At 37.1% G+C, this 143662-nt stretch overlaps 3 protein-coding genes and 1 pseudogene across 5 annotated transcripts in view; 1 reads left to right on the top strand and 3 right to left on the bottom strand.

Moving 5' to 3' along the window:
• Positions 1-12375: 12375 nt before the first annotated feature.
• On the bottom strand, positions 12376-14091 carry LOC140138797 (beta-1,3-galactosyltransferase 1-like; annotated as a pseudogene).
• A 12576-nt stretch (positions 14092-26667) lies between these two features.
• On the bottom strand, positions 26668-56589 carry LOC140138796 (uncharacterized). 3 transcript variants are annotated; one of them, XM_072160566.1, is made up of 11 exons: positions 56505-56589; positions 46581-46819; positions 44964-45136; positions 43965-44146; positions 42148-42348; positions 41234-41442; positions 40594-40726; positions 35730-35897; positions 34010-34290; positions 29959-30144; positions 26668-28475 (listed from the first exon to the last, which is right to left on the bottom strand). In XM_072160566.1, exons 2-11 carry the CDS (start codon positions 46722-46724, stop codon positions 28344-28346), a joined length of 1809 nt encoding a protein of 602 aa, XP_072016667.1. In that variant the 5' UTR covers positions 46725-46819; positions 56505-56589; the 3' UTR covers positions 26668-28343. The 3 variants fall into 3 exon arrangements, with proteins under 3 accessions (XP_072016667.1, XP_072016669.1, XP_072016670.1); XM_072160569.1 differs by lacking the exon at positions 26668-28475 and adding an exon at positions 30933-30950 and having other exon boundaries at positions 30024-30144; XM_072160568.1 differs by lacking the exons at positions 44964-45136; positions 46581-46819; positions 56505-56589 and adding an exon at positions 44882-44936.
• Positions 56590-58784: 2195 nt separating this feature from the next.
• On the top strand, positions 58785-87719 carry LOC140138795 (angiotensin-converting enzyme-like). The gene is made up of 13 exons (XM_072160565.1): positions 58785-59099; positions 63264-63422; positions 66092-66176; positions 67076-67219; positions 68425-68616; positions 69182-69279; positions 70889-71061; positions 73338-73561; positions 80706-80850; positions 81241-81339; positions 83865-83987; positions 85116-85300; positions 86430-87719. The coding sequence occupies exons 1-13, from the start codon at positions 58887-58889 to the stop codon at positions 86516-86518; spliced, it is 1929 nt and encodes a 642-aa protein (XP_072016666.1). The 5' UTR covers positions 58785-58886; the 3' UTR covers positions 86519-87719.
• Positions 87720-137451: 49732 nt separating this feature from the next.
• The window catches only part of LOC140138794 (phenylalanine--tRNA ligase, mitochondrial-like), a 12290-nt gene continuing 6079 nt past the window's right edge, over positions 137452-143662 (bottom strand). The window contains 1 exon segment of the mRNA XM_072160564.1: positions 137452-138578. Coding sequence (XP_072016665.1) covers positions 138294-138578 — 285 coding nt within the window. The 3' untranslated portion in view covers positions 137452-138293.

The following is a 143662-nucleotide window of genomic DNA, read 5'->3' as shown; positions in this document are numbered from 1 at the left end:
TGCTATCTACTGAAGATAACTCATAACAAGCCATGTGTATGTTGCTATCTACTGAAGATAACTCATAACAGGTAATGTGTATGTTGCTATCTACTGAAGATAACCCGTAACATGAACAGGTCATGTGTGTGTTGCTATCTACTGAAGATAACTCATAACAAGCCATGTGTATATGTTGCTATCTACTGACGATAACTCATAACAGGTAAAGTGTATGTTGCTATCTACTGAAGATAACTCGTAGCATGAACAGGACATGTGTATGTTGCTATCTACTGAAGAGAACTCATAACAAGCCATGTGTATGTTGTTACTGAAGATAACTCGTATCATGAACAGGTCATGTGTGTGTTGCTATAACTCATAACAAGCCATGTGTATGTTGCTATCTACTGAAGATAACTCATAACAGGTAATGTGTATGTTGCTATCTACTGAAGATAACTCGTAACATGAACAGGTCATGTGTATGTTACTATCTACTGAAGATAACTCATAACAAGCCATGTGTATGTTGCTATCTACTGAAGATAACTCATAACAGGTAATGTGTATGTTGCTATCTACTGAAGATAACCCGTAACATGAACAGGTCATGTGTGTGTTGCTATCTACTGAAGATAACTCATAACAAGCCATGTGTATGTTGCTATCTACTGACGATAACTCATAACAGGTAAAGTGTATGTTGCTATCTACTGAAGATAACTCGTAGCATGAACAGGTCATGTGTATGTTGTTATCTACTGAAGATAACTCGTAACAGGTAATGTGTATGTTGCTACTGAAGATAACTCGTATCATGAACAGGTCATGTGTGTGTTGCTATAACTCATAACAAGCCATGTGTATGTTGCTATCTACTGAAGATAACTCATAACAGGTAATGTGTATGTTGCTATCTACTGAAGATAACTCGTAACATGAACAGGTCATGTGTATGTTACTATCTACTGAAGATAACTCATAACAAGCCATGTGTATGTTGCTATCTACTGAAGATAACTCATAACAGGTAATGTGTATGTTGCTATCTACTGAAGATAACCCGTAACATGAACAGGTCATGTGTGTGTTGCTATCTACTGAAGATAACTCATAACAAGCCATGTGTATGTTGCTATCTACTGAAGATAACTCATAACAGGTAATGTGTATGTTGCTATCTACTGAAGATAACCTGTAACATGAACAGGTCATGTGTGTGTTGCTATCTACTGAAGATAACTCATAACAAGCCATGTGTATGTTGCTATCTACTGAAGATAACTCATAACAGGTAATGTGTATGTTGCTATCTACTGAAGATAACCCGTAACATGAACAGGTCATGTGTGTGTTGCTATCTACTGAAGATAACTCATAACAAGCCATGTGTATTTTGCTATCTACTGAAGATAACTCATAACAGGTAATGTGTATGTTGCTATCTACTGAAGATAACCCGTAACATGAACAGGTCATGTGTGTGTTGCTATCTACTGAAGATAACTCATAACAAGCCATGTGTATATGTTGCTATCTACTGACGATAACTCATAACAGGTAAAGTGTATGTTGCTATCTACTGAAGATAACTCGTAGCATGAACAGGTCATGTGTATGTTGTTATCTACTGAAGAGAACTCATAACAAGCCATGTGTATGTTGTTACTGAAGATAACTCGTATCATGTACAGGTCATGTGTGTGTTGCTATAACTCATAACAAGCCATGTGTATGTTGCTATCTACTGAAGATAACTCATAACAGGTAATGTGTATGTTGCTATCTACTGAAGATAACTCGTAACATGAACAGGTCATGTGTATGTTACTATCTACTGAAGATAACTCATAACAAGCCATGTGTATGTTGCTATCTACTGAAGATAACTCATAACAGGTAATGTGTATGTTGCTATCTACTGAAGATAACCCGTAACATGAACAGGTCATGTGTGTGTTGCTATCTACTGAAGATAACTCATAACAAGCCATGTGTATGTTGCTATCTACTGAAGATAACACATAACAGACCATGCTTATGATGCTATCTACTGAAGATAACATATAACAGACTATGTTTATGTTACTATCTACTGAAGATAACTCATAACAGGCCATGTGTATGTTGCTATCTACTGACGATAACTCATAACAGGTAATGTGTATGTTGCTATCTACTGAAGATAACTCGTAACATGAACAGGTCATGTGTGTGTTGCTATCTACTGAAGATAACTCATAACAAGCCATGTGTATGTTGCTATCTACTGACGATAACTCATAACAGGTAAAGTGTATGTTGCTATCTACTGAAGATAACTCGTAGCATGAACAGGTCATGTGTATGTTGCTATCTACTGAAGAGAACTCATAACAAGCCATGTGTATGTTGTTATCTACTGAAGATAACTCATAACAGGTAATGTGTATGTTGCTACTGAAGATAACTCGTATCATGAACAGGTCATGTGTGTGTTGCTATAACTCATAACAAGCCATGTGCATGTTGCTATCTACTGAAGATAACTCATAACAGGTAATGTGTATGTTGCTATCTACTGAAGATAACTCGTAACATGAACAGGTCATGTGTATGTTACTATCTACTGAAGATAACTCATAACAAGCCATGTGTATGTTGCTATCTACTGAAGATAACTCATAACAGGTAATGTGTATGTTGCTATCTACTGAAGATAACCCGTAACATGAACAGGTCATGTGTGTGTTGCTATCTACTGAAGATAACTCATAACAAGTCATGTGTATGTTGCTATCTACTGAAGATAACTCATAACAGGTAATGTGTATGTTGCTATCTACTGAAGATAACCCGTAACATGAACAAGTCATGTGTGTGTTGCTATCTACTGAAGATAACTCATAACAAGCCATGTATATGTTGCTATCTACTGAAGATAACTCATAACAGGTAATGTGTATGTTGCTATCTACTGAAGATAACCCGTGTGTTGCTATCTACTGAAGATAACTCATAACAAGCCATGTGTATGTTGCTATCTACTGACGATAACTCATAACAGGTAAAGTGTATGTTGCTATCTACTGAAGATAACTCGTAGCATGAACAGGTCATGTGTATGTTGTTATCTACTGAAGAGAACTCATAACAAGCCATGTGTATGTTGTTACTGAAGATAACTCGTATCATGAACAGGTCATGTGTGTGTTGCTATAACTCATAACAAGCCATGTGTATGTTGCTATCTACTGAAGATAACTCATAACAGGTAATGTGTATGTTGCTATCTACTGAAGATAACTCGTAACATGAACAGGTCATGTGTATGTTACTATCTACTGAAGATAACTCATAACAAGCCATGTGTATGTTGCTATCTACTGAAGATAACTCATAACAGGTAATGTGTATGTTGCTATCTACTGAAGATAACCCGTAACATGAACAGGTCATGTGTGTGTTGCTATCTACTGAAGATAACTCATAACAAGCCATGTGTATGTTGCTATCTACTGAAGATAACACATAACAGACCATGCTTATGATGCTATCTACTGAAGATAACATATAACAGACTATGTTTATGTTACTATCTACTGAAGATAACTCATAACAGGCCATGTGTATGTTGCTATCTACTGACGATAACTCATAACAGGTAATGTGTATGTTGCTATCTACTGAAGATAACTCGTAACATGAACAGGTCATGTGTGTGTTGCTATCTACTGAAGATAACTCATAACAAGCCATGTGTATGTTGCTATCTACTGACGATAACTCATAACAGGTAAAGTGTATGTTGCTATCTACTGAAGATAACTCGTAGCATGAACAGGTCATGTGTATGTTGCTATCTACTGAAGAGAACTCATAACAAGCCATGTGTATGTTGTTATCTACTGAAGATAACTCATAACAGGTAATGTGTATGTTGCTACTGAAGATAACTCGTATCATGAACAGGTCATGTGTGTGTTGCTATAACTCATAACAAGCCATGTGCATGTTGCTATCTACTGAAGATAACTCATAACAGGTAATGTGTATGTTGCTATCTACTGAAGATAACTCGTAACATGAACAGGTCATGTGTATGTTACTATCTACTGAAGATAACTCATAACAAGCCATGTGTATGTTGCTATCTACTGAAGATAACTCATAACAGGTAATGTGTATGTTGCTATCTACTGAAGATAACCCGTAACATGAACAGGTCATGTGTGTGTTGCTATCTACTGAAGATAACTCATAACAAGTCATGTGTATGTTGCTATCTACTGAAGATAACTCATAACAGGTAATGTGTATGTTGCTATCTACTGAAGATAACCCGTTACATGAACAAGTCATGTGTGTGTTGCTATCTACTGAAGATAACTCATAACAAGCCATGTATATGTTGCTATCTACTGAAGATAACTCATAACAGGTAATGTGTATGTTGCTATCTACTGAAGATAACCCGTAACATGAACAGGTCATGTGTGTGTTGCTATCTACTGAAGATAACTCATAACAAGCCATGTGTATGTTGCTATCTACTGACGATAACTCATAACAGGTAAAGTGTATGTTGCTATCTACTGAAGATAACTCGTAGCATGAACAGGTCATGTGTATGTTGCTATCTACTGAAGAGAACTCATAACAAGCCATGTGTATGTTGTTATCTACTGAAGATAACTCATAACAGGTAATGTGTATGTTGCTACTGAAGATAACTCGTATCATGAACAGGTCATGTGTGTGTTGCTATAACTCATAACAAGCCATGTGTATGTTGCTATCTACTGAAGATAACTCATAACAGGTAATGTGTATGTTGCTATCTACTGAAGATAACTCGTAACATGAACAGGTCATGTGTATGTTACTATCTACTGAAGATAACTCATAACAAGCCATGTGTATGTTGCTATCTACTGAAGATAACTCATAACAGGTAATGTGTATGTTGCTATCTACTGAAGATAACCCGTAACATGAACAAGTCATTTGTGTGTTGCTATCTACTGAAGATAACTCATAACAAGCCATGTGTATGTTGCTATCTACTGAATATAACTCATAACAGGTAATGTGTATGTTGCTATCTACTGAAGATAACCCGTAACATGAACAGGTCATGTGTGTGTTGCTATCTACTGAAGATAACTCATAACAGGTAATGTGTATGTTGCTATCTACTGAAGATAACCCGTAACATGAACAGTCATGTGTGTGTTGCTATCTACTGAAGATAACGTTTTTGAAAGAGGGTGCTCAATCTTAACAGTTGCCTATGATATTTGGTATTTTATGACCAGAACATAAATTTTCTTCGCATCAGGATATTATGGGTGCTACGTCTTGGGGGGTCTAAGTGTGAGTAGTGCATCGAGGCAGCGATCCGCGGCTGTCGTTGTGATAATGCACGTAGGTTCCCAGCAAATACAAAACGTGTTCGGCATCATTCGCAAAAGGTTATAAAAGGTTGTCAGAAAACGTTTAAATGTCGGGTTATATAAAGGGGACATTAATGGTATAAAACGTTTTCATAACATTTGTTGGTAATTTACTGCACAGCAAACACAAATGTTTTACAGAAAACATTTAAATGTCGGGTTAAATAAAGGGTATAAAAACGATTTAATAACATTCCAAAAACATTTTTGAAAACTTGGTACAAATCATTCTAAACAGAATGTTATTTTGGGGTTGAAAAAATATTTTGCAAAAAATGTTTGCCCAAAATATTTACAATAACGTTTTTAAAATGTTTTCATGACCTTTATATAACCAGACATTTAAATGTTATTAAAACGTTTTGTAAAAAACATTTTAAGAACATTTCTGTGTTTGCTGGGTGCAAATATTTTAACATGTTATTTAAATGTTGACAAAATATTTGGCCAAAAATGTTTGCAAAAATAGTTTAAAATGACATTTCGAAAACATTTTAAAAATATTGTTGTAGTGTGTTTTCATACAAAAACGATTTCATGACCTTAATATAACCCGACATTTTAATGTTATTAAACCGTTTTTACCCAAACCAAAACCCAAAATATAACTTATTTAAAACGTTTTAAAAACGTGTTTGTGTTTGCGACGAATGAAGTCAAACTGGGGGTGCACACAAGCAATTAATTTGGTAACTTCAAAGTTAAAAGATCTGTAGCTATTTTGAAAATCATATTTTTGTATAGATATTTACAATAATATCAACGTGTAGGTTTATATTGAAATTAAACCATGTAAAAGAAACATGGGAAATACAAACGTGAAGAAATGTTGAACTCTATATATATATAGGATATTTAAAGTATAGGAATGGCGTGCTGCTATGGCATGTGGGTTATGGTTAGTGAATTAGTGTGTTTATTTGTGGATCGTTTTTGGTAAAAAGGTATAAATTCTTATCATTGATAATGAGTCAATGAAAATAGCGAAAGTTTAGGGTGATCAGTTTTTAAAACTATAAATGTCCCTGTTATTTTTATTTTTGAAATTTGTGCACAGTATTTACCCCGGGAGTATTTAGGTGCTACATTTGTTCTCAAAAAATATATACACCTCAATGCACGTGATACATCGACGTTGCAAAGTTGCGGGGTGGGGGCACTGCTATATAAGGGCCGCTACAGACTTTTTAGTGGATGTAGACTATTCGATGCAACACCTATTCTATTTCCATTATTGTTTAACTTCTAACGAATGTTTGATGACGTAAAATCGATAATAGGCCTATATTTCACCAGACATTCGACATAACAAATATTGATTTTCCGTCAACACTCATTCGTTATAGAAGATGAAAATTAATTGAAATATACGGTATTGAATAACTAATACGTGTTGAACGAATATTCTAGGTCAAATATTTGGAGTCTATAATGGCCTTTACGGCAAACGATTCACGCACGAGTGCCCCTTATGTGTGTAAAGTAATGTCTTTTTTGGTGGCGGACCGTGGATTGCATATTTAAAAAGGAAATCGAGCTAGGCCTTGTCGGTTACAATCTTTTATTGAATATATTTTGGTCCCCGGGGGTTCACTTGGGATATTATTTGGTACGCATACTCGTCACAAAAAACGTCGAAAGGGTCGAATTTTGACCTGCTGGCGTAGACGCCATTTTTAGGAAAAGGGGTACATGTGGGGGGTACCTTTTAAGGATAATCTACGACGTTTAGGGTTGTCATTTCAAACCATATTCGACGTTAAGGGTCACTTATTTGCAGAGATGGTTCTGGAGATGGTTAGCCTACTCAGGTACTCAAGTATATACATCATTAAAACAAAGAAAATGAATATATACGATTCCAGGTTATTCTCTTTATAATTAGTAGGCCTACTCATATTAAGGGGATACTACACCCCTGTCCAATTTTGTGCCTATTTTTGCATTTTTCTCAAAAATCATAGCGTATTGGTGACAAGTAAGATATGTAGCCTATATTATAGGGGCAAGGACTACAACTACTGCAATGGACATTTTATTTCAGCACAGACAACAGTTGTGGAGTTACAGTCAAAAATGAGGGAAAACCAGTTTTTGATCAATACATCAATAACTACTTGCTTTGAGTTGCTGAATTTTCAGTGCAGTGGTTGTAGTCCTTGCCCCTATAATATACATATCTTACTTCTCATCAATGCGCTGAGAAAAATGCAAAAATAGGCACAAAATTCGCCAGGGGTGTAGTACCCCCTTAAGTCAGAAAATTGTCATATATACACATTACACCATTTAGGGGTCCGTTTTAGTGTCTTACGTCATTTAGGGGGTAATTTCTAATACCTTATGCCAATAAGGGGTGAAATTTGCAAGCCCTGAATACGCCATTTAGGGTCGAATTTTGAGATGCTGTGACAAGCATGGGTACCACTTAAAGCAATATTATAACATTTTCAAACAAAATAGATTAGCATTTCTTTGCCATAAAATGTTAGCTTTTACTGTCAGATATATCCGCTTTTATTTTTGAGCCGAACAACTACGGCAAAGCAAAGAAAATTGGAATTTACTACCAGCGCACATGTCGCCAATACGTACCACTCCTTCGGTCATGTTATGGTACGACCCTTTGTTGTGTATATCACCGTCCCGCACGCCGTGACGTACTGTGTGTTATAAACATCGTGTATGCGTTCGACTAATAATTGGCTTATTATATTCAGCGAAACGAAACGAAACGAAACGAAATGAAGTTCTCACGGCTATTGGACATTATGCAGATTGTCACAGCTCATCTTGTGATACCAGTTGTTCCTCACGGGTGCGCATTGTTGATTAAGAAACACATTTCTCACGGCTATTTCTGAATGAATTATGAATTGATTTTGATTGCAAATTATGCAGATAGTCACAGCGGATGTTTTGATACTCATTTCAAAGTTGTCATTCATTCCTAGCAGGTGCAGTGAGCCCGTTTCGTTGATTATCACTTTTTGCCAAAAGTGATAATCAACGAAACGAATTCTCACAACTACTTCTGAATGAATTATGAATTGATTTTGATTGCAAATTATGCAGATAGTCACAGCGGATGTTTTGATACCCATTTCAAAGTTGTCATTCATTCCTAGCAGGTGCAGTGAGCCCGTTTCGTTGATTATCACTTTTTGCCAAAAGTGATAATCAACGAAACAAGATCTCATAGCTTTTTAAGCCAATTATGGAATCTATTTAGAGTGGAAATTATGCAGATTGCCACAGCGCATCTTTTAATACCAATTTCAAGGTTGTCACTCACTCCCATCAGGTGCAATGAGCCCGGAATGTTGATTTAGAAACACAGTTCTCACGGCTATTTCTGAATGAATTATGAATTTATTTCGATTGCAAATTATGCAGATAGTCACAGCGGATGTTTTGATACTCATTTCAAAGTTGTCATTCATTCCTAGCAGGTGCAGTGAGCCCGTTTCGTTGATTATCACTTTTGCCAAAAGTGATAATCAACGAAACAAGATCACTGCTACTTCTGAATGAATTATGAATTGATTTTGATTGCAAATTATGCAGATAGTCACAGCGGATGTTTTGATACTCATTTTGCAATCAGTTGTCAATTCATTCCTATTCAGAAGTGCAGTGAGAACCCGTTTCGTTGATTATCACTTTTGGCCAAAGTGATAATCAACGAAACGGGCTCACTGCACCTTCTGAATGAATGAATTGATTTTGATTGCAACTTATGAATAGTGATGTTTTGATACAAAAGTTGTCATTCATTCCTAGCTGCAGTGAGCCCGTTTCGTTGATCTTTTGCAAAAGTGATAATCAATTTGCAATCAAAATGGATCAATCACTTTGGCAAAAAGTGATAATTCAATGACAACTTCAGAAGCAGCTGAAAATCAAAATCAATTCATAATTCATTCAAAGTATTGAAATTTCGTTGATTATCACTTTTGGCAAAAGTGATAATCAACGAAACGGGCTCACTGCACCTGCTAGGAATGAATGACAACTTTGAAATGAGTATCAAAACATCCGCTGTGACTATCTGCATAATTTGCAATCGAAATAAATTCATAATTTATTCAGAAATAGCCGTGAGAACTGTGTTTCTAAATCAACATTCCGGGCTCATTGCACCTGATGGGAGTGAGTGACAACCTTGAAATTGGTATCAAAAGATGCGCTGTGGCAATCTGCATAATTTCCACTCTAAATAGATTCCATAATTGGCTTAAAAAAGCCATGAGAACTTCGTTTCGTTGATTATCACTTTTGGCAAAAAGTGATAATCAACGAAACGGGCTCACTGCACCTGCTAGGAATGAATGACAACTTTGAAATGGGTATCAAAACATCCGCTGTGACTATCTGCATAATTTGCAATCAAAATCAATTCATAATTCATTCAGAAGTAGCCGTGAGAACTTCGTTTCGTTGATTATCACTTTTGGCAAAAAGTGATAATCAACGAAACGGGCTCACTGCACCTGCTAGGAATGAATGACAACTTTGAAATGAGTATCAAAACATCCGCTGTGACTATCTGCATAATTTGCAATCAAAATCAATTCATAATTCATTCAGAAGTAGCCGTGAGAACTTCGTTTCGTTGATTATCACTTTTGGCAAAAAGAGATATTTGACGTAATGGGCTCACTGAACCTGCTAGGAATGAATGACAACTTTGAAATGAGTATCAAAACATCCGCTGTGACTATCTGCATAATTTGCAATCAAAATCAATTCATAATTCATTCAGAAGTAGCCGTGAGAACTTCGTTTCGTTGATTATCACTTTTGGCAAAAAGAGATAATCAACGAAACGGGCCCACTGCACCTGCTAGGAATGAATGACAACTTTGAAATGAGTATCAAAACATCCGCTGTGACTATCTGCATAATTTGCAATCGAAATAAATTCATAATTCATTCAGAAATAGCCGTGAGAACTGTGTTTCTAAATCAACATTCCGGGCTCATTGCACCTGATGGGAGTGAGTGACAACCTTGAAATTGGTATCAAAAGATGCGCTGTGGCAATCTGCATAATTTCCACTCTAAATAGATTCCATAATTGGCTTAAAAAAAGCCATGAGAACTTCGTTTCGTTGATTATCACTTTTGGCAAAAAGTGATAATCAACGAAACGGGCTCACTGCACCTGCTAGGAATGAATGACAACTTTGAAATGGGTATCAAAACATCCGCTGTGACTATCTGCATAATTTGCAATCAAAATCAATTCATAATTCATTCAGAAGTAGCCGTGAGAACTTCGTTTCGTTGATTATCACTTTTGGCAAAAAGTGATAATCAACGAAACGGGCTCACTGCACCTGCTAGGAATGAATGACAACTTTGAAATGAGTATCAAAACATCCGCTGTGACTATCTGCATAATTTGCAATCAAAATCAATTCATAATTCATTCAGAAGTAGCCGTGAGAACTTCGTTTCGTTGATTATCACTTTTGGCAAAAGTGATAATCAACGAAACGGGCTCACTGCACCTGCTAGGAATGAATGACAACTTTGAAATGAGTATCAAAACATCCGCTGTGACTATCTGCATAATTTGCAATCAAAATCAATTCATAATTCATTCAGAAATAGCCGTGAGAAATGTGTTTCTTAATCAACAATGCGCACCCGTGAGGAACAACTGGTATCACAAGATGAGCTGTGACAATCTGCATAATGTCCAATAGCCGTGAGAACTTCATTTCGTTTCGTTTCGTTTCGTTTCGTTTCGTTTCGTTTCGTTTCGTTTCGTTTCGCTGAATATAATAAGCCTAATAATTCCATCGTAATAATAAGCGCTGAATCAGCATTTAATTCAAAATCACGGATTTTGACAAAACTACAGCACTTAGTGTCTAGATTTTTGCAGGGTATATTGGTTTAATAAAGTACAATTTAATCGTGTAAAAAAAGGAATTTTAAAAATTCAGTGAGGGCGTCTTCCTCAGCAAATGTTATAATATGGCTTTAAGTATGCGAGTGAACTTCCGGGGATTTCGGTACATACTAGTACAAAAATGGTACAAAAACAAACCCTTTTGTTACCTGTAAATTAGGAGACGCAAAAGTAGGAAATTCGGTATAGCTTTGTAGGCCTACCCTTACCGTATAAGTTGTCCATCGTAAAGTTACAAAATGCACTTGCTTATAAGTTATTGGATTTATTGGCTTCATGTTTGTAAACCGAAATGTACGAGAAAAAAACTCATTTTAATTTTACGTAAATTTTTTTCTGGATTTCTTAAATAAAAGAAACAAATCGGGTCTCAAAACGAAATGGGGTATTCCAGTTGAAATCCATACACCCTCTATGAAAGACATTACCTTAATTTTCCACATAGGGGGTGTAGATTTCAAACGGGGCTACCCCATTTGAAATTCACACTCCCTGTGTGAAAGCTTAAGGTCATGTCATCGGAAAACATACCTGTTTTGATCCTAACCAAACTCACACTTCTAAGTTATTACCATAACTCCATTTCTAAGGGCTGTGCAATAATTATGTGTACCCCGGGGTGGTGAATTCTCAAAGTGGTCTGCCAAAAATCGATTGCCCCCCCCTGGCCGTGCCAAAAACCTTTTGCCCCCCTTTGACGTGCCAAAAACCTTTGCCTCCCCCTTTTGACGTGCCAAAAATCTTTGCCCCCCTTACACACTAAGTTTTTGGGGAACCCGAATTTAAAACCTTAAACTGTCTTATCATAATTATAATGCGAGCTCAGCGTGCATGAAATTTTGCAGACTTGAACGTGCTCCTAATGTTTTCCTACACCTTTTAAGGGCGTAATATAGAAACGGTGCCCAAAATATCTGTGCCAAAATCGCTTGCCCCCCCTTTCGACCTGCCAAAATCGCTTGCCCCTCCTCCCCTTTCGACCTGCCAAAAATGCTTGCCCCCCCTTTTGGCCTGCATAACAATCTTCCTCCCCTATAATTCACCATCCCGGGGTACACATAATTATTGCACCACCCCTAATAGTATCGCTAACCCTAACCAGCCCTCCTCTCTCTCATCATATCTTTTCCTCTCTTTCTCGGAATTCTCTTTACGTTCAACTTCTCCAGTTTCTTTCCCTTTGTCATTCCCTCCATTCCCTCCCTCCTATGTGTTTAAACATGCCCAAGTTTCTTCCCGTTCCCCCTCCCCAATAAGCAAGCTGTGTGTCACTTGATATATTAAACTTACCACAAAATTCAAGGTAATCAAAATTATGCCATTTTCCCCAAACTGAGAGTAGAGACCATTCTGATACACTTTTGACCGTATGCGACCAGGATAAATAGCACATGTATTCATGAACTCCGGTCTCTCCTTTACCAATAACTCTTTGGGTATACCTATGGTTATTTTGTGGTACAATGCCTAAAACGTGTAAAACCATACCCATATAAACATCTTCAAGTTTCAAATGTTTTACATGCCGAGATATTGTCAAAATACGAGGAAGTAGATCACTCGACAAGAGATACGAAGGTCCTGCCACATATGGTGGGTATTCAGGATACGGATACTCTTCTGAAGTCATTATCCATCTTTGTGAAAGTCTGTCTCGTTTGTTTATTTCCCTCACTGGGTGTGCATCCGTAAATAAATGCCCTTCAAAAACGTCCTCGCTGGCAGCTCCATTTTGCAGATTTTTAACTAAAACGGGTATATTCGGCAACGTATCGCTATCAATTTTCAGGATAAATTTAGCTGATTGACAAAATGCGTAAGCCCAGCGAAGCCCATGAGTGTCTTCAAAGTCAAATTTTCGTAGCTGTCTATGAAGTCTTCTTTGCATATATCATGGTGTTCTCTGTTTTCTTCCGCGATTTGCTTCTCTACTGTTGCGTTCATACTTTTCCCTATAAGAAACACTGTAGCTACCCCTTTTCCTGCGACCCGGCCGTTCTTCCCCCACGTTCGTCTAATAACATCCCTCTTACTTCTTTCCTTAGTTGCGCTTAACACGATTAACAATAAAAACACATCCTTTCTTTTTTGGCATAAATGTATGTTCTGGAAAACAGAAGTCGAAGAAGGCGGGTTAACAACATCAGTATTGAAAAATGTATTGTTGTTGATACATTTTGGATTTATATCAATTGCAAGATTTGGTGACAGCAAAATTTTGATATTCCGATCAAGTTCCTTGAATGTACAAAGGTTACTGATAGACAGTTCGACGTCACTTTCTGTTCCGAAGCTTCTTGACTTTAAATTAACGTAGATATTGTTGATGTTCTCAAATGGAGCATACTCGGTCCAGTATTTGAAAATGAGTGTGGAGAGACCATACCATATGACTACCAGACAGAAGTTCCTGTATGCCCGTATATGTCTCATTGTCGTCTATAGCTCCAGCTGCTACCAGTGCATTGGACGGATAATGCATGCAAATTGCCAACGACAGACTATAAAACATGAGCTTAGGAATGAATCACTTTATATATCCGAGTGGTGTTTGAAACTGGTGACTTACAGCTTATACCATCTGGAGTAAATTCAGGCAGTTGAGAAAATTGTGTGTAGTGCTGCAACCAAAATTAAACAACGAAAAGCAACTTGAAGAATATAATTATGACTTCGGCTTGCCACTGCACTGTCTTTTGAGTATATTGCTATGTGAATCATGAAACGATATGTCGTGTAGAGCCAGAATAATACACAATATAATACACATGCATGCTCACTGAACTCATGAACTTGAGGCCGGTTTTGATTTTTAAGTAACCAACCGACCGTAAGAATCGGACACGGTGATTGATTTTGCTAAGTTAATACTAGCCTTTTAGCCATCAAAGTGCATATTTTTCTGCACAAAAGCTCAAAAGGCTGTGCATTGAATATCATATGTGTACCCCAGGGGTGGTGAAGTCTCAAAATGGTCTGCCAAAATCACCCCCCCTTTGGCGATGCCAAAATCTTTCCCCTTTTTTTTGACGTGCCAAAAAGTCTTTGCTCCCCTTTTTTATACACATGAAAAATTTTGGGGAACCAAAATTTAAAACCTTAAATTGTCTTATCGTATGCGAGCGCAGAGAGCAGGATATATTTTAACCGTGTTCCTAATGTTTTTCTACACCTTTTTATGGTGTATATCAAAACTGTGCCCAAACATCTGTGCCTCCCCCTTTCGACCTGCCAAAAATCGTTTTTCAGAATTTTATGTAGATTTCATTTTAAACGTTTTGGTGGGAATTTTTGAATTGGTATCCTGGGTGCTTTTTGGGCGGATTTTGGATTTAAAGGGTAACGCAGGAGTCAAATGTCAAATGTCAAAGTTGGTAAATCTTGGTTTAAAACAATACCAAAGTATTCTTCTCATCCAAAGGACTATGAGTTATCTTCAGTAGATAGCAACATACACATGACCTGTTATGAGTTATCTTCAGTAGATAGCAACATACACATGACCTGTTATGAGTTATCTTCAGTAAATAGCAACATACACATGACCTGTTATGAGTTATCTTCAGTAGATAGCAACATACACATAGCCTATTATGAGTTATCTTCAGTAGATAGCAACATACACATGGCTTATTATGAGTTATCTTCAGTAGATAGCAACATACACAAAGCCTATTATGGGTTATCTTCAGTAGATAGCAACATACACATAGCCTATTATGAGTTATCTTCAATTTACTCGTGCAATACTTCGCATGTCTTTGGCTAGCGAAGGTGAAACCAAGGTAAAATCTTTGTCTGGCGATATCCTATAGTTGAATGCCCATAAACAAATAAAAGAAATTATTTAATAACCCCGTTGCTCCGCCATTGACGATAGTTATGAATGACATTGCCCTTGAAAACCACGCATGCTTAAAATTAATAGCCTATTTGATTTCCACAGTACTACAAAATGACTTATATTCCCGGCTTATATTCGCCGTAAATAAACATTTAGATATGAGTCAGGTGGTATGCGCCGTGCATTCTCTAAATTCAGTAAATTTCCATCGTCAACCGTGTAATTGAATGAGATTATTTTGAAATTTTAAAACGCTTGAAATATCACAAACAAATAGGCCTATGTTAATAAATAATATAAATACAAGCTAAAACCGTTGGGGTTCGATAATGAACCCCACAAAACTAACCGAGTATATGGAAAATGCCATACGGCCGGGCGGTTTCACAAGTTGCCGGCTCTATCATGCCACTCGCCGCCTGATATGAGTAGAGAATCATTGAACACCTCAATATTTCGACGCGTTCTGGACCGCGGTTCTGGAGCTCAGGGTTCGGATTTTAAATTTGAACGCATCCAGAACACGTCCGATGTGTTAAAAAAAAAAAGAAAAAGATTTTGAACACATCGGACGTGTTCTGATTTTTATCGTCTTCTTTGGAAACAAAATACCAGCACTGGGTTGGTAAGAAAACATACAAAAAAACTTGCAGAGGGGCTGATGCAAAGGGGGGATGACATTTTTTTATCCCTCTGAAGGGGGGAGGGGCCTTTAGAAATATCACCTTAATTTTTTTATTCGTAGAACATGAGTTTACACTATTTCCAATGGGGTTGATGTTCATTTTCCATGCCAAAAAAAAAAAAAAAAAGGGGGGGCTGAAAATAACTAAAGGTCCGAAAGAGGGCCCTGAAAAAAAAATCAGTGAATTTTTGTTTTTGCATCAGGCCCCCCTGTTACAAGTGTTTGTGAACGGTCCCTAATGGTGTATATACTTTGTCAACATGCAGCTGGTCAATGATCATGATGATCTGTTGAACGATAGGTTCCTCTCACTTTTAAGATATAGGCCTATGCGTATAAATTTCACGTTTGCACACATTTGGTTGAATACGGTGGTGTGATTAGCAATCAAAAAGTCATTTTACAAATGACAAACCTAGTGATATTGTTTACCCCACTGTTTATTCCATTACTTCATGTTCTTTCCAAAGATAGAAAGAGTTCCAGCCGGAAGAATGCACAATGGTTTTGGTTTAAGAAAACAAATTATTCGTAAACATGGTAACTATGTACGAAAATTGGAAGATATAGGCTAAAGGTTGATGCTTCATGATTCGACCCTTAAAGATGGTCTGTTATTTTAATGCGCTATTTAAGGAATCGGATAGTTGCATATTTTTGTGGGACCTGAGAGCACATCAGACACGCTAAATTGCATTCTGAATATCATGAATACGAGGAATATCCTGATGATATAAAATAATTTTGATTTTTTTGAAATTCGCGATATAATACAACTTTCATGGTAAATTATTAAAAAGTGATATTTTTGATATGTAACAATCCTCGAAGTAAATTTTATAAATCTAATGATATGTACTTAAAGTGTATGCGGGGGGAAAAGCCTTCCATTATTGGAAAATGTAGACCTTTCGTATATTGAAGATATACATTTTTCCCTCCAAAAGACCTCAAATTTGTAGGTTTTTTTTTTATATCTTCAATACGAAAGGTCGAAATTTTCAAAAGGCTTTTCCTCCCAGCTAGTTACACTTAAGTACATATCATTAGATTTATAAAGTTTTCTTTGAAGACTGTATTTGTCCACAATATCTATTTTGCCATAAAATTTGTATTATATCGCAAATTTCAAAATAAAGAAAGAAAAAAAAATCAAAATTATTTGATATCAGAAGGGCGTTCCTCGTATTCAGAATGCAATTTGGTATGTCTGATGTGCACTTATGTCCCACAAAAACTACTGTGCAAACGTTATTACCCGATTCCTTAAACGTACAATGTTGTACTAAACTCAGATGGTTTCAAAATTTTTTTAGAAATAATTCACAGAATCCTGGGAACAAATGCATTTTTATTCAAAACTGGATAAAAGATTCCAGTCTATGTACTTTTTATTATCCCATTTCGCCAAAAAATTTTAAACCTAAATTTTGGATGTTGTTGTTTACATATTAAACAGTTTTTAACATTTATTTTCCTTTATTATGTACACTACTTGAATCTTTTTTAGATCCCGGTTGGTACTGATTTGGTTTGCTTTTTTGCGCTTATTATGTACTTTTTGGGTTATTTTACAAATGATGTGGTATTTCTTTGCACTTTGTAGAGTATAACATCTATACATGAAATAACAATATAAATTATGTTGCAGGGGATGTATGTCCATTCCTTCAGTCTGATCACAGGGTCTTTTTTCTCAGAGACCCTTTAACGGGCATAGGGTGCTAGGCAACTCCTCTGCCCCCTAAACCTGTATAAATACTTACCTGATAATTATATCATGTGTATGATAAAGATTTAATTTTGTATAGGACTATATACATTAACATGTTACCTCTGTTTATACCGTAAATAAATATTTTTTCATCTGAAAAAAAAAGGAAAAAGATTCTTTCAGATTTTCATATATTGTAAACAATGTAAAAATGAATATGCAATGACTTCGAATTAAAAGTTGAACCCGGATTTCACACAAAAGAGAAGAATTGAATGTAGAAGGAAACGTATTATATATTGTTAAACTTTCTTTACCAAACAAGTCGATGTTATATGTATTTCCTGTATCGGTCCCATATTGTACAATACGATCAGGCGACGAAAAAAACTTGTTCTGTGGGCTCGATCGACACAGATTGGTTTGGGATTTTTCATATACCGTATTGATATCTGGTATGAGCGTTTGGGCAGTATTTTTTGTGGAACATGAGAACACATCAGACATATATCGAATTGCATTCTGAATACGAAGAATGTCTTTCTGATATCAAATAATTTTGATTTTTTTGAAATTTGCGATATAATACACATTTTATGGTAATATTTTTAGTCCTCGATGTAAACTTTATAAATCTAATGATATGTACTTAAAGTGTATGAAGCTGGGATGAAAAGCCGGCGATCAATTGAAAATTTTGACCTTTCGTATTGAAGATATGGATTTTCCCCCAAAACACCAAAAATAAATAAACATCAAGGTCTTTTTTTTTGGGGGGGGTGTATATTTTCAATATGAAAGGTCAACATTTTCAATTGATCGTCGGCTTTTCAATGGCTGTTATATATCAAAAAATTTAAAAATATCAAATTTTAATAATTTGTCATAAAATTTGTATTATATCGCAAATTAAAAAAAAAATCAAAATTATTTGATATCAGAAGGACATTCTTCGTATTCAAAATGCAATTCGATATGTCTGATGTGCTCTCATGTCCCACAAAAAATACTGTCCAAACGCTCATACCAGAGCCCTTAAGGTATGATATAGGGACAACTCTTTTTGGATTGGTCCTTTATTAGGCCTACTCCTTGAGCAATGAAAATTTCACTCTTTTGGAGTGAAAATATCACACTTTTGGAGTGATTTTAACATGACTCTTTTTGGAGTGCATTGCATACATACTCCCTCCTTTTGGTTCGCTCTTTTACATTTGCATTCCATGGTGGTATTTCGCATTTTTAACAGTCAATAATTTACCTATTACATTCCATTTGAGTGAAAGTATAACACTCTTCTGTAGCTGTCATGCAGTTAGAGAGTTTGGATGCAACGGGCTATTCCAGTTGAAATCCATACACCCCTATGGAAGACATCGCCTTAATCTCCCACACAGGGAGTGTAGATTTCAAATGGGGTTATACCTGTGTACGGGTGCTTCTGTTTGAAATATACACTCCCTGTGTGGAAGATTAAGGTCATATCTTCCATAGGGGAATGTATCGATTCAACTGGGAATGTATGGATTTCAACGGGAACAGCCCAATAATCAGAGGAAGATAATCATAAACATTTCGGTTTCAAATACAAAGTTTAAACAATACAAACCCAGCAAACACTCAACGTTTTACAGAAAAGGTTTAAACGTTTTAAAACATTCATAAAACATTCTTGAAAACGTGATGCAAAACATTTTAACATAATATTATTTAGCTGTTGACAAAATATTTTGCAAAATGTTTGTCCAAAATATTTGACAATAACGTTTGTTCATGATCTTTACATAACCCGACATTTAATTGTTATTAAAACGTTTGAATAAACGTTTTAAGAACATTTATGTGTTTGCTGGGAACACGGTGGTTGTGCTCATTAAAAAAATGAAAATGCTTATCTAGGCTTAAACAATATGAAACTATAAACATCTTATAGAGAATGCTGACAGGTTTGCGCCCAGATAGCTACTAACATTCTTGCTGAAGCTGGCCCGAGGTCTGATAACAGGGATATGCTTGCGCATTCCACATGCGGGTAGGGTACAAATATCTTTGCATTATATACAGCGAAGAACACAGAATTAACGTTTCGAACGTCTTCCTTTGGATAGAAATGATTATACAGTGTAAAGGGTTTTGAGCAAATCATCGATACATATAGCTATACGAACAAGTAAACCTGCAAATGTCTCAACCCCATTAGCTCAGTTGGTAAAGCGCCGGACTTTGGTACAATTTCATATCATGTTTGTTTTCAAAAGCGCTCGATAGTAAGCACATAATTATGCTAACTACCGAGTTTTTACGGTGCTCTTATAATGTAAAGAGTAAAAAACTCACCCCCCAAAAGAGTGATTCACTTATAAAAACCACTCAAAAAAGAGTGAAATGTGTTTTTAAACTTCACTTAAAAAAAAAAAAAAAAAGAGTGAATTTCAACTCGTTCAAGGAGTTAAATGAAGGAAAACACATTTTAGAGTTGTCCTCCATTTAACTCCTTGTTAAAATTCACTGTTTTAGAGATTGGTTTTTACTCTTTTTAGAGTGGTTTTAACACATTTCAATCTTTTTTGAGTGGTCTTAAACAATGTTAAAGTGAATCACTCTTTTGGGAAGTGAGTTTTTCACTCTTTTACATTTAGAGAGTGTAATAAAAAAATCACTCTCTATTTTCATTATACCTGACTACATCAAAGCGGCGATCAACCTGACTTGGTTTCTTTATAAGTTCTTTCAATTTCCCCCAGAACAGTTCTTGACCTACAGAATCGTCTGTCCATTTAAGACAATCCTGTTTCAGCAGAAGTTTACGCGTGAGTAAAGTTAGTTTATTATCAGGTATCTCTTGTAGAAGTACTGGTATAATTACATCAAGACTTTCATCAAATAATCTCATATGAGCCATCTGCATCTCGAAATAACACCATTCATTCTCCATATAACTTGGAGACAAGAGTAAGATGGTCTATACGACTTCGCTGCATTTGTTCCAAGATGGCATCAAACTTAGCCTGGCCGAGGGGTTCATCTCTAGCAGCAAAGTACAGACGCATAGGCTCGTCGCCCTCTTCAATGTGTTTCAGCAGCTCATTTTGAATCCAGGCCAAGTCTTCATCTGAGCCAGAATACGATACAAACGCATCATATTCCTGCATTTCGATGTCATTCTCTTCATTCACAAATAGACGATAACGTCGCCGCAATCTAACGCGTAAGAGAAATATTTCGTACCGTATGCGCCAACGTAACTTTACAGCGAGATAAACACAGACGCAGATAAATACCACGACGCTAGCAGCGGCTGCAACGTAAAAAGGCCAGCGAGGCCTGCAATCGAGGGTGACTTCAGTGAATACAGTACCTTCCAATTTTGCGGGGTTTTGCATTGGTAATTCAAATCTCCTAATAAAACTTTTGTTTTCTCATCCGTCAGGTACCAATTCTTAAAGGAACGTATGCTTTCACACGTGCATTTCCAATGATGTCCACTGAGGTCAATTTCTTGCAAAGAGGAATGTCGACTATCCGGGAAAAAGTTGGCTGGTATTTCAAACAAACGGTTCCTTGCCAGGTACAAACCTACCAAGTTGTTCATCAGACCTTTCAAAGCATCAACTGACACTAGGGCATTGTCTTGAAGATACAGGTTCTTCAAATTTTGCAGAGGTTTGAACAACCCTTCTGCGACGTTGCTGATTTGATTGTGACTAAGATCTAGTGTCTCAATGGCGGTAGAAAATTCAAAGGTGTTGTCTTTCAGCCAAGTTAAATGGTTGTCAGTAATGCGAAGACTCGCTAAGACAGGGAAATGTCCGTTGTAAATCTTGTTAAAACCTTCACTTTTTAAACAGTTATTGGATATATCGATGGCCTTCAACGAGGAGTTGCGGTAACCTGTGCCCAACGATCCTGTGAAAAAAACACTTAAACAGTTTGGATTGCTGTTTGCCAAGTCCAAGCTTTCCAAAGTCGGAATTGAGTTAATCAGCCCTGTTATATCTGCATTCAATGGTGTGTCGTCTCTGACGTCTTTTACCGATATGGACAATGTCTTGAGAGTTGATGATATCCGAGATTGCGGCCATCCAAAGGGCGGGATACTCCAAAATTTATTTTGCGTTAACTTCAAAGTTGTGAGGTTTTGAAACTTTTCTAACCACCCCGATACATCAAGTAAGTCGTTAATAGACAAGTCTAAGAACTTTAAAGATGGTATATGAAAGGATTGTCGTGGAATTCGTCCTGTGCCATTAAATGGCTTCTGAACATCCGGGATAGTGTTAGGCCTAATGTGATTGTCATCAAAAGAAAGCCATATCAATGATTCTAACTGAGTCAAAGCTTGAGACGGAATAGTTCGTAGTTCATTGATTGACAGATCGAGGATTTGAAGATGTTTTAGACCACGGAAGGCATGTTCACTGATGGATGCTATGTCATTATTTGTCAAAGAAAGCTTAGTCAGAAAGGGTGTCCATATGAATGTATCCTTCTCAATAGAGATTATGGCATATTTTATGAACGATAATGACGATAGCATAATCGCATTATGAAGGTGTTGGAGGCTATGGTTGCCAAGCTCTGTACGACGTGTCACCAAATCTTCATTGCATTGGAACACAATGTTTTTGAAGTGATACACACTTATTAGTTTTATATCATCCAAAGATATGCAACCAATTAAGAGAGACGAAAGGCTTGTCAATGGTCGAAATATATCAGATCCTTGTAAGATAACCTGATGATAAGCGCGAAGATCTATCTCACGTACATTGCTCATATCTACCGGTACCAAGAAGGACGTATTGCTCAGCGTTAGTGTTGATCCATTTGCATCGACTCCTGAGAGAGAAAACTTGGACAGTTTAGACAAGGGTTGAAGATCAGACGGGAGATCAGACACAAATTCATCTCCATCGCTTGATGTTGAAGATATACCGTTACCATCAATCAAAAATATCTCAAGGGAAGGCAGATGTTGGAAAATGTAGTACGGGATGGAGGTAAACTTATTGAAGCTTAAGTCTAATGTCTCCAGATTCGGGGTATCTTGAAAGATATCTGTAGGCAGGGATGACAGGACATTAAGAAAAAGAGAAATGTTCCGCAATGACTGTAATCCAGCGAAAGCATGGCGTTCAATGCGAGATATAAAGTTAACCTTTAGAGAGATGTTTTCCAAATGTGTATTGTTGGTAAAACTCAAGGCAGGTATCGATGTTAGGTTATTGACCGAGAGATCAACAGTTGTGAAATTCCGTTCGGGAAAGCTGGGGATCGTTCGCAGCTGTCTGTTGTTGCAATACAGAGTTACCAAGCCAAAAGTACCTTTCTCACTGTCGCTCAATTTGCAAGGGAGACCAGGTGCAGCGTAATCAAGGTATTTGATACAATATTCAGAGTTTACCCGAAGGTCACATGTAACCAAGTATAATTGCACTAAAAATCCAGCAAATATAATCAACCAAAGACGTAATGTCAGAATGCGACTGTTGTTATTCAACTGCATCATGTCCATGATAACGCTCTGGCGGTATATTGAACTCTTAAACGAATTTCAATGGCGGCGGCAATTCACCATGTTCTCATGTCCGTTGAAGTTGGTCCTGGAAGTTGGAGAATAGTTGAAGAGTTGAAAGTCTGTGTTGAAACTAGATCGTACATAAACAGGATTGAAGAATTGAAAAACCGAAAACAGTAGAAGACCCTCTCACCAGTAACGGCGGGCACGTTGACTTATACATGACTATTGCGTCCGATCATAGATTGTTTCTTTTTACGGTCTTTGGTTCGGTAAACAAAAACTATGATTTGCTATCGCGACATGCTTTATTATGCGACATTATTTATGACTATACATCCTGGTTCAACTTGGTGCAAATAAGGCTAAAAAAAATTGTTAGTAAAATACCATAAACAAAATACACGATTTTCTTTTCTATTGAAATATCAAGCCCAACCGCATACACAGTTAGAACGGTTGGGTAGTTTTACCCAACCACTGGGTGCTAACATTACAACCCTTTTTCTGGATAAAAGTGTGACCCAACTTGGGTAAAGGTTACCGAGAATTATGGTAAAAAAACTTTATGGTATTGGGTAATTATTTTACTACATTATTGGGTACTTTTTTGTCCATTTGTTGGGTAATATATTGCCTGTACCCAATGATATTGGGCAATTTTCTGATGGTATTTGGTAATTATTTTACTACATTATGAGGTTCATTTTATCCTTTTCTTGGGTAATACATTGCCTTTACCCAATTCAGCACTAGGCGTCGCTTCGATATATATATACCAACATGGAATATACATTATGTGGTGTTAAACTGTTTACCCAACTAATAGATAAACCGAGAGACAAAATATTTACCCAACCAATGGGTAACGTCATTTTTACCCAACCCGCGGGTATTTACCCAATGTTGGGCACAGATTAAAGCGCAGTGAAAAAAATTACCCAATCAAATTTTACTCCATAAGAGTTTACCCTGTGTTCTAACAGTGTATTGCACAGTGCAGCAATACCTAGGAATTCCCCTAGGTTTGCGGTTTCTATGATGTCATCACATAGTCATCTAGACTATGATAGTCGATTTTTGATAAATACAAAGTATGTTATTATTCGTGGTGACCGTATTCAGTTGAACTCGAAATTATACAGATGTTTATCACTAGTTAAAAGGGCATTTCGTGATCCACAGCCTCATCCCCCACTTTTCTCAAAAAAAGTTGAGATTTTTATATCACTGGAAACCTCTGGCTACATAATATTTATGTACAAAATATTTCTTGCAGATTAATTCGTTTAGCAAAGATATCGTGAAATTTGAATTTCGTTCTGGTGCACCAGAACGAAATTACAACGCATTGTCTATGGAGCAGTGTAATACACATAATCATGCATAACTCGCGAACGCAAAATCGGAATCAACTGAAATTTTGGGAATATGTTTTTTTCGTGGATATCTACTAAAAAATGTCATAAAAAAGAGGATGCTAGGATCACGAAATACTCCTTTAAGTATCATAAATTTTATATAAGGCTAATGAAATGAAATGATTAGTTTCCTGTCACATTTTTTCAGTGAAATATGAGGTCATGATTTCATATTTTGGAAAATTTCATTATTGTCAAAACTTTCATTCATATGGCTATTACCTATATTGTTGATGAAAGGCAATCTCAAAACAGGTATTAATGCTTACCGTCGTTTTATCTTTTCTGTTTCTGTTTCAGTTTTTGGTTTCGGATCTCATTGTTATTTTGAAGTGTTAGCATAGTACATGTGAACAATCCTTTTATTCTAGTCTTTTGTTGCCTACAGAAAAGTTGAACGAAGATAATTTCTGTTTCGGGAGTTATGTTAATTTTTGACATGCAAATGTGAGATGAGAGAGTTGGTGCTTATCTAGACAAAAGAAGTGTCGTAAATTCGCGATAAATTGTACGGCTTCAATTGACTTGCGTTGGGTGTATAGGTACTTCCGCCCAGGCGGGAGTGGCTCGTGAAAATAGCCCAGCGTAGAAATATACATTAATCACTAGTAATCAGTGTTGCCAAGAATTACGTACTTGTTCGTGCAATCGCGTAAAAATCGGTCATATGATTATGTAGACGAAATTGCTTTCAAAACCTACAGAGCTAACTACAAGAAAGAACTCAGACACGCACAGGGAGATTACATTAACAACAATATGACTGATAATTTGCATCAAAACACAAAAAACTTCTGGAAAATAGTGAAGTCTAAGAGGATAGACAACGGAGGTATCCCACCACTTATATGGTTCAAATACAACTGATAATAGTCAGACAAAAGCGGAAATACTAAACGAGTATTTCAAATCAGTCTACACACATGAGGACACTACAAACATCCCAACTGAATCTGGGATACCTTTCCCCGAGATGCCACCCATTATAGTCACGTCAGAAGGGGTAAAAAAACTCCTTTCAGACCTTCAACCAAACAAGTCCCCAGGACCGGACAAGCTCCCAGCTAGAATTTTGAAGGAGTGTGCAGAGCTCACTATGTAGAGATGAAACGGGGAATTATTTTCGTCCCAAATACACCTTTAAATTTGGTAAAATGCAACACCAAAGAAGTGCGTTGAAGTGAAACTAATTGGATTTCTTTCATTAGAATTGGTAATCTGATAATTGCTTCAGGCAAAATTGCCAGACTCAAATCTATTTTAAATGTATATTATTTGTCATTCATTGACCAGTGAAAGGGGCGCTAGACCACTAAAAACACCGGTCTTCCACACACTGTGGGTGTTCCATAATATTGTCTTATCTAGCCTTTATTAACAACAGGCATCCACCTCTATTGAAATAAGCTGATTGGTACTTCAATTTTAACAATGAATTCAAGGAACAGATGAACTCACATAATCCCTTGCGTTTTCGTTTCTGAGCAATAGAGCTCCCGAAACAGAAAATATAAAACGACACTGAGTTAGATCAGCATTACAGACATTTTGCAACAGATTATTTAAGATTTGAATTTGTTTTTAATTAAAAATGAAAGGTTGCAATCTTTGTAATATAATCACTAGAAACATGATGAAGTAATCCTTAAATTTCCATTATTTACTACATCCTCTATAATACCCCTACAACTAAGAAAAACTGCTGATTATGATCAGCAGGGGATGTCAGACATTTTGAGAGTTTCAATTTTGATTATTTCCATCTCACTTTTCAGACTTTTTTATGAAAATAATGAAAGTTTTGGTCAAATTGAAAAGAAGATGTGGGTGGGTGACGGGCAACTAGGAATCAACATTCATTAGCCTAAATTAGTGACAGTAAAAGTAAAGTATACATATGTTATCAAATGAAACAATATCTTATATATTTATATAATTATCATGAGGGCTCACTGAACATTTCCGATTTGGAGATCTATCAGTTTATTGATCGCGAAACCCCGAGTGAGCTAACAGAGGGAGTACGGTGACTGAAAAGATCAGATGTGAAAATCTATCAATTGTACAGAAAGTGGGGCATATGCCCCCTGCCCCCATGACGATACACCATTGATGTCCTACACTCATTGCTTGAAACAAAAAAGGTGCATATGTATGTGGTCAAAATAATTTATCTATATTTCTGATGTTTTATTTACTCATTAAAATAATTTCAATATAAACAGTTATGGTAAATATCTACAATAACAAACATAACATATTTACATTTTGAATTTGAACTTGCAAAAATACATTGTTATACTTTACATTATTACCCAGGTAGCCTGATCAGCTAAAAATTCTGTAATTTTACAAAACGTCACGGTATCAATACTTTTTTTTTTATTACTAGTACTTAAAAATACTAGTTTTGATCATTTTTGATGCACATAAAGCAGAAAGTGAAAACATGCATCACTTAATTTGTGAAACCACTGTCTCCTCCTTGGACACCAGTGATCCTGCACTATACCAGTGGTGGCCTAGCCAGGGGGCAGGGCGGAAGTCTTCCCCTGGCTCGAAATACTGTGACAAAAAAGCTCTAAATACCAAGACAAAATTGCTAACAAGTTGTAATGATTACAATTGTTCTAATTTTGGCCCATTTTAACATTAAAATTATTTTAAGTGGTACATTTACTACATTCAGCTCTCTCCTCCTCTACTGTAACTTTGGAGTCTACCTCAATGACAGCCATAGCTGGGTTCTATAGACGAATCCAACAAGCCAAGTGATGGTCAGAATTCAGTCGGCCATTACTGGGTCCCGTCTGCACCAAACTGGTGTTGTTACTACCCAATTGGGTGGATTAAATCTGCTTGAAAATCGATGTTGAATTGTATTGTGTTGCAAACTTTCATCATTCTTTTGTCTATGTGTAACACGGGTGATGGAATGCAGTATAATATCCCTGCCAAGGCCACATCATTTCACATTTTAGGTGCTAACACTACAGGATGTGAACTCCGTCTTGGTTTTCTTTCAGTTCTCCATTTCTGCTGGCTACACAATTAATTTTCTGCCGCTCGTCTATAATATAACAGTAATACTACCACATTTGAGTTCAGTTTTGATCGTCAATCAGCTCTACATTTCTGCTGGTTTATAGTACATTCAGCATTTTCCTTCTCTCTACTGTATCTGTTGAGGCTAATAGTTATTATACCAATAATACCATTTTGTTCTGTTTTGAACTTCTTTTTGTTCTACTGGCACCTACATCACCAACTTTCTTTGTCTATAATGGGGGCATTTCAGTTGAAATCCATACAACCCCCCAATAGAAGGTATCTGCCACACAGGGAGTGTGAATTTCAAATGCTGTTACCTGAATGGGTGACTCCATTTGAAATTCACACTCCCTGTGTAGAAAATCAAGGTCATGTGTTCCATAGGAGGTGTGTGGATTTCAACTGGAATAGCCCAAAGTATAGCAGTAATAGCACAAGATTTTAGTTAAGTTTTGATATTTATGGGGGTTTGGGGCTATTCCATTTAAAATCCACACTACCCCTATGGAAGATTTAGCTAATCTTCCACAGAGGGAGTATGGGTTTTGAATAAAATCCACAACTGGGTAACTTCCATTTGAAATACTCACTCCAGTTGTGGAAGATATAGGTAAAGCCATAATACAAGGGGAGTATGGGTTTCAAAATGATTAACCCTGACCAATTACATTTGAAAAACATACTCCTCCTGTGGAAGATATTTCCAAAATCTTCCATAGGGGTAGTGTGGATTTCAACTGGAATTGCCCAATGTCTGCATACTTAGTCTATATTTTGACAGTAATGCTGCCAGATTTCAGTTCAGTTTTGATCTTCTTTTTGTTCTTGATTTCTGATGGTTGCACTCCCTCTGATTTCTGTATCTCTCTGTCTTCAATATCCTCTGCTGTAGCTGCAGCCTGTAATAAAAATATAAAAAATAGAAATAATGATTTCTTAATAATAATAGAGCGGACACAATGTCTTCTTGATTTATTGAATCTATCACATACATTGTAGTTTAAAAAATTATTTTGGATTAGAAAGAATGGTTTCTTGATTTGCAGAAAATATAAATATTATTAAAAAACATTTTGGAATAATGGATTTAAAAGTAATAATTTTGAAATAATGGTTTTAAAAGTAATAAAAACAAGTATGGTTGCAACATTTATAAAATGCAATTTTGAAGCGATTACTGAATAGGGTGCAATTCTACTAGTATTATTATAAGACTGCCCTATCCCAATCATAAACCCTAACCCTAAATTCCAAAAATGAAGACTGGACTCAAGTCTAGCAAGTTGTACCCAGTTCAGTAATTGTACCGCCTTGCCCAATAAGTTACAAAGCAACTTGAACAGCAAAAATCATAAACAAGAAAGAAAATTGTATGCAGTGACAAAAACAGGTCAGGTGAAAAATGCAACTAATCATGTGAAACATGAACCAAAAGACTGTTATTATAAAGGAGAGATTTGAGATGGGATTTAAAATAGTTTACATTTGGAGCATTCCTGATTGTGGTTAGAAGTTTGTTCTGTGATTAAGCAACAGCAACAGAGAAATTTCTGCAGCTATTGTGGGGCAAATGATTTTCTCTTACTTCTTGAAATATGGCAGGGCACAAAAGGAGAGGGCGTACTTTGAAGTGAGTATCAGCCGAGAAGCATACAAAAGATTACTTACTTCAAAGTACGCCGTCTCCTTTTGTGCCCACCATATTAATTCAAAAAGGCTTATTCTGGTCGTGTGTGGTCATGTGGAGAAATTATAAGAATCCACAACAATATTCATCCCCTTGGGTGATGAAAATTATAAAAAAAAACATGTTTTACAGGTGGGTGGACTTTTCAAGTCAGAAATTTGATTTTTCTACACATATTCAAAATATGTTTGTACCACAGAATTAGAGAAGGAGAACCGGGACTCCCTATACCGCCACATACAATCGCGCCGTCAGCTATGGGGAGAAAATAGGGGGTATTCGGGTCCTTGCCGACAGTGCGCGGAGACGAACGAAAACAATTCTGCGTCTCATCTGTAGCGTCTTGGTACTCGCGTGCAAGTCGCATCAAGTGCGTCTCTCAAATGCGCCCATTATCTATGTCGCACCTGCATGCCAACGAATGCCTCGAGCGCATTCCGAGGGAAACCGAATACCCCCAATTTTTGCTCCATGCCTGTATCAAGATGGCAGTCGAGTCCTGGTTCTCTGGTTTTAATTCTGTGGTTTGTACAAATTTGCCAACATAAATTGAATATGTTCTGAATTTTTGTCAAAAACTTTTAAGTCAATATCAATAAATTTTGGCCAAGAAACGGTTGATTTTGCCAAACTCTGGGTTGGTCGGGCCCATAAAACAGGGCTGTTTTTTCATCGCCTAATATCACACAACTTACCCAAGCAAAGAATACAGCAGCACCAGCACTGACATCCCTGATCTCTTCCAGATCAAATTCTTGCAGTAATACTTTGGTTCTTGATGCCGCTGCTACAGGAACCTTATTAGGATCACACTCCAGTACACGACGTTTGAGTCCCTCTTTGCCAGTCTTGCCGATTAGTGCTTGCATACCCTTCCAGTCCTATGTAAGTAAACAAATACAAAATGGGCAAGACATCAGAATGGGCTGATCCATTTAGAGTCTACACTCCCCCTGTGGAAGATTTTAGACATCTTACACAGGGGGTGTGAATTTCAAATAGAATTAGTACATTAACCAGCTCTATTTGAAACTCATCCTCCCTCTGTGGAAGATTCAGGTTCAATCTTTCTCAGAGGGCGTATGAAATTCAAATGGAGCTGCCTAATGTGTTCATTCCATTTGGAATTCAACCCCGGACTCCTTATACCGCCACATACAATAGCACATTCCGAGGGAAACAAAACACCCCCAATTTTTGCTGAATGCCTGTATCAAGATGGCGGTTGAGTCCTAGGTTCTCCTTCTCTAATTATGTGTTATATAATATTACATAGATTGGAATCTTCCATGCCTGTGCCCTCTATAAGGCAATAGAACCAAAGTAGTTCGATCATTTGATCGACCATCGATGCATGGTCGATCCTTATAATTTATAAAATCAATCAATTGACTATTGTTAATTGTGATTACATATGAATCTGTGCATGAAATGGTATTGACCAATACAAATTTACCATTAATTCTGAGTAATTAGTTGATAGTTCATTAATTCCAACTCGACGGTTGATCCAAAGATCAAACCACTTTGGTTCTGGTGCCTAAGTGTACTTGAATTCAGGTGACAGCGGCACAGCATTTGTACCTGGCGACATTGCACATGGAAAAATATCAATTATACTTAAATTTCCAAAAGAAAGGGTAACAAATAATAAGTATTTAATACTAACCAATCACGGCACTCTTGTCTTTGTGATGATGATGATGATGAGAGAAAAGATTGCAGGTTGAAGATGATTGAACAGATATGAAATTGATGACACAGAGAGAGTTAGTTACTTGATTAGAATGTTTTAACATTAAAAGTGAAAGAATTGTACAGTAAGCAATACATGGATGCTAGGTTTCACTACTCCAAATCAGTTTGACCAAAATTACCCTGTCATTGCGTATCCTGAAAGCGATATTTTTTTATGATAACCATTATTGCATAGGAACTGTATTTATTAGTAATAGACAGGTAATAGTATATTGTGTGTATGCGCTTTATTCCGTAAATAATAAGTATGATGAACAAACGCATTTCTGGCAGAATGACTCGTAGCATAGTATGGTATTGGCTCTAGACTGTTATACTTTGATCAGCTCGTAATCAGCGGGAATTGTTAGGCTTTTACCACTACGCCGAAAAGTAGACCCACGTTAAGAGTGATATATTTATTGGTGTGGTCTATATTTTGTGTGTTAAAGAAAGTACACAAAGTATAGGACTTAATTGATAAATTGTGATATTTCTGGCGAGATGTCACAAGACAATTCTCCAAATAAAATATATTGATATTAATCCGCGATGTTATAAGGCCCGCCGATTACGAGCTGATCAAAGTATAATCCAAAGGTTGTGGGTTCGAACCCTGCTAGAATTTTAATTGTAATAAATTTGTTTTTCTTTTGTTAAGTAAGAGGTAATAATTATGGAAATAAATATGTCGTATAAAACTGAAAACAGCGCAATCTAGCCTCAAAAACTAAAGTATATCATGTAAATGTATGATGTGATGCAAATGTTGACCAGTAAAAAAATATTGCATCATGTAACAACGTGTAGAGTACGTCACACAGGAACGCCTATGGTACGCCCTGCTGATTGCGTGTGTGGGGTGCTAAGGGATGCGCTGTAAGAACCCCCATATTTGTATTTTGGGAAGGAACTTTGGTAAAACTGACTTCCGGTAGAAAAACCCAGTATCCATTAAGACAACACTATCTCCACCTTGAAGTATTATATCACATTATATGGTATTAAAATTTGCTCCAGTATTAAGTGATACATGCTACAATTTATTCCTTGAGTATGACAATGGTGTTTCCATATTGGGTTATTTCAGCTGAAATCCATATACCCCCTATTGAAGAAACAACCTGAATCTCCAACACAATTTAAAATACATACTCCCTGTGTTAAAGATTAAGGTCATGTACTCCATAAAGAGTATATGGATTTCAACTGGAATAACCCATTAAATACACCAAGCCATGACTGTATACTTCCGGGTGGACATATAAAAGAATGAATGACATGAATCATGTAAAGACTTATCAGTAATGTACACTTCACGACAGCAATTATAACTATTATCCACTTACTTATAAGTTCTCCCCTAATACTTTTTAAAATAAGTCCAAAAATATTTTACGAAATGTAATAATGTAAAAAGGTATGTATAGCCCTATTTGTTTTACACATGTGGACCAATTTATAGCATCACACATCATTGCATTCAGTCACAATGGTTAATTGAATACCTGAGTGGAAGAAGGGCCCAACTCCAATTTTTTACAAAAATGAGTTAGACCCAGCATTTTATTGCCAGCAAACTGTTCTTCCTTGTGTGTGAAAGATGAGCCAAAATCCACTCTCTAAATAGTCTTCCACGTACACTTAATCATGGTTTTCATGGAAGTTGGGCCCTTCTTCCACAAATATAGGGTTAAAGAGGAATTTTGTTCATCCATGAAATCTACTTGTCACTACAATAAACTTTCTTGCTAACATATTACATGAGTTCTAGTTGTGCATAATGGTGATTATCTAATTTCTGTAGCTATTTACAACACGAAACTGGCACTTGCGGTATATTAGTGGAAGAAGGGCCCAACTCCAGCTCAGTATTAAGACCTGTACCGTTGCCATGGAAACTTCATACATAATTTCAATGTATGTAATATTGTATGTTCATGTATTAAAGGTCCCTGAAGACGAAAACATTCTGTCTATAAAACTTTTCCAAATATTAAGTTTTTTCTTAATATCTCAAAAACAGTTTTGATGGAGTTCGGCCCTTCTTCCACTCAGGTATTCAATTGTGTAAGAAAAGAGGCTGTTTTAAAAGTTGCACCTGAGTCCATAGCAGTCAGATTTTCTTTAACAAACACATGAATAGATCTGGCCTACTGTATTGTTTGAAAGCTGACTCCTATGGACTCAGCTGCAACTTTTAACACTGTTTAAAATGGTCTCTGATTTTACATAATGAACCATTGTGACTGAACGCTATGATGTGTGACGCTATACTTTGGTCCATATGTGTAAAACAAATAAGGCTACCCATACCTTTTTACGTATTTGCATTTAGTCAAATATTTTTGGATTTCTTTTAAAAAGTATCTAGGGGGGGGGGAACTTATAAGTTGTGGACCCTATATTAATCCACTTTTGATACACCCACCAATTCCACTTGAGTGAGAGGGGTGTTAGGTTTCAATTAACCCATAGACATTGTGTGTGTTGATGCCTCAACACCCCTGTTACTCAAAATGGAACTGGCGGTAGATGTGTCGAGTAAATAGATACTAATATCACATTATCACAACAATCGTTTAAAACAATGCACCAGAAAAGTGCATAATGGGGTCAGTCAAATTCAGCAGTAGCGTAGCGAGGACTTTTTCAGGAGGGGGAGGGAGGGAATGGGGGAAAGGCAACTTTCAAGGGAGCCAAAACTTGATAAAAATATTCACAATTGGCTAAAACATTCAGAAAAGGTCCAAAACTTATATATCAGGGTGACCAGCATCAATCCCATAGGGGGCAAGACTTCTCACTAGGGGGTGGACAGCCCGGGTGGACAGCCCCCCCCCCCTGGCTACAACACTGCAATTCAAACTATTATGGTCAAAGTTAACATTAAGGTTAATGTAGTACATGTACAAGGTGTAAAATGAAATTTGAAATAATCTCACATCAACAACCCACATACATTAACCCATGAACTATGACCTCACTACAAGCATCACACCATACTACCTGAAGTGTTTTCTCCTTATTTCCTAGCAACAGATAAGTGCCAATCATGACTCTATGAACAGCCTTCGGTGGTTTGGAATAACTACGAATCTCAGCCACGGTGCTCTGTTTCAAATTCAAGATTTCGTCTTTGAGACGCTTGAGTCTCTTGAGGCTTAGGAGCATTTTGTTGGCTTTGACCATCTCTTCAGGCATGGCAGCTTCAAAGCCGTTCTTCTTGACAAAGTCTATTGCTTTCTCCAGATCTTCCAGCTTGCGTTTCTCCATTGCTGCTACGAGATCTGAAATAGAAGAGTTAAGATACTTTTTTATTTGGCGACTGAAGGGAAAGAAGGAAGGAATAAAGAGAGAAAACAAACAAAGAAGTTGTTTGCTCTGGGTGGGATAAGAACCCGAGACCCCTCGCATGCCAAGCACTAGGTTGGTGACACTTAGCCACAGGTCTTTCGCTGGCCGGTCCATCGAAAGCTTGCCTATATTTCACTTTGGATGATTTTGTCATCACATGACATGAGATGCACGCAGGCGCAATGCATATATCATGTAGTATTTTGTGATACTCATGCGTGTTAGGGTTAATTAAGCCAATATTGAGTTTTGATAGTGTTTAACTAACCCTAACACCCAAAGGACTTTTAAGTGACTGGAAGGGAAAGAAGGATTAAAGAGAGAAAACAAACAAAGAAGTTGTTTGTTCTGGGTGGGATAAGAACCCGAGACTCCTCGCATGCAAAGCACTAGGTTGGTGACACTTAGCCATTCGCTGGCCGGGCAAACAAAAGCGTGGCTATACATCACTTAGGGTGATTGCATCATCACATGATGCGAGATGCATGCAGGCGCAGTGCATATATCTTGTAGTATTTTGTAGTACTCAGGCATGTTAGGGTTAATCATTTCTATTCAAATCACAGAATTAGAAACCAGAGAACCAGTACTCAACCGCCATCTTGATACACGCATAGGGCAAAATTGGGAGTATTTGTTTTGTATCCTCTTGCATCGATCATCAGGAGACCACTGATGTCCACATTTGGCTGTGTGCTCCCATTGGTTAATAGAATGTTACCTAACTTACTTTCTTAGCTCTAAATCTCTTGAAAAGATTTTCGGCTTTGGCCAAGTCACATTCAGTAGTATCAGCCAGCTTTCAGACATAGTTTTGGTCAACAGATCTCTGTCCTAACAAGACCCTGTCACACACAACACACCCCTGTGTGTGTTTGCTGCCAACCGAGGACAGTGTGTATTGGTATCTAACCGAGGATGTTTGTATCGTGACTAAAATGGCGGATTTTTTGTGTATAATACGAAACGGAATTTTATCCATCAACTGTTGACTCTAGTATTTACATGTGTGGTCCTCGGTTTAAGGCAAATAGCGCTATAATGCATTTAGCATGCAGCAGTTTGAGACTGCGGACTGTCCTTGGTTGGAAAAAAGCCCGCAGTTAGGGTGAAAAATCTTGTGTGTGTCCTCGTTTGCCGGCAAACATGTACACACATGCACACAGACTTTACACCTTTCAAAACTTACTTTCTTTAGCCTTAAACCGCTCAAGAAAATGTTCAGCTTTGGCTATGTCACCCTCGGTATAAGCCAGGTTAACTTTCTTGAATTCAGGTGGTCAAGTTTTCTGTCCTTAAACACCTGTTGCACACTCACCACATGCACACACTCATATATATTCTACACCTATATGTGTCAAACTTAACTTACTTTCTTTAGCTTTAAATCTCTTGAGTAGATGCTCAGCCTTGGCCAAGTCGCCTTCTGTATCAGCCAGTTTAGCTTTCTTGAATTCAGACACAGATTTAGCCAACAGGTCTCTATCCTTCTTCTTTATTGCTACCTTTAATTCCTTGCGTATTCTTTCATTGCGTTCACCTGGAAAGCAACATAAAAACTTGAATTAACAAAACAAAACAAGATTTCTTGTTTGAAAATAGCCAACTGCAAATGAAAAGGGCTATTTTTATATTCACTGACCACAATACTCTATATCCTCATGATCTATTTGCTGTCAAAAAGCGATCTTATTGACTGATAGCAAGAAGTAAGGGGCATTTCCATTCATTGTGCTGTAATTTACAGGTTTACCTGGTTGTAACCATGGGTGGGTTTAACTGAAATTTATGACGCATTAAAAGTCTCAAATTTGATCGCAAATTAGATGTATTGTAACTTCCATCTCACTAATGAGATCTATGATTAATAGTCATCATAAATAATAGTGATTTGTAGCATCAGAAGTAATGACGAGTAAAGAATTGTTGTAACTATATGAGGGGTTACCTATACTCTGTGTAAAAAGTTTTGTGAAACACACCCTAGGGTTGGTCACAATTATATAAGAGATGAAGAATACTAATGGTTTCCTATTTTGGGCATTGGTCAAGGTTCAATACCCTGTAACCGTTTGTGGGCACATAATTTCATAACACGTAACAGACAGAATGTATTATGTATGCATAAAGAGGTTTATGACTGCCTAGTAGTTGTTTTGAGGGTATTGTGAAAATCTAAACATTTTGCTTTGGAGACACAAAATATATCCAAAATGTTTATATTTTTCACAATATACCCAAAAAATAACTGATACAAAGCCATTCATAACCATTACTTTTGTTATTCATCTATATCATAATTTTCTTCTTTTAAACTTAAAAACAAAATAAAATTTAACTTTATTTCTTGGATTCCCTATAAACGAATCAAATAGCTGATGATGGACATACAGGGTGCTTGCAGCCACCTCTATTTCAAATTCAAGGACTTTTCAAGGACTTTCAAGTACCCAAAAATTAATTTTCAAGTACCTTTGAACGGAACGACCCAGAGATAGGTGTGTGTAAAAAAGGTAGAAAAATACCCAGTGGTCTAGTCGCAGCAGCCCAGCTAGTGCATACCTGCCAACTTTTGAAAACTAGAAATAGGAACACTTGCGAAGCAGAGGGAGCGTAGCGCCACGACTACGGCCGGGGGTCCAGGGGCGAAGCCCTGGTGGGGGTTGAGGGGACGAAGCCCCCCGAAGCCAAAGTCAGAGGGTAAAAAGAACATTTCAAAGCTCCTGGCTTGTTCTACACTTTTAATAAAAAGTGCTTCCTTCTTCCAGAAAACATGCTTTAAAGTTTCGAGTTTCCTATACTTTTATGCACAAAGAGACACTCTTAAAAAATGTTTTTTGGCTTTATTACATAACCAATATGGCTAACGTTGATATATGTGAAGCAGAAAAATAAAACAATAATTAACCATTTGTGCTTGCATCCACTGCCTCCCCCACCCCCACCAACTGGCACCCCATCCTGGGCCTTGATGGTCAGTGTGCTTTTGGTTAAAATTTCAGGATGACAAACATTTTAGCAGATTTAGCACCCCAAAAGAGACCATTTTGACATAAAAACCTGTTTTGGACTTTTTTTGAAAAAATGCTTCCTTCATCCTAAAAAAGTGGTTTTAAATATTCACTTTCCTATACTTTTGTACATGAGAGACATTCTTCAAAGTGTTTTCTTGGCCTAATAATATGGCCTACATGATTGAAATTGATATATATAATGCACAATATAAAAACAATGATTCATCAAATGTTTGACCCCCACCCCTCTTCGGGTATGTGGGAGGGGGCCCACATGGGGGGGTACTAATGAATGTGCCTGAAGAATACATTTTATGATTTAGAGTAATTTGTAAAATTCGGTATGTTAAACATACAGAGTGATGTCACTACAAATTGGGACTAAAATAGTAGGCCTATCCCAAAGGAAATACATAGGCCTACACACACTCACTCACCCCCACCCCCATGTTCACAACGACGGCTACACAAAGCCAAAGGATACAGCTAAAAGGTTTATATCAAACCTTTGACCGAAGTTTGTTTCCATTTAGACTTAAACATGACTTGATATTAGAGTATACATATAGGCCTATACATCATCAGCATCATCAGTCCAGCATCATCTCAAATGTCATCGTTCATTAATGCACATGACATACTTCTTACTTGGGTAATATTCATTGAGGAAAAAGAGATGAGTTTTTGAACGCAAAACCGACACGATCATATAACATGCTGGTACGATAATGGACTAAAATTCATCAATTTTGGGCATGAAAAGGTGTTCTCAATAAGATAAAAATTTGACCACATGCATGCTAAATGGGTACCTTTATCTAGTCGAGTCATCCAGTCAGGGTTCTAAGGAATTTTCATTTTAAAATTGGAAATATATGAGTCCAAAAAGAGTTAATGTGTATATATAGCCTACAAAATGAAAAAAAATATAGGCCTACAGACAGATTTATTTCCAAACTTCTTTTCTTATTTATTTGTAACATAATTTTTATTGTTTCAGCACATTTTTTCTTTAAGGACTTTCCATAAATTTCAAGGACTTTTCAACAAAATTCCAGGACTTTCAAGGCCTTGAAAAGGCATTTTGATTTTCAAGTACTTTCAAGCACTTTTTTGGCTTTTCAAGGTTCTGCACGCACCCTGGACATACCACCAGCGACCATTTACAATCAAACAATGTCCAAATATGGTGGTCAGTGGTGCATGGTGTGCACATATTGTTCCGAGCACATATGACGTGATCATTATAGGGTATTATACAAATACTACATGGTTACAGGGGAAATAGGTCAAACTATTTTTCTCAAGGTACTGGCTACAGGCCTATCATCCTTCACCCGAGGGGAAAATAGTTGCCCTATTTCCTGACCAACAGGCTATGGGGATGATGAGGTCATCATATAGATTGGGAAAATTATTGCACGGTGAAATAGGTTGTGTCGTTTGCCGTGATTGACCAATAAAGTGGCATGATTTACTCACAAATGTGACGTGTCATGTCAAAAGGAGATACTTTTGGGCAGGATCTTCAATGGAGAAATAGCCAAAAATCTGACCAGGGGTGATTTTTTCACAATTTGGGTTTGTTGCGAATTTGTGATGTTATTAATGTTTAAAATATTGTCTGATAGTTTCAGACCGGAATATAACTGACATCTTGTATTTTTTGAGATATTTTTCAAGGTAATTCCTACTCTCAACATTGTCAATAATATTTTTAAAAGGCCGATATCTCAATTTCCAATTTTATAATACCATAACTTACGAACTAAATATCTTCGCTTAGGAATGTCCGATTTCATTGGGGAAAACAGTGTTGTGGAGCGAAATATCTATATAATTAAGATATACCGTAGAATTCCGTCTAGAAGCATATATGCCTTTTAACGAAAGATATGAAAGGCCAATACCCTTCTCAAAAACATTGCAATAGATTGGTCTTACAAATATACATGTTTGTACAGCCGCCTTTATCAGTAATATAGTTGTTCAAACTCCAAATAACGTTTTTGTTGAGAGTGTCTGCCTCTTGTCTCTTGTGTCAAAAAAACCTCGTTTAGAGGCATATATATGCTTGTAGACGGAATTTTACGGTATGTAAAAACCTCAAAATTGATAACCTGCCCAAAAGTGTCTCCTTTTGACTTGACACGTCACAAATATTTATGATGAGGTGTAATACCGTATTCGTCCGAGTATAGTCCCACGTTCGAGTATAATCCCACCCCCCATTTTTCGAAAAATTTCAGAAATTGTAAAAAAAAGAAATTGTAAAAAAAAAAAAAATTTTTTTTTTTTTTTTTTTTAAGTTTATTTTTTTCGGTTTTGGAGTGTCCATGGACCTAGACCTAGATGCTAGGATCATTCATGGTTGACCTAAAAAAAAAAAAAAAAAAAAAAAATTAAAGATATTTTGTATTTTTAATATGAAAATTGATAATTTGTATTCATGTCATACTTATTAATGATTTCAAAATGCATTGAATTTGAATGCATTTTGAAATCATTAATAGAGCATGACATGAAAACAAAGTATCAATTTTCTTCTTTTTTTTTTTTAGGTCAACCATGAATGATCCTAGCATCTAGGTCTAGGTCCAGGTTTTTTTGTTGAAATTCGAGTATAATCCCACCCCCCAATTGTGAAAAATTTTCACATAAAAAACGGGTGGGACTATACTCGGACCAATACGGTAATAATTATGTACTACATCCCGAGATATGGTCATTACACGATTTCAATAAACTGTTTTTGCATCCATGTGTTTACAAATAATTAAATATGATAGAACCACATGCATTGCCTTTATTCATGAGGTTATAAATGAGTGTTGTGGTATCATTAAGGGGGTACTACACCCCTGCCCAATTTTGTGCCTATTTTTGCATTTTTCTTTAAAATTATAGCGCATTGGTGACAAGTAAGATATGTATATTATAGGGGCAAGGACTACAACTACTGCACTGAAAATTCAGCAACTCAAGCAAAACAGTTATTGATTTATTGATCAAATATTGGTTTTCCCTCATTTTTGACTGTAACTCCACAACTGTTGTCGGTGCTGAAATAAAATTTCCAGTGCATTAGTTGTAGTACTTGCCCCTATAATATACATATCTTACTTGTCACCAATGCGCTATAATTTTTGAGAAAATGCAAAAATAGGCACAAAATTGGGCAGGGGTGTAGTACCCTTAAACAACTGAGTTGAAATGACTCACGTTTAGCCTTCTCCATAGCAGCTTTTTCCGCCTCTTCTGCAGCCCTCTTAGCTGCTGCATCTGTTGCATTCTTGAGTGCTTCTTTGGCCTTCTTAGCTTCCTCCTCTGCTTCTTCTTCTCTGGCTTTGGCAGCCTGTATACAAAACAAACAAAAACAGTGAGCAGTTGTGAAACGGTTTTCAGTAAATAAGTAGAGAGATATTTTCAAAACAAGTTTTTACTGGTGCGGCGCCGAATTGAAAAGGTTGTTGCCCTAATTTCGTCAGCTGTGGCTCTAACTTCTTCCCGTCCTGAAGAAGTCAGAGTCATACATGTACCTAATGAAAGCTTGGCAACCTTTTCAACTTTAGAATAAAGGGTTAGAATAAAAGTTAAGAATTATATACGGTTATGGTTATAATCATCAGCGCTAAGAGAGGGTTAAGAAGAAAGTTTATTGTTGGGATGGTGTTCACTAATCTTAAGTTGTTCCCACACTGAAATTATAATCCAGCAGTTAACTGATCATGTGACATGATCTAATCCAATCAGACCAAAGTCAGCAATGAAAATGAGATAAAGGCAAAAATATGGAGTACAAAACAAATTACACATCAGAAGAAGATAAATAAACTTGAATAACCCAATGAGTCCATCATACCTCTGCTTCCTCCTCTACATTCTTTGCCTGTTCCAATTCCTTCTTCTCCTGTTCTTCCAGCTCCTTGGCAGCTCTCTCCAGCTCACGCTGCGCTTCCAATGCCTGCTGGACTTCAATGATCTCAAGTTCTCGTTGGCGTTCTCTTTCCTTCTCTTCTTCCAGTTTTCTGCGTTCACGTTCACGTTCTTCAGCTTCCAGCCTTCCTTGCTCTGTTGAAGGTGATCAATTACAGAATTATTTTATTTATATTTAGAAAAATGATGTGTTTGGGGCTTGAGCAAACTGACATATGAAATTAATATAAATTTAGAAACGGGCAGAACGGCGTCACTGCCAAACACAAGTGAAAACAACTTGTTTACCTGTGAAATCTAGCTGCATATTAATTTTGTAAACAATACGTACTAAGGTAATTTAGGGCATGTACTGCCAGCGTGCTGAAATTGTGCTCAGGGGCATAGCCAGGTTTCTAAATTGGTGGGGGGCAAAATAAACATTTCCTCCCAGTTTTAGTGGGGGTATGGGCTTTCTTTAAAGAGATTGTACAAGTAAAGTCTTTGAGCTTCCATAAAATTAAAAGGGCTTTATTGGGACAATGTGCGCATGTATCGAACAAATAAATACAACAATTTATCATACTTAGTGGTATGATAAATTAGTTGTTAGGTTCAGTGTCGGTAAGGTACGGGAAATTATTGTGCAATCAGTTTTCATTCTGGGTTCAGCCTTCAGCTTCACCCAGTATGACACTTTCTGTACCATACCTCCTAATATATTGCACTTGATGGAAAAATATTCTTGTATCACAATCAAAGCCATTCAATATTATATAAATATTGTAGTTATTCAGGTACTTCGAAGAAAATATTTGATTTATCTGCAGCAGATATCAAATCAAATTTCAATATCCTTACCTTCCTCTCTCCTACGCCTCTCTTCTTCCTCTCGCTCTCTCCTTAATTGTTCCTCTTCTTCCTCCTTTTTCTTGTTACTTTCATCCACCTTCTTCCTCTCCGCCTCATCCTTTGCTTGCCGAGTCTCTTCCACTTTGGCATCCTTCGCTTTCTTGGCTCTTAAGAACGATAGTTTCTTCTCCATCATTTTCAAGGCTTTCTCTGTTGGGAGGTAAAAGTTGGTGAGTATGAATTTATCAACATCATCAAATTAAGAACTACAGCAAGCAGTAATATAGAGATTGAGGCTTAGCATGTCCATGTAGGAATTTGCTCCTTCATCAATTAATTTGGGGTTTCACTGAGGATACCATAGTTGGCAGTGGTGATACAAACCCACCCTTTTTATTTCAAACCCACCTTTTTATTTTATACCCTTTATACCAAAACTCAGAAACCCACCCTTTCTAAGCATGGTTACTGATCATAGATAAGTGGTTATGGTGGTCCAGGAGGTGCAGATTTGCATCCAAAGAGATTTACCAAAGTTTTAGATGACCAAACAGAATGGGATTTCAATATTTGTTTGTGTTTCATTTAGTGTCATTCAATTGGAAATTACAGTAAGCTTTGAGATTGCGATTGTTGATTTCTAAACCCACCCTTTTTATCAGTGACCACACTTTATATTTGGACACACATTTTAACCAGAAATTTTTCAAACCCACCCTTTTAAGCATTTTGTGGATCCTTCAAACCCACCCTTTCTAAAGCGTGGGTTACCAACAGTGGATACCAGAGCAACTTTCTACACTCCCTGTATTACTATTCCTACAACTATATGATGCAAATTTTTTCCCCAAAAAGTTGCTAAATATCAACATTTAAAGAGTGTTGTATTTTTCTTGAATGGATGTAATTACAACATGGGCACAATGGGCACATTGTTATCATCACCTGGTATTTGTGGATAAAACCATAATAGTAAATGATGTGTAGGCCTATGTTGCAGCCGTCACATGGTACAGTTATGCCCGGCAGTTATGATGTATCGAGTCGCACATCTTTAACATTAATTCCTACTTCAATAAAGCTGCGATGGATATACTCTTCCCCTTATACTCATCACAATGAATGGACTATCATTCCACTCCCATACACACCATTTATGACCAGGCCCGTAGCAAAAGTATATAAAAATTAAAGAATTTGCGAGTGTAGCGAGCAAAAATTTTTGATTTTTTAAGCTGTTTTGGTCAAAAAAAGTCTAAATTTGTTTTGGTCTAAATTTGGGGACGAAAGTCCACTTTTCACAGAATTGCCCTCCCCTGAGAAAAATCCTGGCTACGGGCCTGTTTATGACACAACTATCTCAACTATTAATATGGGCATCATTTTGTGTAATTTCTGTTCAAATCCAGCTGAAAAATAGTTCTGATAATGTCGTAAATTTCAACCAATTTGGACCCAAATGTTGTCAAAATCTTCAGTACCTTTTCCACTGTTCTTTGGACGAAACTTATTAAATCTGAATTTCAGATTCTACAATGGCTAAGATTGTTGAATGAATTTAGTTGGAATTCCAAAATCTCCCTCGAGCAGGGGGGCTGGGATGGACAAATGGAATCAAGGGTGCCAATAAGAGCTATTCTACCAGGACTACAGTTGGTGATGGGCTACAGTTCAATACAAAAATTGTAGCCTGGTGTTGTGATTTTCAATCTCAATTGTCTACAGTAGGCAACTCATGGGCCTGAAACAAGTCCCATAGCCTGCTTATTTTCACCCTTGAATGGAACACCCCAAATTTGGAAATTATCATGATGCATAGTTCTCACCTTCTTTTTCTCTCTGTTCTTCCATGTGTTCCATTGCTAATTCCTCTCTACTTGGAATGTTGCACAAATCCACTTCAATCTCTGCAAAGCTAAGCCCACTACCTGGTACAGCCCGAGATCTGATGAATTTATCCCATCGCCTTTTGGAGAACAGGTCACCGTGGACAACTTCAAACAGAAATCTGTAAATTGTAGATTTAAGGTAATACACTATTTTAAAGTGTTGCGATTTGGTAGTTCACAACATCTTGCGAATGGTAATGAGCTTTGGCAAAATTGCATTGCTCATTTCCTTGCAGTGTGTAGAAGAATTCAAATATCACAGAAATAATTTTGTAGGTCCTGTGGTTCTTGAGTTATGTTGTAAAGAGGGCTGAAACAACAACACTTTTGTAAAATGTACATAACTCATTAACAACAATAAATTAAGCAAGTTTTCAAATTATATAATTTGTAGAATGAACCTTTGCAAAACATCAAGGTGTTATTTGTCAATAATTTATTGATCTAGAGAATGAAAATCGATTTTTTTTTTGTTGCTTCGACCAACAACTCCTCGTCTACCCTTAAATTAAAAACTGACTTAGCAGCTATTAAGTATTATAGAATATAAGTGACATGGTCAAGGGTGATGCGCCTAATGTTGAAAAAAAAAATTTAAATTTTTAGCGGCAAGCCAGGACAAGAAGTATAATTGTCCCTCAGATAATGTGTGTATATCATCTGATTCTGTACTATGGAATAGGGGACCTCCCCCCATAGCCCCTACATGTATGTCTAACTATAACGCCTTAAGTACCCTCTGGGGAGGTTATATAGCTCCATTAGCATAGTAAAAAAAACTGGGGATATCCCCGTTTGCAGGCGTATCCCCAGTTTATCGGGATGAAACATAAATGTATCCCTGTTTCACATACCTGGCTTGTTCTTCTGAGATAAAGTCAGTCTGTTGTCTGTCTAGCATGGCAAATTCCCATCACCCCCCCCCCCCCAACATACCTGGCTTGTTCTTCTGAGATAAAGTCAGTCTGTTGTCTGTCTAGCATAGCAAATTCCCATCTAAAATCTTTCACCAAGAAATATCTTCTATCCATTTCTTGCAGGACATCAAATAGTTCTGTAGGCTCACATGTATCATCACAAAGACAGCTATATTTCATTGCAGCATATACCTGGGATTTAAAAAAACCAATCATTATAATATTATTATACAGGGTATCCCAAAAGTTCCTTAACCAACTTAAACTGTTATAATTTGTATACAAATTTAATTGAGAGCACAATATGATCCTTGTAGGTTATTGGTCTTACTAGCGGTCACCCGTCTTTCGCGGTTCGTAAATAAATGCAATTTTACAAATGCATTACCACCATCCGAGTTTTTATTGCGAACAATTTTACCAACTCCCTAATTTATTACCGATTGATCAGTCGTTTCATGTCATTCATTTTAATCAACTTCTTTGATGCCCCCCTGTGTTGTACCCTATCCTTCCGTTCTTTCCACTGTTCTCCCCTTTAGCTCACATTCCTCTTCTCCGCCCTGCCTCTTATCTGTCCTTAGCAGCATGGTTTTAGTACTTCTGCCTAGTCAACTGCTAAAAAATTTGTGAATGTGATTTATATGAAAATACAATTTTTAAGTCGGTATTTAGTAGATCCTATGCTCAAAAAATTTATAATTTGTATTTTTGCCATGTTCGCAAAGTTTGATGGCCACCCATGCATCATGGATTGTTAAATAATATCGCAAAACTCATGGCACCCATGCACTCTCCTCACTCATTTTGATTGTCCCGTGTTTATTATTCCCAATTGCTTTAGAGGCGTGTTGATACGCGATGTCGCGAGATTACGTGAACTAAATGATACACGTTTTTTGTTTGACGTGGCGTGTTGATACGCGACGACGCAAGATTTTTTTTGTTTGACGCGATGTAGTTGTTAGGCGGACATAACAACTGATGCTCACTATTTTGAGGTCCCTGGATATTTTTAAAGGTAGATTTGCTCATTTTTAGACTTTAATCACAAAGATTGAAAAAATGAGGTGAATATGCAGCGTAACTCGGTGAATGATTAGGTTTGCAAAAGTGAAATTTGCAGTTGCACCACCACCGTTCGAGTTTTTATCACGAAAAGTTTTGCAACTCGGTAATTTGTTATAGATGGTTCCAGAGATATGATAAGCTTAGTGTTGCTTAAGAACAATAAAATACAAAGGAAGTTGAATACTATTACTGGCTATATCTAAAGAGCATAATTAGCGACATTAGAGTCAGAGAATTCTACTGATATTGTTAAGGAGTGTCATAGCCATGGACCTTATTTACCGGCCATGGCCATCAAGTTTTCATGGAACATCTCTTTGGCCCTACCTGCTGATCTAACATTCTCTCTGATTGGTCAATTACATGATATCTTCATTTTAATCACCAATCAGAATGGAGCTTTAAAATAATTGACCCCATCTTTTTGTGTGGTGAAATTTAAAACAATGTTGCTGATTGGTCCATTTGATAATGAAAACTTCTTTTTGACCAATCGGCAGGTAGTTCTCATGGGGTTAAAATTACCAAGCCTACTGCTCAGTGAAATATTTGATTACAAAGTCACCTGTGGTAAACTTATTCCTCCTTGTCTAAGACTTGCATGAAGAGTTTGTAGCTCCAGTGGAGTCAACTCGCCAGTACCATCTATGTCATACTGTTTGAACATAGTCTCTATCACAGTCTGTCTATTCATTATGCCAGTTGCCATTTTTATGTGAGTTGGTGGTTCTTATTAAGCTGAGATGTTGCCTGGTTGGAGCTGGTTGGCAGGTAAAGTGCTAATATTCTGGTACCAATCCAAACCTGAATTGTAGGTGAAGAAGAAATTTAGTTAGAGTTTATTTTTGTTGACTTTAAATTAATGCATACATTCAAAAATAAAAATACATTTATAACATGAGGAGCTTTTTGCACAAGCTATTTTAAAGCGCCTGATAATCATGCACAGTGCGAAATCATTCACTTGAAGGAAGGGAGGAGGAAATGATATCTGAAGATTATTTTGAAAACAAACAACAATACAAACATGAGGTATATTTACTTTGTGACCTATAGACCTTTTCAAATCGAAGTTTTCCAAGTTTGTTATGGATGACCCGTTTACAATTCCGGGTCATCGACGCTAACGCAAACGCAACTATTGTGTCTGAACACAAATCTGTGTGAAAGACACGGTCAAGCGTTAGGTATGGCTTGTGGAAGAGATTGATATTTATATTGCGAAGACCACATAAAGACCAAATCAAATGTGCCGCAACGACAAACATTTTTCCTCAAGCTACAGTTACCTCAAGTATACAACTATGCGGGCTGTCGTTGTTGTCTATATATTTTAGACATAACAAGTGTCCGGCATTACCCCATCTGTATAGAGAAGCATGTGTGTCCGGGATTACCCCTCACAGACCCGACTTAATTTTTAAGTGCTTGTTCTACTAACCCACTTTTAAGATACCAAAATTCATACATCCATCTTAGTATCAAACATAATTTTCATCCATACTTCATCTGTGTCCCTTATCGCATTGACTGTCACCCTGCTAATAAATCCCTTTTCAGAAAAAAAGTCAAAAATGACAATTTCTGTTTTTCGTAATTTTCACAAAGAAAGACGAGACCCAAAGTGCTGGTAGTAGTACATGTACTGTGAGGTACACCTTGAGGTAGCTAATACCCCAAGGTAGGCCTACCGTAGTATAATAGTGCCACCTTTCTCCGTTTAGCTGCAATTGATGTGTCTGGGATTACCCACTGTCCGGCATTACCCCACTTTCCCCTACTATAGCTAAAATAATAGTTTCTCGATCATAGAGAGTACCGGTACTATTGAAGGGGGCGCAACACTAATTCAGCGTCCCATAGGATAATGTGTGCATTCGGTCTACTTCAAGCGCCATTTCTGGCGTCCCTGCAATTAATACTTAGCAAAATAAATTTGGTATCTCTGTTTCTCTAGATTCCAAAACTTTCGTCGGCATATATCGATGACCATTGACTTTTTTCGCTACTCTGCGGTGCAAAAAAGAGAGCTAAAAACATACTAAACTCACCACTCACATTTCACATTTCACAGAGAATTGCTTTTGAGATCAATTGTCCAGTTTTTTTCTGCATGTTTAAGACACTTGTCGAATTCATATGAGCCGATATTGAGTGATTTAAAGTGAACATGTCGGTAGATATGGTCGCTATACAATCTCATATTCACTATGGACTATTTACTCGGTCGGACATCCGGGAACATGTCCCCTTCGTCCCGTTTGCACAAGCGCGTGCATAGCAACCAGCTCGAGAAAGGTGATCTGCACATGCGCACACTGGTTTTACAAGGCTATTTCCCCTTTGTGACATCAGCCCGACCAAGAGAATATTAGCCGAATTTCGTTGTTACATAAAATGCGGAGTGATTTAGTGTTGCGCCCTCTTATAAGGCGTTGAAAGTTTTCAAAATCCACATTTATTACGGTACTCATTAAGTAAACTAGAGAAAATTTGAAGCTCAACACCGAAGATTTCATGTCTCTGCGACATTCCGTTCAAGAGAAATGATGTTTTAAAGATCAGTAACGCGGAAAATCAAATATTTCGACTTTTCCTCCAATATGCGAAAGTTTGTAGTTTTGTACAAAACTCACTAGTGACAGACGGCAATTTGAGCATGTCTTTGAACCAAGTTTAATTTCTTTTCTAGATTATCAGTGTTGGCATTTTGTTTTGGAAATCATTTATTACTGAGTCTGAAGTAAACCACCCAACCCGTTCCAGTGCTACCAGTGCATGATAACAATTACGACCTTTTTGCGTAGGCCTACTAAATATTCAGCAAAACGGCTTCATGCAGATTAACAATGTCTATTATTATTGAGCCTTTTTGAGGATTTTTTGATGCCGTGCATTTCTAGACTTTCATGACTTTGCAGGCACTTACTCAGCCAATAAACTTTATTATTAAGTGTTTTTTTCCAATAATAATTACCGTGCCTATTGAGCTCTCATGATCAAGAAACTATAAGGCAAAATAAAAAAATAAACATGTTTCACGTCCCCTCCCGCTTCCTTTTTTGAGGTTTCCTCAAATATATATTTATTTTTTTGAAATTTAGTTATAACTTTTCAAAAAATATGTCTAGGAAGTTAAAATGCTTTCTATAGGCTTGTTAAGATACAAGAAACATTTTAGGAAGGTTTTGTGATTACTAATGATACTGGAGGGGGTGCAACTCTCAGAACAACAAATAAAAAAGGGCCTCCTCCTTTTTCCAGGCATTATTGTATGACGCTAAAACAGCTCTAAGTATGGGTATTTTTACACCAATTTTGCAATAAAAAATAGTAAATAAAAAGCCCCCTCCTCCTCCTTTTTTTTCGAAAACCCGGACGTGAAACATGTTTTATTTTTACTTGGCCTAATTATATTTTAGCGCCTATAATCATCATTCATGATCATCATCATGTCATGATCATGCACATCATCATCATCTAGTTCACCACACACACCGTCGACGTCCTATACGATAAATATAAATTTAATACTCCGTTGGTGAGCGACGGGCGAGTGGTAGTGAGCGACAGGCGAGTGGTATTTCACTGAACGCAAGAAAAGGAGTTCTATCTGATTGGCTAGCAATCGATCGCTTAGGTCGCTCAGTAGTCAACTACAAACTCATGCATTCAATTCGATTGAAATCGATTATTCTATTATTGACGAAGATAAAGAGCGTGATAGTGTGTCAATAATGTACATTGTATTGCAGCTGGATTTTACATACATTCCTTTATATTATTATTTCTCAAAGAGTTGAATATGATCACAATTTTTACCCAGGATTTCAAATTTTTTACCCGCAAATTGCAGTTAAACATATCCACAGCAAAATACCGGTCCTCACTAATTAGTACATTTAATTTCCAGTTAGTACATTTAAACGAAACCTGTGATTTACGTGACAACAAATAAAATTTTCTTACAATAGAAATATCATATGGGATACTGATATGGTAGGCCGCAACCGCCACAACGTGGAGCTGTTACGCGTAGCTGACTTTTTGTTCCGTGGAGCCAAATTGACCAATCATGTTAGAGTTTTTCATTACTCGGAGGTAAAACTGACCAATCAAGTACGACTTACTCATTACGTGAAGCGAATTTAGTCATTAAGAATTTGCCAGACAAGCTTCACGTAGTTGTAAAATATCCTCGGTCACGATAGTTATGATTCAAAAAGTAATTTATGAAAAGTACGAACCGACTTATTATTAAGATGGACATGCACTCACAAGAAACTCATACAGTATTGTACACAACTATATAGCTAGGCAGAGTGGTGGTAAACCATGCACACAATTCTGCGATCTGCAGTGTCGCCGGGAGCTGATTTGTACATCTTGTGCGGCGTGGCCTGCGGAATTCGACCTTCAGCAAACCAGTTCGGATTTACTTTATATACTAGTAGTAGGCCATACATACTGTAGTTACGGTACTGCCCGTTTTCCTATACACAATACTCAGTGCGCTCACCATTGACGCGTGACCTATAGTGTATGTTAGAAGTATTATGCCATTGCCTATATGACGTCACTGTGTAAAAAATAACCAGTCAATATTTAAAGTATTCTCTGAAATTCTAGAAAATATAGTTTTGTAACATTTCCTAAATTTTTAGCTAATTTAGGTGTTTGGAAATATTGGTACTTTTGTGTTTTAGGAAGGATATGTAAACGACAGATAACACCAAAAAATATGAACAAATTATTTCTAAACCGTGTTAAGTCTGCAAACCATTATGCTTCTCATTTTCAAGAACGCTGGTTAACAATAAGCAGACTATTGTCTCATTTCGTAAACAAAAGCCCAGACAGTATTGTTACCTTGCGTTCGCTTTATAGTCATTCACCCAACTGAAACTATAATACCAGCTCATTGTTCATTGCACAGGTAAAACAGACACAAGTGCAGTGTGTATTTAACCAGAGAAGATCTGATGTAACATAGTTGAGCTGTTTTCATTGAGTGTTATCTTGGTTTAATAGCTTTTAATGGGGTTTAAGTCCTTCAAAGGTCGTGGTGAATTCTACTGTAGACATGACTGCATCATGATTATTTTAAAGTCAACAACATTCAACAATATGATCACTGTGATAGTATGACAGTATCAGTACCGTGGGTGTCAGTGATCCTGGCCTGACACAGTAGACAAACAAACAAACACGCCACACACATGGCACATGCATGCAAGGTAACATTGACTATAGGCCTACACTAATCAAACAATGGTATTGATCCTGTACAACTGTTTGTGGTTTATTTACATTCGATTCATTTAAAATCCACATAGTAAACATTAATTTTGGCAAGAGTTTTCTCTCTCTGGAGCGATGATGCATCAACTGGCTCCGCGTAATGAAAAGATCTAACATGATTGGTCAATTTAGCTCCTGGCGAAAAAGTAAGCTACTGCGTAGCAGCTCCACGCTAATGGCGGTTACGACCAGCCATATACTGATCATGCGAAAATCGTAAAACATAGAATAGAAACAGTGTGGCGGCTCTCAAAATCTCAAATTGTATGCATAGCCTGAGTCGCACGGCCTATCTCGAACAAAATAGCTCAAAATCACCATGCGTAGTTGTTGAAAAACGTGAGGATTTATCGTACTACCACGGCAATTTTTAACACGAAGATATAGGGATGATGACGGTGTGCCACATAAACTTGTATGGCTCAAAATTCGGACCGCTCACATGGACAGATAGTACCAGTTTGTGAATGAGGACATCGTAGAAGTTCCTTGTAGTTGTACAATAATAATGATCCATTGGCTTGCGTGCATGATTGGATCTGCTGGGCTGGGATCATCTCATGCATGTTACAAATTGATTTCCATAAAATTCCAGAAGGCCACGCGTTTTGAACTCGCCACCCAAAGCGTTACATGGTCCGATTCTAAAAATGTCGCGTCTTTCAAGATTCAAGTGAGCTTATCTCAAGAGGTGTTAACCCTACCTCAACAAAAGTACACATTTTCTGAAAGGAAATTTCATGAGGAATCCAAAAATGGCATCAAAAATGAGGTAGGGTGAGAGGGTAACATCTTATGACTGAAAATATTTCACTTTCAAGGATCAAAAATATAACATTTTTCCAAGCTCCCTATCTCACCCCCCTTCTGTCCTACCTCTAATTTCTTATCATATTTGGATTCCTCATCAAATTTCCTTCCAGAAAATGTATAACTATAGGGGGTTACCCCTTTTCATAATAAAATTTTGTGAATGCAAACTCACGGTAATTTCGAACTCTTAAAATTGTGAAATTTTTCTAACATAGCATTAAGGGTACCCTGGTAATGTTAAACATTCACTTAGATCTTAATAATCATATTTGCATGTATTCATAACATTAACTTCAATACAGAGAGCAAACTGTAAGCACTTCTAAGTGATTGGAAATGGTAATGTTAAGTACCTGTTTGTTACATGATGTCTTCTCATGATGCAAAACGTGTATTGCGTATTAATGTTAAATGGCAATCGCACACATAATGTCTGTATAGTCTTCATTGGTCAGAATGAAACTAGAGCGAGATTTCACCAGTTCAATTCCAAAGTAGAGAACACAGTCTTTGGGAATAACTGCTTTAGTATCAGGTTTTGCCTTGTATTTGTGGCTTTTGTGTGACACCGTTTCTGATTCATAATAATACCCGCTGATAACTTTAGTTCCTGTTGGATATTTGTGACCAAATTCGTCATCAACAGCTAAGTCCTCTATATTAACAACACCTTCTGAGGTAATATGAAACAGAAAAAAATCATAAAAGGAATCTGCACTTGGTCTGATGGCTACCACAGAGTCCTTGCACAGAACAGTGCTAATCATATCATAAGTCTCCTCAGGCTCATCTGTGTTAATCGATTCTGTAATACTTAGCTCATCAGGTGACTCTTCTGAGGCGCAGTCAGAGAATTTAACAAGCTTAAATGTGTCAGCATACTCCTTGTTTTTACAATTTTGATATTGCCCCTGCAGACAACACATACAGTAACATGTGAGTTCTCGAGTTTTTATTCGCCCTGGCACACCTACGGAAGCTAAGCAATGCAGCTTCCGTGTACCAACGATTGTAGAGTAGACTGGGCGGTCCCTTTGTCGATCAACATCGCCATCTTTCACAAGGAAGAAGCGTCTTTTGTGGAGTTGACCTTGTGGATCTCTACTTAAGTGCTCTGTTGCAAATTGGTGCAGATCTTCAGCACTCCTTATAACAACATCTGTGCTGCGTATAATAGCCCTACGAGCTGCAGACTTTAAAAAACCAGCTGCAGCGTCAACTTCGCCTTTTCCATGTCCAGAAGAGCTGAAGTTAGCAATAACATTCGCGTTGATATGTTGTTTGCTGCAGCTGATATCACCAAATGCATTTTTAGATTTGTATTGTCCAGCACAACCATCAGTTCTTTGATGAATAGTTGTGAATTTGCAACCGAGTGAAGCTAACTCGGGCACTATAACTTTTGTAACTGTATGGTGAACAAATTCAAAATCATGAAGTGTATCATCTGAAACAAGAAGCCAGTGCTCTTTCACATGAGTGTCAGTACAATTATCACTTTCTATTGTGGGTCTCAATAAAACACATGAATGAATCGCTACCTGGGGAGGGTTCCAGTGCATAGACTGCGCTTCTTCTTATGAAATAACTGTTAAATTTTCTGAAAAATCCATTTCGAGTACAAGATGATCTGCTGGTAAATTTTCTAATAAATTTTTCCACTGTTTGCGTTGCCAATGAGTGAGAAATAAGTGGTAAGGATACCCAATGAGTGAATCTTTTAAGTGCTCCAGCAAGTCGATGGGAGGGGTTTCTTTTTCACAATATCTAGGTATTTTGACTCTTTACCATCTTTTGTTAGTCTTGTCTTATTCTCAAAACAATACCAGGTTACGGGATTTGTATTTGAACTTGCATGTTCTTTGTCACAGAAATTTAGCTTTTTAATTCCACATTGATCACATTTTTGTTTAAGGCAATTCAATTTATGGAATTGTTCTTCGTCTCTTTTGGGGCAAAGTGTTGCTTCAATCATTGAGTTCAAATCAGGATAACAATGTGCACAATTGTGATTTTGCTTAAAATTCTGCATGGCACGGAAAGCTTTTTTAACAGTGGTGCACTTTTGGCAGCAACACTGCTGTAAATCTCTGGCTGTGGCAGTTTTCACATAAAATGGTTTGCACTTGCGGAAAAAGGTTTCACTTATTTTGATTTCTGGATGTGCCGCTCTAAACTCAGCATAGGCTTCGCGGTAGGTTTTCGTCATTATGTGTCGACGATGGCAGAGAATCTCGTTGGTGCTTATTTTCTTTTTTACTTCTCCGCGAGTTGAATCAGTTGACGGATGACTTGCTTCAGATTCCCAAAACTGACAAATGACTTGCTTCCACTCTTCTGGGATTTTCTCGCCCCGTGTTTTCCGAACAATATCAACTAAGGCAGATTCTTCTCCGGACATGATTTTTTTTCTCGTAGTTTTTCTTTTGTTAATTTTGTCACTGTTTTTTTATCAAAGCTCAGGAGTTTTGCTGCTTTTACAACCTTTTTGCTTTTTCGGATATTAGGCCCTACTGACATGGCAACAGTATTTTGTCTCAATTTGGCTGCTCCTTTGCTCCGCTTGTTTTTAACTGATGCAGAAAAAGAACTCTGATCTTCTGCCATTGCATCAAGCAGTTCATATCGGTCTTGTTTTTGTTTTGACATAATTAGACCTGAAGACTCTAAATGCTTGCGTGTCCTTGGAGACTCGGCCATCACTTTAACAAGGCCTGCTTTGGTTTTAGGACTTGATTTGATCTTCTCATTAATTGTTTCTTCCAGTTTTTGTTTACAGCGGGATTTACGGACTCTTTCTCTAACAGTAGATGGCGTTTGTTTCTGGTTTTTGTCTTCATTTTGCTGCTCACAAGAATGTGCTTTCAACTTGTAGTTTCTGCTCCATGATTTGCCACAATGCACACATGTGTGTTTCTTTTCCTCGTGGGTTAAGTTATGACGTTTCAGTGAATATTTTGTATTAAACTGCTTTCCACACACAGCACATTCAAGCTGACTGCTACATCTTCCTCTAGTTTTAGGAGTAGAGCGAGTTTCGGGTTTTGGTGTACTGCAAACAGCTTTGTGTCTTTTCATGTTTTCCGCACGTGTGAATGCTTTCCCACAATCACATTTATGTAAAACTACTTGCTGACAATGAGTTTTTTTATGACGCTGTAATGCATCCTTTCTGGAGAAAAGTTTATTGCACGTTTTGCACTTAAAACTTGATGATGATTCTGCGATGTGCTGTAATGAAATATGTTGATCAAGCTTTTCCTTCCGTGCATATGGTTCAGCGCAAATGTGACACATGAATGTTGGCTTGTGCTTGTGTTGGTCATTTATGTGCCTCTGAAGATTTGCTGTTTGTGAGAATTCTGCCAAGCAAATATCACACTTATATTGTACTCCTTCATGTTTCTTGAAATGCCTGTGTAAGTTATCCTTCCTGGAAAATGTTTTACCACAAATAGTGCAAGGATATTTAACAGGATCCATCATTAAAATCAATGGTGTTTAATAACAGCTTACAGACTACTTCAATAAGAGTTCCAGAAATCAGCTTCACAATAAATGTTATATGTCAGTGCAACAACTCAAATAGAATCATGCAGTTTATGATGCACACTCACTTTATATAGAAAGTCATCATCTCTTGTTGGCCCCTATCTTCAACTTGACACTTGTAGATCAATGACTCATTACCCAAATATGTAGGTCAATGACCTGTCCTACATTGTACAATGCACCTCAGGCAATTTTGCCTTGGGCTATTCCATTTAGCTTTAAGGGCAGAAGCTCATAAAATGAGGCAAAAACTTGCATATAGGCCAACCTTCAGTATGGGTGAATTACAGTACATTTAATTGCAGGTACAGGGATAAACGATCCTTGTTTCGCTGTTGTTTACAAATACTTATAGGGGTTATTTAAAATAATTGAATGAATTTAAAATGCCAATCTTACTTGTAAATTATAGCTGTGCTGTTTACCTGTAAAATAAGACCAAAATCATGTTTGTAGCCCCTACAGGAACAAAGTTGTGCAAGTTTAACACTAGAAACATTTCGCTCCCATAGAGTTTGTGTGTACCTCCTCCCCCACCTCCTCCTCCCCCACCTCCACCACCCTGACCATTACGAATTCTATCAAGCATATTGTCACCATTTAAAATGCTAAAGAGTTTATATTCACAGGTCTGACAGAGCCTTTATTTAGCTCTTAAATGAGACCAATTTCATGTCAATACCTTTCTGTTTGGCCGAGATATCATGAATTGAACGGAACGGAATTTGGAAATACGTAACAACACCACCTTTTTTGGGTGGCGAGTTCAAAACGCGTGGCCAGAAAGACAACAATTACAAAGACTGACGACTGTACAACTTACACTTGAGGGTGAAGATAATTCATGATATTAAACCAAAAAGTCCATTTCTTCTTTAAATAACTCATCAAATTCCAATATCCACAGCCAGAGAAAATAAAGCCACAGCTGTGTTTGTTGCTACGGAAGCTTATTTTTTAGCGTGACCTTTGACCGGAGTGTCTGCATTGGCCGGAAGATAAGGGCGCACACCACTATGCAACACACTTCAACACCGAATTAATCCGTGTATGGTTTGCCAAGAGAGTCATAACGTGTCCATTTTCTCAGTATCGGCAGCGCACAGTGTCATCGACCCTATATCTTCATGGCAGGAATCGCCATGGTAGGTTGAACCCACAGCCACGATTAGCCATTTGGTTCAAACCTTTAAAGCTCTTTAAAACTAATAATTAGTCGAGGGACATAACTAAGGCTACTCACAATAGCCGGGTAATTGATCTTGGTTGTGCGTGAATAAGCTTGTATACCCCATTGAGGTCAATGGTCATCGACTTTTATACTGCCTATAGTGAGTGCAGCTGTACTACACGCTGCACGCTGTAGGACCAACGCAATATAAAATGGTCAAATTTTGAGTCATTTTCAAAGCGCATTCTAGCGACTATCATATCTGTTCAACACGTATTTTCAAGTGTATGAGACCACATCTGGTTTCTTGAGAAAATTCATTTGCGAGAGATATTCATCAATTTCTAACCCAGTATCGGAAGATTTTCGTCTGATATCAAAATCGTGCATAGCAATTCACGTGTATCGATCCCGTGTATTCATTTTAGTGTCTCTGCTCCACCAAATAATTATTAGCCAGGCGGTGTCGGTGTGCAGCGAAGAAAGAGTCAAAATTGTACGCCTTTCTTTGTTCATTTAAGAATATATATTTTAAATTGACAACATCCGTAAATATCTGCTTACTCCCGCTATAACAAGCTATTTGATTGGCCTAAATGGTCCAAATGTCAAAGGTTGTTTTAGAAAGTAGGCCTAAACACACAAAATGTTTAGGCCTACCAAGTAAGCACATGTGCATTTACTTTCCGAACAATATGAAAGTAAACAATGTTTAGAATCTAAATACTCTCATGTGTTTACTCTTTGTGTTTATGTGTTTACTTTCTGTTTACTTTGGTCACGTGTTCAGGTGTTTAGGTGTCCTTTACTGTATAGGCCCCTAAATGAAAATTAAAAGGCCTTGCGGTGTTTAAAAAATTGTTACAGAAACCCTAAACACTTGGATTTATAGTGTAGGCTACTCGGTGTCATCATAGAATTTTTATACCAAAAGTTTGGGGTCATATTTTTTTTCCATCTAAAATAGGGATTGTAAAATTATTCAGCGCTTGTGACTATGAAAATATTCTCGCGCGCATTCTTTACACTTATCAAAAATGCAGGCCTATAGCTAGGCCTATGTACCGTACATTCTTAAACTTCAATATCTCCATGTTATTTCGTCACACGCTCGCTTTACAACAAACGAAGTTGCACAATTCTTGACCTTTTTGGAACAATTTGTTCGGGTCTTGGGGGGGGGGGGGGGCATAAAATGTTCAACTCTTTCAATATTATTTTGTTCATCATTCTCTTCTTTCTTTCTTTCTGTCTGTCTGTCTGTCTGTCTGTCTGTCTGTCTGTCTGTCTGTCTTTCTTTCTTTCTTTCTTTCTTTCTTTCTTTCTTTCTGTCTGTCTGTCTGTCTGTCTGTCTGTCTGTCTGTCTGTCTGTCTTTCTTTCTTTCTTTCTTTCTTTCTTTCTTTCTTTCTTTCTTTCTTTCTTTCTTTCTTTCTTTCTTTCTTTCTTTCTTTTTTTTTTCTTTCTTTCTTTCTTTGGAATTCCAGCCGTTTTTTTTTCAGAAAGCTATTAACTTAGAAATCCAGACATTTCTTTTATCGAAAATTTACTCCTTTATACGGGGGTGTGAGCTTATTTTCTGGAACGGCCAATATGACTGTCGCACTACAGTGGGTGGGGAAAATGACCTGATCCTCCCCCGGGAGATCCCCAGGATCCCGTCCTACTAAAATGTGATGCGATCAAGCAAAATCAGTCGGAACTCGCAAATATTAAATTCTCAGTTTCTTATAGGATAGTAAAATGCATTCACAAAGCTGCATGTTGCAGAAAACCGCATTAAAATTGACCAAACAGTTCGAAAGATATGAGCATTTAGGAGTTTCCCAAACAAAAGGAAACCAAAGGAAAATATTCATTTGCTTGGCTATATCTCAAAATCAATGTTTTCGAGTTCCGACTGATTTTGCTTGATCGCGTCACAAATGTGATAATATGCTCGGTGCAGTACAATCGACATTGATGTGTGATATAGGCCTGTTCTGCAAGAAACTTTGTGCTACAGTTTTGCTATAGTTTTTGGCGAAGGGCTCAAAATGGCTCTAGCCAAAACTTCGCTTGCTTTTATATGCTTTTATTTGCTGGTGCAAAAGCAGGCAGTAAGAGGCCAAGCTTTGAACAACAATGAAGCAGACGCTAGAGCTTTTTTGAATTCTTTTAATGAAATGGCGATGGAAGTCTATTCGGCAGAAGCGGCAGCTTCGTGGGATTATAACACCAATCTCACCGACGAGAACCGAGAAAAATACGTGAGTAGGCCTATTCAAATCATTTATGTTGTATGTCACGCGTACACTCTAAGAAATAAAGGTTCTCAGGAGAATCCTCCCTCTTGAACCTCTAAAAAAGGTTCTTTAATTTGAAGATCCTTTAACGGTTCTTAAGAACCGAAAACGGTTCTGTATCACATTTTGGGGCCATTTTCAACGGTTTTTGAACAATTTTTGGTTATTTTTAGAACCTCTAAGGGTTCTCCTGGAGGACAACTTTAGAACCTTTTTAGAACCTTTATTTCTTTTAGAGTGTATACTCGCGCTTCAGAGATGTTGAGTGGTAGTTCTTTGCGCGAAAAATCATTAGAAATAGCTTTTATAGGTATATTTATATATATAAGCCTATGGTCTTCATTGAAAAAAAATATGCGCGAAAACAGTACGGTAATATAGGCCTATCTATTTTTCAAGCAGATATTTTCAAACTCAAAATGCTGTTTGTTTGCTGTTGCAAAGAAAATTATTTTTTAGAAACAAAAAGGTTAACACTCCTTTTCACTTTTCTTAACTTTGTTAACCTAGGCCTATTTAAATCTTTAAGGTTCTTTATAGTCCTTTTTGACGTTTTCGCACTATAAAGTAGGCTAAGCCCAAAATATTCCAAATCTCACTGAATGCTTCCACTTTTCAGGGACGTCTCAAAAGTTCTCATCATATAACCCGCATCGCTAATATGGTCGTACATCCCCAGTGACGGCGCTAGAGGGTAGTAGGGCATTTGGCCACCCCACAATTATTTATCTTTTCCAGGGAAAAAAACCACAGAAATTGTCCATTTTTAGGACAAGTTCATTTTGCCCAAGAAAAAAGTTCCTGGTGACGCCACTGTACATCCTCTTCACTTCAACATATGGCATGGGGGATGCCCTAGTTAGAACTCTTTCCCCCAGTCCCTCCCCAGTAAAAGCTAGTAAAAACCAACAATTACGAAGAAAATTTCCACTTTTTGCGGCATTTTGCACAAAATTTGATTTCCTCCAACCCCCCAAAAATGATCTGGTGCATCCACTGACCATTGTGGCATGCCCTACTTTATGTAGGCTACTTACACAGCAATCACGATAACTTTATTTTTCTAATCATTTGTCTTAAGCATTGTTAAGGGATCGGATAACAACGTTTGCACCGCAGTATTTTTCGTGCATGCACATCAGACATCGAATTGCATTCTAAATACGAGGAATGCCCTTTTGATATCAAATAATTGGGATTTTTTTTTTTAATTCGCCATATAAAACAAATTTTACGGCAAATTAATAAAACAAAATCATATTTTTGACATTTTACAGTTCTCGAAGTAAACTTTTTAGGTCTTGGGGGGGGGGGCCGGGGGATATGTATCTTCAATAGGAATTTTTCAAATGATGGACGGTTTTTTCTTCCAATTCCAGCTGCATGCATTTTAAGTACTCTCTGAAAAAAGGGTGCCAATTAGAACCTTTTTTGTCCCGTATATGGAACCCTAGCTCTTGAACCCTCAAAAAAGGTTCCAGGAAATCCACGAACCTTTGGGGGAACCCTTAAGGTTCTATATCATGCACAAATAACCTACAAAGGTTCCCCAGAGTGCCGTAAGAACCTTTAGTGGTTCCTTTGAGGACCATAAAGGATTCCATATACGGGACAAGCGAAGACCCATTTTAGCACCTTTTTTTCTAAGAGTGTAACCGGTACAGACACAGATTAGATTTATCAAGTTTACTTCGAGGACTGTTAAATATCAACAACAACAACAGCAACAACAACAACAACAACAACAACAACAACGAAACATATTTAATAATTTGCCATGAAATTTGTATTATGTCGCGAATTTAAAAATAATCAAAATCAAAATTATTTGATATCACTGAGAAGGACATTTCTCATATTCAAATTCGATATGTCTGTTATGCTCTCATGTCCCACAAAAATACTGTGCAATAATTGCTATCCGTTTCCTTCTTAATTGTATCAATCAGTGTTAATTTCGTGTTTTCATATAAAAAAAACCAAAGTAAACTAAAAACTCTGTATCATAGCAGCTAGTGGCTTTACTCATATGCCTTTTGCGGAAATTGCTAATATATAAACTGATAAATCGGACTGAAAATATTGTTGTGATTATATGATAATCGTAATATATTGAACCCAAAGAGTACAATCACATGGGGGGGACTCACTAAAAATGGGTGACGGGGATGTAGGTCACATTGACCCCATTTTTTAACTCCCTCTCACCCAATGACCCCTTTTTGTTTTCCTATCACTAACTGAATGACAAATTTTTTTTCAAATCAAAAATTTTCAAAATTTTGTATCAACTTTTATGTTTTGACCCAAAAATTTCCCAGTCTCACTGAATGACCCCCTTTTGGGGGACGTTCTCACTGAAGACACACCCCCCTTTTCGGTATCTAGGCTCTCACCGAAAGACCCCTAGTTTCGAACTGCTGTACACGCACATCCCTGTCACTTCCAAAGTCGAGTGCCCCCTCCAGGACAATCATATGGAGGAGGAGGCACTTACTCTCGATTTTAGAAACATACATTACTTATTTGTATTATTTTAAAAAGTATTATCCTGTACAGCCAAATGAAAATTAATTAAATCCTAATCCCTAAGTTAGTACTAACCACGCTTATTATTTTAATAATGAATATTGAAATATTTAATATTAAAAAGTTGATTAATTTTCTAGCTCTTCAGGTTTTTTTTGTATGTTGTACGACACACAATTGCATTATTATAGCAAAAAATAGCAAAATACAAAATATAGAAAAGGAATCAGTATAGGGCTGGTCTCGAAGCATGGCTGGTGTTCAGGCTTCCTAAGACATCGGGCTTATGATTTTGACCTATCACCGTGAAATTCACTTTGTTCCCCCGGAAAAAAAATTGTTGTCGCCACTTTTTTTCATACACACATTTTCAGTAAATTAAAACGTTATTGTAGCAAAATTAAAATGGACACACATAAAACGAAGTTTTTCCATTATTGTAATGAATGGTGTACTAAAATACCACGTAAAGCGATATATTAAATATTATTAATTCTTGAAAAATGACTTTAAAAGCAACAACAAATTGTGTCACGATGTTAAGAGGGAAATGACTCTTCCTTTCTGAACACAATGTGGGCATAGATCCAACATGCTCTTAGGATATAATCTTTCAATTTAATTCGTATTTATTATAACGCATTTTCAGACTGCCATAACTTATTAAGGACATATCAATTTGTAAGCGCTCTTTAGCAAAGTCATAGTTCATTGAATTTACAACCGTATGACAAAACAGGCGAAAACAGTAACTTTTTGCACAAGATTTGCAAAGTGTGTTTGGATAGGTAGGTTCAACAGATTTACCACATTCGCGATTTCGCGTTGATATAAACATTGAATTGCGTTATCTGTTGACCTAATGAAAAAGGTGTTTTAGGGGGAAGTGTTAGCTTTCGTTCGATATAAAAAAAATGTGATTATATATGAGGGGAACACTTTTTTATGTTTTTTTTTACAAAAACCAATCACAGATGCCTATTTTCCACAAGATCTCACACAGCTCTTATGATGCTATGCACTCAACCGTGTAGTATAACTACAGAAGTGCAGACTGCGTAGAGGATATAGACTCGCTATATAGGCCTATGCTTTGAAATATCTGTGTATTCGGGTGTATCTTTAAAACGAAGAAAAATTTGAGAAGACCGTTACTAGTTTTGTGTCTTTAGAGCACTATATGCAATTTTCGTCGATTTGGATATTTAGGGTAAGTTGTTATGGTGATGGTGGACGAAGTAAAATTGGCATGGAAAATCAAATTTGGGCATTTCTCAAAAACTGCTCATTTTTCTGCCGGTCTTGTTGGATTTCTTGCATCATTTTCCTTTTGGGAATCTTTACATTCGTACTTATAATCATTCCTTTTAAAAATATAGGCCTACAATACAAAACGATGTCTAAAATTTCCTAATTTGAGTAGGCCCCTAATCCTGTGTGCAATCTGAAGTTGAAAACAACAACAACAACAACAACAACAACAACAACAACAACAACAACAAAACAGCGCTGTATTTTATGACGTCGGGAATAAAATAATAAATATAAAGGAAATCACTAAATCTTTTGACAAATAACATGTTTCCTAATATTTCACAGGTCCAGGCCAGCTTAGTGACTGCAGGATTTGATCAAGAAGCCCGCCAAAATGCCTCGACCTTTGACAGAACTAGATTCAGTGCAGACACTGTGCGGCAACTTGAAAAGTTGCTTTATATCGGAGATTCAGCTCTTGAAGACGACCAAGATCTTATGGATGCAAGTATCTTTTGATTAATTATAGCCCCCAGGGGTAGGGTGGGGGTGGGGGGTTCTCAAGGATTTTCTAGCTGGTAGGGGAGACTGGGGACAATTGTAACAGATTTTGCATTTTTAAGTGCAACAGGCTCTTGATAGGTAATATAACAGGTTATTAATTTTTTTTTTTAATTAGAGGAGATTCGTGTCTTATCTTAATATCTAAGCAGGTTTTATATGGGATAAAACAGGTACTTTTGAATAAAAATACTTTTCAGCAGGCATGGCACGTGTTACAATTATCCTCAGGGTACAGGGCAATTGTAACACATCTCTGGGTCAAGAAAACATGGTGTATAATTTGAAATGTGGAAAATCGGGGTCAGTTGGTGTAACACAGATATTGGCTGTTGGCCCTAACAATCTAAAATTAGACATAGGATATATTGTTTGTTTTCAAATTATTGTACTGTGGTAAGGAAAAGGGGGAAAATTTGATGCATTTGGGATAGAAAATTAATACATCCTGTCTCCTTTTCTCCTCATTTCAGGTAAAAATAGTAAACAACAATCTGCGCATGCGTAGGTCGGATGACCGATACAACATGCTGGAAATGTGTTAAAATTGCACAAATTCATGTTAAATGTTAAAATGCTATGTAAATAGATATTTAATAAATCATTAAAAAAAAAAATGATTTTTTATGGATAACCTTAACCTCAAATGAACAGAAAAGTTTTAAATATTAATTTTTCGTTCAAACGATGATCTCTCTTTCTGTACCTTTTGCTACAAAATGTAGCAATAGTTGAATAATAGTTGTATTTTAATTACGGTTTCAAATATTTTCTAGGGAGACTTCCGGTTTGGGGATTAGTCAACAGAAATGGCAGTAAAATTAAATTTCCATGTTTGCTATTGTTGGCAATATCAAAATGTTTATAGAAAGAAAAACTTAGTTTTGGCCCAAAATAACACATATTTGACTACACATTATAAAGAAACTAAAACCTTCCAGCTCGACAAAGATGGTTATATGAGCTGGAAGTTTGTGGTCTACTACTATTCAAAAAACCAGCACTCTCCACACTGGAAAATTTTAGATTTTCCTGAGAAAATCTAAAATATACAACAATACCTCAGTTCGCCCTCTTATTTCCCTTAAGGGTAGACGAGGTATTGTTGGTCGAAGTAACCAAAAAATTGATTTTCATTATCTAGATCAATATATTATTGAAAATTAACACCTTGATGTTTTGCAAAAGTTCATTCTACAAATCGTATACTTTGCAAACTTGCTTAATTTATTGTTGTTAATGAGTTATGTACGTTTTACAAAAGTGTTGTTGTTTCAGCCCTCTTTACAACGTAACTCAAGAACCGTAGCACCTATAAAAGTATATCTGTGATATTTTAATTCTTCTACACGCTCGCTATGAATTGAGCAATGCAGTTTTTGCCAAAGCGCGCTACCATTCGTAAGATACAATGAACTACCAAATCACAACAGTTTAAAATAATTAATAACCTTAAAATAACGACTCATTTTCAGCCAGTGACTGTAGACCATTGATTTTATGTTAATTCTGTTACATAATCAAGTGTGTGATATAATTTTACATGTGTTGTTTGAAAGACAAAGATACAGTGTTTATGTGATCATAGAGAAATGCCATGAAAATAATCAATATATGGAGCCAACTCTCATTAATTACTGACCGCCCTCGTACATGATTATTTTATTTTTTCAAAATACCAAGTATCGACATTAATCTTAAAGTACTTTAATCACAAAAAAAATTGAAAATGAAAAAAATTAGTAAAGTATTCGAAAAATGCTATTTTTGATACAGACATTCAGCTTCACCACTGACGTTACAGGACCTGATATATAAGCATTTGGAATAGGCAAATATATATTAGGGAAAACAAGCTTTGTGAGTTAATTCTTCTAGGCGTGGGCGTCACTGTTACAACGTGCCCGTGTTACAATTGTCCCCAGTCTCCCCTACACATGTTAGCTAGATCATGCCTGGTTTGCTTGCACAGGTTTGCTTGAGTTGATCCCAATCTGGACTAGTTTTGTCTTATTCTCTTACACGAAGGATACACCTTTTATAAGATTTCTCCGGCAATCACTCCCGGGCAATCACTACATTATATGCCTTATATGTTAGAAAATCAATTCTCAAGCAGAATCACGTGGCTTTATTTTCAACAAACTCACATTGACCATAAAAACGAATTAAAACAGACGTCTCCCAACACGCGATATTCAAAATTCCCAGGCCACCGAAATTGTGTGGCGCAATCAACGCACTGCAGGGGTTTATTGTTCTATTGTGTCTGATAAGAGCGCTGACATATTCGAAAATGTTGGCAATCAATATTCATGAGAATGTATATTCAATGCCCCTGTCGGATCAGTAACAATGGTAAACAATTTGATGGCGGAACCCCTTTGTTCGAAACAATGGTATCATTTTTATGAATAGCCTGTCGGCAAATCAAATCGGCATCAAAGGAACAATGCGTTACGTAATCTATTACTTCTCCTTCCATATCCATGGGTCGATCCAATGACGTCCCAGTAATACAATGAAAAACAAACAAACAAATAAACACAAAACCAACGATTATTTTAGTTGAATACATTTTCTTTTTCCCCTTTTAATACAAATCAATTCAGCTGACGAATATAATAACTAAGATGGATAGTCGATATTCTAAAGGAAAAGTGTGCCTCAAAAAGAAATGCTACAACTTTGAACCAGGTGAGTATATTGTGATTAGGCCATCAATTTGCATGTTGACAGAGCCGGATTTACCTTTTTTTGGTGCCCTGGACCAGGCCAAACGTTTCGGCCTAAACTAACCGTGAGGAAGACATGTGCACTCAAGTGACCAAGTTTTGGTTTACCCATACTATAAGATCAACAGTAATATGGCGGAAGCATTAAAATTTAGAGGGTAACGAGCATATTTTGTTATCATGGTTATTACTAGGACATTTGCGCGCGAAACGAGAGCATGAAAAATTCAATTTAAGACTATTCTAGCCCAAAACTAAGGTGAATAATTTTGCTATATAAAAAGCCAGTGCGCGTCAAGCACGCACTATTTTGCAATATTACCCTATTTTGGCCCAAAACATGGTATTTGGGGGCTAAAAAGGAAAATACAGAGGGTAATATTTTAGGTCCCACATTTTTGGGTCCTGGGTCCAGATCCATCTGGCCCATAGGTAAACCCCGCCATGCATGTTGATTCCATTGCAAGAACAACATGAGATAAGCATGATGAGCGCCCCTCATTGGTCTGAACGGCACCCGGCACCTTTAGACACCGCTGCGACACTATTTCTAATCATTCCCAACCCATGATTGACAGCCGTTAATCCCTTACCATGCTCTTATGAATTCCATGCAACATCCATATTCTATTTCAATATCGCCCATGCAATGGCTTTCAAACGCAATGGGTCTTTTCAAGTTTATCCTTTTAGTTTTTATAACCAAGAGATTAGCGTAAACAATACCAGCTGGTCCTGGTGAGTGTCACCAAAAGACTAAAATAAAGAAAACCATTACCTATAAATGTTATTGTCTTCTTAAATCAACCAAAGTGATGTCCCAATTTCTTTTCTTTATATATACGATGTTGTGTTCTTTAGATCTGGTGCGTATTTTGGCTGAGTCTCGTAATTACGCGGAGCTTTACTGGGCCTGGGATGGCTGGCGTGATGAAGTCGGCAAACCAGCCAGAGAAGATTACAAGGAATATGTCAGGCTGAAAAATAAAGCTGCGATTGCTAATGGTATGTATGTTATTTGACATTATTTCTTGAAATGTTGGTGCCAACACAGGGGTTTATCTCCCGCTTGAAGCTATAGCCTACATATCCTATAGTTAGACACAAAAGATATATTCAGGAAAGGCATTCCATATACTGACCGAACAAGGGAGAAATGATCTCTTTTGGCTGACCAAGTTAAATCTGGAAACTACAGTTATCAATATGAGTTTTGAGCCTGAATTTCAACCCTCTTTACTCATTACGAGAAAAGGCAAAGAGTGAAACTCACTCCAATTTCACTCTCGCCAACTCACTCCTATTTCACTCTCGCCACTTCTTAATTTCATTGATAGGGAACGTATATAGCTCAAACACAGTCAGAGAATATCTACGTCTTTTGTATTATTCGTATTAAATAAACGACCCTTTTCAGAGCCACATGTAAACAAGGGAAGTCTGTGTTTTGTGCATTTCCTCTATAAAGTGTATGCCTCTCATTTCATGACACACATATGACTTTCTGCTTATTGCTATTGCTTCGGTACGTATCCGGGCCTTGTTCTTAGGCAGAATGATGAACGCGCTATCATAGTAGAAATCCATACACCCCCTGTGGAAGACAGGATCTTAATCTTCCACACAGTGACTGCATGCAGATTTCAAATGGAATCACCCATCAAAGTAACCCCATTTGGAATTCACACTCCCATGTGGAAGATTAAGGTCATGCCTTCCATAGGGTAGGGGGTGTAATGATTTCAACTGGAATAACCTAATTTGTTAAAGCCATATGGTAACATTTGTTTAGGAGGACGCCCTCAATATTTTTCAAATTCTTTCTTTTGCACGATTGTAATGCACTTTATTGAACTAACATACCCTGCAAAAATGAAAACTTTAGGTGAATCGGAGATTTTGAATAAAGCGCAGTAATTATTCGTCGTTTAATTATTAAGATACTTAGATAGCAATACCAGTGTACACGATGTTCATACAACACACATAATATGGCGTGCGGGACGGTCATACACACATCAAAGAATCGTGCCGTAGCACGACCGACGGAGTGATGCGCATTGGCGACATCGGCGCTGGTAGTAAATTCCAATTTTCATGGCTTTGCCTCAGTTGTTCGGCTCCAAAATTAAAAGGGGACATATCTGAATATAAAAAGAAATGTTACAATAATTATGGCTTTAACCAAAAATTATTTCACTTGAATATAGATCAGTCGGACGCTGGAGCATACTGGAGATCATGGTACGAAGTCGACGATTTGAAAGCAGATGTGTTGAAACTTTACAACGAACTGAAACCATTCTATGAGCAACTTCACGCCTACGTGAGGAGAAAATTGTACAATGTGTACGGTAGCAAGTACATTAACCTTGAGGGAGGAATACCAGCACATATATTTGGTAGGTTCGATGGAATTTGATATATCTATTTTACACTTATAGCGTAATTAGTATTCAACCTGAGACAAAAAGTCCCACTGAAACGTTAATTAACGTTTTAGCCTTAAGGGGGTACTACACCCCTTGATAAATTTGTGACTATTTTAGCATTTTTCTCATAAAATAATAACACACTGGTAACAAAAGTTATGTATATTATAGGGGCAAGGAATCCAATTACTTCACTGGAATTTTAGTGATTGCATGGCGCCCCTACCCCCCACCCGAGAATATCTTAGACGCGGGCAATTCTTGAAACAATTGCGCGCGGAGCGCGAGAAATTGTGGAAAATAAGTCCTACCACTAATTATTTTATTTACTAGAAGTTGAATATCGGTAGTTACGCCACTGCTTCATAAATGTGCGGGTCTCATCAGATAGTTGTAGAGACGTACATAAGAAACGTATTCTATGGGACACATTCACACTTAGCGCAGTGTTGCTCACTATGCAGCCTTTTCCGCCGAAGAAGAAGAAGAAGAATCTAGAAGAACTAGTTTGTTTGTTTCTGTATTTCCTTTATAGGTAATATGTGGGCCCAGGAATGGCAGAACTTACTCGACATATGTGAACCATTTCCAGGCAAACCAAGCGTTGATATTACACCGTCACTGAAAGCAAAGGTAATTAGATTGTTCGTTATGATTTATGTTCAATACCCAATAGGACCAAACGCCACAATTCGGCGTAATAGATCAGTGCGGGCTAATTGCCTCCAATAATGCAGCATTTCTATCATGACTGTGGTAATTTATTGTCACACTTGGGAAAATGATTGCCAGTGTCAGCAAGCAATTAGATCCCGAAACCTAGCCGAAGTCTGTGGTCCTCACGGACTTTAACGAGCGCATAGTGCGAGGCCAGCCCGAAGAGCTAGGGGTATACCGAGCGCGAGGCTGACGCACCCTCTCGCAACCTCTCAGGATTGTATATCTAAAACAACATAACCTGAAAGTAGTATACCTGAAACAATGTGAGTCAAAGTTGCCTGATCCCAACAGTTTAACGTCATTGACCTCAAATTATCCATGCTTCATGGACTCCTAGGACTCGAACAGTTTGCTGGTGGTTTATCTGCATTTTATTATAGATTTAAACAGTTTTCGTTGATGTAAACTTCCACGAATAGTGGTAACTGTAAACCTTTATGAATGTGGTTGTTTCGTATCCTAATGTGTAACAGGGTTATGTAACAGGATTAATTACCATAGCGACAGGTCTACACTAATTTTGAATGTATTACCCTCCCGGGATTGCCCTGCACTAGATGTTACGCCGTTCCTCTGCATTGCATTTAGATTATCAAAGAACGGTGAATAAAGACCTGGATCGTAGATCTCCCTGGGTAATTCTATAGAAATTTCATACTATGGGTCTTTTTATCTTTTCAGTTTTCGTAAGTCTATTGTTCAGATACGAAAACGCACGGGATTAAGTAAGTTTACTGTAATCTGACTTCATTGTTAACTTTGAAGTACCAATCAGCTTATTTCAATAGAGGTAGATGCCTGTCAATAAAGGCTGGAGAGACAAGATTATGGAACACCGGTGTTTTTAATGGTCTAGCGCCCTCTCGTCTTTGACATCGCCAATATGAAAGACTTTCGCTGGTAACTTGGCAACATGGTTAGTATATATATTTCAATGCTAGACTATTTTTACGAGCCACTCACGGCTAGGCGTAAGTGCATATAAACCAAACGCAAGTCAATTGAAGCCGTACAACTTACCGCGAATTTAGAACAGTAAAATGTAGACTTTTCGTTTGTCTAGATTAGCACCAACCCTTTCATCTCAAGGTTTCATATCAGATATTAACATAACTCACCAAAACGAAAACAGAAATCCACTTGCTTCAAATTATTAGTAAGTAACAAAAGGCTAGAATAAAAGATTGGTCACACCTAGCAGGCTAATACTTCAGAACTTCAGGTAAATGAGTGCAGACTGCTTACAACATGTATACATTGCGGGGCAATACATTCAAAAATTGTGTTGATCCATTAGCGCCAATCCGGCTTGAAATGTATGTGTTGGGGTGGGTGGGGGTCTTGGTGTGAGAGGTGGCGGGGGGGCAACCAACCAAAATTGTTAAAAAGTGGCTGAAAAGAACAACAAATGGGTCATTTTGCCAAAAGGAGCCACGTCCCCCTATCCCCCAGGGATTGACGGCCATGCCTTATTGTAATCACCCCTGTTACATCACTACTTCTACGGCCAATTGTGTTACAGGGTTACGACGCACTAAGGATGTTCGAAGAAGCAGATAGTTTCTTCACATCAATAGGTCTTTCTCCAATGCCACCAGAATTTTGGAATCATTCGATGATTGAAAAACCTAACGATGGAAGAGATGTTGTGTGTCACGCCAGTGCAATGGATTTCTTAAACCAGAAAGACTTCAGGTGGGTGAAATTGCATTTGTATTGGTTCAAATATTTCAAGTCAAGCTCACAAGCAAAGAATATAACACAATTAGAAAATGAAAATGCGAACAGAGCAGAGAGGCTTTGGCGGGGGCTTTGGACCTTTTGCATTTGGAATAATTCTTACCATATGTTATGAAGATGCAGTCGGCTGTCGACCGATACCCCCATTAGGGAACAGCTAATTTGTCTGAAAGGTCATTAATGCGAAATAGGGTTTGGGGTAAGGATATGATTAAGGTTTAGGTAAGCGTTATGATTAGGATCAGGATTAGGGATAGTATTATGGATAGGTTTCGATGTAGGGTTAGGTTTAAAAAGTGATTTATAGTGCGCTACGCACAGGCTCAACGCCAGGACGTTGATCCACAAGCCCTAGCACACTTTACAGGATGTCGCTGACAACTACGGACCTATATCATTTAACTAACCATTAAACAACAACACATGAACTTGTAGCTGGGAAGCGCAAACCCTAGACATTCCACAATTCGCCAGCGAAGTGGTTACGCAACTCCCTTGCAACTAGATCACGCACCTTTTGGAATTGGTAGTACATGCCATAGACTTTGTGTTGCGATCATTTTGATCGTGGTGCAGAACTCAAAAGCGTGATCCAGTTGACATAGTGATAAACGGATTACATGTAACACTTCGCTGGCTAATTGACCTTCGCATGCAGCCATCTCGCTCCCAGAGTTCGAACCGGTTACAACGAGACAATTAGCAGGAAAATCCTTGTCCAGGGGAATTTCAAGCATACTCAATTTCTTACACGTAATCTCTCGCACAATACGCTGGCGAAGTTACGTAATAATCGGATTAACTACCATAGCAATAGGTGAAAACAATTTTTGAATATACCGCGCTGCACTGATACTTTCACGCGGTACCTCTGCATTGAACCATATCATGCTGATCACTTGCACCTGTAAGATTAGTATCTTTGAAAAGACCAGTATTGTGTTCAATCTATGATTGCAGACATACACAGGTGATTAGTTCAATCTGCTTGTAGTGCAGCTCGATATGTTCAAAATTGTTTTCACCTATTGCTATGGTAGTTAATCGGATTTATTACGTAACTTCGTCAGCGTATAGTCGAACGCCATATCGATTGAGATAACTTGACTGCTATATTGAGCTAACCTGAATGCTGTTTCCGATTAGTGTAATGGCTATGTAGACGTTTAAGATTAGGATCATTTATTTATTTATTTATTCTTCTTTTTTTTTTTTTTTATTTATTTAACTTTATTTATTTATTTATTTATTTATTTATTATTTTATTTATTTTATTTTTTTTTTTATTTTTTTTTTTTTTATTTATTTATTTATTTATTTATTTATTTATTTATTTATTTATTTATTTATTTATTTATTTATTTATTTATTTATTTATTTATTTATTTATTTATTTATTTATTTATTTATTCGAACAGACGCTTTTGAATCAGCGGCACACGCCTAAATTGGCGGTGCGTTCATATAAAAGACAAAAAATACATTTCAAACAACAACAATAACTCATAGTAATCAATATAAATACTAAATAATGTACAATGTATAAAAGATACACAACCCACTCACGCACACCCCCACGCGCTCATCCCTCTCACCCTTACTCACCCCCATTCATATCACACATAAAACACCCTCACACACATGTACACAAGATCAAACTTATGTATATAGGTCTATATTACAATAATTACAATCAAAATTATTTACAATCATATGTACAAAGGTAAATCTAGAGGATTAGGGTGCGAGTTTCAGTGACGGTTGAGGTAAGTTTTAGGGTTAATAACGTCCCTTCTTGGTTTTTGAACTAATGACCCTTCGGACTTAAGAGGGCCAAAACGATGTTGGGCCAAATACATAAAGGTACATTTGGCCCAACACCTCGTGGCTGACTGGGTAATTGTTACTCATGAGACCTACCTGCCGATTGGCCAAAAAGAAGTTTTCATTTACAATTGGACCAATCAGCAACATTGTTAGAATAATTTCACCACGCAAAAAATGGGGTGAATTATTTCCAAAGCTCCATTCTGATTGGTGATTGAAGTGAAGATATCATGTAATTGACCAATCAGAGGCAATGTTAGATCGGCAGGTAGTGCTCAGGGGTTAATCATAAAGGTCGGTCCTTTTTAGAGCCACCAGACTACCGTATTTACTTATTACTCTCAGCTTATATTATATAAATACTGATCATTCATATGTTTCTACGTATTGTTATTGTCAAGCAGAATAAGTATGTGTACCGACGTCAACCAAATCAATTTTATCACCATCCACCACGAAATGGGACATATTGCATACTTCATGCAGTACAAAGACCAACCAGTCATTTATAGGGATGGCGCCAATAACGGGTTCCATGAGGCAGTGGGAGACGCACTGGCGTTATCCGTATTGACACCACAACATCTTCACACCGTAGGTCTTCTGGATGAAATTGCTAATGACACACGTAGGTTTATTTTATTTTTCCACCATGGTGGGATAATTCTGAATTGACACTTAATTTGGGTGTACTTTGTCTTGGGTCCAATCTCTATCATGGAAAGTTTGCTATATCTTTCTAAATATATGATTGCTTGTTCTAGATATGGGTTTTAGCGTTTCATATTTGAAAGAACTAATGTTTAACTGCAACATTTCGAAACCACAAACCAAAACTGGGTGCTATGATGTACAAGATTGGGCTACGAGTATGCATTTTACCAAGTTAGCAATAGGTATTTGCTTCATTTTGCATATGCATGACTTTCTTTATTATACTCAAAATCGGATTTTATTATACATGTTATAATATAAGGAAGTTGTTTACGTGCATTAGGCTCCTTCACAGCCGGTTTCTGTCGTGTATGTTTGCGAGTGAGCCGCAAGCAGACTGGGTTGCCAGGGACTACAGGACAAAATACCTGTTTCTGACTATAACTATTAGCAAGGTCTGCCATGCCATTTGGCACCATACTGATAATGGTTAATTGGAAATCTGAAAATAAACACTTATTTTGTAAACAGATGATACTCTGTGATTATTTATGGATGGAAACTTAGGAAATTACTGTTAATGGAATAATTGATATATTAAACATACATTTTGTTTTGTTAACGATAAAAATCCATTCACAAATAAAGTTTTTCGGAACCATTTGACATTAAATATTTTGAACAATTGCGCTATGAAAAATGATATAAATGCACCCCTGCTGATCCAGGCTACTGATAAGCTGTCAACAAGTGACCACTAATTCAACAATTATAATGAGCAATTATCTGACCAGACAGGAACCAAGCTGGGTATAAGGTTCCCAGGAACCTGCACTGTTAACTAGGGTTAGTTTATACCATCATGTTGGCAGTGACACTAGTGGGGGGGGATTTGGTTTTATACATTTTGGTAGAGCAACTGGGCAGTTAGTAGTAACAATTATAATCAATACATTCAGAAAATAAAGATTGAATTGAGCCAGGGAACCCATGGGATTGAATAATCAGTCTTTTTGATTATAATTGTTAAAGGTCATCTGAGCCTGAGGTGGAATAAGTATATATTGTTGGATTGTCAAAATGTTCAAAGTCATGTCATAAACGTAATCACAAAGTCGTCTGAATATAGATTTTTGGATTTATGCGAAACTCGGCATTGATCCCTTTGTTTGTACAAGTATAAATTAAGTATAAATTAAATGTAGACCTATTTAACACGCATTTGTCAATTTAGCTTATAGTAGGTCATTGGTGGTATTCGTGGTAACAACATTTCCAACCCGGTTAGTTGTGCATGTGCTACACACAAAAATTACTAGCATTCCAAGTACTTAATGTAAAATTATGAAACATGAATTTCATCCATGGTGCTGTCTTTTTAAAGACATTTCTTGTTTTCCCATAAAATTATTTTAAGATCTGTATAAACATATTTTTATCAAAAATTTATACCAGAATTTGCAGGAAATGAGTAACCGTAAAGCTGAATTTATACTCGATGCAACACTTTTGGAAAGCGATGGGCAATCGCCGGATTTTGCGATGCATCGCTCGTCGCTTTTGCATTTATACTTATCACGGCGATAGCGATTGCAGACGACAATTAAAATATTCTAAATGCCACAAATACATATTTAAAACATCCATTGCTGTCAATAATTATTGCTTTGAATTAATTCATCACCAAAAGTTAATAATCGAGAAAGGTAAATTAATCAGGGGAATAATAGATCCAGTTGGTTGAAAATGATTGGTTGATGCATTCACGTGTCAAGCGATGTCGCTCAAAACAGGTGGTGGATGACATGATCGAGCCGGCAACTTGTGAAACCGCCCGGCCGTATGGCATTTTTAATATACTTGGTTAGTTTTGTGGGGTTCATTATCGAACCCCAACGGTTTTAGCTTGTATTTATATTCACAAAGTTTTGAATTAAATCAAATACTGGAACTTACATTTTTTGCAACTTGCTACGTTGCGTCTAAAACCATCAGACTTCATCAGGCAACTGACCCGCTGGGCTGGTCATGTGACACTTTGAGACGGCTAGGGATCGTCTTGATGGCCCGGTCCCATGCGTGAGATAAGTTGTGTCTCAGTCCCCCCTTCTTGTTAAGTGACGGCTGCTCTACTCTCTCCCAGATGGCTTCCTTGATGCCTCTCCTATGCCACTGTTCCTCCTTATCGAGAATCACTGCGTCCTCGGTGTCAATATTATGACCAGTGTCTTTAAGGTGAAGGTACACGGCGGAGTTCTGGGCCTCGTTTGAACTAGGCCTCCTCGGCCCTGATTTGGTATAATGATCTAACTTGAAATTCAAATCGCTGATTCGAGAAAAAGAGCTTTCAAGTTTGAACACTTGCCATTTTTCTTTTTGAATAAAATAAATTATTAAACAGATCTAATGTCTTAGAAAATATAAAAATCTCATTATTTGGTGGCATGGTGGTGATTTGAGGATGACACCAATGGAAAGAGCGCCCTCACATTAACCATGATATGGATTTATCTTAAAATGTCCTAATTTCAAGTTAGATCGTTTTACCAAATCAGGGCCGTCCTATGTTGATTTAGTCTAGCTTTCAAGGCTTGTTTTGTTTCGCCAACATAGGCAGCAGAACAGTCAGCGTCACCGCACACTAATCCATACACTAAGTTTGAGCGTTTTTCTTTTGATTGTTTGTCCTTTACTTGAACGAGCTTGCCACGAAGGGTGTTATTTGGCTTAAACGACGAGGAAATCCCAAAAGCTTTGAGGTGTTTCTTTACACGTTCTGACAGTCCAGCTATATATGGGATTGTGACGCGAGCTTTGTTGGGTTGACCACCACCATCAGGCTGTTTTTGGTCTTTCCTGCTCTTGTTGGCTTTTAGAAAAGCCCAGTTCGGATAACCGCAGTTCTTCAGCGATTCTTTGATGTGGTCTTTCTCCTCTGGGATAAGTTCGTTATCGCTTATGATGGTATCAGCTCTGTATTGTAAAGTTCTTATTACTCCCAACTTGTGTATCAATGGGTGATGTGATCCAAATTGTAAGTAATGATCAGTGTGCGTGGGTTTTCTGTAAACATTTGAAGTTAGCGAACCATCGTTCTTCACACTAATCAGGCAGTCTAAGAAAGCTAGCGTGTCGTCTTTACAACTTTCCTGAGTAAATTTGATGTTGTCGTCTAGCTTATTGATGTGTTGAAAGAAACCTTCTAATTCGGTGCGCTCAATGATCACGAAGGTATCATCGACAAAACGTAACCAGAGTCTAGGCTTAACACCCGGGTATGATTGCAAGGCTTGCTGCTCGAAACTTTCCATACACATGTTAACCACTATCGGGCTAACGGGGGATCCCATCGCAACTCCATGTTGTTGTTTGTAAAATTTGCCTTGGTATGAGAAATAGGTGGTATTCAAACAGATGCTTACGAGTTCCACGATTTGATCAACATTCAGGTTTGTCCGTTCACTCAAGGTGGTATCATTGTTCAAACACTCCTTTACAACTTTCAGCGCAAAGTCTGGTGGAATACATGTGAACAAAGCGGTAACGTCATACGTTGTTATTGTTTCGCCTTCGCTTAAAGTGATATCTTTAATTCGGTTAACAAACTCTTGAGTGTTTTTGATGTGGTGCGGAGATTGTCCAACAAGGGGGCCTAAGATTTTAGCCGCGTACTTTGCGAGATTATACGTTACAGATCCGATGCTACTCACAATGGGCCTTACAGGTATTGGTTCTGGCTTGTGAATTTTCGGGAGGCCATAAAACGCAGGCTCAGAGGGGGGATCTAACTGTCTCTTGTCATCGATGTTTATGGTTTTCTCATTAAGTATCTTAGTAGTAAACTCTGTTACCTTTTTCCTGTAACCACTTGTTGGATTATATCCTACTCGCTTGTATGTTTTTTCGTCTTTTAGCAGATCATTGCACTTGTCATCATAGTCACACTTGTTCAAAACCACTACACACTTGCCTTTGTCTGCCGGGACTATGGCGATGTTTTCATCCTTAGTTAATTCCGACAGAGCCTTCCTCTCATCTTTGGTGATGTTTGATTGAGGTAGTTCAGTGTTACATAGCGTTTCACAGATCTTATGACGAAGTGTTTCGGCGTCCGATGGATTTAAACGACCTAGCGACACGGCACTTGAGATTCAGTAACGGTGACGAATTCAGCAACCGGTACGCTCTCCGGTACGACGGCGTAATTTAAACCTTTGGCGAGAACACTGACTTCATCCTTCGTTAAATCGCGATCGGAGATGTTTTTCACCCATTTTTCTGAGTTAGAACCGAGTCCAGAGTCGCCGCTATTCCTCCAATCCTTGTCCAAATCCGCTCGCGAACTTCTCAACTTTTGGAATTTTTTAAGATGGCGACCTTTCACCTTCCGATGTTGTGCTAACTGCGCATGGGTGGTGAATTCGGCAACTCTGTCGAAAGCGTCTCTTGGTAACGAAGCCGAAAGTTTCTGTGATGACTGGTCTTGTTTTTGTTTCAAAACATCAATCGTGAAATTTACCTGTCTAACTCTCTCATTTAAAAGTTTCCTTTCAGCGTTTCTTAGAATCTGATCAGCTTTGTGGCCGCTAACATTACTTTTGAGCTTGATGCTACGTGGTGTTATATGCTCATGTAAACAACGTAAATTGAATCTCAAATGGTTGCGGTAATTTGCGATCTTTCTAGCCGTCTTCTCATAAGTTCTTACTTCTTGTAGGCAATCCTGCCCGAAATTGTTCTTGACAAAATAGTGAATATTCTCAGTCATCCAGTCGTTAAAATCACAAAGTTTTGAATTAAATCAAATACTGGAACTTACATTTTTTGCATGCAACTTGCTACGTTGCGTCTGAAACCATCAGACTTCATCAGGCAACTGACCCTAGCCGTCTCAAAGTGTCACATGACCAGCCCAGCGGGTCAGTTGCCTGATGAAGTCTGATGGTTTCAGACGCAACGTAGCAAGTTGCAAAAATGTAAGTTCCAGTATTTGATTTAATTCAAAACTTTGTGATTCTAACGACTGGATGACTGAGAATATTCACTATTTTGTATTTATATTATTTATTAACATAGGCCTATTTGTTTGTGATATTTCAAGCGTTTTAAACTTTCAAAATAATCCCATTCAATTACACGGTTGACGATGAAAATTTACTGAATTTAAAGAATGCAATGCGGTCACCACCTGGCTCAAAAGTTGCGATTTCGTCAACTCGCAAAAGCGACGTCGTTTTTGTCTCCGCGATTTGTATCGATTGATCGGCTTGACGCTCTGAAAACGAAAGTATACACTGAACATGCGTTAGAATCGCTTTTCAGCAAAAGCGATCAAGTATAAATGCGATCTTCGGGTAATCGGGTTTAGCAGAGACATACGACCGGGTCATGAGGCAATACCTGGACAACTTACTCGCAATACCTGGACAAAATTAACCATAGTAAATGTGTATCTTCCTTTGACCCGGTTTTATGCCACACAAAATTGTCCTATAACTTTGACCCGTAGCGTTAAAATTGTTAATTTAGCAGGTAAGTGGGCAGGACCGTAAGCGTTAGCTAGTAACATTGTAAATTTGTTGGCAGTGGCGGCAATGCTCAAGTTTTTGTCAGACAGAAGAACGGCACTTGTTTACATTTTGAGAGCGTGCAGAGCGTAAACACGGAATTGGGATTCTGATTGGCTGAATCAATCGTCTGACAATCATAAAATAAAAAATAAATAAAGGTAGATATTTATATAGCGCTTTATGCCGTAAACAGCCTCAAAGCGCTTTACATTTATTCCGCCGTCATTAGAATATGTCGGAACCACGTTTGCAGCCTAAGTGCAGGGTCCATCAGTACAACGACTGTGACTACCCCTAACAGCTTCCCATTGCACCTGGGTGGGGTGAGGCAAGCGAGGCAAAGCGCCTTGCCCAAGGGCGCAACACGGTGGTGGGACGGGGAATCGAACCCACGCACGTCGAGCAAGCTCTCAGATTATGAGTCCAAGGCCGTAACTACTGAGCCACCGTGCCCTTAGCAACAGACCAATAATCTGATTGGCCGATTGTGCGTGAAATTGTTGGTCGGCGCAGATCGGCACCCTAAAGTGAACACAAAGCTCCGCGTATGTCGCTCATTAACAGGGCGTCAATCTGAGCAAGGGAGTGCCGTTCTTCTTTGAAACCCAGTGTAGTATTATAAGTGAAACCGGCGCTAGGTGGTAGAGGAGGAAACCACCGAAGGTAATTAACGAAAGCACAAGCGTTAATGATGGCTATCCGCTATGTAGATGGTCACTTCTAGACTTATCTGTCTACAAGCTGTTATGGCAGCGCAGATATGGTCACGTGCGTATTTATAAAAACGTATTAAAAAATATATAGTCGAAGCATACTGTATACGGTCCCCTTTTTTGTTGATCAATCCGGGGAAAGAAATCAGTAGGAGGAGATGCGGGATCCGATAATGGTTGAGCATTAGAGTTTTAGGTATTTTATTTTACATTTACAGAGCCGGATATTAATTACCTAATGTCGGTTGCCCTGGAGAAGATTTCCCTGTTGCCGTGGATTGTACTTATAGATCTCTGGCGATGGGATGTATATATTTATGTTGATCAATCCGGGGAAAGAAATCAGTAGGAGGAGATGCGGGATACCGATCAAAATGGTTGAGCATTAGAGTTTTAGGTATGAATAAGGGGCTATGCAATGTTATAAATCCAAAATTTCCAAACGGCGTGCCATAAATTGCTTGCCCACTCTCGGCATGCTAAAAACTTGCCCCATTTCGCCTGCCAACATATCTTTGCCAGTGCTCCCCCTCCTTTGCACGTGTTAAATTTTTAGGAACCCAATCTGCAAACATTTTTATTATGATATAGGCTACTGTTTTTCTTTTTGGAGCATTTTATTTACAATATGCCCCGTAGATGAAAGCAACAAATCGCTTGCCCCCTTCGACCTGCCAAAAATTGCTTGCCCCTATTTGGCTTGCCGGCAACATCTTATCCCATAACTTTACCTTCCAGAGCTCACAATTTTTGCACAGTCCTAAATTTGTTGTTTAAGGATAGTCATAGTTGGAGAACCTACACATTAAAGTCAGTCCTTATTTTACATTTACAGAGGCGGATATTAATTACCTAATGTCGGTTGCGCTGGAGAAGATTTCCCTGTTGCCTTGGATTGTACTTGTAGATCTCTGGCGATGGGATGTATTCAACGGAACCATTCCAGACACGGAGTATAACCAAGCGTGGTGGAAACTCAGGTAAAGATGCGGTGGCATGACAATGATAATAGTGTTACCATGAGAGTGTCTTTGTCTTTCGGAGAGGGTGTTGAAGCTTGTGTTATGCAATGATATACAGACATTAACACATTGGCCCAAGTTTACTGCAAATGCGACTCTATTGGGCTATGGAACGTGGAACGAGGGAGGGCAGTCTTTCTGGATCAACCCCTGTCATGTACACAAAACGCCAAATTTACAACAGGCACCTCAATATTGATTAAAGGTGGGTGGGGAATTGTGTCTACTTCCAAAACATGAAAGACTTGTGTAATTCGACGGTTTAAAAGAGTTTTGCCTTGCCTTAATTGAATATAACCAAGGCCATGACGACTGCTGACTTAATGTTAACTTCGTTTTGTCCCTCAGGATGGAATACCAAGGAATTGTGCCACCTACTGAGAGGTCTGAAATGGATTTTGATCCCGCTTCTAAGTATCACATCGCTATTGATGTTCCATACGTAAGGTAATATAATTAACACAACAAAATAATATAAAGACAGAAATACAGCACTGTCCCACCAAGTATTAGGGATTAACTTGTTACAGTGTAGCTCACAGTAAGATTACCGTGGACACCTCTGGCTGACCTAGACCGTTCCGACTTCCGTTGCTGATTGGACACACATCTTTCAGATGTACATTTTAGTTTTGAAAAGACAATACATACTAGTGACATACATTACATGAAAGAATAACTTATATATGTGACCGTACAGCACGAATGAGCCGTAAATGTCCTCAATTGTATTCTGAGTTACAGTGTAAAATGGGCATGAAGGTCATATTCATAGGTACCTCAATTGGGTGCTACGTGTACCTCATTTAATGAGATACACGTAGCACCCAATTGAGGTACCTATGAATACGACCTTCATGCCCATTTTACACTGTAACTCAGAATACAATTGAGGACATTTACGGCTCATTCGTGCTGTACGGTCACATATCTCCTTTCAAATAAGAAGTAAATTAATTAGGCATCACGTGTAGCTATATAGCAATATCGGTGCCCAATAGTATCGATGACTCTTTCTATAGTACGCTGATTTATTTGTATAGTTCTGTCGTTTTTCTTCAAATCAAGAACTGTCTTTAAAAAAGACAAACGCCATTGATAAATATCATATCATAATTTTTCATTGACAAGTACTTCGAAGGCTAGTATACAAATATTTACTGCTCATGAGGGATCTGGTGGAATCTATTGGTCCCCGAGGTGAACTGGAGACCGTGAGCCTACTATTTTCCCGAGACCGACTTTAGAGCAGTAAATATTTGTTTTATATCCTTCATTAATATATTCTTTGTTCATTAAACACAAGGCATAGGCCTAGGCATAAATGTAGGCTAGACCTAGTCAAGGCTACGCTGGCCTTGCTTTGTTTTGATTGAATGCACAAAGCACGCACACAGTTGAGTGACTAAAGCTTACCGTGAAAACGTTGTAAGCTGTTGTAACCTCTACAATACCGCCGTGAAACGAATAACCATGTTCTTTGTTATTTCACCATCAATATAAGATATTGATCAGTCCTGATGTAACTCAGATTTATGCCATTAAACCGCCGTATTTTAGCTGCACTTCTGTGCTGCTTGTGTGCTTCGCAAGACAAAACGAATTGCTACACATTAATACCCCGGAACCGGTACTGATATCCCGTGTATGTGGCGAGTTGCACTGACCACTAGGAACTGCGACGCGGTTATGACGTCATACGCGCTCCGGGACGCGCTCAGAGGGAGATAGTAAAACTATTTCCCCGGGAGATAGTACTTTGAATAGTACACCGTTCGCTCCTCAATCGGCTTTTTAACAAGTTTGTAAAATAGCAAAACTATTTTTGGTCACATGATACTCGTTTAACCAATTAATGAACGAGAATATATTGAATATATTAATGAGGGATATAATATTTTTTTTTGCGTGTGGCACAACCGATCGGGTGGGAAATATCGGTATTTATTGGTAAATACCATAATAAGAAACACTCAAGATTTTTTATGTTGAAAGCTGAATTGAATTTTTTTTATGTGTTCTAAATAGATCTATATTTAATTCAGACGTGTAACAAAGGGCTCAATGGAAATCACATCCACCGAGTTTCACGACAATCCAACAATCTATATTCAAACGACCTTAAGAAATAAGAATGTTTGCTGCTCAAGGGTGATCATATCAACGTAGAATTGTGATCGACAATCTGACAATCTACACTCAATTCACCTCGGATGACTTTGACCTGACCTTCTATATTTTCGCGCTTACCTTACACCCATCATATCCATAACAATTTAACTCCTACAACTTCCTGTCAACTCTCTCATTCATAACTAACTGTCTTTTTGACTTTTCTGTCTTTTACCATTTACCAAAATTAAGTACACTACAAATGTACATTATCATTTTAGATTAAATTTATTGCAAATCTAGGGTATGATAGAAAGAGCTACCGGTACATATCAGGATAAACCGATAACGCTATAGGACCAAATTAATTATTTAACCCTAATTATATGCTGACTATTAGCGCTGGATTTGCTATGCAGAAGTCAACCTCGCTTCATCCAAACAATTATTGCTCTTTTAATTCGCTGTCGTAGTCCGACGTCACTTCCTGCCGAGGTCACAACTACTTCCGTAGTGATGGATCAAGCGGATGCATAACAACGCTATCTACGCTGTACACGTTGATGTTCTGCTGTTTGAAAATCAAGTTTTAGCTATTTCTTATGGGTTTCACTGCCTAGTAAGCTTTTGCAAAATGTTTTCCTTCTGAAATCATGAGGTTTCAGGTCTTAAATATGACTGGTAATTTACAAATTTGATAAATAAATTCCATACATTGATATCGCCATTGTGGTACTCATGAAAGCGTGATCCAGTCGCTATGGTAACGTCCCGGGGTCACCAATATGACGTCATGTCTACGATAGCGAATTCTTGAACAATAATGCACTAAGATCACACTAAATGTTTTTTTGTTTCAGATATTTCATTGCTAACATTCTTCAATTCCAATTTCACGAAGCATTGTGTACCGCTGCGGGACACACAGGTCCGCTACATAAATGTGATATCTACCAATCTACCCAGGCCGGAACGCTACTAAGGTAAATACTGATACCATGAGAGTGTTTGTGTCTTTCGGAGAGATTTTGAGCTGTAATGATAATACGGGATTTAACACGCTGGCTCGTCCAAAGTCTGCGGCAAATGCGACTCTATTAACTAGGAAGAGGCGGGGGGGGCTGAGGAGGCTTCACTGAAATGAAGAAAGTGGGAGAAATAGAGAAAGTGTGTGGTTTATACTTCATTTCTTAAAACATTATCTTCGCCTTGATCAATCATCCGAATTCGTAGGTGTACTGAACTCTACTAGCCCAATCTATCCATATGGGGCGATATTGGTCATTGGAGGCTATAAAAGGAGGCTAGAACTCTACAGAAATAGCCGTGCCATGTTGTTGCTGTTGTCGCCGAGCGCGGAAGCGACCAACGCAAAATAGATATTAACGTAGTCAATATAATACAAAATTTGCACGGTTTATAGTATTATGTTATTCGTCAATATGCGGCAGTCAAGACGGGTCTATCCCATTTGCACATTTTGTTCCTACCGCATGCAGCATGCATTTGAAACTACAAATGTCAAAACTGATAGATTTAAATAATTTTGAATATATCGTACTCCACAAGTACGTACGTGGTACCTCTACATTGAACCATAGATGTCAAAGAAGAGAGATAAAGACCTGGATCGGAATTATATAGTATATTCATATCATGCTGATCACTCGCACCTGTAAGATTAGTATATTTGAAAAGAGTGGTATTGTATGGTAATGTATGGCTGCACACATACACAGGTAATGAGTGCAACCTGCACTCATGCAGTTTTAACCTATTGCTATAGTAGTTAATCCTGTGATCATCACTTCTACAGCGAAAAACACTTAGACAATAATAACTGCGCGCTATCTGTTTTGAGGTCATTGTGTGAAATCAGCGGGGTTTGTTTTGGGCTGAGGCAATTTCCCGACGTAACTTGCACAATACTTAGTACTCGGGCTTACTCGTATATATTCATGAGGTCAAATAGTACGTGTGCAAATTACCTCGGAAAGTTACCTCGGCCCAAAACGAACCCCGATTTCACACAATGACCACAAAACAGATAGCGCGCAGCTCGCATTTATCATTGTCTAATTAACATTACTTGTGCATTTTATCCAACACAGTAATATGTTGAAGCTTGGCTCCAGTGTTCCATGGCCAGTGGCGATGGAAAAAATAACCGGTCAGAGACAAATGAGCGCCAAATCATTGGTGAAATACTTCGAACCATTGATGGAATTTTTAGAAAAGGAAAATGCTAAAAGTAATGAAACTATAGGCTGGCCAAACACGGAATGGAAGCCAGAAGGTAAGAAAGATGCAATAATTATGTTAGTTGCGCTAAACCGAGCAGTGGGTCCGATAAAAGTGATGATAATGCTGGTTTCAAACTTTCTTGCCGCTTGTCGCTTTGGCGCTCTGACGACAATATCGTTCACGGCGCAGTCGCACCAGAACGCCAGTGGTATATGAATCACTCCACTGCTTTGGCCAAAGCGGCAGATCGCTAGGAGTTGAATTTAAGTCAACTCGGAGTGGTGCCGCTCTGACGTATGAGAACAGAATACGATTTTGGAGCGGCGCTGAACGGCAACATTGGCTTTCAGAGTCATGAAGAAAAATACAAGCGGCATGATGAAGTGTTACGCTACTCAGCGGCAAGTGGTAGAAAGTATGAAACCAGCAAAAGTTATTTTGGGCAAGGAGTGAGCCACATAAGATTGCAAGATTGCAAGTGCCTTAAGAATATTATGTAATATCTAAATTACTTAAGATTACAAGTACCTTAAACTTAAGAATAATTATTATATAATATTTAAATAACTCATTCAGCATATACAACTCACTCATATAGCCGCAGTATATGCGGGAGTCTGTGGTCCTCACGGACTTGGCGAGCCTGAATGCAGCAAGTAGTGATAGGGTGCTGATCATTGGGGGGGCTTAGAATGCCAAAGTTATTGTTATGCAATACTATTGTTATGCAATACGAACGATTCTTCTTCTTCTTCTTTTCCTCTCCATGCTGAATTACCCTGATCGATCATGAAATGCGGATACTTTAAGGGGGTACTACACCCATTTGGTAAATTTGTGACTATTACACACTGGTAACAAAAGTTATGTATATTATTGGGGCAAGGAATCCAATTACTACACTGAAATTTCAATGACTCAAAACAAGCGGTTCAGTATTTATGATAGGAAACGAGGTACATCCCAGCGGTACCTTATTTCTGATCATAAATAACAAACCGCTTGTCTTGGGTCACTGAAATTCCAGTGTAGTAATTGATTCCTTGCCCTATAATATACATAACTTTTTGTTACCACTATGTTATTATTTTTTGAGGAAAATGCAAAAATATACACAAATTTATCGAGGGGTGTAGTACCTCCTTAACCAATGTAATCTTATTTTTACTTCTCAATTTCAGCCCCACCTGCTTGGACTAATAGTAGTGCAACGACAACAATGTCTCTCACAATGCTTCTGATGTGCCTCTTCGTGTTCTGGAATATCTAGTATCACAGAGTGTTTTTTATGCAAATATAGCGTTAATGAAAACGTGTTATGCAAACACGTCGTGTCTGTGATATATTCTTTCCTGAACGTGGACAATATCAGGTGGTGTATGACGTGCATTCCCTAAATTCAGTAAATTTTCATCGTCAACCGTGTAATTGAATGGGATTATTTTGAAATTTTAAAACGCTTGAAATATCACAAACAAATAGGCCTATGTTGATAAATAATATAAATACAAGCTAAAACCGTTGGGGTTCGATAATGAACCCCACAAAACTAACCGAGTATATGGAAAATGCCATACGGCCGAGCGGTTTCACGAGTTGCCGGCTCGATCATGTCATCCGCCGCCTGGACAATATGTGATGTACATGACGGCTCTTTTTTGACATTGACGTTTCACTACCTGGAGAGAATTGATCAAAAATTGAATTCCCTCATGAGGTTCGTATCTGTCAATGAGTTGGCCACAAGGATGTCATTATAGCTAGAGGCAGTTTATAACACAAATGGGTCAATGAGTTAAATAAAAATGACCTTGTGTAGTATTTAGTTCCCAGGAAGTGAGTTTTGCCATTGGTTGAAAAAGGAGGTGAGACATGATCAAATCTCTCCAGGTAACAAAACGTAATGAAACTTTATAAAAGGCTTTGTTTTGTTTCTACTCTGTACGAACCAGCCAGATACATCACACTTCTTGTTTAATTCTCTGAACTGGTCTATTCCAGTTGAAATCCATACACCCCCTACGAAAGACATGACCTTAATCTTCCACACAGGGAGTGTGTATTTCAAATGGGATTACCTGAATGGGTGATTCCATTGGAAATCTGCTAGGGCTCGGCTATTCGTCGTGAGCATTATGTTAAAGACTTATACCAGATCCAAAAGACGTCAAACATGCACCATTTCTTCTCTAAAAGTTCACACCACACAGTGTCGACACCCTATATTATAAATATTAACTTATTACTCCGTTGGTGAGAGACGGGCGATTGGTATTTCACCGAACGCAAGAAAAGGAGTTCTATCTGATTGGCTAGCAATCGATCGCTAGATCGCTCAGTGGTGAACTACAAACTCAAAATGGAGAGATGTATTCAATTCGATTGAAATCAATATTCTATTATTGACACAGATAAAGAAAGTGGTATAGTGTGTCGATAATGTACATTGTATTATAGATACAGCACCTGGATCTTACCTTTGTATAATCCATTTCTCAAACAGTTGAATATATCACAATTTTTACTTTTGATTTCAAAATCGTTACTTATAAAATGCAGTAAAATATATCCACAGCAAACAGCAGTCCCCGCTAATTAGTGTATTGCATTTCGAGTTAGTGTATTGAAACAAAACCTGGGTTTTACCTGAAAACAAATCGAATTTTCTTGTAATAGCAACACCATATGTGGTACTGATCATGCGCAAATCGTAGAATAGAAACTCTGCGGCAGGCTCTGTGGTATCTCATATTGTGTAAATGGTATGCTTAGCCAGAGTCGCTCGGCCTATCTCGAACAAAATCGCCATGCGTAGCTTTTGGGAAAAACGAGAGGATTCGCCGTACTATCACGGCAATTTTTGACACGAAGATATAGGGATGATGACACTGTGCACTAGGCTATCTGGCTCATTTGAATTGATTGCCTATATTTATATCGGCCTGTATGCCTTTTCAGCATTTCGCTATTTGTGTATGTTCCGATTGATTTGAATACGGGAGCTCTTTTTAACAGATCTGTTTCGGGCCCCGCACCCTTCCAAAGCAAACATGCTTTGATCCACATAATAATCAGTTTTATCACAATGTTTTACCACGTGCAGCACTTTGTAGGCCATAAAGTGTGATCAAGCAAAAGCAGTCGGAAGTCGGAAATATTGATTTTGAGATATAGCCAAACAAAGGAAGTATATCCTTCTGTTTCCTATTGTTTTGGGAACTCTTTAACTGCTCGTAACTGGTTGTTTAAATTCAATGGGGTTTTCTGCAAAATACAGCTATGCAAATGCTATTTATAAGAAACTGAAAACTGAGCATGTCTGACTTTAGACTGATTTTGCTTGATCACACCACAATTATACACCCCGTAGTATAAGTTAGTAATGTAAACTGTATTCAATTGTTTTTCCTGTCGTCCTACTTTGAGTTTTTGGGCAATCAACACAGAATTACATTAAATTTTACTTGTTATACAATGCTTATGTCTCATTAATGGTCTAATAAAAGACACTCATTGCCACGTGTTTTGCCTCTACATGAAACGGTGTGCAAATTATGTTAGCCTTCTTATATATCGGGACATCGGGTAACTAAAAATGAGAACTTTTTATTATCACTAATCATGATAATGTTCGAATGTATGTTCATACGTGCTGATGAAAAGAAGTTTAAACGGACTTTCAGCACAGAAATTCAACTAACCTTGAATTTTTGATGTGTGACACACATCCTCATCAGAAGAAGTCATAAGATGTTGTGCCCTTTTGTTGACCATTGGCGACCTTTGGTCGAATGACGGCGTTGTATAAGGTTGGCAATTCCAGTCCTTAATCGCGATTTAGTTCTGGCGATTTCTTCTTGATCTGGATGGCCTCCCGCACTTAAACGGGGGTACTCTCTATCATCTTGGCCGTATAGTGCGGGAGGCCATCCAGATCAAAAAGAAATCACCAGAATTAAATCGCGATCAAGAACTGAAATTCTCACTGTAGAAATATTGTGAAATAAATTTACATAAAATTAAGGGATCTGGAATGAGCGTTTTGAGCGTTTCGACAGTATTTTTTGTGGGACATGAGAGCACATCAGACATATCGAATTGCATTCTGAATACGAAGAATGTGTTTCTGATATCAAATAATTTTCATTATTTGAAATTCGCGATATAATACAAATTTTACGACAAATTATTAAAATTTAATATTTTTCACATTTTTGATATATAACAGTCCTCGAAGTAAATTTTATAAATCTAATGATATATTCTTAAAGTGTATGTAGCTGGGAGGAAAGGCCGACGATCAATTGAAAATTTTGACCTTTCATATTGAAGATATGGATTTTCCCCCCAAAAGACCTAATTTTGTGTGTGTTTTGAGTACGAAAGGTCAAAATTTTCAATTGATCGTCGACTTTTCATCCCACCTACATACACTTTAAGTACATATTATCAGATTTATAAAGTTTACTTCGAGTACTGTTAGGGGAGAGTGGGGTAATCCCGGGCTTCTTTCGTTAAGGCTACACAGGTGCAAGATTAAATAAAGTTCATCAGTGAAAATCATATCAATGCAAAGTAGGAGTGATGCTACCTAGTAACCAGTTTTTAATAACTCAACATCTATATAGTTAATATGTTATAATTAAAAAACAAAATGGTACAAAATGATGGGGTAATGCCGGACACGGGGTAATCCCGGACTTATGATTGCTGCTAAGAGGGAAAGTAGAGTAGGATGATAATCCCCTAGAATGTATTAGGTACTTCTGTTACCTCAAGCATACAACTGTGGGGGCTGTCGTTGTTGTCTATATTTTCGAAATAGCAAGTGTCCGGCATTACCCCATCTGTATAGAGACGCATGTGTGTCCGGGATTACCCCTCACGGTCCCGACTTAATTTTTCAGTGCTTGTTCTACTAGACTAATCCATTTTTAAGATACAAAAATTCATACATCCAGCTAGCAATCAAGTATCAAACATAATTTTCATCCATACTTCATCTGTGTCCCTTGTCGCATTAACTGTCACCAAGCTAATAAATCACTTTTCAGATAAAAAGTCAAAAATTACAATTTCTGTTTTTTCGTAATATTCACAAAGAAAGACGAGACCCAAAGCGCTGGTAGTAGTACACGTGAGGTACACCTTGAGGTAGCTAATACCCTAAGCTAGTATAATAGTGCCACCCTTCTCCGTTTAGCTGCAATCGATGTGTCCGGGATTCCCCACAGTCCGGCATTACCCCACTTTCCCCTAAATATCAAAAATATCAATTTTTAATCATTTGCCATAAAATGTGTATTACATCGCGAATTTCAGATATTCAGAATGCAATTCGATATGTCTGATGTGCTCTAATGTCCCACAATAAATACTGTCCAAAGGTTCATACCCCAGCCCTTAAGGCTCGGCAAATAACGTCCAATTAATCTACACGCTTAAATGATAAATTATGATTAGGGGCTAATTTGAGAAGAATTATGGCCTCGAGTTTTAAAATATATACACCGAGTGCACGTTTTTTGATCAGAAACCTCGACGATTCAAAAATTTCCAAAAAATAAATGAACAATTATCTGTGATAATTGCAACTACGTATATAAAAGTCATGAACTAAGCTACCAGATGCATCATTAATTTCCTGACTATGATCAGGGGCCAAAAAATTCCACCAAAAAGAGAATGTTGCCTTAAATTTCGGGTTATATAAAGGTCATGAAAACATTTTTACAACATTCTAGATGCAAAAAACACTACAATAACATTGTCAAATGTTGTTAAAAAGTTATTGAAAATATTTTTGTTAAAAATTTTTGAAAACATTTTTGGAAAATGCTATGATAACACCTAAATAATATTATGTTAGAATGTTTTACAAAATTTCACAAATCCATCTAGAATGTTATTAAATCGTTTAGTAAAATAAATAAAATAAATAAATAAATAAATAAATAAATAAATAAATAAATAAATAAATAAATAAATAAATAAATAAATAAATAAATAAATAAATAAATAATAAAAAATAGTTATGTTTACATGGCGGGGGGTACTGTGTAATAAACATGAGCCTGGGGGGTAAATCAAATCGGCATCACAGGAACAATGCGTTACGTAATCTATTGTTTATCCTTCGATATCCATGATTTATCCTTGCAAATTGGCATCGAACCTCCAGCCAATGTTCTTTGCCAGTGCTCAGTCAGCAACCTGGACAACCGATTCTTTTGTTCTGCTTAGTCGCGCTAAAAGTCGATCGATACATGTTAAAATCAGCACAATTCAGAGATACACCTTTTTGCTATGAAATTTATTTTCTCGGTCAAATATAAAGCAATAATTTTTTCTTCTTCAGTAATATCAGTTAAAAACTTGGTGCTTGGATATACATTTTTTAAAGAATCCTGGTGTTAAAATTAAGCATCAAATTGTGTCTTTTAGTGTGATATTTTTGATTTTTATAGGCCTTGAGTTCGCTCGCGAGCTTTTTACGGAATTCATTTTTTAGCGTCTCAAACCAATATAGTTTGCTAAAGAAAGACATTTCCCATCTCTGTAAGACACATCGTGTGGGTCTATATAATTATAGTTTTATCAGAATTTCCGTTTTTATTTTACCCTTTTTCCCTTCATGCTCCGAAAATGTCAAACTCAGTACTTTTATCTATAGAGAGCAACCAGCAGAAATAGTCGATATTTCCATTGTTGTCATCCAGGGCAATTTTCCATTTAAAGCAAAGATTGCCCGACCAGCGATTTGGTAGCCCAAATCCCCAATTGGGTGTTCTGGTAAATGAGGTGAATTTTACAAATTTGCTCCCGTGATAGCCTGCAATTTCAATTTATATGGATTCCATGATTATGAAAACCATTTTGTCTGTCTGTTTGTTTGTTTACCTAGGTTAGTCCGTGCATAAGAAACTGTGTTGTCTCTTTGTTGCGCTTGTTGGAGCCTTGTACATGTATAAGCCAGTTTGTCTGGACCTTCGTCTATTCAATTTCTTGTAATTTTACTTCTTGAGGTCACACTGGATTCAATGTGATATCATAATGTGCAGGATTAGATAGTGCATTTATTTTTTTTAAATTACCCAAATTTTATGGTTCAGTTTTGAAATTGTGATTATTTTTCCAAGTGTAGGCCTAAGGATAATTTTTGGCGCAGTAATACATAGGTGCTACTTTTAAGTTTATTTTGCACACCAATATAATTATCTTGATATTGTTGCTTTATCTGTATTATATTTCTTCCATGTTAAGTTTTTGTCAATAATTACTCCTAGAAATTAGGTTTTATTGACTTTTGTCAAATGTACATTGACTACTGATTGTCTAATAATGTATTAATTTATTCTGGTAAAAATTTAGGGAGCTGTCATTTTCTTCGGAAGGGGGTGGGTTATGAATATGTCGGTGACCGGAGTAAAATTTTATGACCTCCCCTTTCGGGGGAAAAATTATTTTATGACCCCCCCCCCCATGTCATGTCGAACATTTTTAATGACCCCCTCCCCTTCCGGCTATACAGACTAACGACAAATTATTCCTCGCCGGAACTAAGGCGCGAAGTACGTAAAAACTTTAATAAAAAGAAAGTGTGCGGAGTGCGTTAAAATTTTGATCGTAAGTGTAAAGAAGACGCTGTAAATTGGTGTTTCTTTTAACAGACGTCATCGATCTTTTATGTACTTCCCTATATAAGATAATGGTGTAATCAGAAAAAGTATGAATTCTGAAACTATGACATACTTTTTATATCATTTATATAACGAATGAAGAGTAATGGGCCTTGAATCGATCCTTGAGGTACGCAACATGTAAACTTTGTTAGTTTGTATTTACCATGCGTGCAGTGGGATGTGACATAAATATTTGAGTAAAAATATATTTTCCGAAGACGCATTTGTACCATAAATTTTAATGATAGGTTGTTTTATATTGGAGTCGAGTAGTGGATGGATATGTTGTGATACTTGTAAACAGATAACACAAGTATGACATTAAAGTAAAGAGTGCCAAAAATGTATATGTCAACCCTGTTCCTTTATTTCTTCATTTATTATAATCATTTCTGAAGCTATAGCAGGTCTTGTTGTTCTCGAATATACATAATTTTTATAACAACATTTTTGATAATACAAAGGTCTCATTTCAAGTGAATCGTGAAAACAAATGCTTTAATTACCCGAGGTCCCGATATCGCATGTTTTCCCCACTTTTCCCGAATATGAAAATGTAACGTTTAATATTTTATGTTTATTTTGTAAAGCACCAACATCAATATGTCGATCCATTTCTTTTTCAAAGAAAGTTTTGTATGCGGAATCCAGTGTTTATACGGAAGCAAACCTTTGACCTGAAAATATATACACGGAAGCCTCAATTTAACGGTACACAGTGTCTTCGACCCTATATCTTCATGGCAGGAATCGCCATGGTAGGTTAAATCCACAGCCACGATTAGCCATTTGGTTCAAACCTTTAAAGCTCTTTTAAACTAATAATTAGTCGAGGGACATAACTAAGGCTACTCACAATAGCCGGGTAATCGATCTTGGTTGTGCGTGATTAAGCTTGTATACCCCATTGAGGTCAATGGTCATCGACTTTTATACTGCCTACAGTGAGTGCAGCTGTACTACACGCTGCACGCTGTAGTCCATAACAGGACCAACGCAATATAAAATGGTCAAATTTTGAGTTCAAAGCGCACGGCCAATTATCAAAGCGCATTCTAGCGACTATCATATCTGTTCAACACGTATTTCCAAGTTTATGAGACCAAATCTGGTTTCTTGAGAAAAAATCATGACGGAGATATTCATCATTTTCTAACCCGGTATCAGAAGATTTTCGTCTGATATCAAAATCGTGCATAGCAATTCACGTGTATCGATCCCGTGTATTCATTTTAGTGTCCCTTCTGCACCAAATAATTATTAGCCAGGCGGTGTCGGTGTGCGGTAAGTTTAATATTTTTCTGATTAGGACAGGATGGGTCAATACGCCTATTCTCGGTCACACGCCTATTCTCGGTCAGTTTTACCGCTGACGATCGTTGCTTTAATTTTAGCCGTGTCTTCCGAACTTTGCGACTATAAACCATTTAGCCGTACCGGTGCTGCAGGTTTTGATGACTTTTCAAGGTCACGACAGCACAGTTCACCTCAAATAATAGCTTTTCGCCAGCCCATTCGGGGCTGGTACCTGTTTCAGGTTTGGGGTCAGTTTACTCAAGAGATTATATTTTAGTGGTATTGGAATGATTTTTTTTTTTACTTTTTGTGGTTAAATTTTTGTAAAAATATTTTAATTCGATTTGTTAGGAAAAGTAAGTATGTTTTGCCGTTTCAACGAACGAAAACGAGTGAGTATTACCAAAGTTATGTTTGAACTAATTAATTATGACTTTAAAAGTTTAAAGGCCTAAATGTAACAATAATAGTTAATATATATAGCATCATATGGTCAGCAGAAGAAAATCTGACATCACCTATGATGTCATATCAGTGTCCTTGACCGGGGGTCCTTACTCCTTGACCACTGAACAGCGTGATATCATGTTGATAACAGATCTATAGAATCAAAATCTTCATCATTTCCCCGGATCATATCACAGATTCTCAACAATCTGTGATCATATGGACCATATTGATGTGAAAGTAGTTATCTATCATATCCTGTGTCGTTTTATGGATAAAATGACTCAAAATGTTATTGATGAAATGGTTGCTATCATAAACATCAGTTTTGTCTTTTCAACGGGAAAAATCCGATGCAAAATAAAGTTTTTAGGGCCTAGCTATAATATGGGCATAATTTATGCATATAGTATTGAACAATGTACCCCATTTGACATGCACTTATAGATCAATAAATTGTCTTACTTTATTAATTTAATAACTTCTTTATTATAAATAAAATGACACATAACTATTTGATTCATAAAATTACATTCAACAAAATGATTGAAGAGAAAACACACAAGGCACTAGGCAGACTGTTATAGAATGGAGTATGTAAGATGCCATGTCCATAGCTTCGCAGGAGTTTCCGACTAGCAATCAACATGATCAGCACATTCAGAAAAACACAGTTTAAGAGTGAAGATTGTAGTGAGTAACCAGTCCTTTATAAATGTGCTGGCCACTATCTATTATAATATATTAGGCTTAAACTATACATTGCGAATTAATTAAGTTATTTTAAAATAAAATGTACATGTAAGTTAACTCAAACCGGCAGTGTATATATCGAAAGCAGTGAAATCGGACATTCCTAAGCGAAGATATTGAGTTCGTAAGTTCTGGTATTACAAAATTGGAAATTGAGATATCGTGGGTAAAAAGCTGAAAAGACAAAAAAACCAACGACAACAACAACAACAACAACAACAACAACAACAAAACAAACAGACCAGAACAATTTGGAGTACATGTAATGAATTAAAAGAGTTGACATGAGATTAGGAATTAATGTTTTCTGCTGTTTCAGTGTGCATGTTTTCATCGTTGATGGTTTGGTGGACTGTCATGTAGATGTAAGCGTGATCCTAAAAATGCCTTTCACATTGACCAAAACTAATTACAAGACCTCTTCTACATTGAGGCTGGCTTTCCCTTTTAAAGGGAATTTTATTAGATTGTATGGTGACCTGAAATATCGGCATTAAAAAAATATAATAACGTCATTTAAGAGGTTTAAAATGGTGATATTGTAATATAATCAGTGATGCAAAATTGTACATGCATTTTACCATGTTTTAAAGCTGTAATTTTAACAAGTTGATCCATCTGCATCGTAAATAACACCATAGCAAATGATTGGTGTTGTATTTATGTAAATTCCCATAGAAATAGGGGTGTCCGATAATAGGCATACGAATTCCGTTGGCATTCCTATTCTCGGTCAGTGTTCAACAGTTTGAGCTAGGCCTATGTTGACATCGTTGTTGCCATGCGTCCTAGAAATGATCATGCATGCGCACATGAGAGTGTTGCATTTTTCTGTAAAAGGCTAGATTATAGCCATTTGTCGAATACAAATGAGCGATGAGAAATTATTTGTGACCGTCGGCGCGCGCCCGACACCCCCCCCCCCCTGCTCCTTCCTTGCCCTCTCCTATCCTGTCGTATTCTCGGTCGGAAAAATTGGGTCAACAATGTCATTATTTTGTCTGCAAAATGGCTCCTGCCCTGGACCGAGAAAGGCGCTATAACTGGAAATTGTGCAGATAGCATACACTATCCTTGGGCCTACACGTGCTATTAGCGCAATTTTGTTAATTACATTATAGGCCTACACATATTATTAGCACAAATAGCACCGCTATTGTCATGCCCGGGTTTTCATGGGTATGCTATTTGTGCCTCGACAGTGTTATTTTTTGAGGACTTAGAATAAAACCATTAGGGACATTAAAATGGCTTTAAATGTTATTAGCGCAATTAGGCCTATGCTATTAATTTTTGAGTTCTCCTATTAGGCCTACACTTTAAGGGATGTTATTAGCACTGTTGTGCTATTATTAAAATGGTTTAGGCCTTATAACGTGCTATTAGTTCTATGGTTTAGGCCTTATAGCGTGCTATTAGTGCTATTGTGCTCTGGAAATGGTTTGAGGGTCTTGGGGCCTATAATGCGTTATTATCGCAATTATGTTATTTTTGAATTCTAGTACACTTGGAGGGATGCTGATAGCGCCATTGTGCTATTCTTAAAATGGTTTAGGCCTTATAGTGTGTTATTAGCGATATTGTGCTATTCTTAAAATGGTTTAGACAGCGTGCTATTAGCGCTATTGTGCTATTCTGTAAATGGTTTAGGCTCTATAGCGCGTTATTAGCGCAATTATGCTATTTTTGAATTTTCCTAGAGGGATTATATTAGCGCTATTGTGATATTCTTATAATGGTTTAGTCCAGGAGCAAGATCACACAGGGGCCCTAAATAAGGAGTTCGTTCACACCTACGGCTAGGTAGATAGTGGTTTCAAATTGTGGTATCACATTTGTTTACAGTTCATTTTATATATGGACGTATAATCACATAAAATCACGAAAATAGGACAAAATTAAGGGGGTAGGGGAGATATAAATTCCCATAACTCAACTTTTACTCATAATAATGAATTTATTTTGGTATGAATATGTAGCTAATTGATTGTTCTAACTTCCTAGTATTATTTGAAAGCAAACATAGGATTCATTAGATCATGATTGGAAGTAGCCAGTCCATACGCTAATAGAAAATCAGATTTTTCACAACAATGTGTAGGGTTGGTGTTTTTTGACACAGGCTTCAAATTTTACTATTGTGCCAATTTCTATTTTCAATATTAAGTTTCCATTTTTTAATTTTGTTTTTAATATCAAGCATATCTAGGCAAACATTGATGTTCTGGTTCAAAGATTTATATATGTGCATGTTTGTTTGCATGTTGGTTTGTGTTGTGTGGGTTTGGGGTAGGTGTGTGTGGGTATGTGGGGGTAGGTGTGGGGTGTGTATAGGGTTCGGGGTTGGGGTGTTTCACGTGTCTTGATATGTCACTCGGCTGAACTATATAAGTTCTATTAACAAAATTTGTTTGGTAAGTTACCATTCATGTAATATTTCGAATATTTATAGGTGCGGGTGAGATCAACCACTGCTTGTCAGGAAAATAGTCTTAAAATGTAAAAAATAGTTACTTTTCCACATGTAGCAGCGTGTGTAACAATATTAAGGGGTAGGGGAAATATAAACCATCATAACTCAACTTCAACTCATGATAATGAATTCATTTTGGAATTAAAATGTAGCTAATTGATTGTTCAAACGTTTTAGTATTATTTTAAAGCCAAGCAAACATTAATTGTCAGGTAGATAGACTTAAAATGTAAGAAAAGGTTAATTTTCCATGTATAACCATGTCAAATATGGTATTATTAAGGGTTAGGGGAAATAAAAACCACCATAACTCAACCTTTACTCATAATAATGAATTCATTTTGATATCAACATGTAGCTAATTTATTGTTCTAACTTTCCAGTATTATTTTTAACAGAAAAACCATCAGATAGACATAAAATGTGAGAAAATGTTAATTTTCCAATGTGTAACAGCGTAAAATATGACAATATTAAGGGGTAGGGGACGTCGTACAAACCAATATATCTCGACGACGTTTATTCATTATAATTTATTCATTATGGCATCAATATATAGCTATTTGGTTGTTGTAATCTTTTGAAGCAAAATAACCATTAGTTCTTTGTTGGATAGACATAAAATGTTAAACAATATAAATTTGTCATGTGTAGCAGCGTAAAATATGACAATATTAAGGTGTAGGGGACATTCAAATCACCAAAACTCAAGTTTTATTGATGAAAATTAATTCATTTTGGTAACAATAAGTAGCTAATTGATAGTTCTAACTTTCTAGTCATATTTTAAAAGCAATTAAACCATTAGTTGTCAGGTAGATAGACATAAAATATGAGAAAAATGTTATTATTCCATGTCTAACAGTGTAAAATATGACAATATTAAGGGGTGTAGGGAACCTACAAATCTCCAAAACTCAAGTTTTAATGATGAAAATTAATTCATTTTGGTATCAGTATGTAGCTAATTGATAGTTCTAACTTTCTGGTATTATTTTAAAAGCAATTAAACCATTAGTTGTCAGGTAATAGATAGACATAAAATGTACGAACATGTTAATATTCATTAACATCGTAAAATGTGACAATATTAAGGGGTAGGGACATACAAATCACCCCTGACCGGGAGTCGCTTGTCTTGAATTAATTATTTCTGGCTTGCCATCCCCCCTTACCCTCCCACAAGGCTCGTAATTATGCACAGCCCCTAAGCAAAGTCAACTCTCACGCATCACGCCAAGGTAAAATCATACGGATCGTCCAAAGAATAAAGTGAAAAAAAAATCTGAATATTAACATGCGGCATTGGACGGCGCGGTATCCGGTATTGCAATAGCAATTTTGTTTTAAAAATAATTAAGTGGGAGAAAAGATACATTTGGTTATTATAGGCCCACAACCACCTACTTAAACAATTTTTTAGTCGTCGGCCGAGAAGTTGACAGCCCTGCGCGCATGCAGACTTGGGTCACCATGATTGTGCCTAATAATAATTAATAAAGCGCTGCGAATCGATCACCCGACTACCGCGATACCGCTCTTTTTTTAGAAAGGACATTTAAGATCGTGAAATTGAATAATATATCTAGGTTAGTCCTTCAATCTTTTTAAAGCTAGGCCTACATCATATAAACTGGTTTCCCGGACTGGTTCTGTCATTATTCTCTTTCATTAATTTAACCATCATCATTGATCATACGTGTCAAGTTAGCCTACAGGTGCGCCGGCCGGCGGTAGCTGCCGACAAGAAAGTCACGGCGCGGCGGGCGTGCCACCGCATTCCGCTGTGCGCTCCCACAAAATATGACCGCCTCGAACCCCGATCGGATGGTACGAAAATTGTTGCCAATAAACCGTTTTGAAAGGATCGGTCCTTGTCAATATATCTTAGAATACTGCACACGTATTTTTGTTATGCGTTTAAGTTATCAAAACCGCATCATACCGATCAACCATGCTTCCAAAGAGAATGACCGAGAATAGGTATAGAAAAACTATACGGTGACCGAGAATAGGAGTTTAGTGACCGAGAATAGGCGTTGTCGTCAACTTTGACCTTTTGACCTTGTACTTCCAATACAAGTTCAATGGAAGATGTCATGCAGTGTATGTTAAACCGGATGTTGTGGGGAATACACGTTCCCATAGAGCTAACTTTTATAATTATTTACACAAGAAATAGAGCGGGTTGTTTCTTAAGTGACCGAGAATAGGCGTATTTACCCTATACCTGTAACCTTATTATATTATTATCGTATATAGTTGCACGGGATAGTATGAATAGTACGTTGCACTACATACATACTACAAACATTAAAAAATACAACAGTATACTAGTAAATGCCGGACATGTATTTTAAATACTATCATACTTAAAAGTCTATCGTATTGGCCTATAGCGTACAGTCAAGTTTTTTTATTTTATGTATTATTTTTTTCTTCCCTGTCCCTGTAGGTTTTTGTATAAATAGCATTTTTCCGGTTTTTCTTCATGCATCAGCGTAGCGTATTTTAGCCCGGCAAATAGTGTAAGCTTTCCTGATTGCGGGGCTCCATATAAAATATTTTTCAACCAATGATGAGAAAAAAAATCAACTTGGAAGGGATTTTCTTTCATGGTTCTTATTCTAAATTTGTGTATTGTCATGTACTGTATATATCTAATGAATGATCAATGAATACACTGCACGATTTAGGAAATGGAAAAAGTTCTGTATTTCCAAACACAACACGAAAACACAGCAGAATTAATAGACAACGCAGCCCCAGTGTCAGATTTATTTGTCTCAATATGTGATTTCAAATACTATTAGTATTAGGTTATGCTTTCTATCCTCCGACCCGCCTATGTGAGTTCAAACACTGTTAGGTCATGCTCTCCCGACCCGCCTATTACCTTAACTTTTTGTTTGTTCACGTAATAATATACTTCAATTTCTGACAAGTCCTTTGATAACAGATCGGAGGAACCACAAAGAACAAAATTACAAGCAAATTTGTAAATAGTTCTTCTGGTAAATTAGTGTTATAAATATAATGATTTTGTTTGTTGTCAAATATTTTTTTCAGAAAACCGAAATCATCGTCATATAACACACTGATTACAATACACCACAATGTGGTCGCCCATTATCTACGATATTTCTTCAAATCTGAGTGGGACAAAAGTTACCCAAATAACCCATGGAATGATGATGATGCAAGTCTGAATTATTTCATACAGCTAGAACCAAACCAAAGACAGGCAAAGAAGAATTTGAAAGGTACGGGTGACCGCAACGCGTGGGACTTAAAGGCCCATTCAGTGATTTGCTCATCCGGACGATCGTAAAAATCATCAAAATTCAGATTTTGGTACCTTTGTAATTGGCATAGATGTGCTAACATAGCCTGCTAGTGGTTCGGTCGAACGCCGTGTATTTTAAACAAAATAAAGCATTTACATGAATCTGGACTTTTGATATAAACAGGATTTATACGAGCTGCTGTTTGCAACGTTAGCATTAATGCTGTATATTATTGGTCTGATTCAGGTGATATCTTACTTCTTAATTCAACATGAATTTAATTACAAAATAGAGCAAATGCAGCGATATGGAAATATTTTTGAATGGCCAATCTTATAATAATAATAATAATAATAATAATAATAATAATAATAATAATAATAATAATAATAATAACTAGACTTAGCTGTGGTCTAAGACCACGAACACAGCCGTGTTATAACCCCTATATGACCTTTGACCCCAAAATATATGAAAACGCCCATAGACATTGGCTAATGTCAATGCATGGGTGCACGTGGCACCACTTTGCTATGTTACTTGTGGCAGAAGGGGAATTTTGAAGGTTTTTCGTCTCAGACCGGAAGTGACCCCTTAATGACATTTGACCCCAAATAAAAATACCACATATGAATTGGGTAACCACAATTCATGTGTGAACATACCGTTACTGTCCTATGTTTTTCTTAGCAAATACAAAATGTTGAAGGTTTTTCGTTTTATACCAGAAGTGACCCCTTAATGACCTTAAATACCACATATACATAAGGTAAACATAATTCATGTGTGCACATACCGACCCTCTCCTATGTTTTTCTTAACTAATAAAAATTTTCGAAGGAATTTGGTTTTTACCGGAAGTGACCCCTTAATGACCTTTGACCTCAAATCTGTGTATGATTCATAGACACTTGGTAATAGCAATGCATATGTGCAAGTTGCGTCACCGTCCTATGTAATTTGTGGGAGAAGTAGCATTTTGAAGGTATTTCGTTTTATACCGGAAGTAACCCCTTAATGACCTTTGACCCCAAATAAAAAATACCACATACATTAGGTAAACATAATTCATGTGTGCACATACCGTCACTCTCCTATGTTTTTCTTAGCTGAGAAAATTTTTTGAAGGAATTTCGTTTTTTACCGGAAGTGACCCCTTAATGACCTTTGACCTCAAATCTGTGTATGATTCATAGACACTGTGTAATAGCAATGCATGTGCGCAAGTTGTATCACCGTCCTACGTAATTTGTGGGAGAAGTAGCATTTTGAAGGTATTTCGTTTTATACCGGAAGTGACCCCTTAATGACCTTTGACCCCAAATAAAAAAATACCATATATACATTAGGTTGACATAATTCATGTGTGCACATACCGTAACTCTCCTATGTTTTTCTTAGCTAATAAATTTTTTTGAAGGAATTAGGTTTTATACCGATAGTGACCCCTTAATGACCTTTGACCTCAAATCTGTGTATGATTTATAGACACTGGGTGATAACAATGCATGTGTGCAAGTGGCGTTACTGTCCTGCGAAATTTGTGGGAGAAGTAGCATTTTGAGTTGAAATCACGTTTTTGACCTCTATGACCCTACGTGACCTTTGACCCCACGAGTTTCATGTGACATGTAGGGGCACGGTCAATGATCATTGTGACCAAGTTAGGTCAAAATCGATGTAAGCATGTGAGTGCTAGAGCAAATGTAATGGTCGACAGAAGAAAGAAGAAGAAGAAGAAAGAACTAGACTTAGCTGAGGTCTAAGACCACGAACACAGCCGTGTTGTGACCCCTTAATGACCTTTGACCCCGAAATCTACGAAAACCCCACAGGCATTGCCTTAAGTCAATGCATGTGTACACATAGTATCACTCTGTCATGTTATTTGTGACAGAAGGGACATTTTGAATGTGTTTTGGTCTTGGACCGGAAGTGATCCCTTAATGACCTTTGACCCCAAATAGAAAAATATCACATATACATTAGGTAAACATAATTCATGTGTGCACATACCGTCACTCTCCTATGTTTTTCTTAGCTAATACAAATTTTTGAAGGAATTTGGTTTTATACCGGAAGTGACCCCTTAATGACCTTTGACCTCAAACAAAAAAATACCACATATACATTAGGTAAACATAATTTATGTGTGCACATACCGTCACTCTCCTATGTTTTTCTTAGCTTATAAAATTTTTTGAAGGAATTTCGTTTTATACCGGAAGTGACCCCTTAATGACCTTTGACCTCAAATCTGTGTATGATTCATAGACACTGTGTAATAGCAATGCATGTGCGCAAGTTGCATCACCGTCCTACGTAATTTGTGGGAGAAGTAGCATTTTGAAGCTATTTCGTTTTATACCGGAAGTGACCCCTTAATGACCTTTGACCTCAAACAAAAAAAATACCACATATACATTAGGTAAACATAATTTATGTGTGCACATACCGTCACTCTCCTGTTTTTCTTAGCTAATAACATTTTTTGAAGGAATTTGGTTTTATACCGGAAGTGACCCCTTAATGACCTTTGACCTCAAATCTGTGTATGATTCATAGACACTGTGTAATAGCAATGCATGTGCGCAAGTTGCATCACCGTCCTACGTAATTTGTGGGAGAAGTAGCATTTTGAAGCTATTTCGTTTTATACCGGAAGTGACCCCTTAATGACCTTTGACCTCAAACAAAAAAATACCACATATACATAAGGTAAACATAATTCATGTGTGAACATACCGTCACTCTCCTATGTTTTTCTTAGCTTATAAAAATTTTTGAAGGAATTTGGTTTTATACCGGAAGTGACCCCTTAATGACATTTGACCTCAAATCTGTGTATGATTCATAGACACTGGGTAATAGCAATGCATATGTGCAAGTTGCGTCACCGTCCTATGTAATTTGTGGGAGAAGTAGCATTTTGAAGCTATTTCGTTTTATACCGGAAGTGACCCCTTAATGACCTTTGACCTCAAATAAAAAAATACCACATATACATTAGGTTGATATAATTCATGTGTGCACATACCGTCACTCTCCTATGTTTTTCTTAGCTAATAAAATTTTTGAAGGAAATTGGTTTTATACCGGAAGTGACCCCTTAATGACCTTTGACCTCAAATCTGTGTATGATTTATAGACACTGGGTAATAACAATGCATGTGTGCAAGTGGCGTTACTGTCCTACGAAATTTTTGGGAGAAGTAGCATTTTGAGTTGAAATCACGTTTTTGACCCCTGTGACCCCTACGTGACCTTTGACCCCACGAAATTCATGTGACATGTAGGGGCCTGGTCAATGATCATTGTGACCAAGTTAGGTCAAAATCGATGTAAGCATGTGAGTGCTAGAGCAAATGTAATGGTCGACAGAAGAAAGAAGAAGAAGAAAGAACCTGTAAGAAAAAAGACACAGCCGTGACTAACGTCAACGGCTGTGTAAAGAACCTGTAAGAAAAAAGACACAGCCGTGACTAACGCCAACGGCTGTGTAAAGAACCTGTAAGAAAAAAGACACAGCCGTGACTAACGTCACGGCTGTGTAATAATAACACTAATAATAATAATAATGATAATAATAATCCATGATATTGAAGACGCCCAAGGCTGGGCTCAGGGCACAAAGACAATGAATGATAATGCAATGCAATTGTATGCACTTTGTATCATGAAATGAGTTTAATTTCTTCATTTTATCTGGTGAGCAAGTCAACTTTTATTTTATAGGTAATGGGTTTATGTCCTTTATTGATGTAAAAATTTATTTAAAAAGTATTTTTAGTACGTTATGCTGGCGTAAAACTTTAAGACTTTTTACCTGATATTCTTACTATGTTTTTGTAAATTGATTTTGTTACTGAATAATTATGTTATGTGTTGTATATTAGGGCGACTGCTTGTTGAATTCAATTTTATTTAAAAAACCCAACCCAATCAAATAAATTACTATTAATCCCTCAATTCATGACACATAAAGTGCCCTGTAGTTAAAGCTAGTTATATTAAGATGAGCAAGTGTTCCGAATATGCACAACAGCGTGGTCTCGTTGTAGGAGGGAGACAACATTTTTTTACACCTTCCGTTTAGTTGTACAGTACAGTAAAGTCATCCGCATCACAAATAAGAAGAAGCCTATTCAACAGCCATACACTATCCACAATCATACTCTCGAGGAGGTAGACTCAGCCAAATATCTTGGTGTTAATATCAGTAAGAACCTCAGCTGGAACCATCATATCAACTCCGTTACAAATAAAGCAAATGCCACCAGAGCGTTCTTGCAACGTAACCTTCACCAGTGTCCCAGAAAGACCAAGGAGATGTGCTACAAGACCTTAGTACGCCCTATCATCGAATACTCCAGCATAATATGGGATCCTTCAACATCATGCAATGTCCAAAGCTGGAGATGGTACAACGGCGCTTTGCACGGTTTGTTTATGGGGACTACAGAACCACCAGTAGTGTTACTGCCATGTTAGACCAACTCCAGTGGCCCACCCTTCAGGAACGCCGTGCACAGACCAAAGTGGTGATGATGTTCCGGATAGTTAACCATCTAGTTGATGTTCCCCATACCTATCTGATTCCAACTATAGCACTGAGAGGACACTCAATGAGATACTTGATCCCCTTCGCCAGGACAGTTGTGTACCGGCAGTCATTCTTTCCGGACACCATTAGGCTATGGAATAACCTGCCTCAAGATCTCATCAACTGCACATCCGTAGCTGGATTCAAGCAAGGTGTGCAGACCATCAAGCTCCGTTAAGCCAGCCTGGTTTTTATCGCACAGTAGTTTGTAGAACCTTATCACCTGCACTGTATATATCTTCACTTGGCATGCACACAGCCATCACAGTACGTGATACGCCAGAGGCGGACTGTACTTTACGGAAGAGAGAGAGAGAGAGACGGCAACTCACTTCCGGTAATTTTTACCGGCGTGACCTTTGCTGTTATGTAACAAAATGTTGAAAATAAGACGGCAAAGACGGTTTTTTGGAAATACTCAAAGAATGGAATACACAAGCCATTTCTCGCTTAATTCCCGTATTGGGCCCATAGATAAGATATGAAACATGAGTTTAAAGCAAAGAGTAACGTGTAAAAGTCCAATTATTGTGGACAAAATGAATGTTTATTGTGCGCGAAGTGGCCTAAAAAATGAGAAAAACTGCATGTCACGATCACCACAATGGTTATATCTACAACAGTGAGTAAACGCCGGTCATATGCTTTTCTGTAATGAAAGATCCACCAAAAAACGTTGACAACGTAAAGAAAGCAGCAAGTTTAAAAAGCCCCACCTCGGCTCACTTTTTGAAACTTGGTCCCATTTGTAAAAGATACTGATTTAATCTTTGTCATAATTATCAACTTAAAACATTTCCAGAAGTGTTATGCATCTTTAATGTGCCGATGCGATATTAAGTTGGAATGATCAGAAAGGTTATTATGTTGTTCTTGTCCAATATCCTATATATGTTTTGTTTTATAATAATTATTAAGTTCATGACCAATGATTGAATTAAACGAATAACAAGTAGGCATGTTAATGGCAATGATGCTATTGTTTAAACGTTAAAAACACCGATTTGCTGTTGATATTCAAAATGGGACCAAGTTTCAAAAAGTGAGCCGAGGTGGGGGCTTTTTAAACTTGCTGCTTTTTTACGTTGTCAACGTTTTTTGGTGGATTTTCTTTCTTTTTATGAATGTAGCTAAGCAGCTCTAAGCTTGGAAAGTCATCGGATTACGAAGTACTCCATAAAACGAATAAAACGAAAAATAGATGTTTGAAATTATGTTATCCTTGATTTATGACAGTAAATAATTTAATAAAACTTTATCAGCCGTTTATTTGGAAAACTTGCTGGTCAATGCTACCGCGTGACTGTAATGTTAATAGGGATACATATACATTTTAATATACTTTAATTATTCAAGGCAACTAAGAAAATGTAAATATGAACAACACATACCCAATGTTGACGATGCCAGCGAGACACAGAGTCAGTCCGATTTACTTCAAATTGAAACTATGTAGCAAGGCTTATACTACGGAAGCGTCTAAGTACCACGACTTAGCAAGATAATTATGTTTTAATGATTGTGGTTTTTGTAGCCCTGCGGGGCAATCTAGTTGGATATCCAAATTTCGCGGTCGATAGTTCTTTGTAGCCCTAGTTGGATTTCCCGATTAAGCGGCGGTTGTTGGCGGTCTTTTGCGGTTGTAGTTTTAATTTCCCTCATTCTTCATGCCCTACCCTCTATCGGGGGTTAATTTATAGTTTAAGCTCGTTGGATAACTATACGTCGCGGTGTGTGGTTCTTTGTAGCCCTGCGGGGCAATCTAGTGGGATATCCAAATTTTGCGGTTGATAGTTCTTTGTAGCCCTGCGGGGCTATCTAGTTGGATTTCCCTATTAAGCGGCGGTTGTTGGCGGTCTTTCGCGGTTTGTAGTTTTAATTTCCCTCATTCTTCATGCCCTACCCTCAATCGGGGGTTAATTTATAGTTTAAGCTTGTTGGATAACTATACTTCGCGGTGTGTGGATCTTTGTAGCCCTGCGGGGCAATCTAGTTGGATATCCAAATTTCGCAGTTGATAGTTATTTAGATTTATAGATCTAGTTAGATTTCCCTATTAAGCGGCGGTTGTTGGCGGTCCTTCGCGGTTTGTGGTTTTGATTTCCCTCATTCTTTATGCCCTACCCTCTATCGGGGGTTAATTTATAGCTTAAGCTGGTTGGATAACCATACTTCTTTGTAGCCCCGCGGGGCAATTTAGGTGGATATCCAAAATTCGCGGTTTGCGGTTCTTTGTAACCATGTGGGGCAATCTAGTTTGACATCCCTATTGAGCGGCGGTTGTTGGCGGTATTTCGCGGTTTGTGATTTTAATTTCCCTCATTCTTCAAGCCCTGCTCTCTATCGAGGGTTAATTAAATAGCTTAAGCTTGTTGGCTATCAAAATTTCGCGGCTTGTGGTTCTTTGCAGCCCTGTGGAAAATCTTGTTGCACATTCCTATAGGCTGTGCCAAGTTGTTCTGTGTGTCTGTGGTGGGGACAGTCCCTCCTTTCAATAGGCCTTTGTGTATTTTTGCCGCTTTGCTAATTTGTCTTTACGTATGACTTTAATGGCCTTCCATATTTGGTTGTCTCTTTTTTGGATACGTTTTTGTCCCTGCTGGCCTTCCATATTAGTGGAACAATTTTTCACACCTATAGAGTGTATGCAACAAACCAACCGGAACGGTATAACAATTGAAATGATAGTCATGTAGGAATACAGTTCTACGATAGCTAAAGATGACAGAGGGGCAGGTCTCTAGATCGATTCAACAACCATTCATACATATTACATGTTTTATTGTCCTATTATCATGCGAATCGCCTCGTGGTAGGACAGAACTTTATTTAAATGAGAAAATATTGGTAACCTGATCTAGTTTCATGATGCAGTCATGTCTACAGTAGAATTCATCTCGACCTTTGCAGGACTTAACCCCATTAAAAGCTATTAAACCAAGATAACACTCATTGAAACAGCTCAACTGATTAAAACGGATCTTCTCTGGTTGTGCACAAGTAGCCTACAAGTGTCTGTTTTCATGTGCGATATCGCAATAAAGCTGGTATTCATAGCTTCAGTTGGGTAACCGATTATAAAGGAAACGAAAGGAAACAATGGTATGTGTGGCTTTGTTCACGAAATCAGACAATGGCGTGCTTTTTGTAAACCAGCATTCTTGAAAATGAGCAACATAATGATTGTTGACTTAACACGGTTTGGAAATAATTTCTTCATATTTTTGGTGTTATCTGTCGTTTACATGTCCTTCCTAAAACACAAAAGTACGACCCTCTCCAAACACCTAAATTAGCTAAAAATTTAGGACATGTTACAAAACTATATTGTCTAGAATTTTAGAAGAGTACTTTTAATATTGGCCGGTTATTTTTCACACAGCGACGTTAACTAGGCAATGTACTATTACCTATAACATTAACTAAAACACCAAAGTACGAATATTTCCAAACATCTAAATTAGCTAAAATTTAGGACATGTTAAAAAACTATATTTTCTAGAACGTTAGAAGAGTACTTTTAATATTGGCCGGTTATTTTTCACACAGCGACGTTAACTAGTCATATCCCCATACTTTTAACGTAGGGCTATTTGTAGGGTCACGCGTCAATGGGAAAGAGCACTGTGTATTGTGTATAGGAAAACGGACAGTAACTGCAGTATGTCTTGTGTTATTCAGATTGTTGTGTTGTTCAGATTTAAATAAATAAATAAAGTAATAAAGAGATTTCTTTTATTATTTGTTCTGCTAGCGGCTGCACTATAGGTTTTTTTTAAATAGGCCCTTAATATAATAAATAATATTAATAAACCTGAGAATCAAATATCTTGCTTTGATAAAAAAAAAAATATCACAATAGCACTGGATGATTAAAATTGTGTTATCCTTGATTAATGACAATAAAATTATTGTTTAATACAATATTGAAAAAAACAAAAACAGTTGGTCATCGGGTTTCGAACGCGGATCCCCGGATCCGGAGTCGAACGCCGAAACCATTGAGCTACGGGACTCTGATATAAATTGCTGTGTCGAAGTACATTATTTATTATATGAATGGGTGCATCGTCCGGAAAGAACAAAAGAATTGTGAAAAACTTGATTTTTTGGCGAATGGGGCACAGAATTTTTATGTAGGGTATCTCAGAAAATGCTAGAGTATAATTGGAAGTAAATCTGAAAAAGTAGTGTGTAGGTGATTGCCCGCTAGTGCTGTAGCCTTGTCCAAAAATTCTGGATCAGCATTATTTTCCACTAATTTTCGCTATGAAATACCGGGTGAAATGAAGCAAAGGTGTTTGTTTATTATTAAACAATGGTTGACTGTAGGATTGGTGTCCCTTTTTAAATTAATGAGTTGTCAAGATAAACATTTGGGACTCTAAATAACATTAAACATGGTTTTAGATACACTTTGTACCCAGCGAAAAATATCATAGAACAATAGAAGTCAAGTGTTTTAATGTTAGGTGTAAATATAGTCTCGCGGGAGCATCTTATTAGTCTTCTTTAACAGTCTTTTTTTTTTAAAAACTTGCTGGTCACGGCTACCGCGTGACTCTAATATTAACTAACGTGAGCTTGTATTAAATTTTCAGCGAAAATGATTGGTGGGACAATCGAGTCGTAGGTTGGAAAGTTGCTTTCAAAACGGCTACGTGTCGCAATCGTGCGTGACCAGTGTCAGTAGGAAAGTTAGCAGTCGGCTCTGTCCATATATCGATTAATAATTGTCAGAGTCGTCCAGTTGACTCCAGTGATATTTATTTATTCATACAAAATACTCAGTCTGCCGCCTGGACAACCAATTCTTTAGAAATGCTTAGTCGCGCTAAAAGTCGATCGATACATGTAAAAATCAGCACAATTCAGAGATACACCTTTTTGCTATGAAATTAATTTTCTCGGTCAAATATAAAGCAATATTTTTTTTTTCTTCAGTAATGTCAGTTAAAAACTTGGTGCTTGGATATACATTTTTTTAAAATCCTGGTGTTAAAATTAAGCATCAAATTGTGTCTTTTAGTGTGATATTTTTGATTTTATAGGCCTTGAATTCGCCTGCGAGCTTTTTACGGAATTCATGTTTTAGCGTCTCAAACTAACATAGTTTGCTAAAGAAAGATATTTCCCACCTCTGTAAAGCACATCGTGTGGGTCTATATGTTATAGTTTTGTCAGAATTTCCGTTTTTGTTTTACCCTTTTTCCATTCATGATCCGAAAATGTCAAACTAAGTAAAAGTAGGCAATGGTGAGTACTTTTATCTCGAGAGCAACCTGCAGAAATAGTCGATATTTCCTTTGTTGTTATCCAGGTCAATTTTTCATTGAAAGCAAATTGCCCGACCAGCGATTAAATCCCCAATTGGGTGTTCTGGTTAAACATGATCAGTAGGAGCGCTATAGGTCTGGGAATTTCTTTGCTATATTGAAGTTCTGGCAACACTATAGCCATGCCGGTATTCCTATTAAACCCAGGGATATCGATCCACAATGCTAGTACTAGCCTTTAGATTTCACGTGTTGATTTAGAAATTTGTTCAGCCGACAGTGAAAGATGGTGAAATCAAAACGGAAATTCTGACAAAACTATGATATATAGCTCACGGTGATGTGCTTTAGAAAGTTGGGGAAAATCCTTCATTAGCGAACTATATTACTTTGAAAAGCTAAAAGGTTGATCAAGAAAAAGCTCGCGGGCCGAGCTGAAGCCTATAAAAATCGAATATCTTACACTAAATGACTGAATTTCAGGCCTAAGTTTAACACCAGGATTTAAAAAAAAATCAGTATCAAGCATTATAGTTTTTCCAGCCATTTACTGAAAAAATGAAAATTATTGCTTTTCATTTGGCTGAGAAAAAATTTTTACACTGAAAAGGTGTAACTCAAAATTTTGCTCATTTCAACACCAATTTCGATCGTTTGTATTGCCTCATTAAATGACTGAGTGAGCCTTGCAGAACAAAAGAATCGGTTGTGCAGGTAGCTGACTGTACTGCCCTGTCTTACAAAATATCGAAGTCAATATAAAAAGTAATTTCACCCCATTTGACTGAACTTACTTGAACAGTTTATTGAACAAAAGATTATTGTTGAACGAGACACTGAATTAGAAATAACATTGCAAAAGGTACGAAAATAAGGTAGCAGATTGTGATGGTCTAGTGGTTAGGGTCGTGCCTGTAGTGCGGAAGGTTGAAAGTTCGGACCCTACCATAGCGTTTTGATTTTGTTGTTGAAAATTATGAAAATAGTTATGATATTAGTAAGCAACTTTCAGAAAGGGTTTCTGGTCATTTGAAGCAGAATTTTTTTTAATGAGGTAAAATGAAAGAAAGCATTTTTTTTAAATCTTGACCGCTTAACTGTGGTGTTCTATTGGAGATCATCAAAGTTGCTCTAGACAACGAACCGGTGATTCCAATTAGGTGTATGTCTGGGTAGGGCGTAAGGACGGTGTAAAAATTACAAATATGCCAAAAAATCAGGTTTGAAATTCGTACATTATGGCTGACGCTATCTCATTATTTGATATGTACGCATAAAGAAAAACATTGCAGGGAAGACCGTGGCAAATTAAGGGCTGGGGTATGAACGTTTGGACAGTATTTATTTTGGGACATTAGAGCACATCAGACATATCAATTGCATTCTGAATACGAAGAATGTCATTCTGATATCAAATAATTTTGGTTTTTGAAATTCGCAATTTAATACACATTTTATGGCAAATCATTAAAATTGATATTTTGATATATAACAGTACTCGAAGTAAACTTTATAAATCTGATGATTTATACTTAACGTGTATGTAGGTGGGATGAAATGCCGACGATCAATTGAAAATGTTGACCTTTCGTATTGAAGATATGGATTTTTTTCTAAAACACCAAAAAAAATAGGTCTTTTTGGGCAAAAGATCTATATCTTCAATATGAAAGGTCAAAATTTTCAATTGACCATCGGCTTTTCCTCCCTGCTACATACACTTTAAGAATATATCATTAGATTTATATAATTTACTTCGAGGACTGTTATATATCAAAAATTTGAAAAATATCAAATTTTATAATTTTTCATGAAATTTGTATTATATTGTGATTTTCAAAAAATGAAAATTATTTGATATCAGAAAGACATGCTTCGTATTCAGAATGCAATTCGATAGGTCTGAGGTGCTCTCATGTGCCACAAAAAAATACTGTCGAAACACAATAAACGCTCATTTTAGATCCCTTAAACGTGTTGCATATAAATATTTCCAATGACCATAATACTGACCGGCCTACACACATACACCCTCATAGGCCTAACAGAACAAGAGAAAAAAAATTAAAATGCTACGGTAGGGTTCGAACCTTCAACCACGCGCACTTCAAACCAGCGCGTTAAGGTTATTAATTATTTTAAACTGTTGTGATTTGGTAGTTCACAGCATCGTACGAATGGTAGTGAGCTTTGGCAAAAACTGCATTGCCCAATTCATGGCGAGTGTATAGAAGAATTGTTGAAATATCACTGATATACTTTTATATAGGTACTGCGGTTCTTGAGTTACGTTGTAAAGAGGGCTGAAACAACAACACTTTTTTCAAACGTACATAACTCATTAACAACAATAAATTAAGCAAGTTTGCAAAGTATACGATTTGTAGAATAAACTTCTGCAAAACATCAAGGTGTTATTTTACAATAATATATTGATCTAGATAATGAAAATCGATTTTTAGGTTGCTTCGACCAGAGAAGATGAGAAAAGAGGAGATGGTGACCTATAACCTTATAGAAATCTCTTTTCCAAACAACACATGATAGAGACATGATAGTATTAAATTTGCTATACCATTCATTGAGGAAGAGATATAGTTGATCACAAGTCTGAAGATGGTATAACAAAGGATATAATTTGTTCTATTCAAGTACTACTTGAATAGAATAAATTATGTTTTGTTATGAGTGAGGCACACATACTGAGTTACTATAATATAATCCCATAGTAACAGGTAAACAAAAAAGTATATAGGGCAAAAATGATATACTGAAATGGTTTAAAATCACTTTGTAGGTAGAGATATTTTATAAGTTTAGGACATGAGATGATGAACATATTTATGTAGTTCATAAATTTGCAAGAAAAAAAAGAAGAGGGGTACTGATGAAAATCAGGGTATTATTCCCCCTTAACGTGATACATCTCCGAAAGTGTTACAGTAAATCATTTTAATGAGTTTAATCAGTTAAAACTTCTTAACTACAAGCAGGTTGCACTCGTCACCGTTCTTTTCAAAGATACTTATCTTGCAGGCGCGAGTGATCAGCATTTCTTTGACATCTACTGCTTGAACGTTGTAGTGCAGGGCGATATACTAAAAAATTGCATTCACCTATTGCTATGCTAGTTAATCCTGTTACATTATCACTTCTACGGCGAATAGAATTGTTATTGAATACAATTAAACAATTTCCAATATCTATAAACTGGTCACATACTTTAAATGTCCCCAGGTTCCAAAGCATCTTTTTGGTGTAGTGTGGCCCTTCCCAAAAGTCAAACAAAATGGTGACACGTTTAGAATCTGCCACATATTCCTATACTTTGATCAACTCGTAATCGGCGGGAATTGTTAGGCTTTTACATACCACTGCGCCGAAAAGTACTAAAAAGTAGTACAAGAGTAATATAGTTGGACTATCTGATCTATTTTTGCGTGTTAAATAATAAAGTATAGGACTTTGTATTAATAATTTGTGATAATTCTGGCAAAATGCCCCCAGACAACTCGCGAAATATACATGTAATTGATATTAATCCGCGATGTTATAAGGCCCGCGCCGATTATGAGCTGATCAAACTATAAGTGGTATTATATTACTGATGAGTCTCATTTTTTCGAAATTCAATGGACACCTCCTCATACAATATTTTTCAGACTTTGCAAAAATACCACAAGCAGAATGCAAGAACACCTTATAAAGAGTGGGCTTAACCCTGGAATTATGGACACTTTTGGGCCTCATATATTAACTGCTAAATTGTTAGTCTAAAGTATAGAAAAGTATATATTTTTAGGATGGCAAAGACTTGATGAATTTGGAGACATTTGCACCAAAAATTGTCAAGAAATGCTCAATTTTCAAAAAAGTCATAAAAAGCCTGATTTTCGCCCAAATTTCAAATATTTTTGATGAAGTTGGTCAAAATTAAAAAAAAAAAAAAAATTAAAAAACGGTTCCTAGATATTTTTGTCTAGTTTTTAAAATTAATAAAAAATGTGTTGGCCAAAGAATGTTTTTTGTTACGTTGACCGAAAACATTTGGGCCAAAAAACGCCGTTTTGTGGGAATCTTCTCCAAAAATTAGCATTTTGGCCCAAATTGACCACACAGATGAATTCATCAAGTCATTTCCATTCTAAATATACTTTTATATACTTTAGACCAACAATTTAGAAGTTATGAGACCCCAAGTTTCCATAATTCCAGGGTTAAGACCACCCTTTATGGTTATGTACCCAGCAAACATTAAACGTTTTACAGAACATATTTAAATGTCGGATTATATAAGGTGTATATAAAGGGTATAAAAAGTTTTAAAAAATCATTTTTGAAAACTTGCTTCAATATAACATATTGTTATTTAAGCATTGACAAAATATTTGGCAAGAATCTTTACCATAAATATATTTTACAAAAACATTTTGACAACATTTAATTTTTTTTTGTATTTTGCATATAAAACGCTTCAAAAACGTTTTCATGACCTAAACATAACCATAAATTTAATTCTTATTTAAACGTTTTGAAACGCATTTATATACACGTCCTGTTTATAACGTTCGAAAATCATTTTTGTGTTTGCTGGTTATTTCTTTGCACTTACGACATTGTCCCATTGTCGAAACGAAATGGTTAACCACCATAACCATGGTAACGTTGTGTTCAATTTTAATGGTGACGTGGCATATTTGGTATACTTTCCGTGGCCATTGTTGGATGTCCTTTTTTGCATTGTCCAAAATGCCCATGACTTTGCAGAAATTCTGACCCATTATGTGTAACCAGGGAAGTGCAAACCAATTCCCTGGTGTGAGTAGAGCGTGAAGCAGCCTGCTTCCCGTGATACATTTCTACCATTTCAATATCCTGTACTGATTTGATATCCAGTGCAACATGGGTCGATAGTGACAAAAGGTGCCTCAATTAATGAACAGAGCACAACCAAATCTTGCAAATTACCGTATACTTCTTGACTTGAACATGTTCAAAGTAATATATTAGAAGTGTCATTTGATGAAATGAGGTGATGTATCATGTTGCAAAGGATTCTGGGAAGGGTAAGATATCTTCTCCAGTCTGATTCAAGGTTTTGTTAACAGTTGAATTGATTTTCGAGCATTCAGACTGATTTTGACGTTCTCTCATATGGACATAGTAATTTGTTTCTAAAGATATATTAAAACTTAGAAACAAGGTGTAATATAACTGAATACCTTCTGCTGCAACAGTGTGTTTCTGATTCCAAGCTCCTACCACAGATCGAGACAGTCAGGCTAATAGTGTTCCAAAACAAGCTTAAAATGGCTTCTGAAGAAAAACGAACGGACACACCACTGCTAAGTGCTTTGAGATCCGCGGTTGAGTCTCAAATATTAGTGGGTTGCATTTCACTTGTACTTTATTTTGTTGTGGGTTATTACTTCATACCCATTGCCGTACCAGATGATCTGACGATGATTAACCGGATGATATTCACCGTACGATGGCTCCCACCTGTCATTCTGCCAACAATTATGGCAATAGCTGCCGTAGGTATGGCAAGAAATAAATACTTGGATAAATATTCGGATCCAACAAAACCTGAACAGTCCAGCCCACCAGTGATGGCAGTCCACTGCAGATTCTTGACCAATACTGTCGAACAAACTCTTATTCACATTCCTGCGTTGTTTGCGGTTGCAACCTATCTTCAACCGGAAAATATGAAGTTAGTGCCTCTTCTTGCTATCCTGTTCTTCGTAGCAAGAATGATTTATTGGATCGGCTATCAACGGGCGGCCATTTATAGAGCTTTTGGGTTCGCCATGACCATGTTTCCTACCGTTTTCATGACTGGATATGCCTTGTTCTGCACGTTGTACAGTGGCGCCACTTACGGAATTCAAAGTGATTAAGACACGGCATGTTTAATGCTAAACTTTTTTCCGACAAAGTTTGGCTTAGCAGTACTTTTACTGCAACTGAGCCGAATAATTGATATACAGTTCAGTAGAAAATGACAAGATAAGATGAACTAGTTTCCGGCAAGTTGTATAACACCGGTTTATCAAAATATTGTATTTTAGTAGTATTAATCTTACTTGAAGAAACACATTTAGCAACAATATGGGATTATGCTCTACGTGATAATTTTTTTTTCTAAATCATGTCTCTATAAAGATAGGCTACGTAGCATATAACTCGATAGTTAGCATAATATGTGCTTATAATAATATTAATAATATCGAGCGCATTTGAAAAAATGAAATTGTACCAAAGTCCGGCGCTTTACCAACTGAGCTAATGGGGTTGAGGCACACATTTGCCGGTTTACTTGTTCGTATATAACTATATATGTGTTTGCTATTTTTCGTTTATTTTAATGTATATTTCACAGTCAATTCCATTTTGTTCGATCTTGCCTTTTTTCGCTCAGGTACACCTGAGTGAATATATACATTCAGGTTAGACCTTGGAATAAAAATCAAAAAAATCGACCTCTGAACCTAAGTAACTTTAAGTCGAGCTTCCTTTGCAAATGCTTTTGCTTTGTAATCACTAAAAATATTTTGTAGAATAATGCATGGTATCTCAGTAATAGAAATGCACTACATACAGACTAATGCCAGCTCCAAAATTAACCTCACTCCTCATGACATAGTTCATAAATATATGCAGCAGTGAGATTTTAAACAGAGGTGGGGATGAAATATTAGCCTCATTTCCCATGAAATTATTTATAAAACTATGTTCTGTTGCCCTTAGTGGAGGGTTTTGTTACCTGGGAATGATAATCAGTTTCAATAATTATGAGCGTTGACCATGTTGACAGATTGATAGTGGAAGTTGAAGTTAGCAAGTTACATATTGGCCATGAACAGATTTTGTTTTATGGACAATGTCAGCAAGCTAGGTCAGCCTGCATGCATGGTATAATACCAAGTTTACCAAATGTCCGTGAACTTCTTAAATTTGCATTGAGAGGTAAGTAAGTAGGTGTGTTCTGACTGTTCTGGATTTGCCAGAAGTTCACAAGTGGTCATCTCATCCACACTATACACAGTGGTCATCTCATCCACACTCTACACAAGAGCCTTCCACCGTGGCAGTATTATCTTTAAGACCAACAGAAATTGGAATATTCCGCAGATACAAATTTATATCCACAGCATCATCTTCAACACCAACAGATTGGAATATCCCGCAGACGCAAATTGATCAAGTTTTATCATTTTTGGTAAAATGGCATCCGAACTAGAGCAGAGCACATTGGAGGTTTGTTTTTTGTTTTGTTTTTTGTGAAAATGATGCATTGGTGATAAAGTGGTGTAACATTTAAATTGAATTGTATTATTCAGATCGTTATAACATGTACAACTTAAAATTTACTTTTCATTTTCAAGGGTAACATTCAAGTGCATACATGTCTGTTTCGAATATGTGACATAATATGTTACGCTCGTAAAGGGGTATTTCACAATCCTAGCATACACTTTTTATGAGATTTGTCAGTAGATCTATATCCACAAGCAAAAACTTAAATCTCACAACTTCAGTTGATCAGATTCCCGGGATCAGATTGTTTGCAAGTATAAATAAGCATGTATGCTAGCTATTGGTAGCATTTTGATACAGGCTATGTATATTTATATATGGCCCATATACTTGCTGTGTTACTTTGGGAACAAATTTGACCATAGGCTTGTTAAACGAATTAATCGGCAAGAATTATTTTATACAGAAACTATTTTGCCAGAGGTTTCCAGTGGTATAAAATTCTGAATATTTCTGTACAAGGAAGGGCTGAAGTGCAAATTCCCGGGGGGGCACTCACATTTCCCAGCTATACGGGTATGTGCCGCGGCGACGACCCCCTTTTTCAGAGCCGCTAGCCGTTCCTTAGACCCTCTGAATTCATTGATTGCCCGCTCTGAAGCCCCGAAATTTGTCTACCCGTTCCCTAGACCCTCAGATCATCGATTTCCGCTCTCATTGGCATCTTGACAGGCGTGTTTTCTCTCCTACTATTTCAAGCCCAAAAGCTACTTTTGCGAGCCCAAAAACGTCAAAGGGAATTTTCCATAAATTTCTTCCCCATTGAAACACATTGTATTAGGAATAAGGTGAACTTTGGGCGGGATTTTGGGCTCCTTTAGTAGTGGCAACACTGGTTTGTTGTTATAAACAGCACTGCACTGCCGCGATGCCGTGTTCAGCTGATGAACATTTTGCTAGAAATAAATGATTTTGAGATCTCTTTTGGGAATAAAATTGCCAAATATGAGGAAAAGTACCTCAAATAATTGTGTGCACATCCTTGCAGCTGGCCATAACAGTGAATTAAAAGGTAATTTACGATCTACTGGTCTAGTGGAATGGTGTCAAATTCTGCACACTTCACTCAATCATCTCATGCAGTTCAATGTAGTCAAAATGTTTTTCTTTTCGGCACTGAAAAAAATATTCCTGTGGGTTTGTTTTTATGGTGGGCTTTTTAAATGATCAGTAGGCTAATAGCATAGATTGTAGGCCTGCAAGGTCTAGTAATTTTGATTCGAATGCTGTTTTGTTTTGCTGAGATTTTCATCGTAATAGGCCAAACCAGACCTATTTTGCATTAAATTTAATGGTTTTCCTGATTTAAAGGCCCATTCAGTGATTTGCTCATCCGGACGATCGTAAAAATCATCAAAATTCAGATTTTGGTACCTTTGTAATTGGCATAGATGTGCTAACATAGCCTGCTAGTGGTTCGGTCGAAAGCCGTGTATTTTAGACAAAATAAAGCATTTGCATGATTCTGGACTTTTGATACTGACAGTACAAAAGTCCGACTCGAGATCGAAAAGAAGCTCACTCTCCACGTACCAACACGCGTTGCGTATTGTTTCTACTACTTATTACATCAGTAGCTACTATTTTTAAAAAATACACAATTTTAACAGCTTTTAACTGTTTTTCATATTTGAATTGACCGTTAGTTTGCCTCGGTGACCTTTAATTGCTGATTTTGTTTTCTACTCAGAGAATGAGTACAAAAATTAAGCGTCTGTTTTAAATCAATTTAGACTCTACTTCACCCGTGTTAGAAACACTGGACTAGGAAGTTTTTCCAGTCGCTTGGTGGCGCACTGTACGAAAATCTCGATTTTCTCGAGTCGATCTGAGTTGAAGTAGAAAACCTTTCTAAAACTTCTGTTTTTAGACTAATTTGTCGATGTATTTATGGGAAAAGTGGTTTATGAAATTCTGTAGACTTATTCTTTATTTCTAAGCAACTCTGACAAATTTCCATTTTTTTTTAATGTTCCTGTGAAATCACTGAAAGGGCCTTTAATAACTTAATGCACAATTCAAAGTGAAATCGATTCCTTCAAAAATCTGGCAAAAACGCAACAAAATTGAACCCTGGTTTGGCCTGCATGGTTTAGTTGAGAGATTTTTCAGATTTTGGCGGCTGATGATGACCGCTGATCAGTTCCCAAGACCCCCTTTTTTGCCGGTCAAACAGTTCTCAAGACCCCCCTTTTTGACCGACCGCTCAGTTCCCTAGACCCCCCTTTTTGACCTGCCGATCAGTTCCTTAGACCTCAAGTTCGAAACTGGCGGTGGCACACCCCTACCAAAAAAAAAGTTGAGTGCCCCCCCCGGGGGCAAATTCGCAGCAGGATCCGCCCAATACAACAATATTCTTAATTATATTGAATTCTAAAACTACCTGTTTTAATATATTTTAGCTTATCTTCTCCATTATATTGCACACATGCAATACCTGAATAGGTATAGTTCCATAGACCTTCAACTTACTACATGTATCCCTCTCTTGTTGAAATTAACCCCACTGCCAAGGTCCCATTTCCCCGTCCCATTTATGCAAAATTTGCCAAATCTGTCAATACTTGTGTTTTTAACTAATTGGTAATACACTTAACCTGGGAATTATACACAGAACAAGCCGATTATTAACCAGAACCAAATTTATTGTTTTGTGTGTCAGAGAGAAAAGCCCCAAGACAATTTTGGCTATTTAGCTCAATTACTGATCCATAAAATTACAAGCATCACACACTGGAGACCTTCACTTTTTTTAGCGGAACAGTGGCCACTAATGAACTTCCCAGCACTCACTATACCCCAATGGCCTCATCCCAAAGGCATACTTCAATAATCTCAGTTAAACAATATAGTGTCCAATTCAACCTCCAATTGCCAAGTATGAGTTTGGTATCCGAATTTTCAAAAGTCATCCAATGAACGTACAAACATATTGGGGTTGAAGAACAGTGCCCTAATAAATAAGCATGTTGTGGATCGTAATAATTAACCATGGACTGTAGAACAGGCCCAGTTCTATACCTTCAACTTTTACCCCCTAAAGTTGAAGTCCAATGCAGATGTCGCTCACATTTTACATCACTCACCCACAACTCAGCCCAAATTTATATTTTTATCATCTAACAAGAATGACAGCTGCCTCAAGACTCCTTTCTTCAAACTTCCTTTACCTAAAAATTAATTGACACTGCCTTTCAACATGAAAGGGAGGGTAACAGCTATGCATGATATTATTAATAATATCATATTGTTTCAGTATATTCAAAGGAGCTTAGTGCGGAGGCATGCATCACATTAGTAACGCTATTTAAACAAAAATCATATTCTCATTCAAACATGTGAGCACATGAACAACTACAATAAAACACTGCATATGTTCACATCAAAATGCAGTATCACTAGAAAGAAAATGATCAGTCATCAAATATATTTAATTTCAAACTTCTTCTTGAACAGTTCACCAGTAAAAACAATGTAATGAATAGACTTATAGTACACGCTTATAATATAACAGGATAAAATTGCCTTGAATATTACTCTGTCACCTGCATTCGCATTTAATATTAGTTTCACTTTAAAGAATATTTAGGCTACCCTGTCCATTCTTCTAGGTAGGTAATTCATACATATTATTATAACTGTATTCTACTTCACTATTGCCTCATATGATACATTGCCTCTTGCTTTACTCTAAAAGACTATGTTATTGTTACTTTATATATTAAACATTTTACTGCGTCAATAAACATATTCGCCTAGTAGATAAAAAACAATGTCTCCAACTGTTCATTCAATCTATACCCATTCCAGCTCAAATAAATGCGATGCCTGCACATCCATCATAACAGCCACAAGGGTGCATAAATTCCACACTGACCAACTGCCTCCTACCTACAAACATGAATTACAACCGACCTACATTCCACAACCATGTTTTCCAATCGTGCCTGAGCGCTCCCTTTTAAAGGGTTTTTTATTAGGCTCACGCTGTGCAATATCTTGCTTGTATATGGACAAAAAATTTGCATGTGAAACATATCCGGATACTATACCGATACTAATATCCCACTAGGTAGCGGGTACTATTCCGGTATTAGTATCAGAGACTATCCCGATACCTATTATATTTTGATATGGGTAGGCCTATTATTAGAGACATTGCGATTTTCTAAACGCAGCACGTCGAACGTACGTTTTCGCGTACGTTTTTACGTACGTTAATACGGTGTTAAATACTGCTAGTCTCGGTTCCAAACTGGATTGTGCTCATTCGTCACGAAGGAGAACAAGTGAGCTGTACCAAAGACCATAATATTTGATCTAATCTAACAGCTTCTAACCCCGGGTTCTAACCTAGGTCGATAGATGGCATAGTGATTGAAAAAATAACAGTCCCGATAACAGTAAGCTTATAGTCTATGCCTGATTCAAATAGGCCGCTTTTGATTTTGACTAAAATTTTGACCTACATGCTGATTAAACCTGATGTTTTTTGTGCTCCCCAAATATTATAGTTGCCCAAAAACATATATTTTGGTAGATTAAAGATCACTACATCCATACATCATGACTTTACTTTCAAAATGAGACTTTTTCGTTCTGAAAATTGGGCGCCTTGCATGGACTTAGATATGCGGTAAAATCAGCATATTCAACGTAGCATCTGCGTTTTATTCTACGTTGGGAATCCAAAATGGGAAATCGCAATGTCATTTTTTGTACGCAAAGTATCACACACATTTCAATGGGCAATCTCTGCGTATGAATATTGCGTTTAAATTTAGTCCATTTTTAACACATCGCTGTGCCTTTATTATAATGATTTGTTACAAACAAAAAAGATCATAATAATAATTAGACTTTCCTTCGTATGTTCATTATCTTTGACTGTTTTTAACATATTGTGAAATGGACATATCAACGATGTATCTACGTCGATTTCGCACGTGGAATATCTTCAAAACTAGCTAAATACTAGTACTTGACCTCGCTTCGATACAGGAGAGTGGTTTTGAATAGATCAACGTACGTCCGATGACGTTTGGAAATCGCAATGTCTCTATTTTGTACCCATCGACGTACCTGATGATCCAACGATGACTTACAGGATGAATTCTCCCAACGATTATGGCAATAGCTGCCGTTAGTATAGCAAGAAATCAAAACATGGCTATATCTTCGGATCCAACAAGACCTGAACAGTCCAGCCCACCAGTAATGGCAGTCCATTGTAGAGTCTTGACGAATACTGTCGAAAAAACTCTTATTCGCATTCCTGCGTTGTTTGCAGTTGCCTCCTATGTTCAACCGGAAAATATGAAGTTAGTGCCTCTTCTTGCTGTCCTGTTCTTCGTAGCAAGAATGATTTATTGGATCGGCTATAAACGGGCGGATAGAGCTTTTGGGTTTGCCATGACCATGTTTCCCAGCGTTTTCATGACTGGATATACCTTGTTCTGCGTGTTTTACAGTGGCGCCACTTACGGAATTCAAAATGATTGAGACACGGCATGTTTTCTTCTGAATTTTGCTTGTCGACAACATCGCCAAAGTTTGGTTTTACATTTTTTATTGTTAAGTCAAATAATTGATAATTTTAGTTGAACATTTTAATGCAAAAAATGACGATTAAAATACACTTGTTTCGGGGAAGCTGTATCGCCGATAGTTGCAATTTGAAACTTCAATTCAAATCTCAATGGAAACAAGAAGTTGTCTTCAAAAAAAGACAAGTTCACGGATCAGGTGTATAGGGTCAGTCCATGTCAAAACAGACTGAGTGTACACCCACCCTCTTGGATTATGCTCTCCTTTGGCTCAGGGGTACCTTTCATGGACCCCTAGGTGAGGTCACAAGAAAAAAAATCAAATTCAATTTCGTTTCCGAATGGCGGCCCATCTAAGTTTGGCGACCTCGACCAAAATTGGGAATTTAAGGTGTCCAAATGACAAAGCGCTCTCTTTGAGAGGCATTTTCTTCTTAATTAAATCAGTTGTGACCCTCTTTTTTTTTTTTTTTTCTCACTGGCTGTGTCTGAAATGCCTAATGCCTAAAAAGATTGATTTCGGAATTTTGTTGGGATTTCAGAGGGGGTCAAAATCAGCACTTCATACTGTTCAATCAAATTATCTTTGATTTTGAAGGACCCATGATAATGCCACAGTGCACTTATAGGTCCTAATTATGTTCAGAATGGATTAACCATGTGCCAATGTCTATGAGCAATTCAAAAAAGAGAAATTTCTAGACCCCCTACAGAATTTTAGGCCCCCTAAAGTGGTTCAGCCACAAATGGCGCTTAAAATCGGCAAATTTTGACACCTAATAACTTTAGGTGTACACCAGATATGAATTTCTAGTCTTTTGCATCTTAAAGAATGTAGTCTAATGTTACTAGGAACATAAAATTTGTTTTGTATTTTTTGTGTTTTGATACTTTCAAAAAGGTCGTTGACCTATGAACATTTTTCGTCATAGCGCCCTCCTGAAAGGTCTGACACATAACAAACTATACATTTTTGGAATCCTCATGACCATACGAGTAATTTGATATATTACTTGACATAATTGGGAGCATTCTGAAAATTTAACCCCCATAACCTGTACTTTGCATGTGCATCGTTGCCAGGAAGTGCATTTTTGACCCCCTTAAAAATCCATACAGAGGATTAGAAAGTAGTTTTTTCTTATTACTTGACTCAAGAGCAACTTGAAATATCAGGATAAATAATACAAATGGCTATAAAGTGATCAAAAATATAAAAAATATCATACTAAAATTGGCATTTTGTACCGTATCCTGTATGCATGGTATGTTAGGCAAAAATGACTATTTTTGAAAGCGTCAACTTAATACTAAAACACAAAAATACAAAACAAATCTTATGTTCCTAGTAACATTAAACTACATTCTTTCAGATGCAAAAGACTAGAAATTCATATCTGGTGTACACCTAAAGTTATTAGGGGTCAAAATTTGCCGACTTTAAGTGCCATTTGTGGCTGAACCACTTTAGGGGTGGCCTAAAATTCTGTAGGGGTCTAGAAATTTCTCTTTTTTTTAATTGCTCATAGACATTGGCATATGGTTAATCCATTCTGAACATAATTAGGACCTATAAGTGCACTGTGACATTATCATGGGTCCTTCAAAATCAAGATAATTTGATTGAACAGTACGAAGTGCTGATTTTGACCCCTCTGAAATCCCAACGAAATTCCGAAATCTATCTTTTTGGCATTAGGTATTTCAGACACAGCCAGTGAGTGACCACATTCAAAAGAGGATCACAACTGATTCAATTAAGAAGAAAGTGCCCTCAAAGAGAGCACTTTGTCATTTGGACCCTTAAATTCACAATTTTGGTCGAGGTCGCCAAACTTTGATTGCCCGCCATTCGCAAACGAAATGGAATTTGAATTTTTTCTTGTGACCTCACCTAGGGATCCATGAAAGGTACCCCTGAGCCAAAGGAGAGCAAAATCCAAGAGGGTGGGTGTACACTCAATCTGTTTCGACATGGACTGACCCTATAGTATTTTGAGCTACTTTGGTCTAACATTTTAATATTCATATCTAACCTGCTCTGTACTTTAAAAGGGCATGATCCACAGCCTCATCCCCCCAAAAAAAAAAAAAAAAGTTGAGATTTTTATACCACTGGATACCTCTGGCTACATAATGTTTATGTACCAAATATTTCTTGCAGATTAATTCGTTTAAATAGCAAAAATATCACCAAATTACAACAGTGTCCTATGGAGCAGTGTATACATAATCATGCATAACTCGCAAATGCAAAATCGGAATCAACTGAAATTTTGGGAATAAGCTTTTTTCGTGGATATCTACTGACAAATGTCATAAAAAAAAGGATGTCAGGATCACGAAATCCTCCTTTAATACGACAATAAATAAGTGATATGAGGCTTAATAATGATATCTGCGTCTTGACTCTGGAAAACAATTTGGCAATAATTTTAATCGCGTCGCTACGCGGACTGATGAGCCACATGAAGTGACACGTTAATCGTGAGTCTGGTTGCTGCTGATAATCTACCAAAAAGTAATTACCCCCTTAATTATGATAATACATGTAATTCAAAATCTATGTATCAAAGTTTAACACTGAAATAGCAAAAGGAAGCCCAGTTTTGTTTTACAAATGGTGACCCTTTGAAGGAAAAAGATGCCTTTTTCAAAAGTTGCAACAAAACCCATTGAAAATGTTGCTTTTGTTGCTTGAGTGCCTGGTCATCACTGGTCACCAAAGGTCATCCTTGACCAGTCCCCGGGGACCAGTCATGTAGAGAATGTAATGACACACTGATATGAGCAGCTTTTTAATGCAACTTTTGAAAACGCATCTTTTTCATTCAAGGAGTCACCACCATGGCTACAAATTTTGTTTGTTTTTTGCAAATTCTGTTTTGTTTTTTAATTTGATGCATAGATTTTGAGTTTTGTCTCGTAATAAAGGGGGTACTAACTTTTTGGTAGGCGTTTATATTGAATACTTATGACGGTAAACCTGAAATATAGAAGGGGCAAGGGTGGTCCGATCAACAGCCAGCCGCATATAACAGCCCTCAAAGTAAATTTTATAAATTTATAATGATATACCGTAAACGTTCGCCTAATGGCGCTATGGAGTTCATGGAAATGAGAGAGCGCCATCCCTGTAAAAGCCGACTATTATCACTGATCATTAAGGGTACGTGTAGTTAAAGGGTGAAACCTATCGACACATACAATTATGAACAAGATCGAACCATGGAGGTAGTAGAGAAGGAGAAAGCTCGCACACATTCTATTGTACAATCATAATTGCCGCCCTTTGAGGTTTCCAGATCAACGTTTTGATTATGTAACACGATTATCACTTATAATCTTTTGTGTTGTATACATGCATGGTCGCACACTTGTGTGCGCTATAAATATGATGAAACAGCATAAGTCATTCTAACTTGATGAAAATGATGCACATTATGCTTTACATCTCTTTTATTGGCTAGTTTAAAAGAGGGCTCAGGACGCGGTTTATTTTGAAACCTCGGGGGAGGAACAATTGTTAAAGTTTTGGGTAAACAAATAAAATTGGACCAACCCGGGCAGTACCGGGCAACACTGAGATACATCTCGTTTCATGGGAGTATAATTCAACTCATCAATGCGCAATTTATTTTAATAAGATCTTCGTATTTTTAAAACAGTGTTTAAAACAATTTTACCCGTCCTTAAAATGTGTGTGAACTGCACTATTCCATAATAAACTGTTTAGAAACATTCTGGAACAACATGTTTCAACATATTAATTGTAAAAAACATCACATATTAAATGAAATATGAATATTCAAGTTCAACAGCTAAGTAAATGTATGCGCATCCATAATACATGTTTTGCGCATACGTGATTTACTTGTTACTAAATATGAACCCCCCATGAGACAGAGTCATTCCAGAAATGATCGGCGATGATCATTAGATCAAAGGTATATCTGTCTCTATTGTGTATACAATAGGATTCACGTAATGAGCTTAACACGAGCTCACTCCTTCTCTACTACCTTCATGATCGAACAAACTTATTCATGATAATGCGGTAATCATTCAACTGATACGTTGTGGCCCAGTGAGCAGAGCATTAGACTATAGTGCGAGGATAAAGAGAACTTGTGGAGAAGATTGATGGTTCGAATCTCATGCAGTAATTTCTGACAGATTGTGATGTCTGTCAATGTTTTTTTGCTGATTTGAGGAAATTTTATTCTCTATTTTATTATTTTATCTTGTATGTGTCTTTTTTCATGATTCTTTGTTTTTATCGTTTTTTTTTAGAGTAACTCAATCCATTCAATCAAATGTTGTAATGAACCTATTTGATTGTATAGGCATTTGTTATGTGTGTGAGACGAATTGTCGCGTGCGGCAAGTCTTTCAATTCGCGCGAGTGTCCTTGCCTATGCATCAGTGGTCATAAGAGGTATATCATTTTATTCGAAAGGGGGGGGGGTCCCAAATATACTGGGGTCATAAAGTCTTGGAAAGAATAATAGGAGGGGGTCATAAAATGTTTTATGACCAAAATGTAGGGAGTCACACGATGACCACAGAAAGTGTGTTATTTTATTCAAAAATACTGATTTCAATACAATTTTGGGGTTTGGGATCATAAAAGTTTTGTTGCCCATAAAGGGGGTGCGCAATTTTATTGACGCAGACTTTTTGTAAATTTGGGACCCCCCTTCCGAAAAAAAATGATAGCCCTCTAAGAGGATTCAAAAGATAACCTCTGCCCCAATAATCCCTAGCTATATTTTGTTTGGAGGATAATAGGCTCAGTCTTCAAATGATATAAATAAAATTTGAATGAGTGAACGAACAAAATCATACAACGACCAACTGAATAGAGGCTGTGCATATGACGTATCATCCCGTAAATATGGCGGACTACTCAAATGCATTCAACAAAAGCATGATTGCATCTACCGCGACAGTTCGTCTCACACACATAACAAAATGCACTACGATCAAATAGGTTGATGACAACATTTGATTGAATGGACTGCACTGCGCCATGATTACGGGGAAGAAACCGGTTCAAATCCTTTGTTTGGAGCCAATCGATAAACGCAAGGCCTTTATAGTTATCACTGAATACTGGCTAGGATTCCACAACACAATGAGAACATGTTATAAGGCGCTTTGGAAGGCACACAATACCCCCAATGGCTTTCCATATTATGTGCACTCAACAACTATTCAGCATCGAAGCCCGGTATCGAAGTTACGTAATGTTACTATGTCAACGGGAGCACGCACCTAAGTAAGGAAACACGATCGAAACAATCAGTACACAAAAAGGCATACCAAAATAACGTGATCGTAATGATCACCATACAAACAGTGCTTGGTTCCGATACCATCACGGAGTTACGTAACTACTTCGTGGTCTGATAGTTATATGATCAATGGTCTGATCTACTTGGGTTCGATCCTTTTAAGAAAAGAAAAAAAATAGCTGATCATTTATAATGCATAAATGAATAAAGTAATGTAGTTACACAATTTGAAACATTGAGGCCGTTCTATTTTTCAAAGGTCATTTAACTGTTAAATGTAGTGGAATACATCACGCATTGATAGGTAGCAGGTGGAGCAAATTTTGTCAGCGGTTTTTGTTGCCGTTTGTTCACAGTGCCTATTTATCTAAAAAAAATAAGAAAATTAAAATTAAATTAAAAAAAATTCACAATATTGGGACAAAATCCAAAAACATTTCTTGACCCTTCTTCACATAAAAGTGGGGGCAGAAATCAAGATTCGAACAAGTACCATTCACCATTAAAGGCGCACCCTCTACCGACTGAGCTAACGGGTCAGACAATAGACAATGTAATTTTGAACTGAAGAATATTAAAAAATATGAAGAAATTACAATGTTATAAAAAGATTTACCAAAATGAGTTAGGTATGACATGTATAACATATGAATCGATTTACAAATTAAGTCCAATGGCACTTTGAGAAAGAATACCTGAAGAAACCCCAAAACATTTGCTGCTCTAGCAACTAACCTAGTGACCTAAAGTATTGGGTCATGTCACGATATTTTTCTGAGGCATTATGTCCAGGTTGCTCAATTTAACATACACGTATCCTTAATGCTGTTGAGATTTTACAAGGATGGCGCTCTCACATTTCTAAGAATCCAAAAGCGCCATTAGGCGAACGTTTACGGTATTCTTAAAGTGTATGTAGCTGGGAGGAAAAGCCGACGATCAATTGAAAATTTGGACCTTTCATATTGAAGATGTGGATTTTTTCCCAAAAAGACCTAATTTTTTTGGTGTTTTGGGAAAAAATCCATATCTTCAATACAGTCATGTAGAGAATGTAATGATACACTGATATGAGCAGCTTTTTAATGCAACTTTTGAAAACGCATCTTTTTCATTCAAGGAGTCACCACCATGGCTACTAATTTTGTTTGTTTTTGCAAATTCTGGGTTTTTTTAATTTGATGCATAGATTTTGAGTTTTGTCTCGTAATAAAGGGGGTTCTAACTTTTGGGTAGGAGTTTATTATTAAATACTTTAATGTCGGTAAACATGTAACTTTGAATAGGCAAGGGTGGTCCGATCAACAGCCAGCCGCATACCCACTTTTTGCAGCATTTTAACTCTATCCCATTTCCCAATAAATATTAACTTGCATAAGTGCCAGGAATGCTGGTAATTTGTTTGTGTGTGGAATAATTACCAGGGTTTAAAACACCGATATTTCTTGGTTTTTACCACGAAGGACATACTGGGAAATACCGTGAAATACTTAATTGTAACCAAAAGCTCAATGGAGATCACATCCAACAAGTTTCACAACAATCCAACAAATCTATATTAAAATGACCTTAGAAATGTTTTCTGCTCGAGCATGATCACATCCAACAAGTTTTCCAACATTCTGATAATCAATAATCAGTTGACCTCGGATGACATTGACCTGACCTTAGTACACGCTTACATCCACCATGTTTCATGACAATCTATCAGGCCATCAATAATGGGAACAAGTACACTTAAGGAGCAAGCCAAACATTTACTCCTATAATTTCAGTCCTGTCAACTCTCTAATTCAATATTCCGAACTTTTCTGTCATTTACTTTTTATTATTTTGCAGTTTTTATTAGTTAAATAGCTAAAACTGAAAAAACATGGCTATTGGCTACTGCTATATATTACACTTCAAAAGTGTAATCGGTACCTCTTCGGGCACCGATAACACTAAAAGATGTTTTGCCTTACACCAATGACATTTTATTTTAAAATATATATTACAGTAATTCGCAAATGTTTACTATTAGTTGCAAGCACATTGTCATCAAAATGACTAATTACTAAATCCATCCTTCACTTTTAAAGGAGTATTTCGTGATCCTAGCATCCTCTTTTTATGACATTTTTCAGTAGATATCCATGAAAAAAGCTTATTCCCAAAATTTGAGTTGATTCCGATTTTGCGTTTGCGAGTTATGCATGATTATGTGTATTACATTGCTCCATAGACAATGTGTTGTAATTTCGTTCTGGTATACCAGAACGAAATTCAAATTTCATGATATTTTAGCTAAACGAATTATTCTGCAAGAAATTTTTTGTACATACACATTATGTAGCCAGAGGTTTCCAGTGATATAAAAATCTCAACTTTTTTTTTTTTTTTTGGGGGGATGAGGCTGTGGATCACGAAATGCCCTTTTAAGTTATATGTTTTTGGATGTATTGCTTGTTAAGCCTGCAAAGCTATGGACAAGTCATCTTACCTAACTGCATTCCATAGTCGGCATTGTGTGTTTTCTCTAAATTATTTTGATAAATGTCATAATAACGATTAAATAACAATTGATATGGTCAAACAAAAGGAAAGAAAGTGGAATCACTGAATTCATGTGTCATTTTACTTCTAACTAATAAACAATTTATTAAATTAATGAAATAATACAATGGTGTATTTATTTACTTACCTAAATTTTATTTATCAAATAGGTACATTATTCAATACTATACATGTATAAATTATGCCCATATCATAGGCCCTTTCATCAGATTTTTAAACATAAAATTGATATATTGAAATATATCAATTATTTCATTAATAACAATTTCAATCATTTGTATCCATAAAACAATACAATATGTGACTTTCCCCCATGGCCCATTTGAAGGTTTTAATTCTATACTCAGATTCAAAATTGGATCTGTTTGTTATCAATGAATGCACTCGCAGCCAAATATCCCCCATGCTATGCTATCGCTAGTCTGCAGTAGGTATAACAAGAGCACCAATGGTGCTGTAGCTCATTTTCCTTCATTAAATATGCAAATTAGCTAATTAATATGCTTAACATTTGAGTATTTTTGTTTATATCAGTTACTTTGTACCAAGTTTTGAATTTCTATGATCTTCACACAAAAACCGATTACACCTGTCTCACCTTAATATAAAGCAGGGCCAAATTTTTACGAGCTGCATAGTCAATAAGATAACAATAATGTTAATTGGACCACTAAGTACTTATCTTGAGACAAACAACTGGGTGAGAAGGAAAACAAGAAACAATTATATTGAGGGTTTAGGACCATACACTGCAAACCCAAAGTGCCTATATTTCAGCAGATCCTCTAAAATTGGTTTGGCAGTAACAATGAGGGATTAATTACTAAATGTAGGCACAAATTTAGACCACTATTTGGGGAGTAAACAATCCAGAAGATCAGACCTCAAATGTAGTCTGATAAATGGACTCAAAATTAGACACTATAAGCCTTAAACAGCATAGGGTGTATTTTACACATGGGTGGTTCTGGAATAAGAAGCAAACATGGGTAACATTATGGGCTCTTATAAATCATTGCAAAGGAGCAATTTCCAGTTCAGTGAATTGCTAGCAAACAATAAGCATGGATTTCAATGGTGATGTTATTAATAGTATTATTTGAACAGTAATTTTACATATAGTTGTACAACAATCAACATTGAATAATAGTTAGTGATCTTCAGAAAAAGTGTAAAACAAACCATTTGGGCTGGTAAATTGGGAGGGAGCTAGCAGACCATGAATGTGTCTATAATTGTTTCCATAAGTAATTTTGTCCAGTATCAGTTTAACAAAGGCTAATACTCTATTCATATCTAATCTCCAATACTAAAAGTTTTGCTGAATTTAGACGTTCTGGGTTTGCAGTGATAGCTGCTCCATAGACATTTGGGTAATTTCTGCATTCTATATTGTACACATTTTACACCTGGCAGTTATTGCAGATAAGGTTTTCTTGCCCTAAACCCCTAATGTGTACTTTATCTCTTATATACAAAAAAGGTATGGTTTATGCAATAGCTGTCAAGTGCTTTATTTTTAAGATTATGTACAATATAGAATGCAAAAATGGTCAAATGTCTATAGGGTAGCTATTGCAGATACGACCTTCTCGATATCATTACAACTTTCACAAGATGTTTGCCTGACCTAATTAAGTAGTTCTTTAAGTGTACTTAATTAGCTCTCAGTTTATTTGCTCAGTATTTTATGACTGCTAAGCCTTTATAGTTGTTTACTGGTCCCCCAAAACCTCCCAATTGGAAACATTACACATTATATTAGCACATAGTAGCACCATTGAGTTATTAAGTTGGCCTTGGTGCAATATCTATGGACTTGCCAATGTAAGGCAAAGCAACCCTGAAAAGCAAACATTGAAGGAACACAATTCAACATCTCTTTTACAAAATTAAACAGCATCGCCAGATCAAGGAGCTTCTACAGTGTTTGTAATATGATCAGCACCACAAACAGTCTGCAAAGGAGACTATTCTATGAAATTTGGTAAAATTTTCGTAACAAAATGCTCTAAAAATCACACTTTCCATCCGAATTTTCCTTGCTAAATAAGTAACAATCATGAATGATCATGCAAAGATCGCTCCCTCAAATTACCAGATCCATTGCTCAAATGATGTAGCAAGAGAAAGTAAAAAACATACAGAAATTTGGACCATGCCTATAGTTCATTGCTTGCGCAATGAGCTAAAAATGTAGATTTTTGGAACAGCTGATAGGACAGATGTGTCATGGAACTTTGACCATTGGGGGTGGGGAGATTTCATTGTTCTTTTGTTGAAATGAAGAAAAGTTGGTCAAAGGTTAATTCAAAAGAAAATATCCCATTTGTGTCAAAACGTTGTTTCATAAACCAGACTTCAACAAGTTGCCAGAAGAAAATTATTCCCTTCGGAAGATGAGCACTTGAGTTTGGTGTTTTCAAAATCTCCTTCGTTACTGCTGCTTTAATAGCACATTATTGGCAATGCAAAATGACTGGTTTACAGGTCCCTTTCTTTGAAGGCACATAGACTACAAACACATTAGAAAGCCTACAATTTTTTGTTAAAATCTGCTCAGAAAATCTCTTGCTTCTGTCTTTTATACCAAATGGAAAAACCCAAATCTAATAAAAGATCATTCTGCCACATTCACCTCATTTTAGCCATAAGTTTTTTTTTTTTTCCATTTTATGCAATACAATATACATTCTAGAATCAGGGGATTTCCAAAATCTATAAATAGATCTGACATGATTTTGCCTTTTTGGCAACCCTGACACCATCATGGGTGGATGTGCCGCATAATCACTCTTGTTTTGTTGTGAATAAATGAGAGTAATCTTTCATGAAATAGCTTAAATTAACAGTAAACAGCATCACAATATGCACAATGCCATTGATTTACTACCAGGGTCTTAGATAGAAATTGAGGTTTGCCCTTCATTTGAATAAAATTGTCTGTCCTAATTTGACCTTTTAAAACATTAACCAGACTTTTACAGTCCATTGGGGGTTAATATGTGTTGCTATGGCCTTGTTTTGCAAATCTTGTCTCCTAAAAAGATCAACAGAATTTCTCAACACCTACAATTTGTCGTTCGCAACACATAGTGGCGTACGTGAAGGACAAGATGCATTTCCGAGAAAAAGTGCACTGCTTGAAGGATATGTTACTAATAACGGAGTCAATACTCCTCCACTGTTATCTCTCAGTGGTCCGATTCCATTTAAAATCAAAATTTTAGGTTAAACTATTAAATTATATCTTTAATAGCTAAAAAGGAATACTATTATAGGATATAGCTATACTGCGCCAATAAAGTATCCTTACACTTGGAAAAATAATCACAATTTCAAAACTGAACAATATTGAGGTAAATTTGTTTTTTCAATAGATGCACTATCTAATCCTGCACATTACATGTATGACACCACATTGAACCCAATGTGACCTCAAGAAGTAAAGTTACAAGCAATTGAATAGACGAAGGTCCAGTTTTAAAAGTGACTTAGTTTGTAATTATTTTTCCAAGTGTAAGGATACTTTATTGGCGCAGTATAGTTCTAAACTTATACTTCACTATGTGAAATGACTGAAACATTTTGAAAAATCACTCTACGCCACAATGTGTTGCGGCCGACAAATTATAATGTAGCATCTGTCAAAGGCATTAATTTTGCCCGTCCCAGAAGCAAACTCCTCATCTAAAATAACGGGCAGACAGGTGGCTAGCTAAGACACTGCTTACTATTACCTATTCCAACTCCTGTGACATCTCATTAATTTCACTAGACCTTTGGATGTATTTAAATTTTACTTCAAATAATCACTATAACAGAGCTGTTAGTAGTACTAGTTGTCATGCCCCTTCCAGTGAACATAGACCTAATCCTAGCCAGGACAATATGCATGAGGTGTCACTGGAATTGGAACAGATAATAAAGAGTACTTTATATCTTAATGTAACCAACTTCTCTAGCATGGTTAAAAATATATCATGACAGCAGCGGCCCATTCTTAAACATAACTCGATTCACTACCCTACTGGGAAAATACTGACATAACCTCACCTTATCCTTGGCTGCATATAGCAACAAAATTACCCTAAAATTGTCGTCATAAAAAAAAAAATTGACTAAATGAACCCCTGTTATATATGACCTTGCTTTGCATTCATACTAAAAATAAAACACAATATAACACCTTTACATGCATGATTACACAATTTTAATTGTAATATATGAATTGACAGTTCACAGTGCAAATCAAATTTAAGCAAGTGAAATACATTGCATCGCTGAGCAGGAAAAACCTATGTAAATTTTCACTGTTACTAATTTGGCAAAATAAAGAACAGTAGAAAATGTCAAATTTGAAGTCATTCTCATTTTGCAGGGGATTTCAAACTAACTTAACTATTCAAAACAACATCTTTAAACAGTTAGGCAGTTTTTGTATCCCCTGCCAAAAACAAATACCTTCAAATTTGACATTTTGTACTGTGCCAAATGAGTAACAGTGAAAATTTACCACAGAGGTGGTTTTTTCCAGCCCAGCGATTTGACTCCTCCAGTACAGGACCAGTCAGTGCACAAAACAGTCATTTCCGCAAAGCTGAACTTTCATATACATGCAAAATATGATTGCTGTTTTGCACCTTAAATCTAGGAAGCCAGCTTTCCAGTAAATACCCTAATTTATAGACTCTTTACACAGTTCTCAGAAGTATGGGATTTCTGCAGGAGGCTTCGGCCCAAAAGGTCTAAAATCGCATAAAAAAGTTTTCACATGTGTTTCAATAGGACGATTAAGTGGTGGTGTGCTCCTTTAATTGGCCCAAATTAGGCTTGTCAAAGAAATCATGTCAAAAACAGAACCGATAAGTGTAAAATTTCAATTTACGGTTTGAATTAAACCTTACAAAATGATTTTTAAGTGATTTAAAGTGGAAATGTGGTTTAATTTTCCTAATTCCGCACAATGCACAATGGTCAGAGTTGTTAGCATAGACTGGTCATAGACTCTTTGCCTCAGTGACAGTGATGTATGTTTTTATCTGTCAACATATCTTTATGCCTGCCAAAACATCTTTATCCTGCTGAATTGAGTGACAAAAAATTGTTTTTATTCGAAATGAGGCAAATTTCCAAAAAATAAAAAAAACCTTCCCTAATTTCATGTCTCTACTTTATGAAAAGTTAACTGAAAAAAATCCTGATGTTTTTGTAAGTTGTCACCAAAATTTGGGGTAAAAAATGTATTTTTCTTATTTTTTTTTCAATTTGATGTTATCATATGATTCCTTGACTCATTTCATGTCCAAAAATATATAGTTTTATATACTTTGGACTTTAACTTCAGAAATAATGATGTCAGAAGGTCCATGTTCTCTCCCATTATACTCTGCCCTTAATTGCTAATTTTCATCTTTAAGAAAACTTGCTACAACAATCTAGCAAGATATGTTATCTTAATATTGTTGACAGCATATTTTGCAAAAAACATTATAAAATGTTATGGTGTTTTTCATATAAAATGTTTTAAAAACGTTTTCATGACCTCTTTGTATTAGGCCAAAAAAAAAAGGTTCGTCTCAAAGCTTGCGCGCGCGTTTGTAAAATCCCACGATTTGACAAAAAACAAATTTCGAAATACCATGAAAAAAAGTCGGGAATAAAAAAAAAATAAAAATAAAAAAATCGCATTTCGCATTTGTTTTTAAATTTCTCGTGAGCTTTGAGACAAACCTTTTATTTTTTTTGGCCTTACCTGACATAAAAGATATTCAAATTTTTCGACCAAAACCAAAGTATGTTTACAACACATTTACAGGCCTAGTCTTTTATCCAGGAGTGCTACAAATCATACTCCTCAAGACAATTAGGAGTGCTAAAAATCACAGTCCTCAACACATTAACACATCAGTTTTATTATTTTTTTAGGAGTGCAATCAATCACGCTCCTTGGGGTCATTCAAGGTGTGCTGGGGGGATCACACTCGCACTCCTCAAAAGACAAGGCCTCCAATTATAATGTTTTAAAAACATGTTTGTGTTTGCTGAGCACTTGAACATTATAGTTCCTTGAATGAGTTCATCAGGACTGTTACGTATCCAACTATGGTAAATTTTGTATTACAAGTCCAATAATTTACTCATGTTTTAGATGTTTCATCTTCCGATCAGAAGACTACATCAGTAATATGTTGATCTAGCAACGCACCCACCCTCATCTCCAGAGTGCTCTGTTCCTTGCTATCACAGACCATGTATCACAGTAAAGCCATGTAATTGGATCATGATGGATCAGAGAAGCAATGTGGATCAGAAAACGGTGGGACAACGTTACAACCGCGATGAAGGAACATATTCACTATACCACGTATACAATCAGCTACTGGAAAGAACAGAACCCTCTGGAGATGAGAGTGGGAGTGTTGCTAGATCGGCGCATTACATACTGATGAAGTCTTCTGATCGGAAGATGATACTTGTGAGTAAATTATTGGACTTCTATTTATCTACCTCACTTGAACACTCAGTTCTCCCTCCACCTGTTCCCTTATTCTGTCCTGTATCTGATTTATCTCCTCCAATGTCAGCACCTTATCCATGCTCCTGTATGTAATCCGATAACAATGACTCTTACGGTTAGTCTTGGGATGCGTGAAGTCGTCGATCAGCTGGACGTTTTCCACAAGATCGCCTGCCATGGTGCGTACAAAGTCGTAGAAGTTGTTTGATTCATAGTCTGTCGGCAGCCAGAATGCGATATCTTGGTAGACAGGTGGGTAGGAACTAAAAGGCTGTGAACATTAATCACATAATTATATTGTTTGATTATGTCAATATAAAAATATGCAAACAGTTGATAGTATGTGACATGATCAGGACGAATGAGTGTAATGTCGCTACTATTGATTTTGAGTTATTGATAAAAACAGGTGATACGTTCTTATGTTTTACTTTGTTCTTAAAATTAGAGAATCACTCATAATTTTGTCACCAGAAGTCCAATTCTAATGGGGTTTGGACCATACGTCTGGATTTTTATAGCGTGAAATTGGAAATTGCTGACATTATAGTCTTGTTTGTCTCAAGTTGAGAGTAACACCATGTTGGATTTTGCAGTGGCAGATTTGCACGCAAGCTTAATCTCGCAGGGCGTATACACACGCATAGGAGGGCAATTTTTCGTACGCTGGCAACGCAACCTCCTAAACACACTGCTTCAAATCTGCCACTGCAAAATCTACCATGGCGTTACTCTCAACTTGAGAGGAGACATAGGCATCCTCTTGATCCTGTCACATACATGTATTATAATCAGTGACAAATAGACGGGCCTTGTAACAGTGTGAAATGATACTGAAAAGTGTGTGTGAGCCGGGATTACTTTTGCATGCGGAGAAATAAACACTGAACAAACCCGCCTATCTGATACTGATTAACTATTGATAGTATGCACCAATTGTAGCGAATAAGTAAACAGGTTGTGTCCCTGGCCATGGCCCCTCCCTCATAAAAATACCCCACACAGGTAATGCATGGTACTTTATTGAGGCATCTTCCAGGCAGGGCTACGAAATCCACGGTATTGTGGTACCGGCATTCCCAGAAAAAAAGTCATATTCCCAGAAAAAAATCAAGATGGGAAAAATATTATGAAACATTCGTATCTTTTAATACCAATTGCCTGCAGATCTGAAAATATTCTGTGAACACCACCTCTTGTCAGGGGTAGCAGTAAGGCCCGAAAGTCAGGGGTTGTTTTCCCGTGTTTTTCACTCCCGAGCTTGCAGAAAATCAAATACATGGGGTGAAAATTAAATCTCGGGGGTGAAAAATATTTTGCAGTGTCAGGGGTAGGAGTAGGGTCCAAAAGTAGAGGGTCAGAGTTCATCCCCGAGCTTGCACATATTCCCAATATAGAGGGTGAAAAATTAATATTTTTTAAATTTAGGGGGTCATTCACCCCCAATCGGGGGTTAACGCTACCCCTGCCTCTTGTAAAATATATTTCTGCGAACTTTGAAGATAACTGATCAATAAAATTGAACGTCAGGAATATTTGTAAACACAATATGAAAATAAACAGATGCCTTTGATTTGTTGATTTTAAATTTTGTATAACTCGATCCACATACTGTAGTCTCTAACGCTGCTGCGTCAACAGGAGCTTGGTCACGCATTCAATATTTCCGCAATACTCAGTCACTTACGCTTTGGCTACGAGTACACGCTCCACCATGAAGTAAACAACTTAAATTATTTATTACTTTTCTTTTTAAATCACACTATTTTGTGGTAATAATGGGTACAGCATTATCATTTACACCCAAATATTAATGTATCCTCAGCAGTAAAAACGTTTAAATAATGTGTTTGGCTGCGCCTCATTACTTCTGTTTTTACTGCCTCTGACACAAATATTTGGGCGTAAAGGGTAATGTGTTAGGGAACAACCCAAAAGTTCGATGAAGCCCTATAAACGAAAGTCCTTTCGTTAGAAGGCTAACCCCCTCCCCCCTCCCCTCTAACGTAAGTGACAAATATCGAAAATTCCAACCCATATTCATATAGGATACAGGGGCCGTCGCTATGGTGCATGGGGTTGTGGAGGGGGTGCCACAATGCTAGGATATTGATCATGTTTTAAAAATATTTTTGCATTATCTTTTTTGGCACGGAAAAAAATAGGACTTGCTGTATTTTCAAATAAAAAATAATGTGGTATGAAACACAAAACGTTTTCGACATCATTTCGCCAAAGGTTAGAAAAAGTGGTCAGAAAACGTTTAAATGTCGGGTTATATAAAGGGTATATAAAGTGTCAAAAACGTTTTCATATTAAAGATTTGAAAACATTTTGATAACCTCCTGCAAATATTCGAACATAATGTTCTTCAAAAAATATTTTACAGTAACTTTTTGAAAACATTTTAGAAATAGTGTTGTAGTATGTTTTCATACATAACGTTTTAAACGTTTTCATGACCTTTCTAGGGGATGAGACTGCTCAGGTTAAATGTCGGGACCTAGGTCACAATTTGAGAAGATATCATAAGGATAAAATGCCGGGAAATAAACTGACATATGTCAATTCAGTTCGTAGAGATGATATACCACTTGTGTGAATCGTGACCTTTTTCAGTCGCAATTCCCCAGATATCGAAGTTCCCTAATCGGTAGTTTCTATCGGTCCATGAGTGACCAAACCGTTAAAGCTGTATACTTCTATTACAGTATATGCAGTATACATGTTCTTTGTTGACAAGGGGCAGTGTTCAGTGAACAGCTCTCTTTTTCAGAGCCAACAAACCTTTAAATTTAGCAGATAGGCGAGTTCTGCTTGTTTTCTGTTGACAAGGGGCAGTCTTCCGTGAACGGTTCTTTTCAGAGCCACCAAACCTTTAAAATCAGCAGATAGGCGAGGTCTGCTTGTTTCTGTAGACAAGGGGCAGTCTTCAGTGAACGGCTCTTTTCAGAGCCACCAAAAGATTTTAAATTAGCAGATAGGCGAGATCTGCTTGTTCTCTGTTGACAAGGGACAGTCGTCAGTGAACATCTCTTTTCAGAGCCACCAAACCTTTAAAATCAGCAGATAGGCGAGGTCTGCTTGTTTCTGTAGACAAGGGGCAGTCTTCAGTGAACGGCTCTTTTCAGAGCCACCAAAAACCTTTTAAATTAGCAGATAGGCGAGATCTGCTTGTTCTCTGTTGACAAGGGACAGTCTTCAGTGAACGGCTCTTTTCAGAGCCATCAGTAGGCAAGGGCGGTCTTAGCCGGTCTACATGAGTCATTCTTTACTTTGTCCTGAAGAAGTCAGGTCTAGCTACTCCTGACGAAAGCTGTTAAAACAGTTCCAAACTTGTCCGACGGCGAACCCGCTAAAAACCCACTAATTGTTATGAATTCCCGTCGCAAAAGCCTATCCCACAATTTTCCCGACATAACCCGACATTTTAATGTTATTAAAACGTTTTTACCAAAACCAAAACCCCAAAATATAACATGTTTAAAACGCTTTAAAAACGTTTTGTGTTTGCTCGGACAGTTGCTTTAAAAATGAACTTTCATGACGTTGCAGGTTGCGAGTACTGCACTCCATATTGATTTGAAATCATTTTGAATAAAGCACTGTAAAATGTAAATATCGTACTTGAAAATACTCAAATTTGAAAATGATATTTTAAATCCTTAAAAAAAAGATCAACTTTGATCGATGTTTTAACTACTTTTTTACAAACGTAATCGGACTTTCTGACCCCCTCCCCCCCCTAACGAAAGGACTTTCGTTTATAGGGCTTCATCGAACTTTTGGGTTGTTCCCTTACCCTTTATTTCTTAATTTGTTCATAGATCTTCATCAGTCTTTTGGATTGTTCCCTAACAACCCATGACCAAGTAATGGATATAATATCTGTATTATATGTGACATGCTACCACAAAATTCGCAAGTTGGTAATTTCAAGATGCTCTTGCTGCTGTATTGGTGTTCTTTATTTCACACTAGCGGGACACCCGCGCTACGCGCGGGTCCCCGCTAGGTGAGTAAATGGGAGCGTTCACTAAAACGGGAGGAATTACTGAACAGGTAGAATCATTGAAAAGGTAAATTTCATTTATCTGAGTCTGACCCTCGTTAAGCCTAAGTATCCATTTTAGCTTCTTTCTTTCTTTTTAGTTTCTTCTACATGGGCCAATTTTTTCCATTTTTTAAAAACATTTTGCTGCTAAGCTTGCAAATTTCCGTTACCATGTTTTTTATTTACTCAATCCCGTTCCCATTATTTTCTAAATCTGTCCTTTCTTACATTTCCTGTTGACTTCATTTTTTATTTGCTGCTTAGCTTGTGATTTCCCGTTTTCATGTTATTTATTTAGTTCTGTCCTCAGTTTAATAGCTTTTTTTTATTTAAATCATCTAATTGTATTAGATTTTATTATTCTTTCCTTCTTTAGCCTATTTTATTCCCGTTTTCATTTTCTTACTGTGACTAACTATAGGCTAACCCACATACTCGTAGGCCTACCTGTTTGTCCTCATTTTGTTTTCTTTTTTAATTACAGTAGGCCTACCTCTTCATGTTGTTTGTACTTTTTAACACACATCTTTTCCCCAGTATTTATTACGCCTCTGGTCGGTCGTTCACCCGTATTATCATTCATTATGCGCGACTCTCGTGGCGTTACGCGCGACATGGCGTAGTGCTTGCGTTACCAGCGCTATCGCTGCGCTTCTGCGAGCGACTTGGCATTAGATACGCCCGTACAACTGACTCCTTTTTGTTTACCCAGCATAGCAACGCACCACATTTTCACTGATTTTGAGGCCAATTCTTGACCGTTTTCAACCAAATAAAGTTTAAACACGTTCCCGTATATTCATCGATCTCCCGTATGAATTTGGCGACATTTGGATCGAAACTGACGGAGCCTTTCCATGATACATAGATACATAGATAGATACAACATTTCCCTATTTATAGTAAGATGCACCTGTTCAAGTCAGTAGTATAGCTCCTTTGGGCCATTCACGAAGGACATACAGCTGGCTTGTACAGGTGCGCAGCAAACAAAGAACCTCAACTCAGCCAGCCAGGATGCCTCGAAACTAACAACTTGTGACTTACTGTAGAGATTCATCAGGTTTGTTATTGTTCAAATAATTACAGATTGTTTTTACAAAACCAATAGATTGTGGTGAATAGATGGTAATAACTCACCAGCTGACGTTTCATCCGTCTTGTTCAGTCGGATTTCTTCAGAGTTGTGATGAAGCTCTGCTACTGTATGACCTGTTAGAGGAATGAACAACACCATGAACCGAGACGAGGGCACATACAACCTGAGCAATCTCTACAACCCTCTGCTACAAAGCGACTCA

Source organism: Amphiura filiformis, chromosome 18 (assembly GCF_039555335.1).
Source record: "Amphiura filiformis chromosome 18, Afil_fr2py, whole genome shotgun sequence".
NCBI classification, from domain to species: Eukaryota; Metazoa; Echinodermata; class Ophiuroidea; order Amphilepidida; family Amphiuridae; genus Amphiura; species Amphiura filiformis.
This window is presented reverse-complemented; position numbering and strand designations above follow the sequence as displayed.

Excerpts from the sequence above, each read along its gene's own strand:
- LOC140138796 (XM_072160566.1), bottom strand. The coding sequence starts at position 46,724 with ATGGCAACTGGCATAATGAATAGACAGACTGTGATAGAGACTATGTTC. Across the intron at positions 34,291-35,729 it reads GAGATTTAAAGCTAAAGAAA|ATCTCGTAGCAGCAATGGAG; the intron begins GTAAGTTAAGTT and ends CTTCTATTTCAG. Across the intron at positions 30,145-34,009 it reads ATAAGGAGAAAACACTTCAG|GACTGGAAGGGTATGCAAGC; the intron begins GTAGTATGGTGT and ends TTACTTACATAG.
- LOC140138795 (XM_072160565.1), top strand. The coding sequence starts at position 58,887 with ATGGCTCTAGCCAAAACTTCGCTTGCTTTTATATGCTTTTATTTGCTG. Across the intron at positions 59,100-63,263 it reads ACGAGAACCGAGAAAAATAC|GTCCAGGCCAGCTTAGTGAC; the intron begins GTGAGTAGGCCT and ends AATATTTCACAG. Across the intron at positions 81,340-83,864 it reads ATTGATGTTCCATACGTAAG|ATATTTCATTGCTAACATTC; the intron begins GTAATATAATTA and ends TTTTTGTTTCAG.